This window comes from Melanerpes formicivorus, unplaced genomic scaffold (genome assembly GCF_026170545.1).
Source record: "Melanerpes formicivorus ecotype bairdi unplaced genomic scaffold, bMelFor1.0.p_v2 SCAF_32, whole genome shotgun sequence".
Classification (NCBI taxonomy): Eukaryota; Metazoa; Chordata; class Aves; order Piciformes; family Picidae; genus Melanerpes; species Melanerpes formicivorus.
In genome coordinates this window covers 8,885,732-9,029,075 of record NW_027142384.1, presented here as the reverse complement: position 1 = coordinate 9,029,075, position 143,344 = coordinate 8,885,732, and the positions used below count along the sequence as shown (strand labels likewise).

Below are 143,344 nucleotides of genomic sequence, written 5' to 3'. Positions count from 1 at the left end.
TCCACCACTTCCCTTGGGAGGTGATTCCAGTGCTGACTGTTCTCATAAGCAAACATTTTCTTCTGGAGTGCAATGGGAATGTCCCCAGCAGTAACCTGTCCCTATCACCCCTTGTCTTCTCCATGGGTCCCATCCTCTTGGTAGCTACCCTTGATGGACCTGTCTATGATGATAAGGTCTGAGCCTTCTCTTCTCAAGGCTGAACAGGGCCAGCTCTCTCAGAAGGCTTAGGTTTTAGGAGCCAGATTGTACTTGCTGGAGAACATTTTTTGGAGAACAGCTGTGTTAAAACAAAAAAGTCTTTCTTTAAGGATCTGATTTTATCTCACTGACACTGAAAATCATTCTGCTGAAACTGCTGATGTTACCTCATGAGCTGATGTACAAAACTGATCTGAATGTGACCATCCAAGAAACAATAACTGTCTCTCCTCCTACAGAGGGGCAGATTATTCTCTTCCCCTTGGCTTTTTTGTTGTTGCTCTGACTGCTGAAGGAGACTCTCCTCCAAAAATCTCTGTGTTTATAATTGTTATTGCTTATTTGTCTATTTTTAAACCATCCTTCAGTCTCATTCACCTTCATAATAACAATAGGGTTTGCTTTGACACCTACAGGGAGATTCTTCATTAATTTCTGCACATGCACCCATTTATGTGTATAATGTGGCGTTTAAACACAGAAATAATGCCATGTTGTATGGGGGAAGATTGCATACACCAAATATTTGCCTGGGAGAGATAGGAGACTAGATAGATGGAACTTTGGAAATGACATTAAAGGAAGGACAGGTTGCAAATTGCTTGATCAATACAGTGGAGCAAGGGAGAGGAGAACTGCAAAAGTCTGTATCCTATAGGGACAAGGAGGAATATGGGACAGTGATGAGAATTCAATTGCCATAATAAAAGAGATGGAAATGAAAAAGCACAACTTTCGTGCAGGGGCAATAATTGCCTTTGCATCCAATGGCTGGTGCTTGAAACAAAAATAAAAATAATAATAATAAACCCAAAAAGCTATAAAAGCAGAAAAACAACATGAAAAATAATAATGAACAGTTGGGTCCCACTGCGTTGGCTGCTCTCTCTGTGCCCACTCTGCCTCTGCATAGCTCCGCTCTGCCTGAACACCTTGCTGGAGCTGGGCCCCACAGGCTTTGTAACCTGCTCCTAACAGTTCCAAGAGTCAGGAGACAGCTGCCCTCAGCTCTTGCTGATATTCAGGAATCTTCAAGACCTGGGGGTATGGAATGGTTTTGCATTTTGGTCACAACAACACCATGCAGTGCTGCAGGCTGGGATCAGAGTGGCTGGAGAGCAGCCAGGCAGAAAGAGACCTGAGGATACTGGGTGACAGCAGCTGAACATAAGCCAGCAGTGTGGCCAGGGGCCCAAGAAAGCCAATGGCATCCTGGCCAGTATCATGAATAGTGTGGCCAGCTGGAGCAGGGAAGTCATTGTGCCCCTGTACTCAGCACTGGTTAAGCCACACCTTGAGTACTATGTCCAGTTCTGGGCTCCTCAATTTAAGAAGGACATTGAGACACTTGAACGTGTCCAGAGAAGGGCAATGAGGCTGGGGAGAGGCCTCGAGCACAAGCCCTATAAGGAGAGGTTAAGGGAGCTGGGAGACCTTATTGCCATCTATAACTACCTGAGGGGAGGTTGCAGCCAGGTGGAGGTTGGGCTCTTCTCCCAGGCAACCAGCACCAGAACAAGAGGACACAGTCTCAAGCTGCACCAGGGGAAGTTTAGGCTGGAGGTAAGGAGAAAGTTCTTCCCAGAAAGAGAGGCTGGCCCTTGGGATGTGCTGCCCAGGGAGGTGGTGGAGTCCCCATCCCTGGAGGTGTTCAAAAAAGGATTGGATGTGGCACTTGGAGCCGTGGTTTAGTTGTCAGGAGGTATTAGGTATTAGGTAATAGGTTGGACTTATCTCTGATGTCTTTTCCAAGCTGATTGATTATATGATTCTATGATTCTAAATGTTCTTTGCCTGCAGATAGGGAAGCTGAAACCCACAGAAAGTAGAATTTGTATGTGGTACCCTGGGAACTCAGCACCAGGGAGGAAAAGCTGCTGCAGGAACTTGCTTAGCAGTGAGCTATCTTCAAGCCCTCTCTCCAGTGACCATCTGAAGCACAGTCACCAGGTACAAAGCTTGTAGGAGGGTTTTCTTTAACAAGAGAGAAAGCAATGTGCAATAGCTCTTCCTGGGGAGGAGCCACAGTGCCCCAGGGACCAAGCTGAGTGTCCTCACCCTTGCCTGATGCTTGACACTGCCATTAGTTGTGTCCTTCAACAAAGGCTTTCACACAGCATGGTCTTTACAGTCAAAGCAGTGAGAGTGTGAGAGTTCTGGCTAGAGGATCACAGAATCATGAAGGCTGGAAAAGACCTGTAAGATCAAGTCCAAGCTTCAACCCAACACCACCATAGCCATTAAATCCTTATTAGAATAGAATAGAATAGAATAGAATAGAACAGAACAGAACAGAACAGAACAGAACAGAACAGAACAGAACAGAACAGAACCAGACCAGGTTGGAAGAGACCTTCGAGTGCCATGGCTTCTTGAACACCTCCAAGGATGGCGACTCTACCACCTCCCTGGGCAGCCTGTTCCAATCCCTGACCACTCTTGCAGCAAAGACATTTGCCTTAATGTCGAACCTAAACCTACCCTGGTTCAACTCAAGGCCGTTTCCTCTCACACTAACATGACTTTTCTAGCTTCTAGCTCCAGACACTCTTCTTTCCTTCTAGAAAAATTCCTATGCATCCCCTAGAGTCAAGCACATGACTGTAATACATCTCTGTCTTCAAAATGTGTCTTTCTTGCCATCATATGAATCAGATGTATAAAACATGAGCCTTCCCCTCTCAGCATGGGAGACCATTGGTACAGACTCCATTACAATACAGCATCAATCCCAAAGCCTTTTCATGTTCATCGTATGAAAATCAGACCCTCAGAACTTCCTGGTGGAGTTATTTTATAGGTTGAAATTACCTGACTGTAGATTCTTCCCAAAGTGAAATTATTTTGACTGGAAAAATTTTCCACCAATTTCCAAGTGTTATCAGAAAGACATATGAAAGTCCTGTAAGTCTCTGTGTTGAAGGATTGAGAAACAGAACAGCTCTCAATAAAAGCTGAATTTTGGTCTAGGTGAGGAGCAGCTCCCAAATTGCACATTGAAAACAGATAAAACCCATTTGTTAGGCTTTTCAAATTGCAAATTGGTCGTATCTGAGGAGGAGGAGTGTGCACATGTCGTTGAAAAACACATCAGGAATAAAATGTTCACACTAATGAATCTGCCATGTTAGCTTGTGAGAGGTGATAAAGGATGCTGTGCTGAGTAAGTCACCAATCTCACGTGAGATCATCATCATCACTTTTTCCTTACTACAAATCATAGAATCACAGAATTGTTTTGGTTGGAAAAGCCCTTTAAGCTCATCCAGTGCAACCATTCTCTAACAATACCAAGGCTGGGGCTAAAGCATGGCACCACATCTCTGCCTCTTTGAAACACCTTCAGGAAAGGGTATTCAACCACCTCCCTGGGCAGCCTGTGCCATTGGTTGAGAGCCCTTTCAGTGAAGACTTTTCTTCTTATGTCCAATCTAAACCTCCCCTGGTGCAATCCAAGGCCATTTCCTCTCATCTTGTTACATGGGAGATAGAAACCAACATCCACCTGGCTCCAGGCTCCTTTCAGGGGGCTGTGGAGAACAATGTGATCTCCCCTCAGCCTCCTCTTCTCCAGGCTAAACACCCCCAGGTCCTTCAGCTGCTCCTCACCAGCCCTGTTCTCCAGACCCTTCCCCAGCTTTGTTGTCTTTCTCTGGACACGTTTTCAGCACCTCACTGTCTTTCTTGTGGTGAAATGAATGCAGGACTCAAGGCATGGTCTCTCCAGTGCTGAGTCCAAAGGGGACAATCACTTCCCTGATCCTGCTGGCCAGACTGTTCCTGATCCAGGCCAGGGTTTCTTACCTCTTACTGTCACATGGGCTTCTTTAGAAAAACAACAGCCCTAAGTATTGAGTATTTTGCCATGGCTTATTGTGATAGTTTTAGGCTATGCCTTTAAAAAATTGTTCACAGATCTTGAACAGGAAGTAGTAAAATGTGAATAAATCACTACTGGGTGTACAAAGGAAAATAAAGATCATTCTGAACAATCCCTTTGGAGCGATATCTGCCAGAAGATTTAGTTTCCAAAACAAATTCTCTCCTCATTTTCTTTGCTCTGGGAGAGATACCAACTTGCTTGTGCTTGACCTTGGCTGCATTGTTTTGGCTAAGTCTAATGTCCCTCTGCTCCTTTCTTTTCTCCCTTTTATACAGGGGGGTAAGGGGAGGGACAGAGAGGGAAAGCTAGTAGCTTCCCTGGTCTCTGACCAGAGGTGCTGTTTATCAATTGTAAACACCCGTAAATGTTGTAAATACTGGGTATTTTGTACATATTCATTGCATTCCATTGTAGATTGTAGTTTTGCCTGTAAATACAGCTTTCATTTCCTTCCATCTGAGCTGGTCTGGCAAATGTAATGTTGAGGGGGAAATTTCAACCCACCACACTTACGCAGCTCAGCACAGGTCATGACCACAGGCAACCAGTTCCCTCTATCTGCAGGAGCCCCTAGCAAGGTGTGCACTTCATGAAACTTCTGTTTCTTTAGGCCATGCCGTAAAGAGCAAAGATGAGAGTCAAGTAGCTGCAACCAGCACAAAGGTGGGATTGCCTCTTAAAACTGGAGCTGTTTTGCATTACAGTTTCCCACTTGAAACAAGTCAGCGGCATCCCCCTTGGCTTTAATGTGCACTCAAACTGTTCCTGAGCTCATTCCAGTTTGTAACAGTCCAGAAAGTCTAAAAGCCTGATTAGAGGGGATTCGACAATCCCTCCTACATTATTTTCGTCACCAACAGGTGCTTGGTTCTGTTGTGCTGGGGAAGCTTTGTTTCTGCTGGGTGATGGGATTTGCAGTGAGATAATACCAGCCTTGTTTCTCTCCTCTCAGTGTAACAGGGCAGCCAAGGAGCTCTACTTTCACCTCCCCAAGATAGGGGTAAAGCAAGCTGTTTGCTCCCAGCACAGGAAGATGTGTGAGTGCTGGGTCAGGAAGGTCAATGGGAAGCTTTGCACTGGCCCCAGCAGTCTCAATCCCACGTCTTAACCAATCTACATTGCAGCCCTGGTGAGGCTGCATCTGGAGTATTGTGTCCAGTTCTGGGCTTTCCAGTTCAAGAGGGACAAGGAACTAGTGGAGAGAGTCCAGTGGAGGGCTATGAAGATGCTGAGGGGAATGGAGCATCTTGCTTACAAGGCTGAGAGACCTGGGCTGATTTGTCTGGAGAGGGAGCACACCCAAGAGGGCATCTTCTCAGTGCTCAGCAAGAGCTAAAGGGTAGAGGGCAAAAGGATGGTGCTGGGCTCTTTTCAGTGGTGCCTAGAGATAAGACAAGGGGCAAGAAACACAAACTGGAACCCAGGAGGTTTCACCACAAGATGAGGAAAATCTTCTTTGCTATGAGGGTGCCGGAGTCCCAAAGAGGGCTGCCCAAGGGGGTTGTGGAGTCTCCATCTCTGGAGCTATTCAAAACCCTACTGGCCATTGTGATCCTGGTGAACCAGCTCTGGGTTACTCTGATTTAGCAGGGGAGCTGGTTTAGATGGTGTCCAAAGGTCCTTTCCAACTCCTACCATTCTGTGACTCTGTGATTCCCTCTGTCTAGGTTCTTAAACACCCTCTCCACATTGCTTGGTAACTAGCAAAGCCCTGGAGTAGCATTTAAAAGCAATAAGATTTGATTCTATTTTGCTCAGTGAGAATGATGCGGCTGTCTTACAACTCAAATAGGAGTTAATGTCACTTTGAGGAGGGAAAAAAAGGGAAAAAAGAAGAGAAGGAAACCTGATCATTCGAATTACAAGATTGCTGATGGATTAATTTGTGACAGAAGAAAGTGGAAGCGAGGTGGTGACAAGGGGATTAGTTAACAAGATGCAGTGAGAATGCTAGGAGAGCTGCTCTTGCTTTAACAAATGCAGCAGACTTTTTGAAGCCATTGCTAGCATGACAGATAAAGGGAATGTAGCTGCATTAGATATTTAAATTTTCCAAAGGCCTTTGAAAAGATACTGCACAAATGGCTTATTTTGAAAATAAAAGCCTGTGTCATGAAGAGGGAGCCACAAAAAAATGAATTAAAATGTAAGAAGAAAAGAGGGGGAGGGAAGGAATTGTGAGTCTAGCACACTTAAAATGGAAGGTATTCTCCTGAGAAGTATCACAGAGCTCTGCAGGCTTATACCAGGGCAGCTGCACCTTGTTATTTAATCTCTGTTATGCTCTGCTTACAGGCTCTTATTTGACTTTATGGGAATGCTGATATAAAGATTTTTTTTTTTTTTACCTTATTTATATTATATTTAAAGTGTGAAGCTCCTGTCTTAACATCACAGGGATGGAAGAAGAGACTAGTAATAGCCTTATCATCACAAAACACACATGTTCTGGGCTTAGTTGTTACACAAACCCTTCATTCGTCCAGACATGGAAATGACTTTCCTGTGCTACCTCTCTTGTAGCTCATCTCCAAATAGAATCATAAAATCACAGAATCATCAATGATAAAATCACACAGTCATAGAATCATAAAATCACAGACCTTTCAGATCATCCAGTCCAACCATTCCCTAACTCTACCAAGGCTGGTGTTAAACCATGTTCCTCACCACCACATCTCTGCCTCTTTAAAACACCTCCAGGGATGGGGATTCAACCACCTCCCTGAGCAGCCTGTGTCAGTGGTTGAGAGCCCTTGCACTAAAGACATTTCTTCTAATATCCAATCTAAACTTCCCTTGGTGCAGCTTGAGGCCATTGCCTCTCATCCTATCACTTGTTATTAGGGAAAACAGACCAACACCCAGCTCACTCCAACCTCCTTTCAGGGAGTTATGGAGAGCAATGAGGTCTCCCCTCAGACTTCTTTTCTCCAGACCAAATGACCCCAGGTCCCTCAGCTGCTCCTCACAGGCCAAGTGTTCTCAAGCCTCTTCAACAGGGGTTCTTAGGACTCTTCACCAGGTTTTTGTTCTTCTCTGGACACATTCCAGCAACTCAATGTCCTTCTTGTAGTGAGGAGCCCAAAACTGAAGGCAGTAGTTGTAAGATATCCATTTCTATGGACAAGGGCAATGGGACAAGGAAAAACTTACAAGATTGCCCCCTTAAAAGTACTGACATGCAGTAGGGCAAAATTCAAGCCATCATTGGTCAAGGTCATTGAACTTCCCTGTAACTCATGAACTTAAACCTGGTTTTCTCTTTTGTAAAGACGATGACAGAAACTGAAGTCTAAGGCACTGACACAGGGGTAAGAGATCTGCATTCCAGTTCTGTCTCCGTTGGCGCTCAACCAAGGATCTGCAGCACAGCTCTGCCTGTTTCCATCTGAGCACCTTAGTTGTAAACTCCTTGACTTTCCAGTCAAGGGTGAATGTATCTCACTGGAGGTACTCTGTCCTCCATAAATGATTTTGTAAGAAAAGAGGGAGTGTCTCTTTAATCCAGCAGTTTTCCTCTGTCACATGGAAGTTCTGTTACCTCACTGCCATGAAAAACACAGAATGGGGATCTGAATCCAGCTTTCCTCACCCCAAGGGAAGTGATCTTAACACTTCCTCACTCTTGTATTGGGTGAGTAAGTGACAAATCTTGTTGAAGAAGCATCTTCCAGATGCATGCTCTGTTAGCTTGAACTCTAAGCCATGTGTCTATTCTGGGCAAGCATTAGCTTTTATTCACCTCTGCCTGTATTCTCCTACATGGCTTTGGACAGTGGTAGTGAGGACAGAACCAAAGATCTGTTTGAAGCCTGTTTGTAGGAACTCAAGAATTACCAGGCCCAAAAGGCACACGGGGAAAATAGAGAAACTAAACACATTGCTGTCAAGTCCACAGGCACTGTAAGAGACCTTCCCTTACTAAAATGGAAAGAGGGAGCATGCTTTGGCATTTCCTGTGATAGGTCACAATGCACTTTGTCCCCTGCCACCCCAGAATTTTGGTATTCTACCATCTTTTCACCTTCAGTAGGTAATTTGCTCTCCTTTCTAGCCATGGTTTTGAAGAAAAAGCAATCATTTGCTGAACGACATGGTGAAGGTGTTGGTTAAGTGTTGGCACTAGTAGAGAAGAACATTTCAGAGACCATTCCAGTGGGCTGGAACTTCCAACCAGAATGCCATCTCCTCCTTCCAAGCCATGTTGTTGCAGGTGAGATCAGCAGAAGGGATTACATCCCGTGGGGCCTGATCCAGTAGAAAAAGCTCCATTGACTGGGACAGCTGGGTCATGACATTCATAAGGCAGACACCTTCTGCCAAGGAGGTTCTTGCCAGCTCAGCTGAGGATAAATCATTCTACACATGCTCAAATTTAAACTCCTGCTGACTTCTCAAATCCAAATCTGCAGGCAGCTACAAAGGGAAATTGTGCCCACAGAAAACTGGGAATCAGTTCAGCATTAAGATTTACTGCTGCCTCATTCTTCTCCCACATGAATCAAGTCACCTTTCTTTTCCTTTTCCCCTGATATCCAGTCATCTGCACATCCTTTGGAGGACAGGAAATTGTGGAAGCACTTTGGCTCAGAAATAATGAAGGCAGAATTTGCCAGGTGAGATTCTCACCTTAAACATAGTTTTGGATTGGTTTTGATTGTATAATTAGGACAGGACATGCTGTTAACTTTGGGCTCTTAAACATGTCTGAATCAAAGTACCTAAGCCTCATGGAACCATGCTTAAATTTGTACCCTACCTCCAATAAAAGTCCCTGTACCTGGCAGAAAGAGAAAACATAACATGTGATCCACAGGGAGTTTTTAACAAGTCTTCAAATGGCTGTTTGTTGTGACCCTTAGTGGCTGGAAGACATGGTTCTGCTCTGCTATGCACAGCAGTATTGAAACCTGTAATGCTCATCTGGCCATGAAGTAAATAGCAAAATAAACTGCAGAACCTCAGCAGCAACTGGAAGGGGAAAAAAAAATCACAATAAATCACAATATCAAGATACAGGAAGTGAATCCTAGAGACAATGAGAGAATTCAGAAGACATTTATGGAGAGTTAGAATAGAATAGAACAGAATAGAATAGAATTAACCAAGTTGGTCAAGGTCACTTTGCAGAGCTCTCCTACCCTCCAGCAGATCAACATCTGCCCCCCAGCTTGGTGTTGTCTGCAAACTTACTGATGATCGACTCAATCCCCTCCTCCAGATCATCAATAAAGATGTTAAAGAGGACGGGGCCCAGCACTGATCCTTGGGGCACACCACTAGTGCCTGGCTGCCAGCTGGATGTGGCACCATTCACCACCACTCTCTGGACTCAGCCCTCCAGCCAGTTCCTAACCCAGCTCAGAGTGCTGCTGTCCAAGCCATGGGCTGACAGCTTGGCCAGCAGTTTGCTATGGGGGACAGTGTCAAAGGCCTTGCTGAAGTCCAGGTAGACTACATCCACAGCCTGCCCCACATCCACCAAGCAGTCACCTGATCATAGAAGGAGATCAGGTTGGTCAGGCAGGACCTGCCCTTCCTAAATCCATGCTGGCTGGGCCTGATCCCTTGACCATCCTGTAAGTGCTGTGTGATTGCACTCAGGATGACCTATTCCATAATCTTGCCTGGCACTGAGGTCAGGCTGACAGGTCTGTAATTCCCTGGCTCCTCCTTCCAGCCCTTCTTGTGGATGGGCATCATGTAGGCCAGCTTCCAGACATCTGGGACCTCTGCAGTGAGCCAGGACTGTTCTACTCTCCTTGCCTTTTCTGACCTGTCTTCAGGGTCATTTATGTCAAATGTTGGATGGATCGCACTTGGTTTAGTGAATGTTCACCAGTGTAGCTTCATAGAATCACAGAACCACACAGAAAACATCTGTTGGGAAGAGACCTCCAAGATCATCCTGTCCCACCTTCAGCCTAGCACTGCAAGGTCACCACTCAACCATGTCCCCAAGCACCAAGTCCACACAACATTTAAATACCTCCAGAGATGGTGACTCCAGCACTGTCCTGGGCCAGCACCAGAACAAGAGGACACAGTCTCAAACTGTGCCAGGGGAAGTTTAGGCTGGAGGTGAGGAGAAAGTTCTTCACAGAGAGAGTTGTTAGCCATTGGAATGTGCTGCCCAGGGAGGTGGTGGAGTCACTGTCCCTGGAGGTGTTCAAGAGGGGACTGGACGTGGCACTTGGTGCCATGGTTTAGTAGTCATGAGGTGTTGGGTGACAGGTTGGACCTGATGATCTTTGAGGTCTTTTCCAACCTTATTGATTCTATGATTCTATGAAAGGCCCTCTAAGCTCATCCAGTCCAACCACACTCTAACTACCATTTCTTCTAATAACCAATCTAACACCAATCAGTTTCAGCATCTTTTAGTTTGGAATGTGGGAAGTAGTCTGGCTTTGTCATTAGGCAAAATGTTAATTACTGACTCGCTGTAGAAATGGGATTGACCAATTTCCACATCAGTATGCATGCAAAATTGTTGATGGTTGCTTGCTGCTGCAGGGAGGTGTTAGCTGCCAGACCCTATTGATTCCAGTTTAGATGTCTTAATTAGTCAGTTCTATTGATTTTGATGAGGATGTCATGACAAATAATTGCTCTGTACTCAGCATAACTCTTTCTCCTCCAACACCTTCTTCAAAAAGCAGGCTTTCTAAACTGCTGGTGGAACTAACACCACGAAGGCAGCCAGATGATTTGGTTTAAGAATCAAACCAGGCTCCTAAGACCACTTATCATCGCTCTGACAGTTTTTGAAACAGACCACCAGAGCTACACTCACAGCTGTCAAAAAAAGGGGGAAAAAAAAAAAAAGAGGGAAAAAACCACCAAAAAGTTGTGTTTCAATACTGCTCCTTCCCCAAGGCCTGATTACAGCTCAGTATTCTTAACTTACTTATTGAATTTTCCCTCAAGTAGTCTTTGTGCCGGGGAAATTGTCAAGTTGTTCCATCACATTAGCAAGAAGTGCTTGTTCTAGTAGAGCACAGCAAGGATGACAAAGCTCAAGCAGTGCTATGTCACTTCATTCATTTCTCACCTCTTGTCACTCCTGCACTTCATCCCTGACAAGATCTTCTCGACAGCTTTGTGTGATCAAAGTGAGGAAAGCTGGGGTTTGGTGCACTGAGTATGGATCAAAAAACTCTTTTTTTTTAATCTAAAAAAAACACAAACAACCTGCATCTGGTTAAAATCAATATCTATATTTTATAAAACATTTCAGTTTACTCTCAAATGAGAGAGGGGCAACAAAGCTGGGGAGGTGTCTGGAGCACAGCCCAACGAGGAGAGGCTGAGGGAGCTGGGGTTGCTTAGCCTGAAGAAGAGGAGGCTCAGGGGAGACCTTGTTGCTCTCTACAACTACCTCAAGGGAGGTTGTAGCCAGGTGGGGTTGGTCTCTTCTCCCAGGCAGCCAGCACCAGAACAAGAGGACACAGTCTCAAACTGTACCAGGGGAGATTTGGGCTGAATGTTAGCCTGGAGAAAAGGAGGCTCAGGGGAGACCTTATTGCTGTCTACAACTACCTGAAGGGAGGCTGTAGCCAGGTGGGGGCTGGTCTCTTCTCCCAGGCAGCCAGCACCAGAACAAGAGGACACAGTCTCAAGCTGCACCAGGGGAGATTTGGGCTGGATGTTAGGAAGAAATTCTTCCCAGAAAGACACGAATGTGCTGCCCAGGGAGGTGGTGGAGTTGCCATCAGTTGAGGTGTTTAAAAAGGGACTGGATGGGGTGCTTGGTGTCATGGTTTAGTTGATTAGGTGGTGTTGGGTGCTAGGTTGGACTTGATGATCTCAAAGGTCTTTTCCAACCTGGTTAATTCTGTATTCTGTTTGGGGTCATTCTTTACTTTAAAAGAAATCACATTTTACAGACAGAAGAGCCCACATGAAAGTAGCAACCCATGGAAAAATGCTAGCCACGCTCGAATGTGAACACATTTCCACGCACTGCAGGAAAACTCTTCCAGAAGTAGGACAGCAGAAAGCATCTCTTCTGCTGCTGCTTTAAATACTACAAAAAGGAAGAAGACAGAACAAAAATAATAAAACAATATAAAGCCAGCAGCTCTTCCTGAAACGGACCAAAGATCATCAGGAAGTGTTTGTAATGTACATAAGTAGAGCAGAACATTTTGAGCACACAATGACCCTTCCTCTGTAACTCTGGATGCCTTAGCAAGTAAGACTAGAGTGTCCTTTCAGCTCTTCTTCTTTGCTGCCCTGCCCCAAAGGATTGCAGTTTAGGCCAGTTGTATGTCAGTGGTTTTTCCAGTGTGACTCTCAAAAGCAGTTCCTGGGGTTTAGGAGTGGGTATATTATTCTAGGGCTTAGGAAAACTGGTTCTGGAAGAAAAAAGCAAACCTATCTTGTTTTGTTGTTTCCTTTGTTGGTTTGGTTTTGGTTTTGTTGTTTGTTGGGTTTTTTTTAATTGGAAGAAGAATTTGGATTGTTTAATCAGGAAAAAAGGGAGGCTGAGGGGAGACCTTCTCACTCTTTACAAGTCCCTGAAAGAAGGCTCGAGCCAGGTTGGGGTTGGTTTCTTCTCCTTAGTAACAAGGATGAGAGGCAATGGCCTCAAGTTGCACCAGAGAAGGTTTAGGTTGGTTATTAGAAGAAAATTCTTCACTGAAAGGGTTCTCAGACACTGGAAAAGGCTCCCCAGGGAGGTGTTTTTTGAATCCCCATTTCCATCCCAAAGAGGCAGAGATGTGATGCCAAAGGCCATGGTTTAGGCCCAGCCTTGGTAGAGTTAAAGAATGGATGGACTGGATGAGCTTAATGGTCTTTTCCAACCAAAATGACTGTGTGAGTCTGCAAAAGAAGGGATTATTTCAGTCAGCATACACTTACTTGAAACTCAGGCACCCTCCTGGATACTGTGAGTATTGTTTTCCATGGGTGCCTGCAGTGCTAGAGAAATGGAAGATCTCTCACCACAAAATGCTTAGGCCAGAAGTAGCTTCTGTGTCTTACCTCCAGAGTTCCTTGAGGATCATCCTCACAAATCTGAGCTTGGTTCACTGTATAAATTAGGGTCATAGTCCACAGTGTACTATGTAGTTAGAAGGGGGAAAAGAACTTCTTTCTTCAGGTAGTGCAGGTGGTAAGCTGGAGTATCTGTGGAAGAAAGAAAACATGTTTACTTTATCTTGGCTATCTAAGTTTGAGAATACATAAGATGTAGAAAGATACTGGAATGATGATGGAGCAGTATAATGAGAGAAGTGATTCTGCCACTTCACTCTGCTCTGATGGGACCTCACCTGCAGTGCTGCGTCCAGCTCTGGAGCTCTCAATATAGGAGAGACATGGACCTGATGGAGCAGGTCCAGAGGAGGGCTGGAAAATTATCAGGGGTCTGGAGAAGCTCTGCTACAAGGGCTAGCTGAGGGAACTGGGGGTATTCAGCCTGGAGAAGAGAAGGCTCCAGGGAGACCTAATAGCAGCCTGCCAGTACGTGAAGGGTGCTACAAGAAGGCTGCAGAGGGACTGTTTGCAAACACCTGCCATGACAGAATGAGGGGCAATAGTTTGAAATGAGAGCAGAGTAGATTTAGGTTGGATGTGAGGAACAAGTTCTGAACCATGAGGGTGGTGAACACTGAAACAGGTTGCCCAAGAAAGTAGCAAAGGCCCTTTCCCTGGAGATATTCAAGGTGCGGCTTGACAGCTCTGGGCAACCTGATCTAGATGTCCCTGCTGACTGCAGAGGGGGTTGGACTGGATGACCTTTGTAGGTGCCTTCCAACCCAGAGCATTCTATGATTCTATAATTTTATGATCTTAAACTCTTTTCCAACCAAAAAGGATTCTGTTCTAGTTTCCTGCTAAAGCTGCTGAAACAGCTGAAATAATTCAATGTTCATTGTAAAACTGGCAGAAAATCAAGAAGCTGAATCTGCTAAGAATCCCTAGAACTTTGTGCCCCTCTTTATGTGCCCGTGACAGGTGATCAATGCAGGATAAAAATAGATGTGTATACAAATATAATTCATACATATCTGCAACTTAATACATATTCCATGTTTAAATAAACCACAAATACACACATCTCAAATAAATGAGCCCCTACAAGTGTTGCAACAAGCTTTTCCATCACAAAATATCATTCAGAAGGGTCTGAACATCAATATACATCAGAGTTCAATTCTTTCTAGGAATACAAACTTGGGTTTATTTATCTTGTTTGCTTTTATCCCACTAAACTGAATTGGAGCTGTGGCTTATTCTCTGTATTGGTGAGGGTTATGTGTTAGAAACACAGCATCTCCATTTCTTCACAGAGTCACATAGTGGTTTGGGTTGGAATGGACCTTCAAGATCATTCAGTTCCACACCCCACCAGATGAGCTTCGAGGATCCCTTCCAGCCCAGTGCCAAGTTGGCAACATTGAATATAGACAGGACCAAAGAGGGGCTGAGGTTCCAGCTGCCATCCTCAAAATTCTTCTCTCTCTAACACTAAGGTCCCATTAAAAAAAACAAAAAAAGCTCATGGTTTTTGACTTATATACACAGCCAGAAGCATCTTAGCTTCTATAGCTTTGAACCTGACCAAGTTTCCTCACCGAGATCCACAGCCTGGTCAAGAAAAGGGATGAAGACAGAGGCAGCCTCCTGCTCTGCCTTTTAGTTGCTAGCTCAGTGGTTAGAATTTGCACATGGGAGATATCTGGACTGGGAATATTTAACTTTCCACCTCACTGCCTACTGCTCAAAGCCTCAGTCTTGATTTAGCCTCAGTCCTGATCTGTCCTCACCCTACTGGGGGACATTAGTAAAATTATAACCATGGTAGCAATTAGGCAAAATGATGAATTAATCACAGAATGATGGGGATCAGACCTCTGGAGCTCATCCAATCCAACCCCCTGCTAGAGCAGGGTCACCCAAAGCAGGTTGCACAGGAACATGTCCAGGATAGTTTTGAAAGTCTCCAGAGAAGAAGCTTCCACAACCTCTCTGGGCAGCCTGCTCCAGGGCTCCAGCACCCTGAAAGTAAAGTTTATCCTTAATTCCTTTATGTCCCCTCTTTTATCCAGCAGTAAATGAAGACAGAAGGCTTCATGCTTATTCCTCAATAGATGTGTTCTCAGAGAGCCTGGGGGTGCAGCCCTCCCCAGCTCTGGGTGCTTGAGATGGGTCAGCCCCTCAAGCCAGAGAGATTCTGTAGATACCAAACTGGGTTGGGGAAAATACATCACTGCTGCTATAAAGATCTCAGCTTCCTCTTCCCAGTGATTTATATACTGCTGGTGCACAAACCTCTTTGTCCCTATATGAACTGCAAATGTTAGCCACATTTTTTTCAGCTATGACAGTCTCATGCAGCAGGTTATTTTTTTCCCCATTAGGACAGATGCCATTAAATCCATTATCCTTTCTAGTTTCTCTGTCAGTGCCATCTGTCTCTCTGCTTTGCTACACTTGCTGCCACTATTAATTAATCTGGTCTTTAATTCATACCTCATATAAGTTTTAAAGTAAAGGTAGGGCTTGTAAGGAGCTGAAATAACAGATCTTGAGATCAAAGGCACAGACACCCAGAGATACAAGGGCTCTAAATTACTATTTAGGTACCCAACTCCTCTTGATTTCAGGAGTAGTTAGGTGCCAAAATGACTTGGAAGACAGGTACCCAAATTTAGTTTCAAGTATCAACTCTACTGCAAAGTCCCCATCACTAGATTCATTTTGAGGGGAAACTGTGTCAAAAGGTGTCAGAACATGGAATCACAGAAACATAGAGTGGTTTGGCTTGGAGGGGACTTTAAAGATCATCCAGTGCCAACCCCCCATGCCATGGAAGGGACACCTCTCACTAGCCCATATTGCTCAAGGCTTCATCCAGCCTGGCCTTGAACACCTCCAGGGAGGGGGAATTCACAACTTCTCTGGTCAGCCTGTTCCAGTGTCTCCTCAGCCTCACTGGAAAGAATTTCTTCCTCATCTCCAGTCTAAATCTGCTCTCCTCATGCTTCAATCCATTGCCCTTCTTCCTATCACTCCAAACCCTTGGCCAAAGTCCCTCCCCAGCTTTCTTGTAGGCACCTTTCAAGTCCTGGAAGTCTGCATTGTTGCTGTGTGTTGCTGGGGAAGAAGAGGTGCAGCAGTTTCCATGAGGCAGTGGCAGCAAAAGCAGCCACTGGCAGATAAGCTTTGTGCCGAGATGTTCTACCTCACTTTAGAGGAGCTGTTTCCCAGAATATCTTTGGTTGGAAGAGACTCCAAGCTCATCCAGTGCAGCCCTTGACCCAAACTGCAAGGTCACCACTAAGCTATGTCCCTCCCAGTAAATGAGCCTCACTCATTCTTCTCACCTAATCCATTAAGGGTTACAAACCCCAAAGGATTTAGTTCAGTACCTCATACAGCAAGACCTCAGGTATCACAAACTACCTGTCCAGCACAAGGAAGCACAGTTCCTCAGGGCCCATTCATTCACCAATCTTGCTGCAAGGATGGGGATGTAGCTCCTCTTGTGAGCATAGCTTTGTGACAAAAAAAGGACGAAACCTTCTGCCCAGCTGATGGCTGAGCAGGCAGTTTCACCAACTCTCCATACACAGCTGGCAAAAGCTGCTGTGCCCTTCAAAGCTGCCACCAGTGTCCAGGGATAAAATTCAGAGCTTTCAATCCGGGATTAAGTTTGTATTAGAAGTGAGGAGGAGCTGGGGGAGCCTTTGCAATTCGGAGGGGACACTCAGTCTGCATCTTGTCTTAGAATCATTATGGTTGGAAAAGCCCTTTAAGATAATTGAATCCAGCCATTCTCTAACAATACCAAGGCTGGGGCTAAACCATGGCCCTCAGCACCACATCTCTGCCTTTCAAACACCTCCAGCAATGGGGATTCAACCACCTCCCTGGGCAGCCTGTGCCAGTGGTTGAGAGCCCTTGCAGTGAAGAACTCTCTTCTCATATTCAACCTAAAGCTTCTGTGGTGCAACTTGAAACTTACGGTACTCTCTTGACTTGAGTCAGAGTGCTGAGCTTTGTTTCACAGATTCAGAGATTGCCTTGTGCTGCAAGGGCCTCTCAAAAGTCACCTAGTCCAACCCCACCCTGCAGGCAGCAGGGGCACCTCCAACTAGAGCAGGCTGCCCAGGGCCACATCCAGTCCAAGCTTCATTGTCTCCAGGGACAGAGCCTCAACCACATCCCTGGGCAACCTATTCCAGTATTTCACCATCCTCTTTGTGCAGACCTTCCTCCTTATGTTCAATCTAAATCTGCCCTGCTCCAGCTTCAAACCACTGCTGCTCATCCTATCCCCACAAGCCCTTCTAAACAGTCCCTCCTCAACCTTTGGTACCCTTCAGGTCCCCTTCAGATACCAAAATGCAGTTTCAGAGGGTATCTCAAATGTCTTAGCAGCCTGAAGAGCTCTACCTCATGCCCTGAGGGTGGCTGCTAACCAGGTTCCACTAGTGGGGGATACCCAGATACTCCCAACTCCAAGAAAGCAGCAGCTTTAGTGTAGGTTGGGTTGTCTTTATTCCACAGGAAAAGCAGCAGAAAGCAACTCCCTTCCCCTGACAGGGAGATGTAGCCCTGCAGTCGTGCTGGAGCAGGCACTCTGCAGCTCTCTTCTTACCTTCAGGGTCATCTGCACCACTTAGCCTCATTACCACTGAGGACACGAGTCATGTGGGACCCACCAAGCACTCTCTGTTGTACTCCTCATCATCTGAAATGAAAGAATATTAAAGGAGCTTGACACACTACTTCAAAGGTCAGCAAACAGCTCTCAGTGTCTCTATACATAAAGCAAGTGACAGTGGACAATGGGCACAGCTTTGTCTCCTGTGCTGGCTGTGGTTTAAAGGGAAGTGACAGGGAATAATGAGGTTGAAATTGGTGAATTGGTTTGTGTGTGCTGGGGATTAACCTGCAATACACACTGCACCCAGACTGCAGAGGTTCAGGGCAGGGCAGCTCTACAGCCCTGCAGCACAGGCTTTGAGAGCAGTGACACCTCATTTCCAGAACTCCTGGCTGCTCCTTGTCACCATGGAATCACAGAATGGTTTGGGTTGGAAGGGTCCTCCAAAGGTCCATCCAGTCCAACCCCTGCTGCAGTCAGCAGGGACATCTTCAACTAGGTCAGGGTGCCCAGAGCCCTCCTGAGCCTCACCTTGAGTATCTCCAGGAAGATACTTATCCCACCACGATGTGCCATAAATGGTTGAAATCCTCTACCACCTCACAACAGAAGAGAATGGTGGTACAAAGTGAACCCTGCTGAAAACAGATTTTAGTCAAGAGAGTGATGGAGGAAGGGAGAGGCATCAGCAAAAGTCTGGCCAAATACTACATTTTTAGCAAGCCTTCAACCCCAGCATTTTATGAAGGGAATAAAGTGCAGAGAGACAAAGGCTGCCTCATGGCCTTGTGATTTCTAAACAAACCAAACAATGGGACAAAACCATTGTGCTGCTTGCAAAGCCTCTCCAGAGGAACCCAGACATAGGCTGCACAGAGGAAATGAGTGGCAGCCTCTAGATATCTCTGTCCCCATAGATCTCCTGGTGACATGAGGAACTGCCACGCAAATGCTGATGCATTTAGAGGTCACAACCAGCAGGTAGTGAGCGCAGCAGCAGCAAGGAGCAGAAATGCTCTGCACCCCTCCAAATCTGCTGCTTTCTCTTCTCCTCTCCAGGCAGAAAGGGACCTGGGGTACTGGTTGACAGCTGCTGAACATGAGCCAGCAGTGTGCCCAGGTGGCCAAGAAAGCAAATGGCATCCTGGCCATTATCAGGAACAGTGTAGCCAGCAGGAGCAAGGAAGTCATTGTGCCCTGTACTCAGCACTGGTCAGGCCACACCTTGAGTACTGTGTCCAGTTCTGATCCCCTCGGTTTAAGAAAGATGTTGAGATGCTGTAACGTGTCCAGAGAAGGGCAACAAAGCTGGGGAGGGGTCTGGAGCACAGCCCTGTGAGGAGAGGCTGAGGGAGCTGGGGTTGCTTAGCCTGGAGAAGAGGAGGCTCAGGGGAGACCTTATGGCTGTTTACAACTATCTGAAGGGAGGTTGTAGTCAGGTGGGGATTGGTCTCCTCCTAGGCAAGCAGCAATAGAACAAGAGGACACAGTCTCAAGCTGCACCAGGGGAGGTTTGGGCTGGATGTTGGGAAGAAATTCTTCACAGAAAGAGAGATTATCCATTGGAATGGGCTGCCCAGGGAGGTGATGGAATCACCATCACTGGAGGTGTTTAAAAAGAGCCTGGATGAGGCACTTGGTGCCATGGTTTAGTTGATTAGATGGTGTTGGGTGCTAGGTTGGACTTGATGATCTCAAAGGTCTTTTCCAACCTGGTTAATTCTGTGATTCCATGATTCTGTTGGATGCTTGCTGGAAGGAAATGGAGCTAGCAGTGCCACAGTTTGATGGGTTCAAGGATTTGATAAAAATTAAACTGTAAATATAGAAGGAATCTTAGTCTGAGAAAGAGAAGATTCAGATGATAGAGGGGTCAGAGCAATACTTACAACAGTAAAGAACCTTTATCAGCTGCCAACGGGTTGAAGACAATAATTTATGGAAATAGTTCCATCCACAGGCTGCAGCTGAGGCAGGCCCCAGGAGCCTATTTAGTGTGCTTGCTGGATCTGTGTTCTTGGGGTCTGAGACTTTTCACTGCTTAGGTTTTCTTTAGGCCTTTTGTTGTCTTCATTTGCTGCCCTCACATCCCCCCCTACGCGGTAGGAGAGGAAGATGACATCTGAGACAGCATGGTTGTGTCAGTTCCAAAAAGTTAAAGTCTACAAAGAGCACTCAAAACACCTGAAAGGTTTGTACTAAAGTTTAAAAAACAAACACCAAAAAAAAATCAGCCACCTGAATTCTTTCCAAATCAAAGCAACCTTCCTTCTGACTTTTCTGTGTGTAAAATTGATCTTCCGAGGAGGTTCTCTCTTAACCAGGATGCCTTGAAGCTTGCTCTGGCCTTGACAAAAAGAAAATTCCTTTCATATATTTATATAGAACCATTAGGGTTGGAAAAGCCCTCAAAGATCATCCAGCCCAACCTCCAGCCTAACACCACCCAGGTGCCATGGCCACACATTTCTTGAACACCTCCAGGGATGGTAACTCCACCACCTCCCTGGGCAGCCTATTCCAATCCCTGACCACTCTTGCAGCAAAGAAATTGTTCCTAATCTCCAACCTAAGTCTCTTCTGGTGCAACTTGAGGGCATTTCCTCTCTTCCTGTCATCGGTTACTTGGGAGAAGAGACCAATCACCACCACAATCCAACCTCCTTTCAGAGAGCTGCACAGAACCAGCACGTGCCCAGGTAGCCAAGAAGGCCACCAGCATCCTGGCTTGGATCAGCTGTGGTGTGGCCAGCAGGAGTAGCACAGGGATTGTGCCCCTGGACTGGGCACTGCTGAGGCTGCACCTTCAGCACTGGGTTCAGTTTTGGGCTCTTCACTCTAAGAAAGACATTGAGGGGCTGAAGCAGGTCCAGAGAAGGGCAACAAAGCTGGGGAAGGGTCTGGAGAACAAGGCTGGTGAGGAGCAGCTGAGGGACCTGGGGTCATTTTGCCTGGAGAAGAGCAGGCTGAGGGGAGACCTCATTGCTCTCTACAGCTCCCTGCAAGGAGGTTGCAGTGAGGTGGGGTTTGGACTCTTCTCCCTAGTGTCAGGTGATAGGACAAGAGGAAATGGCTTGAAATTGTGCCAGGGGAGGTTTAGTTTAGACATTAGGAAAAATGTCTTTGCTGCAAGAGTGGTCAGGGATTGGCCCAGGCTGCCCAGGGAGGTGGTGGAGTCCCCATCCCTGGCGGTGTTCCAGAAATGTGTGGCCATGGCACTTGGGGACATGGTTTAGTGGCCACGGTGGTGTTGGCTTGATGGTTGGCCTCAATGACCCTAGAGGGCTTTTCCAACCCAAGCAGTGTGTGCTAACTACACAATGCAGTTTTAATCCCCTGCAGAAAAAAAACCCAGCATGTTGCTAGAGGCCAGATCAGGCTCCAGCTACGCTGTGATAAAAAAAAACCTGTGGATATTAATGTTCCTGTGGCAAGAGGAAAGTGTCCCCCACAGAGCAGAAATTAAATACATGAAGTTTGTTATTTGATAATCCATCTGCCTTCATATTTTAGAGTATTGTTCCTTTTTATTACATTTCTGATCAGGCCCAGTGCTCATTAAAATATCTAGCAGGACAATGAAAAGTGTTCGATGGAAAATTCTTCTCCTCTCTTGCCACCCTTATCTTGCTCCACTTTTCGGAAACCATAGCAAATTAGTCTTGGGCCATGGTAATCTTAATTATATCTTGGAATAGATGATGTTGGAAATACATTGAATAAACTCTTTGGGTGAGATTACCTTCTCCTCTTCATGCACAATCTCCACGTTCATATGGTGGCATTATTTAAATTACAAAAGGCAGTGTGGGAGGCTTTGTTGGGCTGTCAGGTTCATGGAAAACATATTCAGCTGCAAGGGGGGGGTCAGAAAAACAGAGGGGAGGAAATCTGCTTGCTGATCAAAATGTAGCACAAGCTGCAGCAGCTGCCTTCTGCAGCAAAATGCACAGCGTACAACAGAAGTTCTGCATGATCCCACAAGTCAGTGTCTATCAATCTGGGATGCTTTTAGCTGGGTAGCAGCTGAAACTGGCTCCATTGTGAGAGAGGGGTGACTCTGCCTCTCTGCTCTGCACTGCTCAGATCCCACCTGGAGCACTCTGTGCAGTTCTGTAGCCCCCAGCTTAAGAAGGCCATGGAAATGTTGCAGCAGGTCCAGGGAAGGCCACAAAGAAAACCTCCCTTGGCACAATTTCACGCCATTTCCTCTCCTTCTATCACCTGATTCTAGGCAGAAGAGACCAAACCCACCTCACTGCAACTTCCTTTCAGAGAGCTGTAGAGAGCAATGAGGTCTCCCTTCAACCTCCCCTTCTCCAGACTAAACAACCCCAGGTCCCTTAGCTGCTCCTCACCAGCCAAATGTTCTCAAGCCTCTTCAACAGCTTCCTTGCATTCTCTCAACTCCCTCCAACACCTCAATGTCCCTCTTTGAGTGAGGGCCCTAAAACTGAGCCCAGTATCCAAGGTGTGGCCTCCCCAGTTCTGAGTACAGGGGGACAATCACTTCCCTTCATGGACTTCACAGAGGGCTCTTTATTTCCATGTAGAATTCCAAATTAATGAAAATATTTGGATTTGCCAGAAGACAATAGGGAAGCAGAAAGAAGCGAGGACTGAGGGCAGGCTGGATGACAATGATGCTATCTTTCTGGGCCCTCAAGAAGGACCTCAGTGAACTGCTTGAGAGAGTCCAGCACAGAGCCACAGATCTGCTGCAGGCAGTGGAGCATCTCCCTGTGTGGACAGGCTGAGGGAGCTGGGGCTCTGGAGCTTGGAGCAGAGCAGCCTGAGGGCTGCCTTCATTGCTGGTGATAAAGATGTGCAGGGCAGTGTGGGAAGGAGAGAGCCAGGCTCTCTTCAGGGCTGTCCAAGGATAGGACAAGGGGCATTGGGGGTAAGGTGGAGCAGAGGAGATGCCTAAGAATGCCCACATATCTGCCACAACAAGGCTCCTGGACATGGGTAAATACCTTCACTTGCACTTAGAATTCCTTCCCTGGGAGGCATTGCCTAGAGTGATGAGAGCTGGAAGGTGATACATCCAGCCCTCTGAAAAACAGAAAGTCCTGATGCAGTTACTGGAGCTGTTTGTAAAGCTGATTGAAGGAAGAATCTGTCAGCACTTTATAACATTGAAGATTTAGGTTTTCCCATGGGTTTTCCATATTTTTTCCATTGTGAATTGGAAAAAAAATAAAGTCTCTTCTGCTCCATAAAATCAGAAACTTCCTTCACTCAAATCAGTACAGAGCAGAGAAATCCTTCATGTAGAGTTATCAGCCACAGACACAAGTTCCTCAGAGGGAGCTGAAGATCTCCAGCATTCAGAAGCAGGGTTTCTGCTCTCTCCCACTCGTACTTTGCCCTGCAGCTCTGCACTACACAGTATAGCAGGTGAGCAGATGCAAACAACTCCACTGAATGTGTTATTGCTGCCATCCAACCCAACACCTGCCCCCCACCCCAGTTTAAAATCTGCTCAAAGGAGGTCTACACCTGAACACTTTCCAAGGCTGAGGAGATGTTTTTTATCTACGATAAATATATCATAGAACCATGGAATCATAGAATGGGTTGAGCTGGGTGGCATCTTAAAGTTGTCTTGTTCCAAACCCCCTGTCTTGGCCAAGGACACCTCCTACTAGTCCAAGTTGCTCAGTGCCCCAGCCAACACTTCCAGGCTTGGAACACTTCCAGGTTTGGAGCCTCCACAACTTCTCTGGGCAACCTGTTCCAGTGCTCCACCACCCTCATGGGGAAGAATTTCCTCCTAATTCCCAACCTCAGTCTGAAGCCATCACTCCTTGTTCTGGCACTCCGTTTCTTTGTCAAAAGCCCCTCCCCTGCTCTCCTGAAGCTCCCCCCTTCAAACCATGGAAGGCTGTTAGAAGGGTCTCCCTACAGTCTTCTCCTCTCCAGGCTGAACAACCCCAGTTGTCATTCTGTCCTTACAGGGGAAGTGCTCCAGCCCTGTGCCCAACCCCAACTGTTCCATGTTCTTGTGTCAGGGACTTCAGAGCTGGGCCCAGGACTCCAGGTGGGGTCTCACCAAGCAGAGAGTAGAGGGGAAGCATAAAACATCTTCCAAGGCTTTCAGAGACTTCATCTACAAAATAAATGACTGCTTTGTTGCAAGTGACTTAGGCTCAGTACCAGCACAGTGGAACAACAAAAGGCAGTGATTTGTGAAGCCCTCCCTGAATAATAGAATCATAGAATCAACCAAGTTGGAAAAGACCTCAGAGATCATCAAGTCCAACCTGTCACCCAACACCTCATGACTACTAAACCATGGCACCAAGTGCCATGTCCAATGCCCTCTTAAACACCTCCATGGATGGTGACTCCACCACCTCCCTGGGCAGCACATTCCAATGGCTAACAACTCTCCCTGTGAAGAACTTTCTCCTCACTTCCAGCCTAAACTTCCCCTGGTGCAGCTTGAGACTGTGTCCTCTTGTTCTGGTGCTGGTTGCCTGGGAGAAGAGACCAAACCCCTCCTGGCTACAACCTCCCCTCGGGTAGTTGTAGACAGCAATAAGGTCTCCCCTGAGCCTCCTCTTCTCCAGGCTAAACAACCCCAGCTCCCTCAGCCTCTCCTTGTAGGGCTGTGCTTGAGGCCTCTCCCCAGCCTCGTTGCCCTTCTCCAGACACATTCAAGAGTCTCAATGAAAGAAGGCCAGAAAGAAGCCCCCCAGGCTGTGGAGCATACACTTCATGTTAAACACAGATGGAATTCAGCACGGGCTCCAGCTCTTTTCTGAGTCAGAACAATCACCTGCAAAGCAGAGCTGTGGAATACTTTGCCATCATATTCTTTCATACAATTTCAATATCCTGCTGCAGCAGGGAGGGGGAGGATTGGATAAAGATGACCTCTAGAGGTCCCTTCCGAGCTCAGGCGTTCTGTGAGGCTGCGAATCCTCCTGAGATGAAAGCCAGGCTGCGTCTGTGGACTTACCCATCAGAGGAGCAACCTGCAGCACTGCCTTTGTTTATGTCAACAGTTTAAAAAAGACTCACACCAGGTACACTGTGCCCTTTGGAGCACTCACTTCTCTTTATTGAGCTTTGATGCAAACCAGGCCATTTGAAATCTTTCCAGCAACTCTTTTTCTATTCCAAATGCTCAGCACAAACCCCCTTGGTACCAGAGGTCAAATGTATAAAGTTACCTCTTACCATAATTTAATATTTGACAAAGCTAATCAGGTGTGATTTCTTCCCCCACCCCTCACCCCTCTCATAATTAACTTTACAAAAATAATGATACATTTACAAAATAAATCAGCTTTTTTTTTTTTTTTCCCAATAAATTACAGTGGTGTTCTCCTTTGCCCCCCAAAATGCAATGTGTGGTAGAAAAAAAGGGAACTTCTTTGGTCAGCTAAACTTTATTTATCTCCCAGAACCATTTGGCAGTGTGTGAAAAGATTTTCTTGTGCACTTGATATCTAAAGCCCAGTGTGGGAACTAAATCCATTCAGGCAGCTTGCACATGGCTTCTGTAAGGCAACAGTGGCCAACTTGGGGACCACTTTGTATTTCCAGTTAGAAGGCTTTAGTCAGATCAGTCCTGCCATGTTTATGCAACTGACCCTGTGAAGCCAGGCAGTTTGAGCCCAGCACTACTTCCATGGTAAGTACACAAAAGTCATCCCCACCACGGAATCACAGAACCTTTTTGGTTGGAGAAGACCTTTAAACTCATCCAGTCCAACCATCCTCTAACTCTACCAAGGCTGGGGCTAAATCATGGCCCTCAGCACCACATCTCTGCCTCTTTGAAACACCTGCAGGGATGGGGACTCAACCGCCTCCCTGGGGAGCCTTTTCCAGTGTTTGAGAACCCTTGCAGTGAAGAATTTTCTTCTCAGGTTCAACCTAAACCTCTCCTGGGGCAATTTGAGGCCATTTCCTCTCCTTCTACCACTTGTTACTCGAGAGAAGAGACTGACACAAAACTTTGGCAATGTTGGATTCTCTCAGAGCAGAAGGGAGGGAAGTTGAGGAGAAGGGGGCTCCCCACCATAAATCAATTTATCCCCAGCTTCTGAAAGCTCCTAAGCATCCAGAGGAGGAGCATTTGATGTGCTGGCTGGCTTCTGCCTTGAAACACCGTGGCTCAAAGCAGCAGCTGAACTCAGGCACGTTTGCCACTTCAGTTAGTCAGCAATGCTCTCCAGACACAGAACTACTCCTCCAGACACAGAGCTACTGCACCACTACAGCTTCTCTGCAGGACAGGTTCAGAGTGCTGGCTGAAATGTGCATCCATCAGCCATTCAGGCAAAGCAACACAGATTTTGATGGTAGCAAACCCAACAGTGCAAAGTCTCTGCTCCAGCCCTGAGGTCAAGTGGCACAGTCTGGCCACATTCCTAGTTACACCTTCTGTGCCTCTAGAGAGAAGTGGCCACATCCAAAGCACTTGGTGAAACATGTCCCTGGACTGACCCCATTTCCAAAGCCTGCCTAGGAATTGTCTGGGGGAGTACCAGACAGTGCTGAGCAACCCAGCACAGATGCCTGGTTTTGGTTACATGCAGCAGTACAGACCCAGTGTCCAGCTGGCTGCTGCAGGCATTCCTGCCCACACAGCTTTTCAGTCCTCAGATTTGCCCACAGCAGATTTTCAGAGGTCTTCAAACATGCATGCCCACAGCAGAGCCCCTGATTCATGCAGGAAGGATTCAACTCCTTGATTGAAAGTCTCCTGGAAAGAGATGGGTCTGCAAACCCAGCTGTTGCAGAGGGATGTGTGTGTCCATGAAGTATCTTCTCCTCCTGCTTTGCTTGGCAGCCTGCTGCTTCACTGGCAATAGAACCTTTGGCTTTTTGATTAGCCTTCTTTCTCACATCTACAATGCACAGCTAAAGAAGCACTAACCAGTCCCAACACAACACAAAAACCTTATATACACATCTAAACCCAACCATAACATTAAGACAGCAACTAAAACAGGACATAAAAAAATTAATCTGTGCAGTTAAAAGATCTACAAATAATATCAACCTCTATACATTTCTGTCAGACTGCTGTGTCCACAGCTGTACCTGGCAGTGAGTCTCACTTTCCAAACCATGAGGTGTTTCCACCTGAAGTAGTGGCTGCTGAGGAAAGAATTCCCTTTATTATCCTGAGATTTTAAATGTGCAAGTGTTCTACCCATCTAGTGCATAAAAAGGAGGGAAGGGGGAGAGGTAGAGAAGGAGAGAGGGAAGAAAGAAGGCAGGAAGGTAGGGAGGCAGGGAAGAAGGAAGGAAGGCAGGATAAGAAATAGAAATGTCATCACAAAGGCTTTTGTTTCAAAATAGATTGCTGTGCAATGACTGAAGCCTGATTTGTAGACATTTTGTACTCTTGCCCAGAGCCTTGAGGAGGGGAAGGTAATGGAGTTTCTGGAGTTGCTGAAAGAGAAGATAGAGAGAATTAAGCATCTTTATTCATGACCAGCTGGGTGCCCTAGTGGCCAAGAAGGCCAATGGTATCCTGGGGTGGATTAAAAGAGCTGTGGTCAGTAGGTCAGAGAGGTTCTCCTCCTTCTCTACTCTGCCCTGGTGAGGCTGCATCTGGAACATTGTGTCCAGTTCTGGGCCACTCACTTCAAGAAGGACCTCAGGGAACTGCTTGAGAGAGTCCAGCACAGAGCCACAGAGCTGCTGCAGGGAGTGGAACATCTCCCTGTGCAGACAGGCTGAGGGAGCTGGGGCTCTGGAGCTTGGAGCAGAGGAGCCTGAGAGCTGCCCTCATTGCTGGTGACAAAGATGTGTCCCTGAAGGGACAAGGCCTTCCTAGAGACAGGAAGTATCAATGGCTGTTGATGGCCCTCAACCACCTCCATTCTGGAGCTACAGGCCAGACCTGTTCCTGGCAGATGGATTAACAGTGGGAAAAGATGGGTTCTGCCAAGGTGGAATTCTGTCTTTTCTTTGAACTGGTGTCTCTAAACCACTGTAACCCCCCCTGGAAAGGCCTATGATAGGCATTGCACTTGAGGGGGCTCATGCCAACCAGCACAGCCTCCCTGTGTGAATTGAGGAGGCCACCCCACACCTGAAGGGAAAAAAGGGACAGCAGTATTTGGGGGCCAAGTGTTGTATCTACCACAGAAGCCCTCACTGGATCTACACCCACAACTGAAGAACTTAGACTAATCTTATGAGACATTTCTGGATCCAAGGGTGCTGATATCTACTTCTCCATTCTCTCTCTTTTCCCTCCTTTTTCTTCCTATTTCCCTCCTCTCATCCAACCAAGCATCCTCATGGCACAAGTGACCAAGAGCTGTCACACAAGGCTCATTGGATCAAATCAACTGATCTCATCAGGCCTTTGGTGTTGAGTCACCTTCATTTACTCCAAGGGAATTCTTGAATCTAGCATGAGTGGGAACTGCATGATCTTTAAGATCCCATCCAACCCAAACCATTCAATGACTCTATAATCCAAGTGCACAGCACAATCTTGAGGCTGCAGGACTGAGCTAACAAGATGAGCAGCCAAGACAAGAAGCCTTCAGCTCCCAGGACTGGCTCTGGACTCGAGGTGTGACACTGTGGGAGCACTGGCAGGCCACCTCCATTCCAGTTACCAGTTGTCAATGTAGCAGTGACACATTAGGACATGCAAGGACTTACAGATCTGTTCTGTGTGCACAGGAGCAGACATTGAACTTATGAGGATAGTTTGGCCGGTTAAGGGGTCCTGGGCCAGATGAGGATGCACTGGGTGATGCAGATGGCTGGCATCATTAGAAGTGCCTGCAAAAACCACATCAGCATATGGACAGTCAGGAAAAAGATGTTGCTGCCAGGCACTTAAGACTACAATAATCACATTTCTGCCCAGCAAATATTGTGATTGGCAATTTGAATAACTGTCTCTGGGTATTCATTAAACAATTAGGCATCAGCCAAATTAAGCACTGTGTTTATTGCCTCTGTTTTGACTGCACTAACAGTGGATTTCAGGAAACTCTTCTATGGGTTCTTCCATCTGCCTTGGGAATTGTATGAGACCCAGCAAAGGCTGAGACGTCACAAATAGCTCAGCCAGGAGATGAGAGGGCTCCAGGGAGATCTTAGAGCAGCCTTCCAGGATTCCAAGGGGGCCTCCAGAAGAGCTGGAGAGGGACTTATTACAAAGGCATGGAGTGACAGGACATCACCAAAGGGTGATGGCTTCAAACTGGCAGAAGCTGGATTGAGATGAGGCATAAGGAGGAAATTCTTCCCCATGAGAGTGGTGAGGCACTGTAACAGGATGCTCAGAGAAGTTTTTGAGGCTCCAAGCCCAGAAGTGTTCCCAGCATAGGTAGATGGGGTCTTCGGCAACTTGGTCTAGTAGGAGGTGACCCTGTTGATGTCAGGGGAGTGGGAAGTAGCTGATCTTTAAGGTCTCATCCAACAATTCTGTGATTCTCAGTACACATCACAATCAGAGGTTGCAGGACTGAGTTAACAAGATGAGCAGCCAAGAGAAGAGGCATTCAGCTAACAATCATATGACCCCAAGGTTAACCAGTGAAGCAGTGTCAAAGTGCCTGCTTACAGCACGATCCCTTCAAAACCCCAGCACACCAAATTCAAAGGAATACAACACAGTAAGCTTACCCAGTGGCCAGCTTACCTCCCAGTAACATTTCCTGCAGCAAGCTGTCAATTTTAACAATTCCAAACAGTTTAACCAATTGGATTTGCTCAATCATTTGCCAAGTGATGCTCTGGAGTGTAGGCAGCAGCAGCAGCAGTTCTCCAAATCTTCCTCGAGAGTCATACTGGCGGTCATTAATATAATCCTCTAAACTGATCTGCACTTGGAACCTCATGTTCTTGATCTTCATTGGATTGCTCAGGCCTTTGGCATCTGAAAAAATGGCAAACACTTACAGTCAAAGCAGGCTGTGACTTCAGAGGAGCACTTTGCCTTTTATTTTTTCCCCCTCTTTTCCATTTTATTCTTGTCCATCCATCCAGATAACATGAGCAGATGCCTGAGCAGCTGAAACGACCTTCAGTCTCATCAGACATAACATCACAGAATCACAGAATTTCAGGGGCTGGAAAAGACTTCAAAAGCTCATCCAGTCCACCCCTCCTGCCAGAGCACCCAGGCGAGTTTGGAATATCTCCACAGACGGAGACTCCACAAGCTCCCCAGGCAGCCTGTTCCAGGGCTCTGTCATCCTCACAGGGAAATAATTTTTCCTCACACTTACATGAAACTTCCTATGCCTCAACTTCTAGCATTGCCCCTTGTGCTGTCATTGGCCATCACCCAGCAGAGCCTGGCTCCAGCCTCTTGGCATTCATCTTCTACATCTTTATCAACATTGATGAGGTCACCTCTCAGTCTCCTCTTCTCCAAGCTAAAGAGCCCTCAGCTCCCTCAGTCTCTCCTCATATGGAAGATGTTCCACTCCCTTCATCATCCTCATGGTTCGGCACTGCACTCTTTCAAGTAGCTCACTGTCTTTCTTGAACTGAGTGGCCCAGAACTGGACACAATATTCCAGATGCAGCCTCAGCAGGGCAGAGTAGAGGGAGAGGAGAATCTCTGTTGACCTACTGGTCACAGCCCTTCTCATCCACCCCAGAATGGCATTGGCCTTCCTGGCCACAAGAGCACATTGCTGGCTCATGGTCAACCTTCCATCCACCAGGACCCCCAGGTCCCTTTTGCCTTCACTGCCCTTCAGTGAATAACTCTGAGAGCTGGTCTGCAAGGGTACCTGGGTCAAAAAACACAATGGCTTTCAGGCAGGCATACTCGTTGTCATCAATCTGGATTTCCTGGAAGGGTCGGACCAGTTCGTCCAGGATGCGATTGGCCACCCGGCTGATCTCCACCTCCGTGCTGTTGCGGTGGATGATGTAATTGTTGCCTTGGAGAGAAAGAACATCACGAACATCATGACAAAGAACATAGAAACACAGAGTTGGTTGGGTTGGAAAAGGCCTCTAAGATCATCAAGTCCAACCACTACAACCCCAAACCACTACAGCCATTAAACCATCTCCCAAAGAGCCACACATTTCTCAAACACCTCCAGGGATGGGGACTCCACCACCTCCCTGGGCAGCCTGAACACTCTTGCAGTAAAGCATTTTTTCCTAATATTCACCCTAACATCCTAATTCTTAATATCTAATCCCAACATGTGGGTTCATAGAATCACAGGGTCACATCATGTTAGGGGTCGGAAGGGACCTCAAAAGGTCATCCAGTCCAACCTCCCTGCCAGAGCAGGATCACCCAGGGCAGCTGCCTCAGGAACACATCCAGGTGGGTTTGGAATGTCTCCAGAGAAAGAGACTCCACAACCTCTCTGGGCAGTCTGCTTCAGGCCTCCAGCACCCTCACAAGGACAAAGTTTTCCCTTCTGTTCCCGTGGCACCTCCTCTGCTCCAGCTTGTTCTATCCTTGGACACCCCTGAGCAGAGCCTGGCTCCATCCTCCCCACACTGCCCTGCACATCTTTATCACCAGCAATGAGGGCAGCCCTCAGGCTGCTCTGCTCCAAGCTCTAGAGCCCCAGCTCCCTCAGCCTGAACTCACAGGGAGATGGTCCACTGCCTGAAGCAGCTTTGTGGCTCTGTGCTGGACACTCTTAAGTAGTTCCCTGAGGTCCTTCTTGAACTGAGGGGCCCAGAACTGTATGCAATATTCCAGATGTAGCCTCAGCAGGGCAGAGTAGAAGGGAGAAGAACCTCCCTTCACCTACTAATTACAGGCCTTCTAACACACCCCAGGATGATGTAAAGACTTTGATGCAACATACTAAATGAAGCCCACATTCCAAAGCCCATTTCATCTAGCTCAAATTCATATATTTTTAAAGCAATAACTCTTTTTTTGCATCATCCCAAACTCTTCTTTGCAAACACAGTTTATTTGCAAAACTACAGTTATCATCCTGTAAATGATTTGTGCATGTCAGTAGCCCAGCATGTACTGGTTGGTCCACAAGGGTGAAGACCACCTTGGAATACAGAAGTATGTAGCAAGCAGGCCTTTACATAAGAGATGAATGCAATGGCAAAGTGAGCTTCAAACTTCTTCCTTGAGCTGCATTAGCTCACAGGAAGCTGCTCCCCTGCTTTTGCTGGAAGAGGACACATGGCACTGTGTCATTAACAGCTCTTTAGTATTCAGAGAGTGCATTGCTTTGATTGTGCCAGAGCAGTTCCCTCTTACATGGTTGCTATTGTCCTATATCATCATCATTATTAATTAAAACAAAACCAATATTTACCTAGAAGTAAAATGTCCTTATAGGCCATGGACCGTTTTGCTGCTCCAAGCAACAGGTGTTCCCCAGCATGGGCTCTTAGCAGGGCAACCTCAAGAGATAAAACAGCAGACTCATTAGAAGATAAACCAGCAATTCCTGGAAGGGTAAGTGAAACGCGGATACACATTGGCACGAGAGTATTCAGCTAAGGTGGCACCAGGGTGGGCTTAGGTTGGACGTGAGGAACAATTTCTTTGCTGCAAGAGTGGTCAGGGATTGGAACAGACTGCCCAGGGAGGTGGTGATGTCCCCATCCCTGGAGGTGTTCAAGAAAGGTGTGGCCATGGCACATGGGGACATGGTTTAATGGCCATGGTGGTGTTGGGTTGATGGCTGGACTGGATGATCATAGAGGTCTTTCCCAGCCTTAATGACTCTATGATGAAGGTTCATGTTTGAGGCTGCTAGGATCCTAATGTAAAATGTTGAGTGAACTTAAAATCCATAACATCACACTAACAGTGCCCTAGAGATGAATTGTACTCCTCTGTCCTTCCCCAGTATTTGGTCTGGACTTTGAACACAAAGCTCTCCAAAGCTACAATACTTGCATTTAGCTCCTAGGGCCTCGTGAAATTCTTTCCTTGAATTTTAATGGTAAAGGCTCCAGTGGACTGGAACTGACTGTTACAGTGAATTCACAGGGTCTCAGAATTGTTTTGGATGAAAAAGGCCTTCAAGATCACTTAGTTAATCCATTCTCTAACTCTGCCAAGGCTGCTGCTAAACCATGGCCCTCAGCACCACATCTCTGCCTCTTTCAAACACCTCCAGGGATGGGGACTCAACCACCTCCCTGGGCAGCCTGTGCCAGTGGTTGAGAGCCTTTTCAGGGAGGAAGTTTCTTCTCATGTCCAACCTAAACCTCCCCTGGTGTAACCTGAGGCCACTTCTCATCCTATCCCATGTCAGTAGGGAGAAGAACCAAACTTCCACCTCACTCCAACCTCTTCCAGGGAGCTGTAGAGAGCAATGAGTTCTCCCCTCAGCCTCCTTTTCTCCAGACTAAACAACCCCAGGTCCCTCAGCTGCTTCTCACCAGCCCTGTTTTCCAGACCCTTCAGCAGCTTTGTTGTCTCTTTCCAGATAAGTTTCAGCCCCTCAATGTCCTTCTTGTGGTGACTGCCCCAAAACTGAATCCAGGAGTCAAGGTGTGGCCTTCCCTGCTCAGACCAGGATGCTGGCGTCATTCTTGGTCACCTACATACACACTGGCTCATCTTCAGCTGGCTGTTGACCAACACCACATTTGAAGCACTACCAGTGCTTCATTTTTCTTACTTTGAACTAAAAACTTCTGTGGCCTTTCAAAGAGCTTTTCCTCCCCCCAAAAGCCAGGTTACACTAAAATAGCCACTGCTGTCAGCAAAGAACAAACCTGACTCATACCAGGAAGGCTCTTCAAATTGTGGTCAGTAGTTTGCTCTTTGCCAGCTATTCACTTCCCTCTGGTTTCAGCCCTGAAACTTCAGCCCTGGCCTCTATTTCCTCATGGAACTCCTGGCACGAAACTCTTTTCTTAGGGATTCAAGCCAGTGCTTTATAAATGATGGAGAGATATGAAGCACTGAGGGATACTTCTGCCCTTGTCTGTGGCAAGGAGGCTGGATCTAGATGACCTTTAAGGTGCTTTTCAATCCAAACCACTCTATGATTCTACATGTTAAGACTTCTCAGGTTCTCAGTGGAGTTAACTTATCTAGTGTGGCCTGCTCTATGGTGTGCAAGTCTGGCTGATGCCCAGATCAGGAACCTTCTGTTGGAAAGCAGCTGCTTTATTTTATAACTAAATGCACAATGCCCCTTAGGAAGAGGCTGTCACAAATGGAGAAGAGGAAATCATTATAACCTCTTTGTCTCTATTCTTCTAAAGTACCTAAGGTTCTGACGCATTTCCCACCACAGAATCATAGGATGGATTGCTTTGGAAGGGTTCTCAAAGATCATCCAGTTCTAACCCTCATGCCATGGGCAGGGACACCTCCCACTAGACCAGGTTGCTCAAGGCCCCAGCCAGCCAGGCTTGGAATACTTGTAGGGTATGGAGCCTCCATAGCTTCTCTGGGCAACCTGTTCCAGTGCCTCACCACCCTCATAGGGACAAATTGCTTCCTAATGTCTAATCTAAAGCAATCTTCTCTCAATTCTATATGGTCAGACACAAAAAAAAAAACCCAGAAAAAATAAAAGGGCTTTATCACAACATTTAAATACCACAGAAATAAGAGGACAGTACATTAAACTTTTCCTTTTGGTCTCCCCTTATACCTGGTCATCCAGAGGTAATTCACAGAAGCCTGGAATATATTTAGCCCATTCCACCAGGACCAGGAGCTGTTGCTTCATAGATTCACAGACATCACTAATACCAGCAATTTTCTTAACACTTATGTCAGTGCTAGCATCAGGACTGGGGACTGAGATCTGGCCATAGCAGGAGAGAAAAAAATAACAATGTTAAATTTCACCTAATTGCATTTTCACTGCTTAACAGCATGTTTAAGGAAAAAAACCAAACACATCAGCAGTAATCATGCATCCACCGGAGAAATTCCTTGCCCATATGGACCATTAACCTACACATAAACCTGATTTGATTTCTCATCACGACCGCTGTGTATTAGAGGATGTAAACAATTGCAGTGTTTGCATCATAATCCAATCTCTGCTCATTCCAAATTGCTGTTTTAAAAATATAATAGAGCCCTCATGATTTGCAGGGGAAGAGGTGAGGGGTCTATTCCCTTCCCTCATTTCAGGCAAAAAGGCAACTCATAGCGGGATGCAGTAACACGAAGGGCAAAGAGAGAGGTAAAGGGGGAGCAGGTTCTTCTGCAGAAGGCAAACCAAGGGCTTTGCAGTGCCTGGAGGAGAATGGTTTCTCTTGATGAAGCAGCAGCATAGGCTCTGAACATAAGATGCTGCAGAGCAAGTGTAGGAGTGTGCATTAGACCACCTGCAGTGAACAGTGTTGTGTGAAATAAGAAAAGGGTAGTATCTGCCAGGGTCTGAAGCTGGGGCACTGTCACATCATCACTGAGCCAAATCATGAAATTCTTAATGACTTTTCAAGGAAGTGAACAAAAGCAGGATTGCTCTTGAACCAGACACCAAATGGCAACAGAGAACCAAGCCTGAGAAGAGAGTGTCATCTTATAGCTGACAGCATACCACAGAAAAAGATGGAGATGAAGAAGAAAAAATAAAAAGAAGGGGGGAAAGAGGGAATGGAAAAGGGAAAGGGAAAAGGAAAAGAGAAAAAGAGAGAAAAAGAAAGGAAAACAAAAAAGAGAAAGAGAAAGAGAAAGAGAAAGAGAAAGAAAAAGAAAAAGAAAAAGAAAAAGAAAAAGAAAAAGAAAAAGAAAAAGAGAAAGAGAAAGAAAAAGAGAAAGAAAAAGAGAAAGAAAAAGAAAAAGAAAAAGAAAAAGAAAAAGAAAAAGAAAAAGAAAAAGAAAAAGAAAAAGAAAAAGAAAAAGAAAAAGAAAAAGAAAAAGAAAAAGAAAAAGAAAAAGAAAAAGAAAAAGAAAGAGAAAAAGAAAGAGAAAAAGAAAAAGAAAAAGAAAAAGAAAAAGAAAAAGAAAAAGAAAAAGAAAAAGAAAAAGAAAAAGAAAAAGAAAAAGAAAAAAGGAAAAGAAAGAAGGAAAAAGAAAAAGAAAAAGAAAAAGAAAAAGAAAAAGAAAAAGAAAAAGAAAAAGAAAAAGAAAAAGAAAAAGAAAAAGAAAAAGAAAAAGAAAAAGAAAAAGAAAAAAGAAAAAAAAAGAGAAAGAAGGAAAAAAAAAGAAAAAGAAAAAGAAAGAAAAAAGGGGGGGAAAGGGGGAAGAAGGGGAAAAAAGGGGGAAAAAAGAAAGAAAAAGAAAAAATAAGGAAAAAAAGGAAAAAAGCAAAAATAGAAAGAAAAATAAGGGAAAAAAGGGAGAAAAAAGAAGGGAAAAAAAGGAAAAGGAAAAGAGGTAAGAAGAAAAAGAAGATCTGAGAGAGTGTCTCTTTTCAGTAAGATCATTCATGAAATCCCTGCTGCAATCCTCAGTCCATTCCTAGTGTCTGTTCTATGAACTGAAGTTGAAAATCCTGAGTGTCATGTGAGAGCCACCAGAAGGATTCCTTCTAGAAAACTCTCTGTACAGAAAGAAATTAAAGAAATTCAGCACACTGAACTTCAGAAGAAGAATAAGAGAAGTCTTGACCACAGTTCAGAAGTACCTACAGAGAGTTCTGGGAGCAGGAGATTCCTAAATTCACAGAATGCTTTGGGTTAGAAGGGACCTTCAAGATCATCCAGTTCCGACCCCCCTGCTATAGGCAGGACTACCCCAGGTTGCCCAAGGCCTCATCCACCCTGGCCTTGAACACCTCCAGGGAGGGAGCATCCACAGCCTCCCTGGGCAACCTCTTCCAGTGTCTCACCACCCTCACTGGAAATAATTTCTTCATCATCTCCAGTCTCAATCTCCCCTCTTCCAGCTCAGAGCTATTGCTCCTTATCCTGTCACCCCCAGCCCTTGTCAAAAGTCCCTCCCCAGCTCTCCTGGAATCCCTTCAGGCACTGGAAAGCTGCTCTAGGGTCTCCCCAGAGCCTTCTCCTCTCCAGGCTGAACAGTCCCAATTCCCCCAGCCTGTCCCCACAGAGGAGGTTCTTCAGCCCTCTGATCATGGTCACGGCCTCCACTGGACCCTATCCAGCAGCCCCAGAACTGGGGGCAGTGCTGCAGGTGGGGTCTCAGTAGAGCAGAGCAGAGGGGTAGAATCCCCTCCCTGTGCTGCTGCTCTCCCTGCTTTAGACGCAGCCCAGCACACAGCTGCCTGCTGGGCTGTCAGTGATCATTGTTGGCTCATAGGGAGTTTTTCACCAACTGACACCCCCAAGTCCTTCTCATCCAGGCTGCTCTCTATCCATTCTCTGCCCAGCCTGAGTTTGTGCTTGGGATTGCCCTGATCCAGGTGCAGGACCTTGCACTTAGCCTTGCTAAACTTCATGAAGCTGGCTTGGGCCCATACATTGTGATGTTCCAGGCCAGGAATCTGCCATCTCATGGCGAGAATGGGTGAGGCTGTGATTCCATTTCAGCCAGTTCTTACTCCTGAATTGCATACCTCAGTTGGAAATGATTAAGGGAGTAAAACCAACAACAACAAAAAAGCACAATAAGCAAGTTCAAAGAATTACAGAGGAGGTGAAACAGATCTATTTTTCATGTCCTATAGGTATGAAAGGTAGGAACGTCCATTATGTTCATCCAGCCTGTGCAGACACCTTATAGCTGCCAAAGACTCTCATCCAGTAATTCCTGCATCAATTCTGCACAGACAGATCCACCTGAAGAGAGATGCTGATAAAGGATGAGATTACAAAACATTTGGGGAGGTATAAATCAGTCAGTGTGGAATCATAAAGGTAGCAGTTAAATTCTAAGTAAGTTAGTAAGGGGTGCAAGAAGGCAAGATCAATGGCTATGATTTATCTGAGGTGCAGAAGAGGACTGGAGACTGTTCCATTCAGCAATTGATTGGACAGGAGGGAAAGAAAAGGGAAAAAAAATAGAAAAGAAAATGAAGTTCAGATGAGACAAAGAAAATTTGCAAGCAAGCTGTGAATAGGCTGCAGTTGGAGCACTTCTGTTTGCCTTGTTTATAAGGGCTGGGGATATTAAAAACGCAGTTTTCAAAAGGATAGGAGGAAATGAGTGTCCACACCCCTTTGAATCTAATGGCTGTGGACAGTTTTATTCCCTGGTGTTTCATGGGAAAGCCAGCCCCAAGGATAGATAGATGCCACCAGCTGCCTGAGACAGCAACTGATTTAAAAGCAGTAGGAACCATAAAGCTTTATGAAGGAAGGCGCCTAGGACATATTGTCCTGGAGAAAGCAGGCCAGCTTTTATTGACTTTGCTTTAAGAATGTCTCCCATCACTGATTCTTTCCCTGGGAAGAGGAAGCTGGGTGCATTTTGGAAGCAGAGAAAAACTCATCTCAGCACATCTATTTAACACAAGAAAAAATAATTTAAGAAAATAACTAAAACCAAAACAAAGTGAGAAAGTATTTAGTTGGGGAACACAGTGGTCTCTCAAAGTCATCAAACCCTTGGGGGGCAGGTGTCATACCTGACGAGAGAGCGCCTCAGCTTGTGACAGGGTGCTAATGGAGGGGATGTTGCAGCCATCAAAAGTGTTTCTGCGAGTGCTGATCCTGTCCCGTTCGTTCTGGACGGCTGCAAAAGAAGCACAACCTCACCGAGGGACCCGCGGGCACTGCCAGGCAGCACTGCCCCCTCAGCTGCCTCAGCGACCCGCGGCAGCTCCAGGTCCTGAAAGAAGAGCTGGTGTGCTGAGGGAGGATGGCAGTGGAAAACTGGACAACAGGCACGGAACTATCAGCACTTCTGGGGCTGGCTAGCCAGCCACCTCCCACCAGCCCAGGTTGCTCAAAGTCTCACCCAGCCTGGCCCTGAATACCTCCAGGGAGGGGGCAGCCACAGCCTCCCTGGGCAACCTATTCCAGTGTCTCACCACCCTCACTGTCAAGAATTTCTCTCTCATCTCCAGTCTCAATCTCCCCTCTTCCAACTCAAAGCACACCTGGTGAGTTTTCTGTGTATTTATAGTGGTCCCAGTGGGAGAGGCTGGGTCACTACAAGTTGTGCTTTCTTCCTCCACAGCTGCTCAGTGATCTTTATGGGTTTATAGATTCATGGAAGGGGTTGGAAGGGACCTTAAAGATCGAACTCTCCTATCAAGATCAACCCTCCCTACCAAGGGCAGGGACACCTCCCACCAGCCCTGGTTGCTCAAGGCCTCATCCAACCTGGCCTTGGCCATGCCTCCATGGAGGGAGCATCTACAACCTCCCTGGGCAACCTGTCCCAGTGCCTCCCCACCTTCACTCTAAAGACTTTCTTCCTACTCTCCAGTCACTGATGAATCACAGGGAAGTGCTTCAATTTTCTCCTGTGCATACATAATTTTGGATTATCTAGCTGGATTCTCTGTCTGCCTAAAGCTATTTTGTCATTTCAGGCTAAAACTGCCTGAAAACAGAGACTCTAAGAGGGAGGGGGAATATCTGCTCCAAGAGGGACTCAGGAAATCATAGAATGGTAGGGGTTGGAAAGGACCTCTGGAGATCAGCAAGTCCTACCCCACTGGGTTATAGGACTTTCACCAGTTCAAGCCTTTCTCATTTTTACCCTGAAGAAAGTGATTTACCAGAAACAAGCTGAGGAACTATCACCTAGACTATGCTAGAGTCATGCTATGAGACATGGCCTGATGTAGAGGACAACACACAAGCAGTGACATTCACAGCTCAGACTTTGAGCACTGAGAAGTTTTGAGCAAACATGGCTTGGATGCACTGAACCATGGAATGTTACAGGGATTGGGACCAGAGGAGGCAGAATGATGGAAATTAGGTTAAAAGTGTTCTGCAGGACCTATCTTCACTTCATAAACATGAGCCAGCAGGAAGACTCACAGCGATGTCAGGTAGCCATGGACCAGGCTGTGTTGTGCCTTTGAAGGAAGTGATTATTTCTCTGATTTGGGCTCCTCAGTACACAAAAGATGCTAGAAAACTGGGCAGTGTCCAGCAAACAGCTATGGAGATGTAACCCCCAAGAAGCATCATGTGAAGCAGAGACATCTTTATGTGGACAAGACAGGACCAAGGTGGAGCTGGGGGATTTCATTTCTGGAGTTTACAGAAAATGGAGTCAGATTCTTCTCAAATGTGCCATGAGAAGACAAGAGGCAATGGACACTAACTGCAGGAAGACACATTCCAATTAGCCATAAGGAAAAAAACTCTTCCCAATGAGGGTGGTCAAGCACTGAAAAAAGCTTTTTGAGAGGAGTTGTGGAATCTTCCCTCTCAAGAACTGTATGAACCTGGCTAAATATGGTCCCAGGCAACCTGACTGAATCTAGACATCAGCCTGACTTTTAAGGAGGGGCTGAACTAAAAGACTTCCAGATGTCCCATCCCAGCCAAGCTAGTCTTGAACTCCAGGCTTTGAGAGCCTGTGAAGCTCTGCTTTTTGCAACACTTCTAGGGCTGCTGCAGACATAGAGGTCTCCCTTCATGTCAGACTGATAATAACTCTAAAATATGGTGCTGATTTTCATGGCCCAAATTCCCAAAGGCCACGCTTGTGTCCAAGGAGATCCACCAGAGCTAGCAAGCCTAGCTCAAGCATACAGTGGAAGGCTGGTTAGAAAGGCCACAGCCAGCTCCAAGGAGAAAAGCCTCATCCCAAAAGGAGCACTGGAGTACAGACATATTCCAGAAAAGAAAAACAAAATAAAACAAACAAAAGAAAGAGCTTCCTTTATCATAGGAAAATTTTGTAGAGACTAAAAAATCTGATGGCCAAGGCAGAGCACAGGAGAAGTACACACTGACACTGCAGCCTGACCCTCAGGCGGGTACACCCTGCTCCCCACAAAACTGATTCACAGATTGCATCAGGTTGGAAGGGACCCTCAAAAGACATCTTGTCCAACCCCCCTGCATTCAGCAGGGATACCTCCAACAAGAACAGGCTGCCCAGGGCCACATCCAGTCTGAGCTTGAATGTCTCCAGGGACAGGACCTCAACCCCAGCCCTGGGCAGCCTGTTGCAGTGTCTCCCCACCCTCACTGTGCAGAACTTCCTCCTGATGTCCAACCTAACTCTGCCCTGTTCCCGTTTCAAACCATTGTCCCTTGTCCTAACCCCACAGTCCCTCTTCAGCCTTCCTGTAGGTACCCTTCAGATACTGAATCATAGCTCTAAGGTCTCCCTGGAGCCTTCTTACCTCCAGGCTGAACAGCCCAAATTCTTTCAGTCTGTCCCCACAGCAGAGGCTTTGTGGCCTCCTCTGGACTTGCTCCATCAGTTCTATGTCTCTGTTGTGCTTAGGTCCCATAGCTGACACAGGTCTCCAGGTAAGGCCTCACCAGAGCAGAGCAGAGGGGCAGAATCACCTCTCTGGATCTCCTGGCCAAGCTTCTTTTGATGCAGCCCAGGCTGTCATTGGGCTTCTGGGCTGCAAGCGACCCTTGTTGGCAAAACCAGGCAGTAAAGGCTGTGATGAACCATTTTTAGTCCTGTTTTGAACTGGACCAGGATGTCTTTTGCTCTATACCCTAACTGCCAGTGAAGGAGCAGCCCCAACAATGTAACACAAAATTCCTCTGATATTCCCACTGTCTGTATTCCCCTCTTGCTCTGCAACTGTGGTCATCTGATTCTTTCACTGTGCCAAGAAGATGGTTGTGACCCCCAGATTTCTTCATGTCTGTCAGATACCTGAGTAACAATCCTCCTGTATTAAGCCTTGATGAGATTAGAAATGTAATTAGTGAATGCAGACACTCCACTGACAGCTACAACTATTCTCCTACCCCCTACTTTCTCATTCAACTTCCTCTGTCTTACTTGCTTCCTACATTTACATTTCAGGGAAGGATCAGTAAATTGGCACTACCATTACTCAAACAGGCAGAAACAAAATCCCAGATAATGCTTTTAAATGACTCAAGTTTGGCAAAGAAAGAAGGAAAAAAAAGGGAAGAAGTAAAAATTTCACTCTTGGAGCTTTTCCAGGACATGGATCAGCATTTTGAAACAAGGAATTTTGGTGCAGGGATTCATGGCCCAAGCAGCTGCAAATTCCTTTCAAGCCCCTGGGTTTGCTACTGCTCCGAGCGTTCTAAGTGCTCACCCACCTGCAAACTTGATGATGCTTGTGTCACCTCAATACAAAAGCCTTTCTCCACCAGGAAAGGCTGAGAGCAGACTTGCCATTGACTTTTTCTGCTGGAGCCTCTTAAAATTTTGATTCCCTTTTGAAAGTATTGCAAAGAACAAATGAGTCCATTACCTTCTTTCTTCATTCCTGCTCGAAAACACTTTTTTAAGCGACAAAATCTGCATTGGTTCCTTTTGTCCTTGTCAACAACGCACTGCCGGCTGAATCTGTCAGAGACAAGAAAAGGCAAAGGTGGAAAGCATTAACAGAGCAGCACCCTGATGAGGGATCACAGCATCACAGAATCGTGGAATATGCACATCCAGACACACACACCTGCCAGGAAGTCTCAATTGCACCAGGGCAAAAGGTGTAATAATGGAATGCATTGGGTTGGAAGGGACCTCAAGGAACATCCAGTTCCAACTCCTCTGCCATGGTCAGGGACACCTCCCACCAGCCCAGGCTGCTCAAGGCCTCATCCAACCTGGCCTTGAATACCTCCAGGGAAGGGGCATCCACAGCCACCCTGGGCAACTTGTTCCAGTGTCTCACCACCCTCACTGTCAAGAATTTCTTCCTCATCTCCAGTCTCAATCTCCCCTCTTCCAGCTCAAAGCCATTTCCCGCATCCTGCTATTCCCAGACCTTATCAAAAGTCCCTTTCCAGGTCTCCTGTAACCCCCTTCAGGTACTGAAAGGCTGCTCTAAAGCCTCCCCAGAGAAAGTTCTCCAGGCAACCTGTTTCAGGGAAGTCCAGGTACTCTGGGCAACCTGAAGAAGACAACCAAGAAAGCTAGCCTGTCAGAATAATGTCTATAACCCCAGATTTCTTCTGCTGATGCTTTGGATTTCTGTTTTAATTGCTCATTCTTAAAAGGTGTTTCATAACTGCTCAGTTTGCAGCAACACATGTGTGTGTGTGTAGAGACAGACAAGGGCTTTGTAATGATAGGGTGGGAGGGAATGGATTGAAGCTGGAAGAGGGGAGATTGAGACTGGAGATGACAAAGAAATTCTTGACAGGAACACATCCAGGTGGGTTTTGGAAGTCTTCAGAGGAGACTTCACAAGCCTCTCTGAGCAGCCTGCCCCAGGGCTCTGTTACTTTCACCTCATGTTAAGGTGGAACCTCCTGTGGTCCAGCTTGTACCTGTTGTTCCTTGCCCTATCACTGGGCACCACCAAACAGAGCCTGGCACCTTCATCCTGACCCCCACCCCTCAGATATTTATAGACATTGATTAGACCCCCTCTCAGTCTTTTCCTCTCCAGCCTAAACATCCCCAGGGCTCTTAGCCTTTCCTCACAGCAGAGATGTTCTAGTTCCCCAGTTATCCCTGTAGTTCTCCGTTGGGACTCTCCAGCAGGTCTCTGTCCCTCGTGAACTGGGGAGCCACAAACTGGACACAGTATTCCAGGTGTGGTCTCACCAGGGCAGAGTATCCCTGTTTAGTATCTACAAGGGAGTCTTACCCTTACAAGAGTGTTAAGCAACCAAGGAGGCACAGACCAAACCTTTTCTATCACAAGCCCCTCGTACCAAAGTTGGCTCCTTTAGGGATTTATCTAAACTCACAGAGGTTTCCACACATTCTGTGTACAGCTTAAAACTGCTATTTTCTGGACTTGTGCTTGCACAGAGCAATTTGTCCAAGACAGTGCACAGCCCTGCAGTGTGAGAATTTGGGCTGCCAGACATCTGGAATTTAGCTGATTGCCATTCAGACTGATGGGGGAAAATGATCACCCTCAAGAGCAATGTGTCACCCAGAGCAGGAAGAGGTGCAGATGGGCTTGTACAGCCTTTAAAGTAAGATTCATAAGTCTTAGACTTTCTACTCAGAAACCACCTTCATGAGAAAAAAAATAAAGGGAAAAGAACTTTAAGAAAGCAGTTAAGAATGACACTGCCAGTGAAAATAGGAACATTTTTGCCTTTTGTTTCTTCTCAGGAGATGACCTTTGTTATCATAAACAAAAGAGTGCAACAGCTCTTAAGTGATAAAATTATATCATTGAGTCATAGAATGTTTTGGGTTGGAATGGTTAGCTGTTGGAAACCACTGCTCAGACCCATCAGTGCCACACTCTGTGTGATGAAGGGGATCTATAAAACTGCTCTTCTTCATAGAATCACAGAATGATTTAGATTGGAAGGGACCTTAAAGCTCTTCTAGTTTCAAACCCCCTGCCATGGACAGGGACACTTTCTGCTAGGCCTGATTACTGAAGGCCTCATCCAGCTTGGCTTGGGACACTTCCAGGAGTGAAGTCTCTGCAACCTCTTTGGGCAGTAATGTCAAAAGACATCTGGACTGCAGCACCTGGGATATGTAACACCAAGCAGTCCTGAAGCAGGGAGATGTTTTGTCACCACAAGAATGTACCCCGAATGGCAAGCTCGTCCGAAACGCTGGCTAGAGTTCATTAAGGAAAAGCTGAAAATCCCCTGAGATGGCTCTGAGAAGTCTGAGCAGTGAAGGTGATTTTTGCTGGATTTGCTTAAGTGAGTGGCGGTGGAGGAAGCTGGGAGCTACCTGCAGGTGTAGACGTGGTTCTTGCGGATGCTGCGCCTGAAGAAACCCTTGCAGCCGTCGCAGCTGGAAGCACCGTAATGCTTGCCGGTGGCTCGGTCTCCACATATTGCACACAGGCTGCTGACCCCGCTGTCAGCAGCATTCATGTTGACAGCTTCTCCTGAACTGTCTGAGGAGAGGCAACAACAACAGACACAGTTATGGACAAGGCTTCCAGCAACCACCCCACAAACGATTGGCACCTAAAGGGAGACTTGCTCTAGCCCTTGTTATTTGCAGCTTGACGCTTTCGACAGGGCTATGAATCCGAGTGCAGCTGGAAGGCATTAAGAAGAGTGTGGCCAATAGGTTGAGGGAGGTTCTCCACCCCCTCTACTCTGCCCTGCTGAGCGTTGTGTCCAGTTCTGGGCTCCCCAGTTCCAGAATGACTGAATAGAGTCCAGCACAGGGCCACTAACATGCTGAGGGGCCTGGGGCATCTCTCATGTGAGGAGAGGCTGAGAGACATGGGGCTGGTTAGGCTAGAGAAGAGGAGACTGAGGGAGGATCATACCAGTGCTTGCAAACACCTAAGGGATGAGTGTCAGGAAGATGAGGCCATGCTTCTCATGGGTCTCCAGTGACAGGAGAGGAGGTAATGGTCAGAAATCTGAACATAGGAAGTTCCATGTAAACATGAGAAGGAAGTTCTTTACTTTGAGGGTGGCAGAGTGCTGGAGCAGGCTGCCCAGAGAGGTGGTGGAGTCTCTGTCTCTGGAGAATTTCAAGGATGTGTTCTTGTGTGACCCTGCCTTGGCAGGGGTGTTGGGCTTGATGATCTCCAGAGGTCCCTTCCAACCCCTGCCATGCTGTGATTCTGTGTGCTTTTGTTGTTCTTACTCAGAGTGAATTCTTCTTCAAGTGAACAAAAATGTTAACTTTCAAAGTTATACAGATGTTAACAGAATTGCTAAAGTTAAGAACACACAGTTTGATTCCAAACCCTTCCCAGCTGAAAAGGGTTAAAACCTGAAGTGCAGCTCTGCCTGATAATTACAGACACCAGCGTGAAGAGGAGCTCTGACTCCCAGCAGCGGTGCCCAGTTATTGTACAGCAGTTCTAAAGGGGAGCTGGCAAGAAAAGGCAAAGATCATGGAGTAACAGAAAGAAAGAAACACAGAACCCCAGAATTAGAGAACTGTAAAACAGAGAATCACAGAATTATAGAATCATAGAGTTGCAGGATTATAGAACCATAGAAATGCAGAAACATCTGATTAGAGAATTATGGAATCACAGAAATATAGATTAATAGACTTACAGAATCATAGAATGGTAGACTCATAGAAATACAGCATTATAGAATCACAGAATTTTAGAATCACAGGAATGTAGAATTATGGAATGACAGAGTGACAGGATCCTAGACTGACAGAATCATCACCTTTCTGGGAAAGAGAGAGCACAAGCGAGGCTCTGCAAACCAGAGTGTGCCTTGTACGTTGCAACAAGCTGGCACTGATATTTGTGTGCAGGTGTAAGAGATAAATGAACTCAAATAAAGCAGACAGTTTGGTTAACCTTGACCTTAAGCAATGGCTGTAACAGCTTCCCTTTACATACAGAACAGAATCGTGTAAGGCGCAGGAGCGTCCAGTCCAACCATTCTCGAACTCTACTAAGGCTGGGGCTAAGCCATGGCCCTCAGCACCACATCTCTGCCTCTTTGAAACACCTCCAGGGATAGGGATTCAAACACCTTCCTAGGAAACCTCTTCCAGACTGGCCTTGAACACCTCCAGGTGGGGAGGCATCCAGAGCCCCTCCAGGCAACCTGTTCCAGAGTCTCACCACCCTCATATTGAAGAAATTCTTCCTCAGCTCCAGTCTAACCCTGCTCTCCCTCGGCTTCAAACCATTTGCCCCTCATCCTGTCTTTAGACCCCCTCATAAAGAGTCCCTCTGCAGCCTTCCTGGAGGATCCCTTCAGGTACTGGAAGGCAGCTCTAAGGTCCTCCCAGAGTCTTCTCTTCTCCAGGATGAACAGTACCAGCTCCCTTAGCCTCTCCTCATAGCAGAGGTGCTCCAGCCCTTGGATCATCTTTTTGGCCTCCTCTGGACTCACTCCAGAAGCTCTGTGTCCTTCTTCTGCTGGGGACACCAGAACTGGAGCAGGATTGGAGGTGGGGTCTCAGCAGAGCAGAGTTAAGGGGCAGAATCCCCTCTCTTGCCCTGCTGGCCACACTCCTCTGGCTGCAGAACAGCACACAGCTCCCTGCTGGGCTGCATGAGGGCACTGCTGGCTCCTGGGGAGCTGCTCAGCAACCAACAGCCCCAACCACCCAACTTCTCTGTAAAACACAAAGCATGGTGCTTCTTTTCTCTTTGTCTAAAGAGCTCTGTTTACATTCTAAGCTCTTCAGGAGAGATGGAAAATTCTGTGGTGTGTTTGTGTAACACCTTTCTGTTGGAGCTGGTACAATAGGAATAATAATATAAATGGGTACTCTAACAGCAACCTGTTCCAGTGTCTTCCCACACTCACCAGAAAGAATTTCTTCCTCATCTCCAGTCTCAGTCTCCCCTATTTCAGCTCAAAGCCATTGTGCCTTGTCCTGTCACTCCCAGCCCTTGTCAGAAGTCTCTCCCCAGCTCTCCTGGAGCCCCTTCAGGTACTGGAAGTCTGCTCTAAAGTCTCCCCAGAGCCCTTATATTTAATACATCAGGTCTATCAGTTAGGACATAGTTATTTTCCTTGGTATTATCCATAGAATCATTTAGGTTGGAAAAGACCTTTAGGATCATTAAGTCAAAATGTTTATCTCTTCTGAAACAAATGTCTGGGAAATTGCCCTCAATTTGCAAAATTATTTTGATTTCAACAGAAATCAAAGCAGGAAATCAACAGACAAAGATGGTTAAACTTCTCTGCACACTCCTTGTAGATTTAGACAGCTATAAAACACACACAGGCATGTTCATAGAATCATGGAACTGTTTTGGTTGGAAGAGACCTTTAAGATCATCAAGTCCAACCTTCAACCTAAGACCACCATGGCCACTAAACCATGATCCAACTCTCAGTTCCAAGCAGACACTGTCCCTGCAAGACAGTGGTTTTATAAATTCTGTAAGAAAATCAGAGACACAGAATCACAGAGTGGCAGGTGCTGGCAGGGACCTCTAGAGATCATCCAGCCCAACCCACCTGTCAAAGCAGAGTCACCCAGGGCAGGCCACACCAGGAGCCAGCTGGATTTGCAAAGTCTCCAGAGGAGATGCCAAAACCTCTCTAGGCAGCCTGCTCCAGGGTTCCAGCACTCTCACACCAAAGAAGTTTCTCCTCATGTTAAGATGGAACCTCCTGTGGTCCAGCTTGTACCTGTTGTTCCTTGTCCTATCACTGGGCACCACCAAACAGAGCCTGGCAGCTCTGACACCCACCCCTCAGATATTTATAGACATTGATCGCATCCCCTCTCAGCTTTCCCTTCTCCAGACTAAACAGCCACAGGGCTCTCAGCTTTTCTTCACAGAACAGATGTTCAAGTCCCTTCATCATCCTCAAAGCCTATGTTGGACTCTTTCCAGTAGATCCCTGTCTGTCTTGAACTGGGGAGCTAAACTCGAGCTAAGCTCAAGCCAAACTCTGAACAAAAACAGGCTGCACCTAATACCTAATAATTATCACGCCAATCACTGATAGTGAATAATTGAACTGGCTCTATCACCACAGATAATGCAACCCAGCACAACCTCCCTGAGCTGCTTTCGCATTTTGTGTAACATTAACAGATCTGGAAGGGTGCCAGTCAGCAAAAAAGCAACAACAACAACAACAAATCACCAACAAGATCACCCACAGCAGAGCCAAGAGCAGACAAATCATCTAAAATTCACATGATCACTGTTGATGGCTTCAATGTCATTCAGTGTGTAAAGGTCCAGGCTTTAGTTCTTCAAGGAAGACCCAAGCCTACATTACTGGTTGCTGAGTGTGTTGGAAACTGAATGTGAGACCAAACTGCAAGGCCAGCAATACAAACTCACCAAGGTTTTGCTTGGCAGGAATATACAGAAACGCAGGTGCTAAGTATTGCCCCTGCAAATCACCAAATGTTTGGGTTGCTCTTTAAAAACACAAACTACAGCAGACCTACAAATGGTCCTCTAGGGGTCAAGCACCCACTTTATGAAGGCATTAGAAGATTTGGAAAACCATTGCCTGACACTTTTGTTCCCTTTGATAGGCTGCCACTGCTTTATTCTCTGGGCAGCACTCAGTGATGGCAGAATAAAATGTGCTCCCTGGTTCAGACTCATGGATTGCATCGGGTTGGAAGGGGCCCTCAAAGCTCATCCTGTCCAACCCCCCTGCACTCAGCAGGGACACCTCCAACTAGAGCAGGCTGCCCAGGGCCACACTGAGCCTGGTCTTGAATGTCACAGAATCACAGAATTGTCAGGGTTGGAAGGGACCTCAAAGATCCTCTAGTTCCAAACCTCCTGCCATGGGCAGGGACACTTCCCACCAGGTTGCTCAAGGCCTCATCCAGCCTGGCCTTGAACACCTCCAGGAAGGGAGGCATTCACCTGGCCTCCCTGGGCAACCTGTTCCAGTGTCTCACCACCCTCATGGTGAAGAACTTCTTTCTAACATCTGACCTAAACCTCCTCCTCCTCTAGCTTGGATCCATTCCCCCTAGTCCTATCACTACCCTACACCCTAGGAAGTCCCTCCCCAGCTTTCTTGTAGCCCTCTTTAGGGGATGGAAAGCCACAATAAGGTCTCCTTTGGAGCCTTCTCCAAACTGCACAACCCCAACTATCTCAGCCTGTCCTCCCAGAAAAGGAGCTCCAGCCCTCTGATCATCCTTGTGGCCCTACTCTGGACACCTTCCAGCACCTCCCCAGGGATGGGATTTCCAGCAGAACTTCTGGCTATCATCTCTCAGAAAATCTGCTACATCCAAAAGCCCACTTGCATTTAAAGTCTTCCATCAAAGAGTTTTCCCTCAGCTACACATCAGCCTCGGGAAAGCCAACATGATTCTTTTAACCTATCAGCTTAGTTCCTCCTAGAAAAGCTCAATTACCACTGAAATCAGGAAAATACTAGCCCAGCTATCAGAAAGTAGGCATTAACAAACAGCAGCTAATTTTTTTCCTCCACAAGCCCGTGGATAATTTTGCTTTGTCCTTCCAAACATTAAGACACAAATTATACTTCCATGTCTAAGCTGTCAATACTAGTTATTGATTTGCCTTACAGTAAATAAAAGCACTGCTGAATGCACCATTTTCCTCCTTTGATGAAGTGAGTGGTGACAGTGCAGCTCAGTTACTTTATTACACAAAACCTCCCTTCTCTTTTCCTTCCCATTAAAGGACCAGGCTGTTATTAACCGAGGCTTCGTGACCAAGTGCAAAAGAGCAGATTTGTAGTTTGCAAACAACCCCCATGAGCTCCATTAAGAAAACATTTGGCTGCCACCCCAGGGCCTGGCTAAACTTTTTTCCCCCCCTTTTCTCTGTCCCCTGGCTGGATGTGGCGTGGCAGAGCCGAACTCACCGTTGCCATTGCACAGGATCTGCATGGTCTCAAACTCCAGTGCCGTGTAGGTGGGGTCTAAAACCTCACTGTAGTTGGCCATTTCCATGTCTAGGATGGGTTCTGAGAGCCTCATCATCAAATGGGAAACCAGAGAACAAGCTGCTCAGAGGGACAGCTTTGCTGTTCTGCTTCACAGGGATTGATAATCCAAAGTTAACCACAACTGTGTCACCTCTGTGCTGCAGTGGGAGGAGCTGGAAAAGTGCTTCTGCAGGCTGGATTCTACCTCTTGGTTGGGTGTTGGTTTTTTTTTCCCCTCTCTTTTATGATACAGTGCAAGTCTTATGATAATCCTGGAATGCTTTATGAAATAACCTTATCAGGAGTTGTACTGGTTTCAGTTCTGGAGTGAACTCTAGGCCAAGTGAGAAGCCCTGCGACACATCCTGTTGTCAGTGTGCAATACACCTCAGACGGACAGACTTCATCCAGCTGGGGAGGACCCTCAAAGCTCATCTTCTCCAAACCCCCTGCACTCAGCAGGGAAAACTCCAAGTAGAGAAGGCTGCCCGGGGCCACATCCAGTCTGAGCTTGAATATCTCCAAGGACAGGGCCTCAACCACATCCCTGGGCAACCTGTTCCAGTATGACACCGCTCTCATTGTGCAGAACTTCCTCCTGACATCCAACCTGAATCTGCCCTGCTCTGGTTTCAAACCATTACCCCTTGTCCTGTTCCCACAGGCCCTTCTGAACAGTCCTTCCCCAGCCTGCCTATAGGTCCCCTTCAGATATTAAATAACAGCACTAAGGTCTCCCTGGAGCCTTCTCTTCTCCAGACTGAACAGTCCAAATTCCTTCAGTGTCCCCATAGCAAAAGTTCTCCAGCCCTCTCATCGTCTTGGTGGCCCTCCTCTGGACCCACTCCATCAATCCACTCTATTAGGTCTGTGTCTCTCTTGTGACAGAGGCACCAGAGCTGGACACAGCACTGCAGGTGAGGTCTCACCAGAGCACAAGGGCAGAATCACCTCTCTTGACCTCCTGGCCATGCTGTTTTTGATCTGCCCATTGCTGGCTCCTGTCCAGCTTCTCATTCAGCAGTACCCCCAAGTCCTTCTCCGCAGGGTTGCCCTCAATTCCATCACCCCAGCCTGGGTTGGCACTGTGGCTGTTCTATGTGAAGGGACTGGAAGTTCAGGTGCCATTTTGCTCTCTCTTTTCAAGCATAATAAGGAAGTCTGGGACAATTATGGGCTATCCTCTTACCCAAAACATCCTTCATCATCTTTTAAAAGACAGCTGCAAACCCTCCCTGTTTTACAACTGTTGGCATTCTCTGCCAGCAGCAATCAGCTGCCCATGCAGACATGCTCAGCCAAGACCTCCAGTGACACAAGCTGCCTACCCTCCTCCCCACTGCACCGATCACCTATGATGAGTCAGCAGCTCATCTGGACAGCCTGCAGGAACATCTCTGCATGCTCACCATGCCAATTACTCCCTATGAAATAAACCCATACTTCATTTGCCCTTCTGGCTGAGAAGCTCAGTGGCATACTGGGGTGTGTCAGAAGTAGGTCAAGAGAGGTTCTCCACCCACCCTGCTCTACCCTGGTGAGGCCACATCTGGAATATTGTGTCCAGCTCTGGGCCCCTCTGTTCAAGAAGAACCTCAGGGAACTGCTTGAGAAAGTCCAGCACAGAGCCAGAGAGCTGCTGCAGGCAGTGGAACATCTCCCTGTGAGGACAGGCTGAGGGAGCTGCGGCTCTGGAGATGGGAGCAGAACAGCCTGAGGGCTGCCCTCATTGCTGGTGATAAAGATGTGCAGGGCAGTGTGGGGAGGATGGAGCCAGGCTCTGCGCAGGGATGTCCAAGGATAGGACAAGGGGCACTGGGGGCAAGCTGGAGCAGAATGGAAAACTTTGTCCCTGTGAGGGTGCTGGAGGCCTGGAGCTGGCTGCCCAGAGAGGTTGTAGAGTCCCTTCCTACCTTTAATGTTCTGTGATTCTGTGGTTCTCTGCTCCCCAGGCAAAATTACTTGCTCAGGCACATGTAATTTTGTGTTAAACTCCTCATCAGAAACATTCACTGTCAGCCAAAGACAATACTGCATGGACCACTTCTAAAGTACTGTTGCAGTGCAAGGCTGACCTTTCCAGGGATGCTCATTCTTTAGCTTCATTTACATGCTAGATGGAGCAAAATTTACCCTGGACACAATGGGTTTGAAGATGAAACATGGGCATGTATTGACAAGGCAAGGTGTAATGGCTTTAAACTGAAAAGGAGGAGAAAGGAAGAAATTTGTCACAGTGAGGATGGTGAGACACTGGAACAGGTTGCTCAGGGAGGTCATGGATGCCCCTTCCCTGGAGGTGTTCAAGGCCAGATGTTCAAGGCCTTGAGCGACCTGGGCTGATGGGAGGTGTCCCTGCCTATGGCAGGGGGGTTGGAACTGGATGATTTTTAAGGCCCTCTCCAACCCAACCCATTCTATGAATCTCTGAAGTGCACAAAGCCTTTACCCAGAGCTAGCATTTTCTTCTTAACAAACAAACAAACAAATAAAACCAAATTAAATTCAGATTGATGAAAAACTACCAACAGCCCATATTTGTTTAGGAAATCACAGTTAATTTCATCCCAAGATGGAACTAGACTGGGTATCAGAAGAAACTTCTTACTGAAAGGATTTTCAACCCCTGGAAGAGGCTCCCCAGGGAGGTAGCTGAATCCCTATGCCTGGAGGAAGAGGCAAAGTTGTGGTGCTGAGGACCATGGTTTAGCCCCAGCCTTGGTAGATTTAGGCAATCACAGAATCATAGAACCATTCATGTTGGAAAAGCTCTCTAAGATGATCAGTTCCAACCTTTTACCCAACACTTCCATGACCACTAAAGCATGTCCCAAAGTGCCACATCTACTTGGTTCTTGAACACCTCCAGAGATGGTGACTCCTCCACCTCCCTGGGCAGCCTGTTCCAATCTCTGACCACTCTTGCAGGAAGAAAACTTTTCCCTGATACCCGACCTAAACCTCCCCTGGTGCAGCTTGAGGCCATTTTCTCTTGTCCTGTCATTAGTTACTTGGGAGAAGAGGCCAACACCAGCCTCACTCCAACATCCTTTCAGGTAACTGTAGAGAGCAATGAGGTCTTCTCTCAGCTTCCTCTTTTTCAGCTCTCTCAACCTCTCCTCCTCAGACCTGTTCTCCAGACCCCTCAACAGGTTAGTGACCTTAAAGGTCTTTTCCAACCAAAATTATTCGAGGGGTCTATGATTCTATGACCAGTTTTCTTCTGCCTGATGGCTCAGTCTGCAAAGCGTCTCCAGCAGTGGAATTTGTTGTATTTGCTACACATTCTTGTTGCGTTTGTGTAGCACTTGCAATAAAACTAATTACTAGTTACACAACAAATGACTCACTGAAGTATGCTGCTAACAATAAACCACCAAGGATTTCATGTCAGCTGGAATTATCTTCTATCCCTTTTGATAAGACTTTCTACGAACACCCTCAAGCCTTTTCACACCCAAGTTCTAGGCTGCTCAGCTCCAAACATCCAGAACAGGCAGATCTCCAGTCCTGAAAACATTCTGTCACAAGAGTGAACTTAAAATAAGAGCAGAATTGGAAGATGGATGAGAAGAGTCCAGAGTGAGGTCCAGAGGAGGCCATGAATATGATCAGAGGGCTGGAGAACCTCCCCTATGGGGACAGGCTGGCAGAGTTGGGGCTGTGCAGCCTGGAGAAGAGAAGGCTCCAGGGAGACCTTAGAGAAGTTTTCCTGTACCTGAAGCGGCTCCAGGAGAGCTGGGGAGCGACTTTTTCACAAGGGCTGGGAGTGACAGGACAAGGGACAATGGCTTTGAGCTGGAACAGGGGAGATTGAGACTGGGGATGAGGAAGAAATTCTTGACAGTGAGGGTAGGGAAACACTGGAACAGGTTGCCCAGGGAGGTTGTGGATGCTCCCTCCCTGGAGGTGTTCAAGGCCAGGCTGGGTGAGGCCTTGAGCAACCTGGGCTGGTGGGAGGTGTCCCTGCCCATGGCAGGAGCTAGATCACCTTGAAGGTCCCTTTCAACACAACCTATTCTATGAATCCATGAAGATCCCAGGGCTGACACACTCAGATCCTGCCATTCCTTCCAAGGTTGGCAGAACTTCTTCAGTGCTGTCAAAACAGCCATGAGTTGACCTTTCATAATTTTGCCATAGAAAAACTCATTTCCACTGATTTTTTAATATGGAAAAATGCAGACTGCAGGGAAGATCTCCTTGATACTGCTTTTGTCATGGTTTGTAATGAAACCTCTGGCAGTCAAACCTTGCATAGCAAAAGTTTGGGGCCTTGTGAAGTAAACAATGAGCAGTTCATGTACTCTAAGCAACTACTATAAAATGTGAACTGGTTTTCTTCCTGCCTGAGGTAGATCACAATGCAGTGCTGGAATGGAGGAAAGAAGCTGATGATGAACAGCTTTGGGTTGTCTGTCAGTCCAAGCTTTCCAACTCACCAGCCCTCAGCAGGGCTCTTCTCATTTTGGACACTGGCTTTGCAAATTCTGAATCACAGAATCCCAGCACTGTGGGGGTTGGAAGATCTGGAGATCATCCAGTCCAACACCCCTGCCAGAGCAGTGTCAACTACATTAGGATGCTCAAGAATGTGTCTAGATGGGTTCTGAAAGTCTGCAGAGAAGGAGACTCCACAACCTCTCTGGACAGCCTATTACAGGGCTCCAGCACCCTTACACCAAGTAAGTTTTTCCTTAAGTTCAAGTAAAACCTCCTGGATTCTGGTTTGTTGCCCCTTGTCCTGTCACTGGGCACCACTGAAAAGAGCCCAGCCCCATCCTCTTTCCCCCCACTCTTTGCCTATTGATCAGCACTGATCAGATCCCCTCTCAGGCTGCTCCTCTCCAGGCTGAGCAGCCCCAGGGGCTTTCCTCCTCACAGAGATGCTCCAGGCCCCTCAGCATCTCTGTAGCTTCCACTGGACTTCCTCCAGCAATTCCCTGTCTCTCTCAAACTGGAGAGGCCAGAACACAATACTGAAGATGAGACCTCACCAGGGCAGAGTAGAGGGGGAGGAAAACCTCCCTTGACCTGCTGCCCACACTCTGTGATACACCCCAGGGGCCCATTGGTGTTCTTGGCCACGAGGGCACATTGCTGGCTCATGGTGACCTTGTCCACCAGCACTCCCAGCTCCTTCTCTGAAGAGCTGCCTTCCAGCAGATCATCTCCCAACCTGTACTGGTGCAGGGGGTTTTCCTGCCCAGGTGCAAGAGGTTTTCCTGCCCAGGTGCAGGACTGAAACCACAGCATGTAGTATGAGATGTTCTTTCAAATCCCAAGCCATCTCCTGCTGACATCCTTATGTAAGCAGAAGTTTTTCAAAGTGTGTAATTAGCCAACCTGTGAAAGAGTCCCCTGAGCTCAGTGCTCCTGTAAACCTCAGGATTGATTTTCCAAGAGAAACGTTGTGCTAATGGAGAAGAAAGACCAAGCTCCCCCGCGCTGGTTTTGCTCCTGTGGGCTCATTGGTTCCTTTCTTTCCACCTGCTGACCTCAGCCTCACATCCAGAAAGCATTCCTATCTTATCTGGAAGCCTGTTCATTGCTCAGCTCTCCACAGTCAATGCAATCATTCTTTCTGATGGTGCTATGAAACAGAACACAAGCTAATAAAAACCAGCCTGTTTGCATCTAAGGCTTCCTGAAAAAGAAAGCCAAGTCTCAGACTACTGCCCCTACTGAAAACAGGTTAGGTCTTCTTGATGCTTTCCTGATTTGTTTGGTTGTTGGTTTTATTTTCATTATTATTATTATTAAGTGTGTTGTTTTTTTTTCTAAGCAGCAATCTTTACATCATTCCACATCAGGAAGAAATCTCTCTCCTCACAAGAAACTCTTTGTTTAGAAATTAGCTTTCTTTTGTTCCCCAAGTGTTCTGAGGAAGGATCACGTCATCACAGCACTTCTTGTTGTGCCAGTACAGTGAGTTGTGGTGGACACACTCCAAATAACAGAATCACAGAACAGTTTGGGTTGGAAAAGACCTCAAAAATCATCTGGTTCCAACCCCCCTGCCATGGGCAGGGACACCTCCCACCAGCTCCAGCTGCTCAAGGCCTCATCCAGCTTGGCCTTCAACACCTCCAGGGAGGGGACATTCACAGCCTCCCTGGGCAACCTGTTCCAGTGTCTCACCACCCTCACTGGAAAGAATTTCTTCCTCATCTCCAGTCTCAATCTCCTCTCTTCCAGCTCAAAGCCACTGCCCCTTATGCTGTCACTCCCAGCCCTTGTCACAAGTCCCTCCCCAGCTCTCCTGGACTCCAGGCACTGGAAGGCTGCTCTAAGGTCTCCCTGGAGCCTTCTCTTCTCCAGGCTGAACAGCCTGAATTCTCTCAGCCTGTCCTCACAGAGAATGTTCTCCAGCCCTCTGATCATCATCATGTCTTCCTCTGGACCTGCTCCACCATGGTAGTCTCCTGGTTTTGCCAGAAAGCTGCTCTATTTACCCAGTCTGTTAATAAAACACACACTTTGATGTCCCCCCTCCCAGCTGCTGGCACACACCTGAGGCAGGATATGCAGGGTGTCTGTACCAAGCCTAGGAAACCCTAGGAGCTGAGAAATAATGAGTTAGATACTGGTTGGACTCAATGATCTTAAAGACCTTTTCCAACCAAAATGATTCTGAGATTCTAACTTCTCCTTACTCCAGGAAAATCAGAGAAAGATCTCCAAAGCAGAGAGTGTCCAAAAGCTGGCTACCCAAAAGCAGTGGGCACCTTCCTGCAGGGAATTTCATCTTTGGCTTACAGAAACACACACCCATGGCATACCAGGGACTGAGTGTCCCTCTCCTGAACACACCCTCGGCTGCCAGTCATCATCACAGCAGCTCTGCTGCCACCCCCCGCCAAGGGTTTCATAAACACCTCATGAGTAATGACTGGGAAATGTTCCCAGAACCCTAGAATGGTTTGGGTTGGAAGGGACCTCGGAGATCATCTAGTTCCAAGCCCCTGCCATGGGCAGGGACACCTCCCACTAGAACTGGTCTCTCAAGGCCTCCTCCAGCCTCTCTTTGGGAGTCTTTAAGGCTTGGAGACTCCACAACTTCTCTGGGCAACTTGTTCCAGTGCCTCACCACTCTCATGGGGAAGAGTTTCTTCCCAATGTCTCATCTAAATGGAGCTTCTTCCAGTTTGAAGCCATCACCCCTCAGCCTGGCACTCCCAGCCCTTGTCAAAAGTCCCTCCCCAGCTCTCCTGGAGCCCCCTCAGGTACTGGAAGGCTGCTCTAAGGCCTCCCTGGAGCTTTCTCTTCTCCAGGCTGAACAGCCCAAGGTCCCCTAGCCTGTCCCCATAGGACAGGCTCTCCAGCCCTCTGATCATCCTTGCGGCCTCCTATGGACCCTCTCAAACAGCTCCACGTTCTTCTTGTGTCAGAAACTCCAGAACTGGGCACAGGACTCCAGGTGAAATCTCAGCAGAATGAAGTGGCGTGACAGAATACCCTCTCTTGACCTGCTGGCCACATAAACACCAAAAGGATCAATGGCTATGGCCCTCCACAACTCCACAACATTACAGCAAGTCTCATAACATAGCTCCACCTTCCCCACTTTGAAACAGCGAGGTTCTGAGCCCACCAAAGGTGCCTTTGAGCTGGCTAGCAGATAGGTTCTGAGCAAAGCAAAAGTGCCTTTGAGTTGGTTAATGCTAAAGGACTTTTCAGTTTGTGAGCCACAAGAGTGAGTGCACAGCACCACTGCTTCCAGTGCAATGATCAGAGGAACCACCTCATGCACATTTCTCCAAGCCAGCATCAGCCATCAGCTTCACCAAGAAATCCATGACACTCAGGTGCTTCTGTGCCTTTTCATTTCACATCTGCCTTTTGACTATGTCCTAAAGAACAATGCTAGGACACTGGAAAAGCAAAGGCAGGATCAGAGCTGAGGAATAAGGCTTTGTGGCACACTTAGTAGGCAAAGTGTTGAGAACAGCTTCAACATATCACAGAATGACAGAATGTTAGGGGTTGGAAGAGACCTCCAGAGCTCATCCAGTCCAAGTCCCCTGCCAAAGCAGGATTACCCAGGGCAGGTCACACAGGAACACATCCAGATGGGTCTTGAAAGTCTCCAGAGAAGGAGACTCCACAACCTCTCTGGGCAGCCTGCTCCAGGGCTCCAGCACCCTCACACCAAGAAGTTTCTCCTCATGTTGAAGTAGAACCTCCCTGTGTTGCAGCTTGTACCTGTTGTTCCTTGTCCTATCAGTGGGCACCTTCATCCTGACACACACTCTTCAGGTATTTATAGACATTGATCAGATCCCCTCTCAGCCTTCTCTTCTCCAGACTAAACAGCTCCAGGACCTCAACCTTTCCTCACAGGAGAGATGTTCAAGTCCCCCCAGTCATCATCCCTGTAGCTCTCTGCTGGAATCTCTCTAGCACATCCCTGTCTCTCTTGAACTGAAGAGCCCAAAACTGGACCAAATATTCCAGGTTGGTCTTAGCAGGGCAGAGTAGAGGGGGAGGATGAACCTCTATAAACCTGCTGGCCACATTTTTCTTGATGCACCCCAGGATCCCATTGGCTCTCTTGGCCACCAGGGCATATTGCTGTCCCATGCAGAACTTGCTGCCCACCAGCACTCCAAGGTCTTTCTCCATGGAGCTGCTTTCCAGCAGGATGAATGGAATGGAATGGAATGGAATGGAATGGAATGGAATGGAATGGAATGGAATGGAATGGAATAGAATAGAATAGAATAGAATAGAATAGAATAGAATAGAATAGAATAGAATAGAATAGAATAGAATAGAATAGAATAGAATAGAATAGACCAGACCAGACCAGGTTGGAAGAGACCTTCAAGATCATCGCGTCCAACCTAGTCTGTCCTGGTGCCTGCTGTGGTTCCTCCATAGATGCAGCGCTCTGCACGTGTCTTTGTTGACCCTCATGAGGTTCCCCTCTGCCCAGCTCTCAGCCTGTCCAGATCTCACTGGATGCCAGCACAGCCTAACAGTGTGCCAACCACCCTTCCCAGTTTGCTATCATCAGCAAACTTGCTGAGGGTCCACTTTTTTCCCTCATCCAGGTCATTGATGAAGAGACTGAACAAAACTGGAGCCAGCACTGATGCTGGGGATCAGTTCACACCATGCTGAACTGCAGCGCACATCTGTGTGGGAAATCTAGGCTAAGCCACTTGCCAGCACACATTTTTGGACACATTGGCCACCACAGGCTCTCTATCAACCCAAGATTCCTGCCACAATGGAATCTGCCTGTTTGGTGTTTTTTTTCCTTTCAGTTGGTGATCCATGCTGTTGAGCTCTGCTGTATCATAGCACAAAACCACAGCACTGTCTTTCATCAGTTATGACAGGGCTGCATCTTACTTTTCTCATCTTCATATTGCAGGGAACAGACCAGGTCTGAACTGTCCTGATGTTTATGCTTTGGGCTTCAGAAACTACCCATCCTTCAGAACACCTTGGCTACAACTTCCAACAGCCATGGAGGTGAAAAAAGGCAGAAAACAATAAACACATCTGGCTCCTGACTTCTCCACAACTATGGCCTCATCCTGTTCAGCACATTTTCAAGCTGGAAATAATCAGAGAATCACAGAATGCTAGGGGTTGGAAAGGACCTCCAGAGAGCATTGAGTCCACCCCCCGCTGCCAGAGCAGGATCACCCAGGGCAGCTGACACAGGAACACATCCAGCCTGGTTTTGAAAATCTCCAGAGGAGGAGATTCCACAGTCTCTGTGGGCAGCCTGCTCCAGGCCTCCAGCACCCTCACACTAAAGAAGTTTCTCCTCATGTTGAGATGGAATTTCCTGGGATTGAGTTTCCATCCACTGTCTCTCATCCTATCCCTGGGTATCACTGAAAAGAGCCTGGCTGCATCCTCCTGACAGCCACCCTTCAGATATTGATAAGGTCCTCTCTCAGCCTTCTCTTCTCCAGACTAAACAGCCCCAGGTCTCTCAGTCTTTCCCTCATCATAAAGATGCTCCAGGCCTTTCATCTTCCTTGTAGCTTCCACTGAACTCTCTCTCCAGCAGTTCCATGTCCCTCTTGAACTGGGGAGTTCAGAACTGGGCACAATGTTCTAGGTGTTGTCTAACTAGGGCTGAGTAGAGGAGGAGAACCTCTCTGGGCCTGCTGGCTGCACTGTTCTGAATGCACTGAGTTTACTGTTGGCCTTCTTGGCCACCAGGGCACATTGCTGTCCCATGGGTAGCTTATTACCAACCAGCACTCCAAGGTGCTTCTCTGCAGAGATACTCTCCAGCAGGCCAACTCCTAACCTGTCCTGGGGCACTGTGCTGTTCCTCCCTAGGTGCAGGGCTTTACACAAGGGTCCCTGTCCCAAGCAAGGGGGATGGAACTAGCTGATCTCTAAGGACCCTTCCAATCCAAACCATTCTATGATTCTGTTTATTATCCTTGTTGAACTTCATGAGGTTCCCCTCTGCCCAGCTCTCCAGCCTCTTCAGGTCTCACTGCCTGGCAGCACAGCCTGAGGGGTTGTCACCACTCCACCCAGTTTTGCCTCATCAGCAAGTTTGCTGAGGGTACACTTGTGAGGGCACACCCTGTGCTAGAGGGAAATATCACAGAAAGATGAAAACTCTGCAATATTTTCAGCCTGAAGAAGAGTAGCTGCAAGCTAACTTTGGAGGTGATTGCACTGGCTGAGGATGGAGTTCTCCTGTAGCTTTTTCAACAGGCTAATTGATTTCTTCACTTCTATACCACACAGTCACTGAGGGGCACGCTCATAGCACAGCAACAGTAACATAATGCTGTCATATTGAAGTGCCCAGGTGGCCAAGTAAGCCACCAGCATCCTGGCCTGGATCAGCAGTAGTGTGACCTGCAGGACCAAGGCACTGATTGTCCCCGCTCTGCTCAGCACTGGGGAGGCCACATCTCAAATACTGGGTTCAGTTTTTGGGCCTCACCACAAGGACATGGAGGTGCTGAAGTGTTTCCAGAGAAGGGCAACAAGGGTGGTGAAGGATCTGGAGAACAGGTCTGCTGAGGAGCATCTGAGGGACCTGAGGGTGTTTAGTCTGGAGGAGGCTGAGGGGAGACCTCACTGCTCTCTACAGCTCCTGAGAGGAGGTTGCCACAAGTCAAGTCACGGTGTGCTATTCCAAATACAAGTGCCAATGGCATCAAGTTGTACCGGGGAGGTTTAAGTTGGATATGAAAAGAAACTTATTGACTGAAGGGGTTCTCAACCACCATCTAGTTCCAACTCCCCTGCCATAGACAACTCCCACCAGCCCAGGTTGCTCAAGGCCTCATCCAGCCTGGCCTTGAACACCTTCAGGGAGGGGGCATCCACAGCCTCCCTGGGCAACCTGTTCCAGTTTCCCCCTACCCTCACTGTCAAGAATTTCTTCCTCATCTCCAATCTCAATCTCCTCTCTTTCAGCTCAGAGCCATTGTCCCTTGTCCTGGCACTCCCAGTCCTTGTGAAAAAGTCCCTCCCCAGCTCTCCTGGAGCCCCTTCAAGTACTGGAAGGCTGCTCTATGGTGTCCAGAGAAGGGCCACAAGGATGATCAGAGGGCTGGAGTACCTCTCCTATGAGGACAGACTGAAGGAGTTGGGGCTGTTCAGTCTGCAGAAGAGAAGACTCCAAGGTGACCTCATTGTGGCCTTCCAGTATCTGAAGGGGGCCTACAGGAAGGCTGGGGAGGGACTGCTCAGGATCTCAGGTAGTGATAGGACTAGGGGGAATGGAATGAAGCTGGAGGTGGGGAGATTCAGCCTGGATGTGAGGAGGAAGTTCTTCACCATGAGAGTGGTGAAGCCCTGGAATGGGTTGTCCAGGGAGGTGGTCGAGGCCCCGTCCCTGGAGGTGTTTAAGCCCAGGCTGGATGAGGCTCTGGCCAGCCTGATCTAGTGTGGGGTGTCCCTGCCCATGGCAGGGGGGTTGGAACTAGATGATCCTTCCAACCCTGACTGATACTATGTTGAACATCCCCAAATCCCTCAGCCTGTCCCCACAGGGGATGTTCTCCAGCCCTCTGATCATCGTTGTGGCCTCCTCTGGACCCTCTCCAGCAGTTCCAGGTCCTTCTTGTGCTATGGGCCCCAAAACTGGAGGCAGTGCTGCAGGTGGGGTCTCAGCAGAGCAGAGGAGTAGAATCCCCTCCCTGTGATGCTGCACTCCCTGTCTTGGATGCAGCCCAGCACACAGCTGCCTGCTGGGCTGCCAGGGACCATTGCTGGCTCATGAGGACTTTTTTGTTGAGTTTTACTGCTAGGTGAGCACATTACTGTGAGTGAAACAATGGTATCTAACATTTCTGATGTAACTCTGTTTTATTCAGTTTGTTTTCTTCTTGAAAACCCCAGCTACCCAGGAAGTGATGCCAGTTTTGAGGGGTTAAAGGATTCCTGTAGCATGGATTCCTGTGGTGAGATTGCTGAGCTCCAGCTAAATGACTGGAGTTACTCGTTAATGATTTGCTTACATCAGGTAACTTATTATTTTCTGATACACACAGGAAAATTAATCAGAGACTTGTCCTGCAGCATGGAATGAAATCAGAAGTGCAGAGGAAAGAGTTCAGGCAGGAGATAAAACCAACCAATGGTGCTATTGATAAGAAAAGCTCAACACTCCTGTTCAGGCAGCCCTGGTGATTAGTAATTTCTTAACAATCCCCTGTGGCAGCTTTTAAGGTAAACTTGCCCATAAACAATGTTTTATAGAGCCAGGGAGATAAATCTGACTTACAATTTGCCCACTTTTATCTTGAGAAATGCCATATAATGAGATTTTTATTATTTATTAGTGGGGGGGGGGGGGGTTGACAGATAAACACCCTTGCCTTTGCCATACACAATAAAGAAGTTCAACAGGAGGTTAATCAGGAGCAAGGCAAGGTGGTTTTGAGGGTTTGGGTTTTTTCAACTTGCCTAAAATCTATAATTTCTGTGTGATCAATTAAGCAGAGCAAGTCCTCTAATCTCTAAAAAGCTCCATTTCAGTATCTGAAGGGGACCCACAGGAAGGCTAGGGAGAGGCTGTTAGAAGGGCCTGTGGTGACAGGATGAGGGTCAGTAGTTTGAAACTGCAGCAGGGGAGATTTAGATTGGGCATCAGGAGGAAGTTCTGCACTATGAGAGTGATGGGACACTAGAACAGGCTGTCCAGAGATGAGGTTGAGGCCCCATCCCTAGACACATTCAAGAAAAGACTTCACAGAATAGCAGAATCACCAAGGTTGGAAGAGATCTCAACGATCATCAAGTCCAACCTGTCGCCACAGACCTCATGACTAAACCATGGCACCAAGTGCCACATCCTATCCCCTCTTGAACACCTCCAGGGATGGTGACTCCACCACCTCCCTGGGCAGCACATTCCAATGGCAAACAACTCTCTCTGTGAGGAACTTTCTCCTCACCTTGAGCCTAAACCTCCCCTGGTGCAGCTTGAGACTGTGTCTTCCCTCCTGGCTGCAATCATTCTTCAGGTAGCTGTAGACAGCAATAAGGTTTCCCCTGAGCCTCCTCTTCTCCAGGCTAAACAACCCCAGCTCCCTCAGCCTCTCCTCACAGGGCTGTGCTCAAGGCCTCTCCCCAGCCTCACTGCCCTTCTCTGTACACCTTCAAGTGTCTCGATGTCCTTCTTAAACTGAGGGGCCCAGAACTGGACACAGTACTCAAGGTGTGGCCTAATCAGCGCAGAGTACAGGGGCACAATGACTTCCTTGCCCCTGCTGGCCGCTCTATTCTTGATGCAGGCCAGGATGCCATTGGCCTTCTTGGCCACCTGGGCACACTGCTGGCTCATGTTTAGGCAGCTGTCAATCAGCACCCTCAAGTCCCTTTCTGTTTGGGAGCTCTCCAGCCACTCCGACCCCAGATGTGGTGGCAGCCTGATCTAGATGGAGGTGTCCCTGCTGAGTGCAGGGGGGTTGGACAAGATGAGCCTGGTGGGTCCCTTCCAACCTGATGCAATCTGTGAATCTGTGATTTCAAGTTGGAGATGAGGTAAAATGTGTTTGCTGCAAGCGTGGTAAGGGATTGGAACAGGCTGCCCAGGGAGGTGGTGGAGTCCCCATCCCTGGAGGTATTCAAGAAACCTGTGGCCATGGCACCTGGGGACATGGTTTAGTGGCCATGGTGGAGTTGGGTTGATGGCTAGATGCAATGATCTCAGAGGGCTTTTCCAACCCAAGCAGGTCTCTGATGCTCTGTTTTCTCTCTCAGCTCCATGAGTTACACATTCAACACAACGTTTCAAAACAAACCCTGCACGCTGCTGCCCATGCCAGTGACTACATAACCCTTGGTCCTACAGAGGAGGCCAATTAACCCCCTGATGGGCCGACAAGCTCCATTATTTTCAGTTACTCTGTCTAAAATTAATATGTTTAACTAGACTCTAAACCAACTCATCACATTCCTGCAAGAGGAATGGGCTTTCAACACCCTTGACTTCACTCTTCCAAGTCACTTGGCGTAGTTATGCTTAGCTGGACAACTTCTTTCATTTCTGTTGTTCCCAAAAGCAGTTAATGAGAAGTCCAGAGCATGTTAAAGACTACAAGTCTAAACTGAAAGGATGACAAAGGGACAGAAGAATCAAAATGCTCCCTAAGCACAGCAACACCTCAGCAGAGCAGAGATGGATACTCCGCTGCAGTGGAGTTCTGGATCCGCACCTTAATGGATGAAAAGGACTCAGTCTTATGCTTCAAGGACATATGGAGAGCTTTGACCAACTCTTTGCCTTGGCTGGGGTTTTGGACTCCATGATCTTCAGAGGTCCCTTCCAACCCCTACCATTCTGTGATTCCTGAGAAGCATGTATCTGCCTGAGGGTAGGAAGGCTCTGCAGAGGGCCTGGGCAGTCTGGGTTGATGGGTTGAGCCCACCACAGGTGCCTTTGAGCTGGCTAACAGACAGGTTCTGAGCACAGCAAAGGTGCCTTTGAGCTGGTTAATGCTAAAGGACTTTTCAGAACAGTTTGTGAGCCACAAGAGTGGTTGCACAGCACAACCACTGCTTCCAGTGCAATCATCAGAGGCACCACCTCATGCACATTTCTCCAAGCCAGCATCAGCCATCAGCTTCACCAAGGAAATCCATGGCAGTCAGGTGCTTCTGTGCCTTTTCATTTCACATGTAGGAGGACAGTGTGAGTAAAGATCAGAGGTGCAGTGATGAGTGGAAACGACAGAGACCTTCAAGATACAACTTGCAAAGTACTGTGCAGCTGCAATAGTGCAGGTTACAGGAGCAGGTCTACCTTCAATATTCCAACCAGCAGCCGTGCCTGGGAGGGTTGGGGGGGCGGGGAGGGGAGGGGCCGTGTGTGGGTGTCTGGACATGAGCAAAATTCCTGTGGCCACATTCCATGTTTTTAATGTCTTCATGTAGGTAGGCTCCATCATTTTATCCAAGACTCTGCAGTCAGTACCATTATCTATCTGTGAGAGAGGGACAAGCTATACTCCCCTTTTTATGGACAGAGAACTAAGGCAAAGGACAACTCAAGATAGTGTTTATGGTACTAGAGGCCACGTGTCTACACCATGGAGGCACATGTCTGCAAGCCAACAAGATGCCCAGCTCCCTGTGGATACAGGGATCCCAAACTGGCATGTCTACACTGGGGAAGAGCAGGGCTAGTCTGGACCTTAGAAAGTTCAGGAGGAGGGTGCTGAGACTCCAAGCCCTACCTTTGTGTGATTCGGTGCGGGAGTCACTGTGATTTGTGCTCTCCACTGCTGAAATGCCCTGGCAACATCTGAAGCTCAGTCATCTTCCAGATAACTTTGCTTGAATTACACACGAGGGGAAGTGCCTCAGGTGCCAGCCCAGGTTTGTCAGGAAGCTCTGTCAATACAGCAGCATTTCAAACACACTTGACTGGCCAGAGCTGATCTGTGAGAACAGCCACTGTAAGCTCCTGTGAAGACTGAAACCTTGCAGCTCCCAAAAAGCAACAGAAGCACAGCAGAGAGGAATGACCTCATCAGAAAGAACTGCAGAACAAATTTGCTTAGGAATCAGAAAGGCTGAGTCAGGAGTGGTGGTGTTCAAGGAAACAAAGCTGACTTCACCCAGGTGATGGAAAGGTCACTCCTGGATGTATCCCAACCACTTCCGTTAAGGTTTTGTTACAAATACAACAAGAGAGTTGATAGAAAACCTTCAGAATCTGCAGATGAGTGGGAGAAGAGGGGAGCTGGGATTGCCTTTTGGAGGGGATGTAAGGTCTGCAGTTGGAGGCACTGTTGCAGTAGGCTGACTATAGCCAGGAATAACAACACAATCACTACACCTATGAAAACACCAGTGTTTGCTGCTGGAAGTGGATGTCCTGCTTGGGCTACTCAAGATGTGCCTTCTTCATAGAACTTAGCCTTGCCTGGGCATCCGAATCATGGGATCACAGAATTGCTTGGGATGGGAAAGCCCTCTAAGATCATCCATTCCATCCATCAACCCAACACCACCATGGCCACTAAACCATGTCCTCAGCTGCCATGGCCACACACTTCTGAAACGTCTCCAGGGATGGGGACTCCACCACCTCCCTGGGCAGCTTGTGCCAATCTCTGACCACCCTTGCAGCCAAGAAATTTTTCTAATCTCCAACCTAACCCTCCCCTGGCACAATTTCAGGCCATTTCCTCTCCTTCTGTCACCTGACAATAGAAGAGACTAACCCCCACCTCACTGCAACCTCCTTTCAGGGAGTTGTCGAGAGCAATGAGGTCTCAGCCTCCTCTTCTCCTAAGAGCACATTAAACAAAAGCCATCTCTAAGGCAAAGCAACCTTGCTCCTAAAGAAAATTCCCATTTGGATTGTGAAATTTGGGATTCCAGAGCTTTCACTCAAGGTCCAAAGGCATTTCAGAAGATTAGAGAAACTCCAACAAAATGCTTAAGCCATCAGACAAAGCTGATGCCAGATTTTCTCCTACTTGTAGAATAAAGCAGTCAGACAATGTCTTTAAATCCTACCTGGAAGATTACAGGGAGAGAATCAGAGGCAAGATGTCTTTGAAGACTGCAGAAGTGTTGACATAGAGGAGAAAGAATAAAAGATTCCTTGCCCTCATGTTTAGCTCCTGGGTAAACTACATATTAAACCAGTAATTTTAGGAGAGAAATAAGCCTGAAGGAGAAATCAGTTTGACTGGACTATGTGAAGAGGGCTTGGAGAAAGAGGAAGGCCTGAAGAAAACAAAGGGTCACTTTGTAGTAACCTTGGAACTACTTTTCCTGGGTGAATTGCAGTTTGAACTGTCAGACTCTGCCTTTTGTAGATTTCTGTGTAGTTGAGGTACTTCTGTGTGCTTAGATACTTCTGCCCTATGCTCTATGTGTAGAATCACAGAATGGCTTAGGCTGGAAGGGGCCTCAGAGATCAGCTACTCTAACCCCCTGCCACAAGCAGGGACACCTCCCAACTAGTCTTGTGTGGAAGGTTTGAGAGAGAAGGCTTAGTCTCCTCTCCCCCACAAAGAGGAAGAAAAAAACCACAGCTAGCCAGCTGGAGAAGCAAAGGGAGAATGCTATATTTATAAGCAATTTTGGGGAATGCAGGACATGTACACAATTTACAGTATTTACAACATATATACAGAAATATACAGCAAAGTAAAAAAAACAATAATACAGGAATGAAATTCCCTCCTCTGGAGGAGGGTTCCCCCCCTGTACCCCCTTCTCTCCCCTTTTTCCCCAAAGAGGGTTAGAAAGAGAGAATAAGAGCAGTTATTAATAAAGCAGAATATTAGTAGGCCTTAGTTGCTTATCTGTTCAAGGTCGCTCTGGCAGGGAGCCCAGAAGCAGACGAGCTGGAAAGGGAGAAGGAAAGGAGCGAACTGAGAGGAAAATCCCAACTGCACCTAAACCTAAAACTGCATTCTACCAATCCACCAATGAAATTCGTTTAGAATATCTGATTGTTTTCGTTAATATTCCAAAACATTCAGCCAGAGTGTCCCAGCACTGTCTCTTTCTTAAAGGCACAGCCTCAAACGGTCATGGCTGCCCAAGGCTTCATCCAACCTGACCTCCAGAGAGGAGGCATCCACAGCCTCTATAGGCAACCTGTTCCAGAGTCTCACCACCCTCATACTGAAGAACTTCTTCCTAAGCTCCAGTCTAACCCTGCTCTCCCTCAGCTTCAAACCATTCCCCCTTGTCCTGTCTCTAGACACCTTCATAAAGGGTCCCTCTGCAGCCTTCCTGGAGGATCCCTTCAGGTACTGGAAGGCAGCTCTAAGGTCCTCCCAGCACCTTCTCTTCTCCAGGATGAACAGTACCAGCTCCCCCAGCCTCTCCTCATAGCAGAGGTGCTCCAGCCCTTGGATCATCTTTTTGGCCTCCTCTGGACTCACTCCAGAAGCTCTGTGTCCTTCTTCTGCTGGGGACTTCAGAACTGGAGCAGGATTGGAGGTGAGGTCTCAGCAGAGCAGACTCAAGGGGCAGAATCCCCTCTCTTGCCCTGCTGGCCACACTCCTCTGGCTGCAGCCCAGCACCCAGCTGCCTGCTGGGCTGCATGAGGGCACTGCCACCTCTACATTTCATATACCCTTATGGATACTCAGTCTGTATACTGATGAGCACTTCTTAAACACAACCAAGACATCCACTGACCACTTTAAAAGATCAGAAAAATAATATTTTTCCCTGCACCCCAAATAAAACTATTCAGAGCCAAAGAAAAGCATATTGATAAATAAATACCAAGAGCCTGAAGCATCTCTTATGAGAAAAGACTGAGAGACCTGGGGCTGTTCAGTCTGGAGAGGAGAAGGCTGAGAGAGGACCTTATCAATGTCTACAACTCTCTGAAGGGTGGCTGTCAGGAGGATGCAGCCAGGCTCTTTTCAGTGATACCCAGGGACAGGATGAGAGGCAATGCATGGAAATCCAATCCCAGGAAATTCCATCTCAACATGAGGAGAAACTGCTTTAGTGTGAGGGTGCTGTGGGGTTGTAGAGTCTCCTTCTCTGGAGATCTTCAAAACCCAGCTGGACATGTTTCTGTGCAGCCCAATCTAGGTGACCCTACCTTAGCAGGGAGTTTGACTACATGATCTCCAGAAGTCCCTTCCAATTCCCACCATGCTGGGAGTCTGGGAATGTTCAGTCTGGGGAGGAGAAGGCTCCAGGGACACCACAGAGCAACCTGAAGGGACCCCTGAGAGGGGATACAAGAAAGCTGGGCAGGCACTTTTGACAAGGGCTTGGAGTCATAGGAGGAGAGGGAATGGACTGAAGCTGTAAGAGGGAAGATTGAGACTGGGGAGTCACCATCCCTGGAGGTGTTCAAGAGGGGACTGGATGTGGCACTTGGTGCCATGGTCATGAGGTGTTGGGTGACAGGTTGGACTTGATCTTTGAGGTCTCTTCCAACCTTGGTGATTCTGTAAAATTCTTGACAGTGAGGGTAGGGAGACACTGGAACAGGTTGCCCAGGGAGGCTGTGGATGCCCCTCCCTGGAGGTGTTCAGGGCCAGGCTGGATGAGGCCTTGAGCAACCTGGGCTGGTGGGAGGTGTCTCTGCCCTTGGTTGGGAGAGATGATCTTGACAGGGGAGTTGGATCTTTAAGGTCCCTTCCAACCCCTTCCATGAATATGAACCTATGAAGATCACTGGGCAGCTGTGGAGGAAGAAAGCACAACTTGTAGTGACGCAGCCTCTCCCACTGGGGCCACTATAAATACACAGAAAACACACCAGGTGTGCTCCAGTGAGGCTGAGGCCTAGAAATGGATCCCTTTTTCAGTCCTTCTGTGCCTCCCTCCTTCCCCTTGCTTATCTAGGCAAGGTAAATGAGTCTCTCCACCATCCTCCAGGAGGAAAGCTGGACTCTGTGGGAAGCACACACTTGTTTATATCTCTCTTGCAGTTTTATATTTTCAGAACTACCTCACACACTTAATCCTCCAGCCATTAGGAAGGCAATAAAATGGCATAAAAGGAGCCCAGAGCAATAAAGCAATCAGCTCCCAGCATGTTTATTTAGTCGTGGGCCTTAATGACAGAGACCTTCGTACCCACTGATATCTGGAGCTGCTACTCCTTCCCTTCCATCTCAGACTCCAGGCTGACACAACTCTCAGAATTATGGCCAATGTTTTACAGCCTGCCCCACACAAACCATGCAAAAAAAGAGAAAAAAACCCAACCAACACCAAGCCCCTGGAGAAACCAACCAAGAAAAGCTTTGCAAATCCAGCCTACATTAATCTTCTTTCAAAGCAAAATGGGGAGAGTTGAGTTAGGGGAAGCAGACCAGTGGAAGAAGTGGACATCAGGTCTGCCTCCCTACACAGTTATGCACACTGTGCAGAACTTCCTCCTAATGTCCAACCTAACTCTGCCCTGCTCCAGTTTCAAACCACTGCCCCTCATCCTATCCCCACAGGCCCTCCTGAACAGTCCCTCCCCAGCCTTCCTGTAGGTCCCCTTCAGATATTGAAATGCAGCTCTAAGGTGTCCCTGGAGCCTTCTCTTCTCCAGGCTGAACAGCCCCAGTTCTTTCAGCCTGGCTTCACCTGTTTCACTCTTGCTCTTCTCCTGCTCTCTCCTTCTTCTCTAGACTTTCCCAGAGATATTATCTCTTGTGTTTAGCCTTTTGTCAGGGAAATTCTTCTCACAACAGACTTCAGCAATGGTCCTTTTCCTGTACTGTAAGCTCTGGGAACCTGCCCTCTTGCAAATGGGGATGAGCTGCACCAACGTGGAAGCCCAGCCATAAACTAGCAACTGCTCCAAACAAATAAATTACGTGGCCCCAGATAAGGAGGGATATGTTGCACAAATTATGTTAGCAAAGCACACAGCAGCTTGTGTTTGCACAAGCAGGGGCATGTGACATATAGGAAACCTATGGGCAGTACTCCTCACCACAGCATAGTCTGGGTAAAAAAGTTGGTTGCTCCAAAACTACCCTGAGGACACAAAGAAAAATAATCTCCTTAGCATTTGAAGCTTCAAGTGTCCAAATGGGAGGCTGTTGTGCAAAGAGAAAAAAAAATGGCTTGCAGAAAGCCAAGCCCCACTGAAAAAGAGCAATGTGGTGATGGCTGCACTGGGCTGCACCTTGCTTAACAGTAAGGAGAGAACAGCCCATGGGCAGAGAGAGAGAAAGCAACAGGAGAAGAAAATCTTGGGAGAGAACCACACCAAAAACTGTGCCCGTTTCAGGGTGATCCATAGTTTAGTCTCTGCTACAGAATGTGACACTCTTGAGAGAGTGTCAGGCAGCTGGGGAAGCATCTGCAGCCTTCCAACAGCTTTATGCCTGCCTCCATTTAGAAGCTTTTTCTGAATGAAGTAACTAAAAATAAATCAGGAAAGACCTGAAACAGCTCAATGTCCAAGTGGAGAGCAGTGACCTTAGGGGTCAGTACTGGAACCTGTGCTGCTCAATATCTCTGTCAGCAACACAGACAGTGGGACTGAGGCACCCTCAGCAAGTCTGAAGGTGACACCAGGCTGTGTGGCACAGCTGACACACTGGAGGGAAGGGATCTATGCAGAGAGACTTAGACAGGCTGGAGAGGTGATCCCAAGCCATCTTAATAATTCTCTAGTTTTATCATAGAGCATCAATTTCATGAGCCCTGCAGTATAATCAAGTCCTGCCCTGTCTGATGTAGCCAAGCACAGCTTGGGTGCTAAACTGACCAAATGTTGCAAAATGATGGAAAAGTCACATTTTGTATTTCCTGGTGATATTTGATGGAAAGGAGGCCATCCAGAGGGCTAGACGGGTTGGCCCAAGCCAATCTCATGAAGTTCAACAACGCCAAGTGCAAGCTCCTGCACATGGGTTGCGACATTCCCATGCACAGATCCAGGCTGGGTGATGAGTGGCTGGAGAGCAGCCTAGAGAAGAAGGACTTGGGGGTGTCAGTCGATGACAAGCTCCCCAGGAGCCAGCAATGGTCACTGGCAGCCCAGCAGGCAGCTGTGTGCTGGGCTGCATTCAAAGCAGGGAGAGCAGCAGCACAGGGAGGGGATTCTGCCCCTCTGCTCTGCTCTGCTGAGACCACACCTGCAGCACTGCCTCCAGTTCTGGGGCCCCTAGCATAAGAGGGACATGGAGCTGATGGAGGTGGTCCAGACAACACCATGAAGATGATCAGAGGGCTGGAGATCCCCCCCTGTGGGGACAGGCTGAGGGATTTGGGGCTGTTCAGCCTTGAGAAGAGAAGGCTCCAGGGAGACCTTAGAACAGTCTTCCAGTACCTGAAGGGGCTCCAGGAGAGCTGGGAAGGGACTTTTGACAAGAGCTGGGAGTGCCAGGATGAGAGGCAGTGGCTTTGAGCTGGAAGAGGGGCGATTGAGACTGGAGACTCGGTAGAAATTCTTTCCAGTGAGGGTGGTGAGACACTGGAACAGGTTGCCCAGGGAGGTTGTGGATGCCCCCTCCCTGGAGGTGTTCAAGGCCAGGCTGGATAAGGCCTTGAGCAACCAGGGCTGGTGGGAAGTGTCCCTGCCCATGGCAGGGGGTTGGAACTGGATGAACTTCAAGGTCTCTTAAACCCAAACCATTCTATGAATCTATGAATCAATGATGGCATATGAATGATGCAGCAATAAAAACAAACACACAAACAAAACGGAAACAAAACCCAACTGAAAACATTCTAAACATTTTTAAGTTGAACTCTCCAAACATAAACATGACAGTGAGATCTGACTGGCAAGGGAAAACAACCCTGATTTGTAGCTGCCTTGCACAGATGCCCCTTTCCAAACAAATTGCAGTGCTTATATACTCTGCAGCTTATTCACTTACATGTTTAAACTGGTGCAAGAACTCCCAGTTAAAATGTGGCCACAACTGTGCTTTACCTAATCTCATATAGCCAAAGCTGGCACTGCTGGCAGATAAGCAAATATATTCATCTTAATAGTTACAATTTTCCTTTCCAGAATGAAAATCAATGTCAATTTGCCTGGATCCTGTAAATAAATTAACAAGATAGAGGGAAAAAAAAATAATGTCTGTGTGCTGGCAGCCCAGCAGGCAGCTGTGTGCTGGGCTGCATCCAAAGCAGGGAGAGCAGCAGCACAGGAGGGGATTCTGCCCCTCTGCTCTGCTGAGACCACACCTGCAGCACTGCCTCCAGTTCTGGGGCCACCTGGAAGTGGGTCCAGAGGAGACCATGAAGATGATCAGAGAGCTGGAGAACCTCTGCTATGGGGACAGGCTGGGACAGTTGGGACTGTTCATCCTGAAGAAGAAAAGGCTCCAGGGAGACCTTAGAGCAGCCTTCCAGTACCTGAAGGAGCTCCAGGACAGCTGGGGAGGGACTTTTGACAATGGCTTGGAGTGATATGGCAAAGGACAATGGCTTTGAGCAGATGGAGGGCAGATTTAGACTGGAGGTGAGGAAGAAATTCTTGGCAGTGAGAAAGGTGAGATGCTGGAGCAGGTTGCCCAGGAAGGCTGCGAATGCCCCCTCCCTGGAGGTGTTGAAGGCCAGGCTGGATGAGGCCTTGAGCCACCTGGCTGGTGGGAGGTGTCCCTGCCTATGAGAGGGGGGGTTGGAACTAAGTGTTCTTCAAGGTCTCTTCCAACCATACCTTCTATGAACCTATGATCTAATAGTGTAGTTTTACTCCACCCATCATACATGATAAGCTTCTGTGAAAAGAAGAGAGGTAGAAATAGGTTCTGCAGTTAGGCTAAGGAAGAATTTTGTAACACAATTATGTGGTTTGTGCTCAGTTTTGGAGCCCTCACTCCCAGAGGTACATTAAGGGGATGGAACAGGTCCAGATGAGAACAACAAAGCTGGGGAAGGGTCTGGAGAACAGGGCTAGGGAGGAGCAGCTGAGGGAACTGGAGATGTTTCGTCTGGAGATGACAAGGCCCTCTACGGCTCCCTGAAAGGAGGCTGGACTGAGGTGGGGGTTGGGTTCTTCTCTCTAGTATCAGGCGATGGGAGAAGAAATGCCCAGGGGAGGTTTAGGTTGGAGATTAGGAAAAGATTCTTTGCTGCAAGAGTGGTCAGGGATTGGAAGGGATTGCCCAGGGAGGTGGTGGAGTCCCCATCCCTGGAGGTGTTCAAGAAACATGTGGCCATGGCACATGGGGACATGGTTTAGTGGCCGTGGTGGTGTTGGGTTGACAGTTGGACTGGATGATCTGGGAGGGCTTTTCCAACCCTAACAATTCCGTGATTCTACTTTTTAGTGCAACCCAACCTTTAGGGAAAGGTGCTGACAAGTATGTATTTCCATAATGTCACCTCTTTATGTCTGGGTTTTCCAAGGAGAAAACTTCCAGAATTCTGTAAACACTCACCACAGGAAATGCTTGGTCAACAGAGAGACCTGACAGGAAAGAGAACTCCTAGGGTAAGGCAAAAATTTGGCTAAGGAAGTTAGCTTTGGAGGAAGCCAAAAGAACATCAGCTAATGGAAGGAGAAAAGTTATTAATCAACCCTTAAATAAAGTCCTTTCAACCTCTAGCAAATTACCAAGTGTCCTAACTAGCTCAGGGAGTAGATGAAACACTGGGCCCAGGTTCACAGTTAGATCCATTTCTGCTAATTCTTTGCCCGTTCTCCATGGTGAAGGAGCTTGGAGTCCTGGCAGACAGCAGTTATTCACAGGACATCATTGTGCCCTTGTGGCCAAGAAGGAAAACGGCATCCAAAGGTGGCCATTAGTGTGGCCATCAGAGCAAGAGAAGTTCCCTTTCCTCTCGACTCTGCTCTGGTGAGGTCACAGCTGGAGGACTGAGTCCAGTTCTGGGCTTCCCAGAAAAAGAGGGAGAGGGAACTACTGGAAAGAGTCCAAGAGAGGTTATGAGGATGATGAAGGGACTGGAACATCTGTCTGAAGAAAGACTGAGAGACCTGAGGCTGTTTAGTCTGGAGAAGACAAGGCTGAGAAGGGATCTGATCAGTGCTGATGAACAGCTAAAGGGTCGGTGTCAAGAAGAAGAGGCCAGGCTCTTTTCAGTGGTGTCTTGTGACAGGACAAGGGGTGATGGACACAAAGTGGAACACATGAGTTTCCACCTCAACATGAAGGAAAACTTCTTTGTGTGAGTGTGCTGGAGGCCTGGAGCAGGCTGCCCAGAGAGGTTGTGGAGTCTCCTTCTCTAGAGACTCTCAAAACCTACATGGATGTGTTCTTGGGTGACCTGCCCTGGGTGACCCTGCTTTGCAGTGGGGGTGGACTCAATGATCTCTGGAGGTCCCTTCCAACCTCCAACCTTCTGTGATTCTGTGATTCTATAGATATTTACCACCTTGACAAGTTCATCAGTGAAACCACTGCTCATCAGGGGACTGCAAAAGCAGAAGGCTTTAGCTCTTCCAGAAGTGTCAGGAGCTTGGTGTTTTATCAAGCCCAGATCCAACAGATCTGTATTAAGCAGAACAAATATGAACACCCAATGAACTCCCAATATCTAACTGAATGCAGTCATAAAGAACACCACTGAGTAACCACAGCCACACACAAAATGTGCAAAATTATTGCACAGCACCACTCCAGCTGAAACAACAGCATCAGCCATTATCTCCTAGATAGCACCAAGGGACAAAGGACACAGTCATTGCAGTCTGAAAAAAAGAAATTAGATCATGCAGGATACTTCCTTCAACCAAGCCTGGGAGGAAAGCTACCTCAAGTTCCTAGTGACAAAGTGGAATTAAAACAAGACAACTCTGACTCCCTGGCAGCCAGTACCAGAACAAGAGGACACAGTCTCAGGCTGCGCCAGGGGAGGTTTAGGTTGGATGTTAGGAAGAAGTTCTATACAGAGAGAGTGATTGCCCATTGGAATGGGCTGCCCAGGGAGGTGGTGGAGTCACCATCACTGGAGGTGTTCAGGAGGAGACTTGATGGGGTGCTTGGTGCCATGGGTTAGTTGTTTAGGTGTGTTGGATTGGTTGATGGGTTGGACACGATGATCTTGAAGGTCTCTTCCAACCTGGTTGGGTTTTTTAATTATTATTATCATTATTATTAATATTATTATTAATAATAATAATAATAATACAGGGAACTTTAGAGACAAGCTCACAGGAGGCTGAGGATGATCTTCAGATGTTGGCTCGATGGAAAGACTGATAAAAGATGATAAGGGCCAGGTTCAACGTCCTACATCTGGATTGGCGCCAAGCACAGATCCAGGCTGGGTGAAGAGTGCCTTGAGAGTAGCCCTGAGGGGAAGACCTTGGGAGTTTCAAATGGTGACAAACTCCCCAGGAGCCAGCAATGGTCACTGGCAGACCAGCAGGCAGCTGTGTGCTGAGCTGCATACAAGACAGGGAGAGCAGCAGCACAGGGAGGGGATTCTGCCCATCTGCCCTGCTGAGACCCCACCTGCAGCACCGCCTCCAGCTCCAGAGCCCCCAACACATAAAGGACATGGAACTGCTGGAACAGGTCTAGAGGATGCCACAGAGATGACCAGAGGGCTGGAGAACCTCTGCTATGGGGACAGGCTGAGAGAGTTGGGCCTGTTCAGCCTGGAGAAGGGAAGGCTCCAGAGAGACCTCAGAGCAGCTTTCCAGCACCTGAAGGAGGCTCCAGGAGAGTTGGGAAGGCCATCAGCTCCAGAGAGGTTCTCCTCACCCTCGGCTCTGCTCTGGTGAGACCACACCTGGAATACTGTGTCCAGTTTTGGGCTCCCCAGTTCAAGGGAGACAAGGAACTGCTGGAGAAAGTCCAACAGAGGCTATGAGGATGAAAGGACTGAAACACTTGTGTGATGAGGAAAGGATGAGAGCCCTGGGGATGTTTAGTCAGGGGAAGGCTGAGAGGAAACCTGATCAATGACTATAAATATCTAACGGGTGACTGTCAGGAGGAAGGGGCCGGACTCTTTTCAGTGGTGTCCTGTGATAGCACAAGGGCAATGGATATAAACTGGAGCACAAGAGGTTCAACTTCAACATGAAGGAAAACTTTGCTGTGTGGGTGCCAGAGCCCTGGAGCAGGCTGCCCAGAGAGGTTGTGTCGTCTCCTTCACTGGAGACTTTCAAGACCTGTCTGCATGCTCCGTTGTATGACCTGCCCTAGGCAGGGAGGGCTGGACTCGATGATCTTCAGAGGTCCCTTCTTACCCCTAACACTGTGCTGTTCTATGGTTCTGTGATCTCTGATTCTGTGATGAAAGAACTTACGGTGCTAATGAGGGCTGACATCCTGTTCCCTACCCACAGCTACTGCAGGAGTGACAATAACCTCTGCAGGATCACTGTGGTGGCTGCCAACTTGACTGACACCGAGATGATGTACAAAGAACACATCTGCAAGCTCTCTTTCAGCTTTTAAAGTGGGTTCCCAGGTCTGCATCTAACAGCTAGGATGTGGTTGCAGTCTAGATGGATGCTGTGGCAGGAGGTCTGCAGCCTGTCCAGAAGCCCTGGTGAGTACATTGCACAGATGAAGTCCCAGGACTATCTGTTTATCTGCAGAAGTCCATGTGTGGCTTCATTAGCAATTTCCTTTCATTACAAAAGCCAACCTTAAACCTAACCCCAGCCCTACCCTTTGGTTTCTATCTATTAAACAATCATTAATCCAGGAAAAATCCTTCCATTTTAACCCAGCAGAGTTTGGTTTCTTGCAGTGCTTGTCTGAGAAAATATGCCAAGGTCTTTTGGCAAAATTAACTCTACAAAGCAATTCAGAGCTCCTGAGTCTGCCAGCCTCCAGTTTTGCTGCATACTGTGTTGGGATGAGGTCTGGAAGGACACCAGCCTCCTTACTTCCCTCCCACAAGCCTTGTTGGCAGGACAGAAGCTATGGCATTTGCTTGCCCTCACAAGAGGACCATCAGAGACCACAAGGAACAAAACACACCAGGTTCACTGAGGCACACCTGTATCACAGCAGCACAGATTGACAGGGGTTGGAAGGAACTGCTGGAGGTTGTCCAGCCTGATCCCACTGCTAAAGCAGGGTCACCCTCAGAGGCTTGTCCAGGATCAGGATGCCCAGGATCAGGATGCCCAGGTGTGTTTGAAATCTTTCCAGAGAAGGAGACTTCACAACCTCTGTGGGCAGCCTGCTCCAGGGCTCCAGCACCCTCACACCAAAGTTTTTCCTTTTGTTGAGGAGGAACCTCCTGAGCTCCAGTTTCTGTCCATTGCCTCTTGTCCTGTCACTGAACACCACTGAGAAGGGCCCAGCCCCACCTTCTTGACACTCATATTTGCTCAGCATTGATCAGATCACCTCTCAGGCTACTTTCTTCCAGGCTAAACAGCCCCAGGTGTCTCAGCCCTTCCTCCTCACAGAGATGCTCCAGGCACGCCCCCATCATCTTTGTAGCCTCTGCTGGGCTCTTTGCAAGCAGTTCCCTGTGTCTCTTCAGCTGGGCAGCTCAGGACTGCTATCTTTTGTCAGCAATGTGGCCTTTCCCCTGACTCTCCTTGAGAGAAGAGCGAGCCAGCTTACCCAGCAAACTCACCCTGTCCTGCAGAGAGCATCTGCCACCCTTCCAATCCCAGACACAAAACCTCCTGGCTTTTACCATCTCCTGTGGCACTCTGGTGCCTTCACACAGGGCTGCAGAGAGACAGACAGACACAGACGAGTGAGACAGACTAGTGAATGTGAACGGTCCTGTAACAAGAGAGCTGACAGAAAAATACTTTCAATTACCTTCCTGCTTGTGAGCAGTGTGACAGTAACATCTGCTGTACCAGCACCATGTGCCAGAACCTCATGTGGAAAGATGAACAGGTGAGACACAACAGATTCAGATTCACTGAATGGGGTGCCTTGAAAGGGACCTTGAAGATCATCCAGTTCCAACCTCCTGCCATGGGCAGGGACACCTCCCACTAGCCCAGGTTGCTCAAGGCCTCATCCAGCCTGGCCTTGAACACCTCCAGGGAGGGGACATTCACCTAACAACAATAAAAAGCTTTGTAGATAGGGAGATCTCCTGTGTAATCACACTGCCCAAGCCTATGATTTAATTAATAATCAATAGACATCATACTTATCTAAATATAGATTACTGGTTGTCATAGAAAACCAGAATGGTTTGGGTTGGAAGGGACCTTAAAGATCATCCAGTTCCAACCCCTCTGTCATGGGCAGGGACACTTCCTACTAGAACAGGTTGTTCAAGACCCCACCAACCTGCCCTTCAAGACTGCCAGGCTTCCACAACATCTCAGTGCAGTCTGTTCCACTGCCTCACCACCCTCGTGGGAAAGAATTTCTTCCTAATGACCCATCTCAATCCATCTTCTTGCAGTTTGAAGCCATCACCCCTTCTCCTGTCACTTCATGACTTTGTAAAAAGTCTCTCTCCAGCTGTCCTGTAGCTCCCTTCAAATACTGGAAGGCTGCTAGAAGGTCTCCCCAAAAATATTTTACTAAATATCATCTGCCCATTGTCTTCAACAAAAATACACATGGAACAAAAAAGGTCTTTGCCCTTCTGAAGCTGTTCTGGTGGGAACTGAAAGATTCAGGGCTTTTTGGACTCACCTTTTATCCATTACATGGATTTCAATATGAAATACTTAATTCATACACATACAGATGGTACCAGTACAGAAGTGAAGAAACTTCAAGAAACTTCTTTCCTGAGAGGGTTCTCAACCACTGGCACAGGCTGCCCAGGGAGGTGGTTAATCCCCACCCCTGGAGGTCTTTCAAAGAGGCAGAGCTGTGATGCTGAGGGCCATGGTTTAGCTCCAGCCTTGAGAGAGCTAGAAAATGGTTAGACTGGATGATCTTCAAGGTCTTTCTAACCCAAATGAGCCTACATTTCCACATGACTTAAGTGTCAGCTTTAGTAGCAATGGCCACTTCTCAATGGAAAAAATGTCCTTTATCTAGGCAGAGAGACCACGCCAGTTCACACCACCTTGTCAGCAACAGCTCCATGAAGAGAAGCATGCAGCCAGAGCTAACACCAACACGTATCTTCTTGGACCAGACATTGATTTCATCAGCAAAAAACACTCCCTGGTTGTGTTTAACAGTGCCCTCTGGTGAGGCTGTGCCCAGGCACTGTGCTTTCCTTCCCAGGGCAAAGAGACACATTGGTGGCAGGACTGCCACAGAATTTGGACAGCTTTACAAACTGAATGATGGCATGACTGTCCAAACCCAGCAATCAATCATAGAATGGCTCAGGTCAGAAAGGACCTTAGAGATCAGCTATTCCAACACCCCAGCCATGGGCAGGGACACCTCTCCACTAGACTCAGTTGTCAAAGCCCTCATCCAACATGGCCTTGACCACCTCCAGAGAGGAGGTATCCACAGCCTCCCTGAGCAGCCTATTCCACACCACCCTTGTACTGAAGAATTTCTTCCTCAGCTCCAGTCTAACCCTGCTCTCCCTCAGCTTCAAACCATTCCCCCTTGTCCTGTCTCTAGACACCCTCATGAAAAGTCCCTTTGTAGCCTTCCTGGAGGATCCCTTCAGGTACTGGAAGGCAGCTCTAAGGTCCCCTTGGAGTCTTGTCTTCTGCAGGCTGAACAACCCCAGCTCCCTCAGCCTATCTGTACAGCAGAGCTGCTCCAGCCCCTGGATCATCTTTGTGGCCTCTTTTGGACCTGTTCCAACAGTTCTATGTCTATAAAGTTCTTCAAAGAAGTTGGGTGTTTTGAGATTCAAATTCCTGCATGCAAACAGCTTGTTCTCATTTTCTTCAGCATAAACTTGGGTGAAGAAAGAGACAGTAGCCTTGACTAGGTGAAGCTTTATGAGTGCTGCGGACAGCCCAGCTCCTTTTATGGATGAGAAGGTAATAGATGGTAAGCAAACACTGATAAATCCTCAGTTCTTCTGAGAAGTATCCACCCATCAAGTGTCCTGGCAATGGAAAGCCCCACAGCTTTGATAAGAATAAAGACAAGGTAACTGTAGGAAACAGCCCCGTGTTTGAAGTCAGTTGAAAACATTCATCAGATGGTTTGTGGGGAGAGGCTGAGTCTTCCTCCAGTACTGGACAATAACCACTGTGTTTGCAACCCTGTCAAAGTGTGCAGCAGAGACGTGCAGGACCTCCTGCAAGTGTATGGCCAGAGAGAGAGCTGAAATATCAGAGAAGCAGACATTTGTTCAGGCAGGAAAAGCCCTGGACCATCATCCAGTCCAACCATTCTCTAGCTCTGCCAATGCTGGGGATAAACCATGGCCCACAGCACCAGAGCTCTGCCTCTTTGAAACACCTCCAGGGATGGGGATTCAAACACCTCTCTTGGCAGCCTGTGCCAGTGGCTGAGAACCCTTCCAGTATCATAGTATCATAGTATCATTCAGGGTTGGAAGGGACCACAAGGATCATCTAGTTCCAACCCCCCTGCCATGGGCAGGGACACCCCACACTAGATCAGGCTGGCCAGAGCCTCATCCAGCCTGGGCTTAAACACCTCCAGGGACGGGGCCTCGACCACCCCCCTGGACAACCCATTCCAGGGTTTCACCACTCTCATGGTGAAGAACCTCCTCCTCACATCCAGCCTGAATCTCCCCACCTCCAGCTTCATTCCATTCCCCCTAGTCCTATCACTACCTGAGATCCTGAGCAGTCCCTCCCCAGCCTTCTTGTAGGCCCCCTTCAGATACTGGAAGGCCACAATGAGGTCACCTTGGAGCCTTCTCTTCTGCAGACTGAACAGCCCCAACTCCTTCAGTTTGTCCTCATAGGAGTGAAGAAGTTTCTTCTCATATCCAGCCAAAATCTCCAGTGAGGCCATTTCCTCTTTTTCTATCACCTGTTACTAGGGAGAAGAGACCAACACCTGGCTCCAACCTCTGGTCAGGGAGCTGTAGTGAGCAATGAGGTCTCCTTTCAGCCTCCTCTTCTCCAGTAAAAACAACCCCAGGTCCCTCAGCTGCTCCTCACCAGCCCTGTTATCCAGACTCCTCTCCAGCTTTGTTGCCCTTCTCCGGATCTCGCTCAACACCTCAATGTCCTTCTTGGTGTGAGGGCCCCAAAACTGAACCCAGTATTAGAGGTGCATCTTCCCCAGCGCTGAGTTCAGGGGGACAATCACTTCCCTGCTCCTGCAGGCCACACCACTGCTGATCCAGGCCAGGATGCTGGTGGCCTTTTTGGCTCATCTTGAACTGCTGTCAACCAGCATCCCCAGGTTTTTCTCTGCTGGGCAGTTTCCATCCACTCTGCCCCATGCCTGGGTCTGCTGTGACTCAAGTTGTGACCCAAGCACTTGGCCTTATGAACGTCATACAACTGACCGCAGGCCATTGATCTAGCCTGGCCAGGACCCTCTGCAAAACCTTCCTACCCCTGAAGCAGATCAGCACTGCCACCCAATTTAGTGCCATCTGCAAACTTGCTGAGGTTGCACCCAATCCCTTCATCCAGAACACTGATAAGAGTGTTCAGGAGAACTGGCCCCAGACCACACTCGCAGAGAATACACACAGGTACGTAACACACACAGGTATGTAACACATAAACACATGTACATAACACAGGCATACATGTATGTAACACAGAGATGCATGTAACACACGTATGTAACACAGCCATGTAACAGAGATGCATGTAACACACACATGTAACACACACGGCTATGTAACGTACAAATACATGTAACACACATGTATATAATTCACACACGTATGCAACACACATATGTAACAGAGATGTATATAACACAGACACACAGGTATGTAACACATGTGTATAACACACATGTATGTAACACACATGTATGTAACACAGATGTACATAACACAGGCATGCAGGTGCATAACACATGTATAACACACATGTATGTAACACAGAGATGTATATAGCACAGGCATGCAGGTACATAACACATGTATAACACACATGTATGTAACACAGAGATGTATATAACACAGGCATGCAGGTACGTAACACATGTGTATAACACACATGTATGCAACACACAGATGTACCTAACACAGGCATGCAGGTGCATAACACATGTATAACACACATGTATGTAACACAGAGATGTACATAGCACAGGCATGCAGGTATGTTACACATATGTGCATAACACATGTGTATAACACACAGGTACATCAGACACACGTGCATAATACATGTGTATGTATATGTAACACACATGTATGTAACACACAGGTGTGTATAACAGACACATGTGTAACACACACATATATAACATACATGCATGCAACACATGTATATAACAGATGTATATCACACTTGGCAATGCACATATGTAACACACATGCAAGTAGCACACACATATGTAACGCACATGTATGTAACAGAGATGTGTATAACACATGTATATAATGCACATGTAACATAGATATGTGTATAACACATGTATGTAACACATATATAACACATGCATGCAACACATTTATGTAACACACACGTGTGTCACACATAATGAATTTATGTAACACACATACATGTAACATACATACATGTAACACAGAGGTGTGTATAGCACACATGTATGCAGCACACATTCAGACAATGCACACGTAACACACATGTATGTAACACGCACAAATGTAATGCACATGTGTACAACACACACATGCTCTTGTGAGGGCACAAGGACTCGGGGAAGTTACCAGAGCACTTGGTGTCTGAGGTGTTTGTGCTGCACAAGAACAAGAAAATGAACATAATGGAAGCATGACCCCAGGCAACTTCTCTTTCTCTTCTGACAACCATTCTGTTCACTCACATTAAACCTTCCTCACATCACCTTCCTGCTCTGACTTTGGTGACTAATTAACTTCATAGGTTTTAAGGAAGAAACTTTGCAGTCCCACTTGCTTGTTTAACAAATAACCAGGTGTCCTCAGAGCCTCAGGTGGTGCTTCCAGCCAACTTCCCTTGGGCCAGGTATAAACATCACAGGTAAATCCACCTCGGCAGGTGGCGGCAAGACATATGGGAAGCCAGGACTGGAGAAATCCATAGATTCACAGAACGGTTTGGATTGGAAGAGACCTTAAAGATCATCTAGCTCCAACCCCTCTGACACAGGCAGGGACACCTCCCACCAGCCCCGGTTGCCCAAGGCCTCATCCAGCCTGGCCTTGAACACCTCCAGTGAGGGGACAGCCACAGCCTCCCTGGGCAACCTGTTCCAGTGTCTCACCACCCTCACTGAAAAAAATTTCTTCCTCATCTCCAGTCTCAATCTCTCCTCTCCCAGCTCAAAGCCACTGCCCCTCATGCTGTCACTCCCAGCCCTTGTCACAAGTCCCTCCTCAGCTCTCCTAGAGCCCCTTTCAGGTACTGGAAGTCTGCTCTAAGGTTTCTCTGGAGCCCAACCTAAACCTCCCCTGGCACAACTTCAGTCCATTTTCTCTTGTCCTGTCACTAGTTACTAGGGAGAAGAGACCAACACCAGACTCACTCCAACCTCCAAAGAGCCAGCTACCAGCTTTCCCAAACCAGAGACAGTGGTACTTTCCAAGGAGTGCAAGCTAAATAATGTTACACAAAAATAAAAACTAGTGCTGTGTGTTGTAAAAAGAACAAATAATTAAAATGCTTTCCAAAAGACAGCAGTTCTCCCTCCTCTGCAGAGATTCACCCTAGGAAAGGAGTGGATCAAGTAAACTCTGCTTCCCTAAACCTAACCCACTTTAGCCAGAAAACTGATGTGGAAAATGAAGCTGATTTGATTAGTTTGGGCAAGGAAGAAAAGAAGGGCAGGAGCTACAGGTCTGCAGCAGAAATAGGAACTTCCCTGCTAACAAGCATGAAAGATCCTAGAGCAAAGGCTACCTTTTTATTATGGCAGTAAACAGCACTCAGCCTCACGAGGCCAACGAGCAGCACTGGAATACATGAGAGGCAGCCACGGCTCAGGGAGGTTTGGGGGCTGCTCTCAGCTTCAGCTGCAGGACAAGTTAGAAGCCCACAAATTAAATCACTGCCTTTTAAAGTGTTTTCATATAGCTCCATAGATGCTGCTAAATGAAGCCAGCTGTCAACATGACTTTATCCAGCAGAAAAACAGAGAGTGACACTAGAGTGTAACATGTCACCATTTGTCCATGGAGAGGGAAGGAAGAACTCAGAATGGTCACCAAGGGCTGGAGCAGCTCTGCTGTGAGGATAGGCTGAGGGAGTTGGAGGTGTTCAGCCTGGGGAAGAGAAGGCTCTGGGAGGACCTTAGAGCTACCTTCCAGTTCCTGAAGGGATCCTACAGGAAAGCTGCAGAGGGACTTTTCATGAGGGTGTCTAGAGACAGGGCAAGGGGGAATGGTTTGAAGCTGAGGGAGAGCAGGGTTAGACTGGAGCTGAGGAAGAAGTTCTTCAGTACAAGGGTGGTGAGACTGTGGAACAGGCAGCCCAGGGAGGTTGTGAATGCCTCCTCCCTGAAGGTGTTCAAGGCCAGGCTGGATAGGGTCTTGAGCAACCAAGTTGAGAGCTGTCCCTGCCCAGGGCAGGCAGGTTGGAGTAGATAATCTCTGAGGTCCCTTCCAGCCTGAGCCATTCCTTGATTCCTCACTGGTAGCTGAATGTGCTAGGATGAGAACGTGTCTATTTTGTGCCAGACTGATAATTCTGGTACAGTGAAGGAAAGAAAAAAAAAAAAAAGATCCGGGGTATTTGTAAATTATACTGCATGGGGGTCTGGAGGAAGTACACAGAAACTTGAATGTAAACAAATGTCCAAACCCACATTCCTGAAGAACACCTTAGTGAATTGGCAAAGCCTGACCAGTTTTACAGTCCTTGTATAACCAATGAGATCCAACTGCAATGGTCATGGGTTTTAAGGTACTAGAAGTAAGAATAAAAAAGTAGGAAGCCCTGTCCTGCCCAGGGGTTCACAGATTGCATCAGGTTAGAAGGGACCCACCTGGATGCATTCCTGTGCAGACTACCCTAAGTGATCATGCTTTGGCAGGGGGGGACAATGATCTCTTGAGGTCCCTTCCAACCTCTAATATACTGTGATACTATGATCCTCAAAGGTCATCTTGTCCAACCCCGCCTGCAGGGACACCTCCTGGGACCACATCAAGTTTGATCTCAAATGCTTCCAGGAATGGGCCTCAACCACATCCCTGGGCAGCCTGTTCCAGTATTTTATCACCCTCTTTGTAAAGAACCTCCTCCTGATGCCCAAACTGAATCTACCCTGTTACAATTTCACACCATTGCCCCTCATGCTAGCACTGCAAGTCCTTCTAAACAGTCCCTCCCCAGCCTTCCTGGGTTCAGCCCAGGCTTGCTCCCCTTTACTATCAAGCTCCACATCCCCTAGGGAGCGGCGCACGCCCTTGTGTGCCACCAAGGCTGCTGCCGCCTGCTCCCCGAGCCTTTGCCAAACATTTAAAGGAAGTTTTACTGAAATTAACTCCTTGTTAATCAAAGGCAAAAGAATTCTCTCACTTGCAGCCAGGTGAGGGAGGAGAGGACAGTTATTTGGAAACTGGAGAGGCCAGGCAGCACCCTGGGCTTTTTCAGCCCAAACCAGCCTGTCTCTGGCCTGACTGCACCGAGCCTGTTTCATCCTTCTCCTCACAGAGGGCTCATTCTCTTGTCTTAGAACAGTCACAATATGCTCCAGTGATTCTAAAGGGCAATAAAAAAAAAAAAAGGTGGGGGAAGAAAAATAAATATAATATTATTCTAGATTTCCAAAAACCCCAAGCAAACCACAGGCAGAGGAGACAGCCCTCTGAGTACTGCCCATCTTCCTGCTCATTCCTATGCCTCCAGGTGCTCTGACCCAAGTGTTGTTGAGGAAATAAAGCAAGAAGAACTCACTCTGCTCAGATATCTTTGTTACTACTTTAGCTGTGCCACACTGACAAAAAAAAATGGCTTCTGCCCTGCTTTCTTTGGGCTGTGGGATCACACCAGTACAGATCCTTCAACACTCCAGGGACAACTGAGAGTGGCCTTCCAGTATATGAAGGGGGACTACAAGAAAGCCACAAAGGGACTTTTGACAAGGGGTTGTAGTGATAGGACGAGGGACAACGATTGAAGCTGGAAGAAGGGAGATTGAGACTAGTGATTAGGAAGAAATTCTTTCCAGTGAGGGTAGTGAGATGCTGGAACAGGTTGCCCAGGGAGGTTGTGGATTTCCCCTCGCCGGAGGTGTTCAAGGCCAGACCGAATAAGCCCTTGAGCTCCCTGTGTTGGTGGGAGGTGTCCCCACCCATGGCAGGGATTTGGAAGTGGATGAGCTTCGAGGTCCCCTCCAACCCAAACCATTCTATGATTCTATGAATCTGTGAACACAAAGCTGTCCCCCCAAAAAACCCATGATGGATTTTTTGTTTGTTTTATTTTTATCAATTTTTTCTAGTGCCGAGGTTTTCCATCTCAACTGTTCTTGCTCAAAGTGAATCGAGTTCAGGGTAAAAAACAAAAAAGATATAAATCCCCACCTCATTTCCCTGAGAACCTAGTTATTTTATCTACCTCAGCAACCCAGCTACTCTACCTTGTCATTTCAATTTTCACATATTTTCTCTTTGTGTATTAGTTCCATGATTCAATGAAATCTCATCTCCTCAGCCCACTGCCATCAACTACTGTCTGGAACAAAGCTCTCTCTCTCTCTCAGATTCAATCTCAAACAAAATGAAAAATAGAAAAATCACAAATGAGAAAGTGGACCACATCCAATCCTGTGGGTCCCACCCTCACAATGTCTGAAAGTTATTTTGCTTCATTGAGTAAGCCTGAAGTAGGGGCAGGTGCTATCCCCTCCCTCCTTGCCAAATGAGAAGATGTTAATAAAAAGCAGGCCTCCTTCCAGGGACATTGGAGTGTCAATGTTAGTCACTGAATTGGCTGAAATACACTTCTTGATCCTAACAGTGCTTTCCAACACTGAAATGTTATTGTTTCAAATCAATACACTTAAATTTCAATCAACACCTTCAGCTTCCACACAGCAGGTGGAGTTCCTGTTGCTAACTCCAACTACTGGTGGAGTCACTGTACTCTGAGTGCAATCAGCATTAATTATTTACCCTAACGAGAACACCTAGAAATCCTTTCTGCTCATCTAGTTTTTCTCATGCATTTAGCAAACTGAGGAATCAGGAAGACAAGACAAGCTTCTCTGTTCCTTCCACCTCTGCCTCTGCACAAAGCATTGAGCTACGGAGGACCTTGCAATTGAAAGAAGTTTAGCATAGGAATTTATTTACTCAACAAGGCCAAGTGCAAGGTCCTGCACAAATCCAGTCTCGGTGAGAAGTGGCTCAAGAGCAGCCTGGAGAAGAAAGACTTGGGGTGTCAGTTGGTGACAAACTCCCCAGAAGCCAGCAATGGTCACTGGCAGCCCAGAAGGGAGCTGTGTGCTCAACTATATCCAAAGCAGGAGGGGAGGGGATTCTCACCCTCTGCTCTGCTCTGCGAAGATCCCACCTGCAGCACTGCCTCCAGTTCTGGTGCCTCCAGCACAAAAAGGACATGGGGCTGCTGGAGAGGGTCCAGAGGAAGAACATTAGGATGATCAGAGGTCTGGAGAACCTCCTCTATGGGGACAGGTTAGGAAAGTTGGGCTGTTCAGACTGGAGATGAGAAGGGTCCAGGGAGACCTTAGAGCAGCCTTACAGTACCTGAAGGGGACTGCAACAAAGCTGGGAAGCAACTTTTTACAAGGGCTTGTAGTGATAGGACAAAAGGAGATTAAAGCTTGACAAGGAGGGTAGATTTAGACTGGAGATGAGGAAGAAATTCTTTCCAGTGAGGGTGGTGAGACACTGGAACAGGTTGCCCAGGGAAGCTGTGAATGTCCCTTCCCTGGAGATGTTCAAGGCTTTGAGCAGCCTGGTCCAATCAAAGGTGTCCCTGCCCACCTCAGAGGGTTAGAATTGGATGTTCTTCAAAGTCCTTTCCAACCCAACCCATTCTATGATTCTGTGAACCTATGAATTTCTTTCAATGCTTAGCACAATTATTGCACTTTCTTGTACTGCCTGTGCAAAACTTTGCAATTTCTTTAGCCCTCTGCATACTTTTTACTCCTGTTCATACTCCTTTAACAGCTGTGTATGGAGCCCCACCTGCTAAAGTCTCCCCAAGAAAGAACTGTAACTCATAGGACTGGGTTAGGAAGCTTTTCCCTCAAAGGAAAATCTGGAAAACACCAGAACTAAAGCCCTTAGGTAGCACGCATTTACAAAAGCTGGAATTGAGCCACCCTGCATGAATTTGTGAGTTAAAAGGACTGCACAAAGAATCAGTGAAGGTTCTCTACAGACAGAAATACTTTGCCATGTAACACAGGCTGTCAGTAACTTCTGCAATCAACAATAAGCAGTGGTCTGTGCCCAGGCTGTGCCATTGTTGAGGCTCAGGCTGGGCAAGCCCACATGATTGCTCCAATGGAACTACACACAAAGGGAGTCAGCACTGAGCTTAGAAACCAGTTTCATAGAATCACAGAATGGTAGGGGTTAGAAGAGACCTCCAGAGATCATCCAGTCCAAACCCCCTGCCAAGCTGGGTCACCTAGGGCAGGTCACACAGAACACATCTAGATGAGTCTTGACAGTCTCCAGAGAAGGAGAAGAGGAAAGGGGAGAGTCAGAGGGAGAGGAAAAAGGAAAAGCAAAAGAGTGAAAGAGAGAGGAAGAGTGAAAGGAAAAAAGAGTGGGTGAAAGGAAGGCAAGCAGCAGTGGTAGTAGTGGCATGGTACTAGCCACAGCAGGTTGAGAATCCCCTCTAAGTGCCTGTGGCCCTTGCAGCAGCACTGCTCTGCTCAGCTAGGAGTCTGCAGACAGGTAGTATCCCAAACATCCCCTGTGGCTGCAACAATCCCACTCCACACACCGTTTAGTATTAGGTGGCTGGTTGCTTTTCTTTTTCTTCTTCCTTAAATTAGAAGGCTAATGAGGCATAGCAAATGATGCTAATGAAGTTAGGAAAGGATGGAAGGCTATTGATTTTCAACAGAAATCCAACCAGTGCCATAATAATAAGTGCACTAAATGCTTTCTGTGTGGGCAAGAGGGCAAGCAACTCACAGACCTGTATGATTCACAGCTAAAGAACGTATCATAGAATCAGTAAAGTTGGAAAAGACCTCAGAGATCAAGTCCAACCTATCACCCAACACCTCATGACTGACTAAACCATGGCTTCAAGTGCCACATCCAATCCTTTTTTGAACACCTCCAGGGATGGTGACTCCACCACCTCCCTGGGCAGCACATTCCAATGGCCAATTATTCTTTCTGGGAAGAGCTTTCTCCTCACCTCCAACCTAAGCTTCCCTTGGCGCAGCTTGAGACTGTGTCCTCTTGTCCTGGTGCTGGTTGCCTGGGAGCAGAGACCAAGCCCCAGACATCCAAATGTTGGATCTGAAGCTTGGGAGATGCTGTATGTAACTCCCATTGTTTCCAGCAAGAAGATATCCTTGTGCAAATACCAACTCCTCTGACAGGGCGAATACAATTACACCAACTCTAGAATCAGGGGCGGCCAGCCAGCACTGTGTCTGACCAAAATGGGTTAGAATTGGAAATTCAGTGGTATTAAGATGAGGACACAGAGAAAGAGGCAAACATGGAGAGAGGCGATTCTGCCAGTTTGCTCTGCTCTGCTGCGACCTCACCTGAAGTACTGTGTTCAGCTCCGAAGCCCTCAACACAGGAAGGACATGGACCTGACGGAGTAGGTCCAGAGGAGGGTCATAAAAATGATTAGGGGAATTAGAGCACCTTTGCTATGAGGACAGGCTGAGGGAACTGGGGGTATTCAGCCTGGAGAAGAGGAGGCTCCAGGGAGACCTAATAGGACCCTTCCAGTACCTGAAGGGGGCTACATGAAGGCTGCAGAGGGACTGTGTGCAAAGGCCTGCAGTGACAGGACAAGAGGCAATGGTTTGAGAGCAGAGCAGATTTAGATTGGATGTGAGGAACAAGTTCTGCACCATGAGGGCTGTGGAACACTGGAACAGGTTGCCACCAGGGAGGTGGTTGAGGCCCCATCCCTGGACATGATTCAAGATGAGGCATGACAGGGCTCTGGGTAACCTGATCTAGTGGAGGATGTCCCTGCAGACTGCAGGCAGGTTGGACTAGATGGCCTTTGGAGGTCCTTTCTGACCCAAACCATTCTATGATTCTACGTTTGTGTTCTTTGGCCCACCAAATCCAAACTGGCCATGTCAAGAATTTCAGCTGAAAGGAAGGGAGTCCTGCAAGCAGCAGCCACTGGCCAGCTGAAAAGCTTTCAGATACTGAGCTTCTTCAGACCTCAAAAAATGTATCTTGACTTTTCAAAGACAACAAAACATGTGGAATTCTAGAGCAATCAAACATCTCTAGTTTTCCAGGACCACAAGCTATACTTGTGGTGAGCAGATGTATCCTTTGTGGGGAAGCGAAGCACACAATTCCTTTTAAAGATTCCTAAACTATTAATGGGTGGAAGCCAGAGCTCCCCAAAACTTGTATTTCCATTTGTAGTGGTCTGAAACACAGCAGGGCTCTTCAACTGGAAAGCAGAAATCTCCTACTCTGACCACAGACACAGAAGCTGTTTTCATAGCGACTTCCTAAAGGACACTGTCTTTCTGGCTTGGATAATGTGTTTAGCAGCTTCCCTATGACTATTTAACCACATTACTTTACCCAACTAATGTAAGGCTTCTGCACCAGGATAGTTTCCTCTTCATGACATTCTCTATAAAGCTAAGCTTTAATAAGCAACTTGTCAGCTTGAACAGCTCTACAATGCTCCTTTTTGTCCTTACAAACTCAAGGCTCCTGGATGCAAACTGGAGGCTCAGAGGAGACCTTATTGCTGTCTACAACTACCTGAAAGGAGGTTGTAGACAGGTGGGGGTTGGTCTCTTCTTCCAGGCAACCAGCACCAAAACAAGAGTACACAGTCTCAAGCTGCACCAGGGGAGGTTTAGGCTGGATGTTAGGAAGAAGTTCTTCCCAGAAAGAGTGATTTGCCATTGGAATGTGCTGCCCAGAGAGGTGGTGGAGTCACCATCACCAGAGGTGTTTAGGAAGAGCCTGGACAGGGTGCTTGGTGCCATGGTTTAGTTATTAGATAGTGTTGGGTGACAGGTTGGACTCGATTTCAAAGGTCTTTTCCAACCTGCCTAATTCTATTGTAAAAGGAAACCATAAAGGGTTAAAACACTTGCTGCAATATCCCAGAGACGTTCTTCAGGCTGTTCAAAACCGTGCTCATTTCCTACCTGCCACAGGTTTTGCCATTCCTACCTGTATCCTAATTCAGGATGCTCACTGGAGTTCTCTGCTACCAAAGAAATTTGGCAACGATCACTGGGAGTGTTTTCCTTTTTATACCCTCTTTCAGTTTCAAATAAATCTTGGGAAAGAAGTCACCTGGTCTATTGGAATAAAAGAAGAGAAAACCTCCACAATCAAGTTCTGTGCTAACAAAATTCATGATACATTTCTGTTAAAATTTGAATCCCTTTCTCAGCCAGAGCATGCAAACAGCTTAGCATTTCCTTGCCCTTGAAATGAAAGCCTATTTAATTAAAAATATCCCAGTTCTGCTCTATTTTTAAAAAGGTCTTGCTACTGGAAAGATTCCTATGGTGGAGTCACTTGTTCTCCTCTTTACCACTCATCAGCCTGACATTACAAATGAGGAATGAGTCGCCCTCAGTCAGCCTTTGAGCCAGCAAATTCCCCTACTGTTATATATCCACCAGTCGGCTTCCTCTTTTTGGCAAGAAAAGAAATGACTGATTTTGTAGACAGAACAATTTGTTGAGGTCTGCCTGCAACACCCTAAATCTTCAGCCTTGGCTCTCCTCAGAACTGCCTATTCCTTTCCAGGGAGGCAACAGAGCTGGGCATGCAGCCACACCTCAGCCACCCAAGTTCAACAGCCACCAGCGCAATGTCAGCACCCCTTCATTTGGCAATTTAAGCACCTATCTCAACCTCAGACAAGGATATTAACCCCAGCACCTTTGTTATGGGGACAGTGACCTCCAAGAGAGGTGGGAGGTGAAGTGGAGAAGCAAGCAATGCCAATGCCTGAAGCTGCCTGAGCTGTTTCAGTTGAGCTTGAAAATGGAAGTGAACTGCTTCAGTGTGCATCAGGGAACTTGTGCCACTGCTTCTCCCCTCTTAGCTGCAAACAAGGGCAGCTGAATCAAGCCTGACAAACCTGGCTGAGGGGATGGACCTCACATTAACCCAAAATCTCAAGCCAGACTTGTATTCTGGTAAGGACAGAATGCACTTACATTTCAAATGCAATGCACAGTTGTGGCTGTGGTTCACCCCACTTATGTTTGACTCTCTGTGTTAAACAGGAGCAGTGAAGGAGATACAGACCCTGTAAGGCACTTTTTATTGGAGACAAACTCTTCTCATCTTGCCTCACTTTAAACCAAAGATGCCATACACAACAACAAACAAACATATACAATAACAACCAGCCAACTGCTACGTACAAAGTTAGCCCAATACACCTGCAATTAGCTTAATGCACTGGATATTCTCACAAGTGAAATTCCTCCTAAGCCCGAGCCTCTTATTTGCTCTTTGGGGAAATTTCAGTGGAGACTTTCTTTGATTTTGGTTTTTTTTCCTTCTCTTTGCAGCTAGTATTTTGTCTTTGATATAATGATCTGGTTTTCCATGCAAGCCTGGATGGCAACACCAAACTCTTAAAAGGACTAGATTTATCTAGAACATTCTGACATTAAACACAGCAAGCTAAATCTCATCTTAAAACCGAGTGTTTTCCTTTGCATTTATATTTTCCCCTCTTACTATCACAGCCAGAGTTATGCACAGCACTATGGCCAAAATCTGAAATCCTGCCCTTAAGCTTAAGTCAGACCAAGGCACTTCAAAATGAAATTAACTTGAAAACCAGTCCCTCTAAATGTAAATGTTTGACATGTTTAACACTGAAATGTTAACATGTTTTAAACACATTAAAATTACACGTTGAATAGCAACACAAAAAGTCACTCCTTTAAAATGTTCTAAGTACATGCTGAATGCGAATACAAAATTCACTCATGTTTAAAACAGGTAAAATTATGTTTAATACTAATATAAAAAGTCGTTGAAGCTCAGGTTCACATAGAAGGTAGGGGGGAAGAAGTTAAAAGGAGTAATATAAGGTAAGACACTGCCAAATGTGGTCAGAGACAAGAGGCTCGAAAAGAATTAAAGCCTCTTTAATAATGGAAATCTTTCTGAAATGTTTTGGATTTTGACTCTAAAGCCAGGAATATCCCTGCTCTCCCAAAGAGGATATAAAACAAGGCTAATACATATCTGTTATGGAGATAGTGCCTGCCACTGAATCAGAACTAGCAGTTGAAGCTCTGCATTGTTCTCACCCTTCCGAAGTAAAACACCTAACTCCACTTCTGGAAGGATGAAAGAAGAAATCTGATCCAAGAGGTAACTGCCCAGAAACCTTAGGAAGCTACGCACAGAGGGATCTCCATCCCACCTAGGAACTGCCTGGCTACCAAGCTGTCCATCAAAATACTGTTTGCAACCTGCCTAGCAGCTGCCGGCAGGGAAGCAATAAGCAGGTGAGGTATTTAGCAATGCCATGGACAAAAACCAGATCCCTTTCCAAAGCCCTTGAGCTACAACGCTTGGCTACACCTGTGAGGTGCAGAGAGAAGCCAGTGAGTGTGTACTGATGTGTAATCACAGCACGCTCAGCACCCCACTTCTCTGAGCAGCACCTGCGCTGAGCGAATTTGCTCTGCTGCTCTCGTGCTAGCCTGCCATTTATTTCCTTGCCAAAGGAATAAATATTATCACCCTGAAGGGCATACCAAAAGACACTGTCTGCAAAAGACTTGAGGGTGTGCTTGTGAAACAGGTCCTATCAGTAAGAATAGCCTTTCTTTGCACAGTCATCAGTTTAAGAATAAAAAGAACAAAAATGAGATGTGCAGCTGTGCGAGGCACAAGTGCCTGAGACGCATGACAGAGGCAACACGGTCGTTGTGGTGAGCAGCCTCCAAGCATCTGGACCAGCTCTGAACTGCTCCCACTTAGTGCCCAGTGGTGATGCTTCCCATGTCTTCTTTCACAAAGAAAAAGGGAAATGCAGTCTGCATGACCTTCTACCAGTAAGGCCTATTTTGATTAGTAAGATGCTAGTTTGTGATGGACACTGCTGCTTCAGACAAGTACAAGCCAGGCAGGTGTAGCCTAGCAACCCCATACAAAAATGAGTCTCCAAAAGGGGATTGTTAGAGCAGAATCACCACAGATGCACCATCAACTGCAAGCAGGGTCACATTTGTCATCTCACAACCCCTTTCTCCAACCTGCACTGAATCCCTGTGTTTGGGCAGGTACTATCACACACACACATCAAGAAATCCTCTTCCACCAGGGAAATAAATACAAATGGAAAAGAAAAAAACCAACAAACCAACCAACAAAAACAACAATAGAAATAAAAACTCAGAAACTTCGCCATGCTAGGAACGGGCAGTGGAAACAGCCCTGTTTGTATAGCTCTATTGCAATTCAATTCCCAGCTAAACAGGAGGCAAGGAAAATTCACCCAGCATCTCCTATACTGCTGACTGTAATGTATGTCCTTGTTGCCTGGATACCTCTAGTGAATTACTGAGTGAGGGTGCCAGGCTTTTTCCTAGCCACTATTACATAAAAAATAAAAAACCTCCCCAACCTCCAGCTCCATAAGAAGCGGAAGGTGCAGACGGAGGCTTCCTGCAGCCCTGCCAGCCGGGTGCCAGCAAGAGACAGATCGAGCCCCGCGAATGCTAAATCTTGTAGGTTGCCCTGCCACGTTATGAACTGGATCTTGGACAATTCATCACCCAAGTTGCAGAAAAATAGTTCAAGAACTCAAGAATAATGAATTCTGTCATTTCCAATAGAAGTGTGAAGGGAGAATTATGAATGAACCTTTTAAAAACACGTATGTGGAGGGAGATTGCCCTTCTACAAAATGAAAGCAGCAGGCTTCCATTTAAATGGCCCAATCCTAAAGGCGAGACCTTTCATTTTCAATTAACTTAAATTGACAATTGAGAAAGGTTTGAAAATGTTGTTGGGGCCTTTCAGTTTGATAGATCTCAGCCCTGGCGTTACACGCAGCGTTCCGACCCGATTTTTTGAGGGTGTGCTGCTGTAAAATTGAAAATTTGGAAATTAAAAATCTTTTGATTCCAGCTGTTGCAACACACTCAAAAAAAGAAAAGAAAAAAAAAAATCTGTTAGAAATGCTTCTTCTGTATTTTGCCCTCATATGCTTTAGAGTGCATCATTCATTATGACACCTCCGAACTCACCAGCCTGCAACCCTTTGGGATTTTATGTCACAGAGATACTTTCATTGAGAATTAAATCTGATCATAGGATTGTTTTGGACCTTTAAAATCCCAAAGACCTTTAAGCCCAAACATTCTCTCTCTATATGTGATCAGGTACAACAAGTAGTCATTTACCACAGAAATAAAACCTTTCCTTGTAGCTTAAAGCAATCTCCGTTACCAGCCCACACCACAACACAATTAGCTAATGTTACATCCACATGACACAGTGCAGGCAAATCAAACTGATTTTCAGGCTTAAGATTCATTGTTAAAGACATAAATTTAAAATTTCCAAACAGCTGAACCACTTCATTAAATAGGAAAATAAATCAGAGAATATTTCAAAGCTCACAAGCAAAAGCCAGGACCTGCAAAGTGAGGCAGAGAGATCCCCTCATGCAGTCCATTGCCCCTGCTTCTTTACAGAGGTAAAAGCCCAATCTGCTCAGCCCAGAACCCCACAATGGCAACAACACAGCCTCAAATCAGTTGTGAATTGGTAGCTTTGTTATAATCAAATCCCAAAGAACACGAGGAAAAGTTGATGGTTTTTTCCAGCAGGTGGGTTACCACATCACTAGGTTTGAAATTTTTTTGCAGGAAGTTTCTCTCGATTCATGATCTGGTCAGAGGAAATTAATATTGCTTCAAGGAATATTTTGTTTCTTGTAGCCTCTGGCAGCTGATGTATGGGATGCAGATTTGCAGGTAATGCTGGGACAAAACACTAGGTGACAATACACTGAAGCAGGCTGCCCAGAGGGGTGGTAGAGTCTCCTTCTCTGAAGACATTCAAAACCTGCCTGGATACATTCCTGTGTGACCTGCTCTGCGTGATCCTGCCCTAGCAGGGGGCATTGGACTCAATGATCTTTGGAGGCCACTTCCAAGCCCTAATGTTCTGTGATTCTGTGACATTTTTCCAGCCCAGACATAAAGAGGTTGAAGGGACAACATGGCTCAACCCCTTGTGGCACTGAGTCCGTACTGTACATGATACAAATCCTACCAGAAAGTTTGGAAGAGGAGTGATTTCAAGCACAAGGACCAAGTTCTGGTCTCGCACTACTGCAGTGTTTTGGTAAACTCAGCAGGATCAGATAGGATTTGAGTCAAGAGATTCAAATTTGGCCAAGCAACACCAGGCCACGTCCTGGGGAACAGAGCAAATATGTGTTTATACTCAAACACTTCTGTTGGGCAGTTGGCCTGAAGATGCAGTAAACACCACTTGGCCATCCAAGGACCTGGCTATTACAGCCAGACCACAGGAATCCCATTTTTCTCATTGTACCTCCTGTGTTCTTCCCTGGTGGTAGGCAGGATGGAGGGCAGTGGCAGCTCAATGCCACCTGGAGCTTTTCCCAGCACACTGCCTAAGGGAACTGAGGGAAACACAAATGGGACTCTGCATTGCTCTGGTGTTACACTACTGCTACTAAGCACACATATTTGAGAACAGAGATGTCCCTCCAGTTACAGGAGACAAGCAGCAGAGTCAGTTACACTTTGCGTTGAGGAAACACAAAGTTTGCCTTCTGGGAAATAAGTCCAAATGTGTCAACTGCTAAAACCAAACGTAACACCACAAGCAAGATAACAGCATCCTGATCTTGTCCTATACCTAATGTATTTATGTATTAAAAATGTGTATGAAATGAGCTTTAGGCAGCCTGGCAAGCTTCAGTAAGAAAGAGAGGGAGATGAGTACTGGACAATGGAAATAACACTTTTATAGTTCCTTCCTCTCAGCCCTTGAGAAGCTGAAAGATACTGGGAAGCATGAAGTGAGTTACCACTGAGCATTTTGTCTGTTTGTCAGGCAGGTCCTGCCCTCATCATATGACTATAAAAAGGAAAAGGGAAAAGCATGAAATTACCAAAATAGTGTCTAGAATTCTTGAAAACTACCTACATGCATATAGATGTTTCAAATTACTTCTTTTAGCATTTGTGTTCTTAAAGAATACAGGGAACTAGCTGGCACAGTGTCATTGTCTTCAGCATATGAGAGACACAGGGACTGCGAAAGCTCTGTAGGTCTCATTCACCAACTCAGATTTAATGAACTCAGTAGTAATTAACCAAAAAATGTTACTCTATTGTCTTTGCAGTATGGATGCGAAATGGCAGGAATCAAAGTATGTGCAGCAGTGTACAAGAAAAGGCCTGCACAGAGGCAGGTAGTGTAGCCACAGTTTACACTGCTGCAAATGTGAAAAGCTGGCTTCAGATGCTATTTGCGACAACCTGCTCTCTACATGACAAAATCCTTGACTCTGTCTCCCATGTCAGGGTACAGGAACAGACGCTCAACCTATAGATGGGACATGTGAAAGCTGGCTTTCATCAAAGGTACTCCATAAACAGTGCACCTGGAAGCGCTGCTGGATCTGCCCACAAAACTCATCCTTGGCTCTCTTTGCCCATTTCATAGAATCATACAGTCACTGAAAAGACCTTCCAGATCATCGACTCTAACCATTCTCTAACTCTACCAAGGTTGGGGCTAAACCATGTCCCTCAGCACCACATCTCTGCTTCTTTGAAACACCTGCAGGGATGAGGATTCAACCACTTCCCTGGGCAGCCTGTGCCAGCGGTTGAGAGCCCTTTCAGTAAAGAAGTTTCTTCCTATATCCAACCTAAACCTCGAGGCGCCCAGCGCTATTCCCAAGAGCAGCCCTGGCAGACCCATCACAGGTGACCACGAGGGCGAGGGCGGAGAAAGAACTGAGGGAGGCAAAACTCAAAAAGCCTGTCGGAAACCTGCCCAAGAGCGGCGCAGCGTCCGTGTCGGGGCTTTCTGAGGAGCCACAAACGCCTGTACAGCACCGGGCAGCAGCGGCGGGGCAGAGGCGACGGAGCTGGGCCGCGCAGGGAGCCTGCGGCCTTGGCTGGGCCCGCGGCCGGGACACCGACACCCCACCCCGGGGGGCCCAGCGGCGTTCTCCGGGCACCGACAGCGACACGTGACCAGGCATTATTAATTCATTAGTTTAAAGTCTACGGAACGAAGCACCGCTCCCCAGACCTTGCCGAGCCAGCGTTCCCCGCCTTGCCCTCCCGCCGGCTGCGTGGGTTCTGTCACCAGGAGGCCACCGGCACCGGCCGGCCCTCGGGAACTTACCGACGGGGCCGCCCCGTCCCTCGGGCTCCGGCAGCGCGGTCGCAGCAGCTCAGGGCGGCGGCATCCCCCGGGGCCGCCTTCTCTCCCCCCCTCCCTGTACCCCCCGGGCTCCGCGGCGCTGGGCTGCGTGACTTGTTCGGTGCGGCTGGCACCGTCTTTAGCGTACGCTGTGGCGGGAAGGAGGAGGAGGAGGAGAGAAAGAGAGTGTGTGTGTGCGTGTGTGTGTACGCGGAGGGGGGGGTGGAATTAACTTTGCTCAATGGCGACAAGGCAGCGGCCGCAGACCAAGCATCAGATCGATTTACTAAACAAACGGAGGAGTGGGTGGGGATGTTAAACAGTAACCAGCAGTCTCAGGCAAAACTGAAAGCGGCTGCTGCTGCCGACAGCGACCGGCCCCTGCGCGCACCCGAGCTCCGCCGCCCAGGCGGGACTGGCACTCCCGGCTCGGCCCCGCCCGGCCCCGCTGAGTCGCAGTCGGCGGGAGTCAAGGTGGTGCGGCCAGTACTAGCCCCCTCCCCCCCGCCCCCCAGCCTCGGTGTCACCCCAGCTGGCTCCGCCGCAGCGACCCCCGGCCGCCGGGCCAGGCAGCGGCCGCGACCCCCGGCCGCCTCACGCCGGGCTTGCCACTGCTCCGGTGCTTCGGGCAGGGACATCACCCCCTCACCCCCATCGCCGGAGAGGGAGAGCCCAGCCGCCCAGCCCAGCCTCTTCGCAGGGCCAGGGGGACCCGCAGCCCGCGATGTTTGGTAGCCACAGATCAGCGGGAACCCAAAGCTCAGTGGCTCCCCAGTGGGTGCTGCTTCCTTTGCTCTACTGAAGCTGTCATCTTCGGGGGGGAGGGAAGCCCTTTTCTTTTTAGTTAGTTGTACAAAGAAACGGAACCAAACACGGGGAACCGCTGCACAGTCTGCAATCCCTGCACTAGGGACACTTCGTTGGCCTCTCTCTATAGGGAAGGTGGTGCCACAAGGAAGTAGTTCTGAAACAGTGTCATTGTCCCTCGGCATCGAACATTCACAGACTGGGAACAATAATTAACGCCCTGACTATAATACCAGCAGCTCACACCCACAGAGGCATCAGGAAGACAGGAAATAATTCCAGGCAGGGACGGGGTGTTGTCTTGTCATTCCAAATGCCACCCGGAGTGGGGGGCACCTCCTGGACGGCATGAGAGAAGGACACTTGGCAGAAGGTCCCATGTGAGGATGTGGAGCAGGGACTGCCTGGCCGGGAGGATGCGAACATGCCTGTGTCCGAGATTTAACGACGCTCCGCAGCAGAGGGGCTTACGCGGGCTCCGCAGGGGAAGGAGATGGGGGGAGGAAACCACCAACCAACATGGAAAATGTTCTGCTCCTGCGGGCACTGCGAGAGGCGGGTGATTGACTGGTTCCCCGAGTGAGGAGATCAGCCAGCTTCCCCTGCTTCCTTACCGGTGGCACCTTGCCATGCTGCCGTATCTCGTTAAAATGGCCAGTTCCTCATCACCAGGCTTTGCCCGGGGAAACTCTGGGTCCAATTTCTAAGAGCTTTCGATTGTCCCTCGGAGGGAACAAAGAGAATTTTGTATGTAAATTCGTCCTTCCCCACTACGAAACGTTAATAATCACTGGCATTAAGTGCCCGGGTAGCCACGAGACAGGTAGAAATAGACCCAAACTCCTCCGGTCTTATTTCAGATGTGGTTTTTAAAAGGCCACTGAAAGTGGACGAAGGAGAGTTGTTCCTGAGGGCAATAAAACACTGCAGGCAAGGGCAGCACTGACACTGAAACAAACGCTTCTGCTGCTGGAGCAAACAGCCGGCTTGAAAAGCGACTGTCACCTACTCCGGGGTTAGAGGCTTTCCTTCTCTTCTGAGAATCTCAGCCACCTGCTGCGGGCTAAGAACCAGTTTTCCTAAGATGAATAAAAAGGATTGCCCTGAGATTCTTTGCTGTCTTAATTAGAATAAAGTTAAGACGCTGAAACCACCCAGCAATCTCTAGCAACTGGATTACATTCTCCCACCTGGATGCGGGCAGATTTGATGGAAGGACGTGGGGGCTCAGGAAGCTTTGATTCCAGTGACTTCAGGGTATACAAATGTTGTTATTATGATTATTCTTTCATCGGGAAAGGTGCTGTTCGGTGGCCAAACCAAATCACTTGCACAATGGCAAATGGGATTTCTTTCCTGTGCGGGGCATATTTGCGCATGTTTCTCATCACATAAGGCCACGTTTGATTTCACCTTCATATAACCACTGTTTTTCATTCCGGCTTCGGTGTTCCCTTCATTGTTTTTTAGGAAGCGATTGCCTCTTTGAGTTATCGACAACGTTTTTAAGGAATAGTGGGGGGCAGCATAGAGTCCTTTGACGGTCACCTCGCCGCCAGCGCTACCTCCTCGAAGCAGCGTTTTTCCCGTGTCGCCTCCACAATGAAATCATGCGACCGCCCCAAAAGAGGCACTGGTTGTGAATTTGCCCCGCTGCCCCTGGTCGGGAGCCCTTCCTGCTTCCCCCAAGGTTGTGGGCTCCGGCCACCTCCAGTCTTGCTCTCTAAAGGATGGAGCACCAAAGAGTTTGGGCAGCGGCGGGGCCCCTCTGCCCGGGATCCCTGAGAGCATCATCCGGGCTATCAGGAGGAGATGTCCCTTTGGTTCATTACATGTCTTCCGGGAAGCAGGACTGGGAAAATGTATTGAGGTTAATAGAAGGGAGGAAATCCACGTAAGCTTTTTTGGGTGGTGTTTTTGTGTTTTTGTTTTTTTTTTTTTCCCAGTAGAGATAACGAAAATTTCCAGGCGTTGACCTCAAGGGGGAAGTCCCAGGCAACAGAGTTTCTGTGCCAGTTTGGCGAAGCTCCTCTAAGAACTTGCTTGCCTCTGGCCGTGGCCGCAGACATCTGCTGGGTGACCACTGGCTCAGCCCCCGTGGTACCCCGCAGCCCGGTGCGGTCCCGCAGGGCATCTAGAGGGCACCTCTGCCAGTGCCTGTCTTTTCTCCACCTGCTCCCAGCAGTATCCGTCTGCACATACGCCCACCAGTTTATTTGGGGAGAGAACTAAAGGGAGCTGCCGGAGCTGGCTGTGCAGGCTGCGGGGCAGGGACAGGGGTTGCGGGGGGGTGGGCGTGGGAGCACGGAGTAACCCGCCTGGTCTCCGCTCGATTCGTTCAGATATCATTAACCTGAAGGGTGAAGCAACTGTTTGCGTGCCCTTCTCTCCCTCCTCTGGGCTGCTTTTTCCCTGTTACTGATCCATCCCTTGTAAATCATTTATGGGGGAACTGGGCACTTGGCTCCTCGCAGGAGCTTTTCTGGAAGAAACTTTCCCATCTTCAGGAGAGTGCCTTTTTCTTTGTTAAGGCCGACTAATTGATAAAAATTCCAATGTGCCTTCAAGAAGCATCTAAACGGCTGCCGGGAACTATAGTCACTTCGGGTCACGGGGTGCTTCTGGCTTGAAAAGTGCAATACAGGGAAGGAGCAGGGTCAAACCGGTTTAAAGAAACAGCTAGTTTTATGTGGTTACCTGAAACCATAAATGAGAAACGCGGTCTAATTTTACAGGTTCTGGTATCGAGCGTTCAAGATTACTTCTGCAGAGCCCTTTCCCCCTCCTTCTGATCAGAAAGCAACTGTCATGCTGCTGCTAACTGATGTTTCTGTGTTTTCTTGCCTCGGAAAACCAGAGTGAGGGAGAAAGCACATTGTTCAAAAGTGAGGAAAAAAGGCTATAAATCTCTTAAAACTGTGAATCGTGGGATTAAGCCGGCACCATGCCGCTGTGAACCAATTCCAAGGGCTGCCTTAGAGACTTGTTTTCTTTAGAGGATCCTGGACTAAATTATTAATTGCCAGCCTCTCATGAAAGATTTGCAGACCGTTTATGATTTGTGCAATTAAAACAAAACAAAACAAAACAGAATAACAACACACAAAACAAAAAAAACCACCCCACAACCAATAAACCCGAGCAAACCCGGAGAGAGGGGCAAAACTGGTTCAAGGTGTAATGCAAAGATCTATCAGGTGCCCTTGGCAACTATCTGTGGGCGCTGTTTGTGTTCTGCCAACACGCCCTTCGCTGCAATGAGCATTGCTGCAAACCGCGGGCTGGGCTGGGCACTGCCAACAGCTCCCCAGCAGCTTCACACACACAACAACTACCGAGTTCAGACAAGGGGGACATCGGCTGGTGGGACAATCCCCCCACCCACCAGAGAGTCAAATGCAAGTGAGATAATTGCTCTTGGACAAAAGTAGACTTTAAGAGGAAACAGACGCCGTTCTCCCTCCTAAATTAAAAGCTTGAGAGAGGGCACGTTTGGGTATTGAGAGCTTCAATGCTCTCCTGTCCCCCCCCCCCAAGCACAGGGGACATCGCTGCCGGAGAGGAACCCGTCTGAACCCGCAGCAGGTGCTGGGAACGGTCGTCAGACGAGACCCGATTTAGCAGCCTCACCAGCCCCAGGCGTTTCGGGGATTATCTCCCTAAAGATCTTTGAAGATTATGCTAATGGCCGCAAATTACAAGAGTTTACTGCGAGATCGCAGAAACGAACCTAGCCCCGTGGCTGCTGCCTGCGCTAATTTTCGGCCTCGCCGCTAAGATCGTTCACGCCTCGCTCTCTGCGGCCGTTCCCCTCGTTAGCGGCGCAGTAAGGAAGGAGGTGAGGCGGGGAGGAGGGGTCCTGCTTCCCCTCTCTCTGTCTAACAGGACATGGGGGCTGCGGCTCTGCGGAGGCGAAGGCAGGGCCGGTAGCGCCGGGCAGGGCAGTGTCGGGCCGGGCTGCGCCTCAGGTAAGGCGGCCAGCGGCTGGCGGCGGGAGCCGTGCGAGACCCAGCCCTGACACCTAGCGGCGCCGGGCCGCAATGCCCGCCAACGCCGCCGCCCAACGCCGCCCGCTGCCCGGCGGCCTCTCGGTCCGCCTCAGTCAGCAGACACAGGGATGCCCGCAGTGTGCCCGCGGCGAGTGTCAGTCTCATGAAGTTCAAGAAGACCAAGTGCAAGGTCCTGTCTCTGTGTCGGGATAATCCCGAGCACAAATCAAGGCTGGATAGAGAATGGCGAGAGAGCAGAGCTGAGGAGAAGGACTTGGGGTGCTGGGCGAGGAAAAGCTCAATATGAACCAGCCCTGTGCTGCACCTGCAGCCCAGGAACCAGCCCTGTGCTGGGCTGCATCAAAAGCAGCATGGGCAGCACGGGGAGGGGATTCTGCCCCTCTGCTCCTTTCTAGTGAGACCTAGCTTGGACGCTTGGAGTTCTGTATCCAGCTCTGGTGGCCCCAAAACAAAAGGGACACGGAACTGTTAGAATGAGTGCAGAGGAGGCTGCAAATATGATCAGAGTAGGCTGGAGCAGGCTGAGAGAGTTGGAGATGTTTGGTCTGGAGAAGACAAGGCTGCAGGGAGACCTTAGTATTTAAAGTATTTAAATACCTTCCAGTATTTAAAGGGAGCATTCAGGAGAGCAGGGGAGGGACCTTTTACAAGGGCATGGAGTGACAGGAGAGGTACAATGGCTTCAAACTGGAAGAACCTGGACTGAGATGGGACGTTAGGAGGAAATTCTCCATGAAATTAGTGTCCTGGTTTTGCTGTGCCAGAATCATAAAAGAATTGAAGAGCAAAAATCTGTTATGATTGCTAAGAGACAATCTGTTTACCTACTAAATCATTCATAAACTCAGTTGCTAACCCCAGGAAGTATGTCAAGGTTGCCAACAAAATAACCACACTCCATATATCTTATAACACTACATAAACTAATACTCAGAGAATTATAGAATGCTTTAGGATGCAAGGCACCTTTAAAAGTAAAAGTCATCTAGTTCAACCCCCTGCAATGATCTTTATCACAGAGACTCATCCAACTTGACCTTGAATGTTTCCAGGGATGGGGCATCTACCACCTCTCTGGGCAATCTGGTCCAGGACCTTACCACCCTCAATGTAAAACATTTCTTACTTCTCTCTACTCTAGTAAGCCACTAGGTTACCCAGGCAGGACCTGCCCTTGGTGAAGCCACGCAGGCTGTCCATATCACCTCCCTCTTCTCCATGTGCCTTAGCATAGCTTCTAGGAGGATCTGTTCCCAGGCACCTCCCAGAGGTGAGGCTGACAGGTTGCTAGTTTAGGAAGAAATCTTTACAGTGAGGGTGGGGAGACACTGGAACACGTTGCCGAGGGAGGTTGTGGATGCCCCCTCCCTGGAGGTGTTCAAGACCAGGCTGGATATGGCCTTGAACAACCTGGGTTGGTGGGAGGTGTCCTTGCAATGGCAGGGAGATTTGAGCTGGGTGATCTCTAAGGTCCCTTTCAAGACAAACCATTTTACAGTTCTAGTTCCCAGTGCCCTCCTCTCTACTCTTGTTAAAAATAGTCTTCTTTCAGTCATCTTCTCTGGCCTTGTTGTGCATGTCCTGCCTTTCAGGGTCTTTCTCACCCTGAGCTGTAGCAACCAGAATTTTCTTTCTAAGAGCAGGAGAGACTGATGCATGTTTTGGCTAGCCTGACAGGAGGATGGTTTAGTGAAGTTCTCAAACAGGGTTTTGCTAGAAAGTTTGTGTATTTTGATGGCATACTAACCAGTGCTGATGGCCTTGGCCTTAGCCACCACTTAATCTGACTGGGAGCCAGGGAAGCTTCCTGTAGCTTCTCACAGGAACTACGCCAGTAGCCTGTGCTACCAAGTTTCTGGTACACAAATCTAATACAGTTCCTGATCTTGAATTGTAAAGGGACCAGTCACCAAACTGGGTTCCCAGGCTGAACAGGTTGGCTAAGTAAACTCCTTCAAAGGAAGAGCAGCTGCTGATGTGCTTCAGAGCTATGTCAGAGATCAAATAGGTATAGTTATACCAATGCAGTGACAGTCACATTTTGTCTTCCTTTTGGGCACTTGGATATATGTAGGGTGAAATGTGTGGCTGATATACATTATGGGGACCCTGCTGTGGGCCCTGTGCAGCTGGTGTGCTGGTCACAGAGACACAAATTCTCTATGCACAGAGCTATTGGCATCACAGAAGAGACAAACCCTACCTTGCTCCAACCTCCTTTCAAGGAGTTGTAGAGAGCAGTGAGGTCTCCCCTCAGCCTCCTTTTCTCCAGACTAAACAACCCCAGGTGCCTCAGCTGCTCCTTACCAGCCCTGTTCTCCAGACCCTTCCCCAGCTTCCTTGCCCTTCTCTGGACTCCCTCCAGCTAGGTGTAAGAATATTTCTATTGTTATCTATTTATGGATATATCCTATTTCTTGTATTATTATACATGAAGAATACATACAGCTCATAACTCACATTATTAATTTGAAATTACCCTCACAATTCAGGAAAGCCAAGCATTTGCCTACAGTTTGAACCAAGGTAATCTATGACAGCGTGGTTGCAATATGACTTAGGAGGACCACAACAAACACTCATGGCTCTCATAGACTGGTGTCATACTCTCCCCTTCTGTGAAATAAGATTAGATGGGTTTGGTTTCCTTCCTCTCTCTCTTTGCTGCTCAAATTCCAAGTTCCCTGATGAAGGGAGTCAGTCTTGCAATTTGTGCAGTGCCAAGCAGAGTCAGGATTTAGCCTCACATGGAACTGCTAGAATAAATAAAAAATATTGAGAAAAAAAAACAACAACAAAGCTGATGTTCAAAGTTGTCCACAGACACTGTATTCAAAAGAGATGTGAGAGGCAAATATTTACTCAGCGTGTTCTGGAGAAATCATAGACTCACAGAATGAGTTGGAAAGGACCTCAAAGATCATCTAGCTCCAACACCACTGCCATGGGCAGCAGCACCTTCTGCTAGACTATGTTGCTCAAGGCCCCATCCAACTTGCCTTTCAACACTTCCAGGCTTGGAGCTTCCACAACTTGTCTGGCCAACCTGTTCCAGTGCCTCATCACCCTCATGGGGAAGAATTTCTTCCTAATGTCTCACCTTAGTCCAGCTTCTTCTGGCTTGAAGCCATCACCCCTTGTCTTGTCACTCCAGGACTTTGTGAAAAGCCCCTCTCCAGCTCTCCTGTAGCCCCCTTCAAATCATGGAAGGCTGCTCTAAGGTCTCACCACAAGAGTAAACTCTTTCATTAGAGGAATTCCCTTTTCCTGCTTTCATTCCAAATCCCTAATTACAGTTTGAGTGCACCACAGCAGGAAGCCCAGAGGTGAAATGCTAAATTCTCTTGATTTCATTCCTTTGCATGTAGTAATTTTAACAAGTTGAGGCCCAATCTCTGCAGCAGTTTCTGTGGCTTCTGTTTTGTGGGACTATGTAAAATGTGAACTCTATTTTATTTCTCTGTAAGTATCAGGAGGGTACAAATCAATAATGGAGTGGTAAGTGTGTGCAATTAACTTGTGTCAGCCCTGTACCTTCACATTAGCATCACTGAGAATGGTGTTACCCTTGCAATGATCCCAGCAAAAGCAATAACATCCTTTGCTGCTAAGGCTAATGTTTTTAAGTGAACCCCACACTCCTGAAAGGTGATAGACTGACAGTCCTGCAAAGGGAAGTTCCTCCTTTGGCCATTGAGTAGGCACTGTATGCAATTCTGTAATTTCTCTAGTGGTCCACCCCACCCCAAAAGGATAGGAACGGACTCTGAGACCTCTTTCACCCATTTCACTGAGGCATCACGACCTAGGTAGCAGTTGTCAGCGTAGTTTCTGATGCAGTTAATTGTCAATTAGCAACTGGAGTTGGAATTCCAATTCGTTTTCAGCAAGCAACACACAAATTGCTGGAATTGTTATTGACAGAAGGTAGATGGCCACCACAGGCCTGCAAGTGGAGGCCCTGCATGCTGTTACCAACCCCCCAAGCTGTTTCATTTGCAAAATGGCAGCAAACAGCAGTTCAAAAGGCACCAGGAAATCCCTGAAACAGGTCTAGGTGTTGAACACAGTGTAATAAGCTTCTGTCAGGCTGGTAGCAAGGTTTCACAGGATCACAGAGTCAAAGAACAGTAGGGGTTGGAAGGGACCTCAAAAGATCATCCAGTCCAACCCCCCTGCCAGAGCAGGAGCACCCAGGGCAGCTCACACAGGAACATGTCCATGTCATGTCCAGGTGGGTTTGGAATGTCTCCAGAAAAGGAGACTCCACAACCTCTTTTGGGCAGCCTGCTGCAGGCCTCCAGCACCCTCACAGGGACCAAGTTTTCCCTTCTGTTCCCGTGGCACCTCCTCTGCTCCAGCTTGCCCCCAGTCCTTGGACATCCCTGAGCAGAGCCTGGCTCTGTCCTCCCCACACTGCCCTGCACATCTTTATCACCAGCAATGAGGGCAGCCCTCAGGCTGTTCTGCTCCAAGCTCCAGAGCCCCAGCTCCCTCAGCCTGTCCTCTCAGGGAGATGTTCCACTGCCTGCAGCAGAGGCTCTTTCTCTTTTGAAAGCTTTCTGCTTGTTGGGGAGAATGGGTAAAATTCAGTAAAGGAGCAAATGGAGGAGAATTTCTTTACTTCTATTTTATTGTCTTTTACACCAACATACTGCTTGAGCCTGCATTCACCAAAAGTCTGAAAGGTGATGGCACTCTGGGCCTTGAGGCTGCAAAGATTTTCATTCAGTGATGTCACTGCAATCTTTGCAGCCTCTGCTTTCTGCTCCAAGTGAAGCATTTTGCCATAAACATTGTCCTCTGCTTTTGGTGGGAAGGTGAGAATATCATCTCTCATTTTGGTCTCTGCTGAAACAAAACAAAATGTCCAAATGAGGCAAATTCTGGCAGGAGCAAGTTTAGACTCTTGAAACTTTTACTAAGGGTTCTGGGTTATATCAGGAGCCACTTTTCCTGTGGGAGGCATACATGCAAGCTACAGTGCCATCTATCTATACACCATCCTTTACCCAGACAGTGAAGTGACAAGAACTAGATGGTGTATGGGACATACTGGACACAGTCAGAAGTGCATGTAATATTCCCATCAGAGAATGGGTTACAGTATCACAGTATCACAGTATAACTAAGGTTGGAAATGATCTCGAGAATCATCGAGTCCAACCTATCAACACAGACCCCATGACTAGACCATGGCATCAAGTGCCACATCCAATCTCCTCTTGAACTCCTCCAGGGACGCTGATTCCACCACCTCCCTGGGCAGCACATTCCAACAACAAATGACTCGCTCGGTGAAGAACTTTCTCCTCACCTTGAGTCTCAACCTCCCCTGGTGCAGCTTGAGACTGTGTTGAGACTGGGTTGTGTTAGAAAGGACCTTAAAGATCATCTCGCTCCAGCCTCCTGTCATGGGAGTTTTCATACTGAGGTCCTCCTATTTTCCTTCTTTGCAGCTCTCCTGGGACTGAATCTGGTCTTTCCAAATGTGACAGGAGTAAAGATTTGGGTGATAGATTGATGAGACATTTTAAAAATGTTGCAGGGGCATAGATATTTGTGTCCACAACTTCAATATTTGGTTCAGTTTTGGGCCCCTCACTCCAAGATGGACATTGAGGGGCTGGAGCAGGTCCAGAGATGGGCACTGAAGGTGGTGGAGGGTCAGGAAAACATGGCTGGAGAGAAGCAGCTGAGGGAACTGGGGCTGTTTAGTCTGGAGAAGGGGAAGCTGAAAGGAGACCTCATTGCTCTCTACAACTCCCTGAAAGGAGGTTGCAGTGAGGTCAGGGTTGCTCCCTTCTCCCTAGTATCAGGTGATAGAAGGAGAGGAAATGGCTTGTAATTGTGCCAGGGGAGGGTTAGGTTGGAGATTAGGAAAAATTTCTTTGCTGCAAGAGTGGTCAGAGATTGGAACAGGCTGCCCAGGGAGGTGGTAGAGTCTCCATCTCTGGAAGTGTTCAAGAAATATGTGGCCATGGCACTTGGGGCCATGATTTAATCACCATGGTCGTGTTAGGTTGATGGTTGGACTTCATGATGGTAGATCTTTTCCATCCAAAAGAATATTATGATTATATGACATCTCTTTCACTAAATATATTGGAGGATGTGTTTCCAGCACCCAGGACTGTTTTGAGAGGATTTCCCCTTTAGTTTAGTGTAATATTCTCTTGTCTGGGGTAAAACCAGTTAACCTGGGCCTGCAGAATGCTGTTGTGCCAGGTTACACTGATGCTTTTCCTCTCATCTGGACTCCCTTCAGGACATTTGCATATGTGACATCTCTTCTCCCATTTAAACCCAACCACTCCTCCGTGTGCCATCTCATTAATTGTACACTGGAAAAAGAGAAAAGGGGGAGCACAGTGACTTGTGTAGTGTAGTACTTAGTGAGAACCTGGGGAATTATTGAATGAATTAAATCACCTCAGATATTTCTTTGACATTGTTCAGTAGCCCACCAGATCCCCTATGCCTGTAGAAATTGCTACAGGGCTCAGGTGGTCCCTCATTAGCTATAATTAATTTCCTCCATCTTTACGCTGGTTGGTTCAAATAAAACTTGATGGCATAATTCTCGGTGGCCATAATTAACAAATGAGGCAGGGGCAGGACAAGGAGCCAGGTTGATGAGAGCAGAAGAGATCCATTGTGGTGTTTACCTAGTGGCATCAAGCTAGTGAACTCGCCTGGCATTTGAAGTAGCCTCTGCAGGGACAAAGGTAGTGCTAATTAAAACTCACTACATGCACCAAAGGGCCCTTCCTAATGAACGTGTGCTGAGGAGATATGGAGCGGTGTCTCTTGCTTCTTCAGCTGCATTAAAAGGACCCTTCATGAGAGATTGCTTTTGTCAGGAAACAGGCAATCTTCCTGAAGGATTTGAGTCAGTACCGTTGCTTTCTGTGAGCAATCAGGCGGGGTGTCCTGGTCTGAGCTAGACCAGAACTGACTCTTGTCAGGGCTGACCCTTCCCAGCTTGCTTCTGCTCAGGGCCAGCACTTTTTGCAGCTCACAGCAGATTTGCACAGCTGGGGGCTGCTGTTAGCAGTGAGAATGTGATGGGGACAACTCCTGCCAAGGGCTGGGCTGCAGACCAAGGGCACTGCCACAGCTTGTGTGCCACCTTGGGCTGCAGAGGAAAAGGCCACAGCTGTGGGGATCAGCAGACAGTTCAGGTGACCCTAAACTGACCGAGGAGGGATTGCAGCCCATGGACATCATGTTTGGTGTAAAGCTGAGGGGTCACCAGGGTCAAGCCTCCTCCTCAACAGCAGGTGTCCAAGGAGGACTATGTGTATTCTGCCTTCCCTCCTATGAGGTCCTGAATCCAGTCCTCATCTGCCACTGAGTCCAGCCTGGAACTTCTGCCACAGCATCAGCGGTGATGGTGACCAGCTGCCATCAGGGGTTGGGATAGATTTTAGGTTTGTGTCTATTTAATTTTATTATTTTAATTTTCACTAGTTTTAATGCTCTTTTCCAACCTCTTATTCCCTTTCTCTTCCCTTTGGGAAGTAGAGGGGTTCATAGGGAGGCTCTGGCACTCCTGTAGTGGCCAGCCCAGCCCTGGCCTTTGACACTGACAGGCACTCTGGAAAAAGAAATATTCAGGTTGAATTGCTGAGGGATGGTGTTAAGAAGTATCTCTGGTGGCGGGAAGAGTTCCTCCCTTCATTCCATCAGGTTGTGATGGTTGGAGATGACCTCTGAAGGTCTCTTGCCACTTAATAATAGAATCATAGAATAGTTCAAGTTGGAAGTGACCTCCAAAGGCCATTTAGTCCAACCTCCCTGCAGTCAGGTTACCCAGAGCCCTGTCAACCCTCACCTTGAATATCTCCATGGATGGTGACTCAACTGCTTCCCTGGGCAACCTCTTCCAGTGTTCCACTACCTTCATGGTGCAGAACTTGTTCCTAACTTCCAATCTAAATCTTCTCTGCACTAGTTTGAAGCCATTGCCCCTCATCCTGTCACTGCAGGCCTCTGGAAACAGTCCCTCTGCAGCCTTCCTGTAGCCCCCTTCAGGTACTTGCAGGCCTCTGTTAGGTCTCCCTGGAGCCTTCTCTTCTCCAGGCTGCACATCCCCAGCTCCTTCAGCCTGTCCTTGTAGCAGAGGTGCTCCAGGCTCCCCGATCAGTGTACCCTGTGAGTCTATGATCCCTGCCTTCCAGTGAAGGACATCCGAGATGATAAACCCCAATGGGCACAAACGAGTTTTATTTCATCAAAGCCAGTGTGAAGTTCCTCTTGCCTTAAGGGAAACAAACTGACTTTTGTGTGTGGTAGAAGGGGAGGTTATTGCAGTGAATCCATTATACTAGGCTCAGGCAAACACTGCCACGTAGTCATGACAACTGTTTGTCATAACTCCACCCTGACACGTACTGGCAGCTGTAAGCATGCTGGGACTCACGGATCCTCTGAAAATACTTGCTCTAGTTCAGCACCAGGTCATGTTGTAGCCAGAGAGTCCTATTACATCTGCATCGACCTTTTTCCTTTTGCTGTGGGTTTCTATCCGTTCTCAGAGCAAGACCAGACCTGTCACCTGCAGCACATTCTCAGACCCCACATGCCAGGGTGTGCCTGGTGTGTTTGCCTGGTGGAGAGTTGCCAGGCTGCACAGCTTAACCCTATTTCAGAACAGGCTGGATGTTGTCATGGGCTTCAGAGAACCTGTGCATGTTAAGAAGGCAAGAAGGAAGATTTAGACTGGAGATGAGGAAGAAAATCTTTCCAGTGAGGGTGGGGTGACACTGGAACAGTTTACTAAGGAAGGTTGTGGATGGCTCCTCCCTGGAGATGTTCAGGACCAGGTTGGATGAGGCCTTGAGCAGCCTTGGCTAGTGGGAGGTGTCCCTGCCTAGAGGATCTTTAGGGTCTGTTCCAACCCAAACCATTCTATGAATCTATGAAATCCTTGTATGGCTTTTAATAGTAAGTGAAGACATGTGGTGTGGTGCTGAGGGACATGGCTTTGCACCAGACTTGGTAGTTAGGTCATGCTTGGACTTGGTGACCTTAAAGGTCTCTCCCAAACAAAGCAATTCTATGATTCTATGATTATTTATGTAACCAAATGGAGTTAGGCACTTGAATGCTACCAAAATTCAATTCATTCTCTCAAGGGCAGAGAAAGCCTTTGAACATCATAGCTGCATCCTCCAGTATCCCTGCTGCACACCAATGAGCCTGCTGGGAAAGAGACAAGGATACAGTTCACAGGAATAACTGAAGCTGCAAATTCATAGCATCATGGAATGGTCTGGGTTGGAAAGGACCTCCAAAGAATAGAATAGAATAGAATAGAATAGAATAGAATAGAATAGAATAGAATAGAATAGGAATAGAATAAACCAAACCAGGTTGGAAGAGACCTTCAAGATCATCGCGTCCAACCCATCAGCCAATCCAACCCACCTAAACAACTAACCCATGGCACCAAGCACCCCATCAAGTCTCCTCCTGAACACCTCCAATGATGGCGACTCCACCACCTCCCCGGGCAGCCCATTCCAATGGTCAGTCACTCTTTCTGTATAGAACTTCTTCCTAACATCCAGCCTGAACCTCCCCTGGTGCAAAGGTCATCTAGTCCATGCCCCTGCAGTCAGCAGGGACATCCTCCACCAGATGATGGTGCTCAGAGTCTTGTTGGGCCTCATCTTGAATATCTCCAGGAATGAGGCCCCCACAACCTCCCTGGGCAATGTGTTGCAGTGTTCCACCACCCTCATGGTGCAGAACTTCTTCCTAACATCCAACCTAAATCTCTTCTTCTCTCATTTCGAACCCTTGGCCCTTGTCCTGTCACTGCAGGCCTTTGCAAACAGTCCCCCTGCAGCCTTCTTGTAGCCCCTTTCACCTACTGGAAGGCTGCTCTAAGGACTCCCTGTAGCCTTCTCTTCTCTAGGCTGAACAACCCCAGCTCCCTCAGCCTGTCCTCATAGCAGAGGTGCTCCAGCCTCCTCATAATTTCTGTGGCCCTCCTCTGGACCTGCTCCATCAGGTCTATGTCCTTCCTGTATTGAGGGCTTCAGAGCTGGAAGCAGCACGCCAGGTGAGGTCTCAGCAGAGCAGAGCAAAGGGGCAGAATCTCCTCTCTCCATCTCAGGCCACGCTGCTTTTGCTGCAGCCCAGGCTGCCATTGGCCTTCTGGGCTGCAAGACTCTGCTTGCTGTGGTTTGCAGTGGCACAGCCAGAATTTCTGCTTGTGGCTTTGCAGACTTAGAGAGCACCCTGAAAACGTGTGTGCAAGGAAGCATCTGTACAATGGGCAGCGATGCTCAGCTGATGGCTTGCATTGCTCACAGCAAGCACTAGATGGCCATGTGGCCTTTTCCTTCTTGACATCTTAAAGCTTTTTTAGGAAGAAGCCCCTGCAGTGCTCTTGATGATCATAAATGCATCCAGAAAGTTTAGCCTGGGTCAGACTGATTGCATCAGGGTCAGAATTCCACAGGTGTAGACTGCACCTAGTATCTATACCCTGGGATCCTAGAGGAGATGTGGGGGAAACCCCTCATTTTAAAACTCTGAAGAGTTCCATTGCAGAGTACATTTGTGTGTTGTAACAGAGCTTATTTTGGCAAAGGAGGACTGCTTCATGCTGTGGGTGGAACACATCTACACATTGCTAAGCCCTAAATGAAGAGGCAGCTCATAGCCAGCAGTCTGTAAGATCTCAATCCTATGGATAATTTCCATCCCCAAGGCACAGATATCTTTGAGAGAGAAAATTATATTCAGCACAAGAGTTCAGAGCTCTCACATGTTGCAGCAGAATCAGAATTGGTTTGGTTGGAAAAGCCCTCAAAGATCACCAAGTCCAACCATAGACCTGACACTGCCATGGCCACTAAACCATGTCCCCAGGAGCCATGGCCACACTGTTTTTTGAACACCTCCAGGGATGGTGACCCCACCACCTCCCTGGGCAGCCTGTTCCAATCCCTGGCCACAGTTGCAGGAAAGAAATTTTTTCCTAATCTCCAATTTAAACCTGCTCTGGCACAATTTCAGGCCATTTCCTCTCCTTCTATCACCTGATACTAAGGAGAAGGGAGCAACCCCCACCTCAATCCAACTTCACTCAAACCTCCTTTTAGAGAGTTATAGAGAGCAGTGAGGTCTCTACTCAGCCTCCTCTTCTCCAGACTAAACACCCCCAGGTCCCTAAGCCCAGCCCTGTTTTCCAGACCCTTCCCCAGATTTGCTGCCCTTCTCTGGACCCTCTCCAGCCCCTCAGCATCCTCCTTGGAGTGAGGAGCCCAAAACAGAACCCAGAACTCAAGGTGCGGCCTCCCCAGTGCTGAGCACAGGGGCACAATCACTGCCCTACTCCTTTCAGCCACAGTTTTCCTGATCCAGGTCAGGATGCCATTAGCCTTCTTGGCCACCTGGGTACACACTGGCTCACCTTCAGCTGCTGTCAACCAACAGCTCCTGGTCCTTTTCTACCAGGCAACTTTCCAGGCGCTCTGCCCCAAGCCTGGAGCATTGCATGCAGGATGAGATTTGTTTTACCCTTCTGGTAACATGTACCTTGGGGTTTTGTGTTTTGCTGTTGTTGTTGTTTCTGTTTTGGGGGGAGGAGAGGGTTGTGTGTGGATGGTTTTGTGTGTTTGTTTTTCCCTGGTTTTGTTTTTTCCTCCTCAAGATTTATTTGCAAGACTTGGCTCATTTCAAAGGATTTGATGGAAACTCTCATACTTCTCAGATTTCTATAGGGGTATTAAAGTATTCTGTGATTGAAAAGGCAATATTGTTCCCAAATTCCTAGGAACAAAATAGAGTTTCCTTCTGGTTTTAACTCTTTGACAGGGCCTTTGAATTCCACAGGTTCAAGAGATTCTTTGTTTCATTCCATGCTTTCATTATCTCTGAGAGAAAAGACAGAAATTTACTGTCATCTGGTTTTGGTTCATTGGAGAGTAAGAGGAAACCTTTATGAGCGTGGTAGATCCATTGCCCACAGAACTCTGAGCTCTTAAATGCAAAAATTATTTTTAAAGCCTTTCATATAAAATGGAAGTTTTAATGACTGAAATAGAACCACAGAATGCTGGAGTTGGAAGGGACCACCACACATCATCAAGTCCAAGTCCAAATCCCGTGACAGAGCAGGATCACCCTGGGCAGGTCACACAGGAACACATCCAGACAGCTCTTGAAGGAGACTCCACAACGTCTCTGGGCAGCCTGCTCCAGGGCTCCAGCACCCTCAAAGTAAATAAATTCCTGGACTCCATCTCATGTCCATTGTCCCTTGTCCTATTACAGGACATCACAGTAAAGAGCCTGACCCCTTCTTCTTGACACCCACCATTCAGATATTCATCAACACTGATCAGGTCCCTTTCTCCAGGCTAAACAGCCCCAGGTCTCTCAGCCTCTCCTCATCAGACAGATGGTCCAGTCCCTTCATCATCCTTGTAGCCTCTGTTGGACTCTCTCCAGTAGTTCCCTGCCCCTCTTGAATTGGGAAGTCCAGAACTGGACACAATATTGCAGATATGCCCTCATCAGGGCAGAGTACAGGGGGAAGAGAACATCCTTTGACTGGCTGGCCATGCTCTTAATGCCCCCCAGAAGTTTTGAAAATACCTCTAAGATTATCAAGCCCAACACTCAACATCTCCATACCTACTAAATCATGTCCTAGTCCTTTTATTGTGCCTTGACCATCTCTAGTCCTTTTATTGTGCCTTGAACAAAGCTGAGCAGCTTTGGTGGAATTCATTTCATTACCAAGGTCCTTCTCCTTGGAGCTGCTTTCCAGCGGGATGACCCCTAAGCTGTGCTGCTGTATGGTGTTGTTCCTCCCCGGGTGCAGGCCTCTACATTTGTCCTTGTTGAAATTCTTATAACTTGTTATGAATTATTATTTATTCAGGCTGCTATATTAACAACATATTTATAATTTATTAATACCAAAATTCTGCTGACACATTTCCAGTTGCTATTTACAGGTGTGGGTATTTGGCTGGGGTAGGTAATTTTCACCAAATGTACCTATAAAACAGCTTACACAACTGAAGCAAACCCAGAAACTGGCAAACAGTAATTTAAATCAGGAAAGAGACTGGCAGCAAGCGCTGGCTGGCCCACAGGGGGACTCCGTGGCCGCTAAGAGACGCGGCTGGCACGAACCTTTGCAGTGGCTTTATAGAAATATGTCAGCGCCTCACGGCCTGAACTTTCCAGAGTTTTTCTGGGGCTGCGATATTCCCAGCCCAAACTACACCGCGGACGCACAAGGTGAGCGCAGCAGAAACGGCACCGGCGGCTTGGCCGGAGGAGACTCTCCAGCGTTTCGCAGCTGGTTTTCTGTGGCCTCGCCACTGGAGGGCGCTCTGGAGAGCGCGGCCAGGAGGCTTTCCACCGTCCCGAAGGGGCGGGCGGCTCCGCTGGCGGCTCGGTGGTGGCTGGGTGGCGGCTCACTGGCGGAGGCCGCAGTCGGCACGGCGCTCGGGTAGGCAGCTTGTCGGCTCGGTAGCGGCGCTCGGAGCGGGGCTGCCGCGGCTTCCGACGCTCCGGGGAGCGGCTTTTGGTTGACGGGCTGCAGCGAGCAGCTGCCTTCGCTCACAGCGGGACTGGCTTGTCGGCCGCCGCTTCCCTCGGCTCTGCCCAGCGGCTCTCTGCTCTGGGGCGAGGGGTTTCGCTTCGGCGTGCGGAGGCTGCGGCGAAGTCGGCAGCTTTCGCTCGCAAGGGCTACGGCGCCACAGACCCTTGTGCTTCCCGGGTAACCCAGGCGAGTTGTTCACCAACCAACCAGTGTGTAAGAGTTGCCGAAGCACGATATTAGCCAATGGCATTGGACCAGAGCAAGGCAACGTAACCTATAGTACCAAGTTTGCCCAAACGCGGTGAATAGCCAAGCACAACACTAATCGAAACACCGGTGAGACACATGGGTTTGTGCACCTCGAGAGAGCACAGCAGTAAAGGTGCCCAGGCCCCTGTTTGCACAGACATGAGGCACCTGGCTTTTGGCTGGTTTTCCTGCTGAAAACCCCAGCTCTGAAGGGAGGGGGAAAAGGGGTTTGTGGTTAGGACTTGTTGAGACTTGTTTGCTCTTCCACCACATGACTTTGTCATGTCAGTTATAATACGTTCCATAACTCCTCGAATCATAGAGTAGCTCAGGCTGGAAGGGACCTCAGAGATCACAGGATCACAGGATGTTAAGGGTTTGAAGATCATCAAGTCCAACCCCCCTGACAGAGCAGGACCATAGAATCTAGCACAGGAGCACATCCAGATGGGTGTGAGATCATCTGCTCCGACCTCCTGCCATGAGCAGGGACACCTCTCAACTAGACTTAGCTGCTCAGTGCCTCATCCAATCTAGCCATGAACACCCCCATGCAGGAGGCATCCACAACCTCCCTGGGCAGCCTATTCCAGAGTCTCACCACCCTCCTACTGAAGAACTTCTTCCTAAGCTCCAGTCCAACCATGCTTTCCCTCAGCTTCAAACTCCTTGCCCTGTCTCAAGACAGCCTCATGAAAAGTCCTTCTGCAGCCCTCCTGTAGGATCCCTTCAGCTACTCAAAGGCAGCTCTAAGGTCTCTTCAGTCTTCCCCAGGCTGAACAACTCCACCTCCCCCAGCCTATCCTTGTATCACTTACAATAAGTTAAGTTATGAGAAGTTTTGAATGTCTCCAGAGTTGGAGACTCCACCACCTCACTGGGCAGCCTGTTCCAATCCCTGACCACTTTTGCCACAAAGAAATTTTTCCTCATGTCCAACCTAACCCTCCCCTGGCACAATTTCAGACTATTTCATCTCCTTCTATCACCTGTTACTAGGGAGAAGAGACGACACCTACTTGGCACAAACCGCCTTTCAGGGAGTTGTGGAGAGCAATGAGGTCTCCCCTCAGCCTCCTCTTCTCCATACTCTGGAGATCATCAAATACAAGCCTCCTGCCAGGGCAAGGTCATCTGGAGAAGGTAACACATGAACACATCCAGGCAGCTTTTGAATGTCTCTGGAGTTGGAGGCTCCACCACCTCTCTGGGTAGCCTGCTTGTGCTCCTTGTACCCAGTGCTCCATCAACCTTAAATGAGAGAAGTTGCTGCTCATGTTTAGATGGAACTTCTTATGCACAAGTTTGTGCCCAGTACCCCTTCTCCTGTCACTGGCACCACCAAAAGTAGCCTGGCACCTTCATGCTAACCCCCACCCCTCAGATATTTATAGACATTGATCAGATCCCCTCTCAGCCTTCTCCTCTCCAGACTAAACAGCCCCAGGGCTCTCAGCCTTTCCTCATATCATGCACGTTCAAGTACCTTGATCATCCTTGCAGCCTCCACTGGACTCTTTCCGGTAGATCCCTGTCTCTCTTGAACTGGACAATCTTGAACCCAGAGCAATGTGTTCACTCATTTGCCTTAAATAATTCTATTTCTCATGAGCTGACATCCCTGAGTAGAGCAGTTACCTGTACTGGCCATTTCTGAAGCCAAATGTGAATTGTCCTTCCTCAGACAGCCCTTGTCCTGCAGAACACTCCTGATGAGCATTTAGGAAACATCTGAGTGCTTTGGAAAAAACAACAACTTCAAGCCTTCTTGGATGCATTTGTGAATTGGTGTGCAGTGAGGCTGTTCCAGTGCATGTTTTTTTAATGAATTACAGAGTCTGAGCCATAATTAGAGCTCTTGGGAGCAGCATGATCTAAATCTCCTTTGCTGACATGCTATCATAAGGTCAAGTAAGTCTTTAAAGAAAAGAGCTCTGGTAACCTGAGATCAGAGGCTTCCAGATATCTCTTCAGATTTGCACCGCTGCATATTGAGCAGCAGCAAAGCTAACCCTGCTTGGCAATCATTCACAGGGCTCCAAGGCCTGCACTTACCATTGGCTGCAACTATTAAAGAGGACACTACAAATTAATTTGCATTTCTAATGCTGTGACCCTGGGTTTATCTTTATCTCTGTCTTTCATGGACAAAGAATTCTGAGGATTTCAGCCAGACAAAGAAAAGAAATTCCACAAACTATCTCTACAGGTCCCTGAAAGGAGCTTGAAGCCAGCTGGGGTTTGGTCTCTTCTCCCAGGGAATGGCCTGAAATTGTGCCAGGGGAGGGTTAGGTTGGAGATTAGGAAAAATTTCTTTGCTGCAAGAGTGGTCAGAGATTGTCCCAGGCTGCCCAGGGAGGTGGTGGAGTCCCCATCCCTGAAGGTGTTCAAGAAACCTGTGGCCATGGCACTTGGGGACATGGTTTAGTGGCCATGGTAGGATTAGTCTGACAGTTGAATTCACACCTAACATTCTGTGATTCTGTGAAAGGAATGTAAGGTTCTTCACTGTCTTCAGCAAACTTCCAGGATCAGCCTCATCCTTCACATGGCTGTGGGTGAGCCCAGGCTTGACTATTGGAGTATTTTATTTAACACTTCCCAGATTCTGGTACAAAATGTGTGTGCCTCCCCTGATGTGCAGGAGCATTTCTCAGCCTGTGCATCTGTGTGAAAGCCAAAATATACACAAATAGCTGGGGGTGTGACAAATCCTCTCATGATGAAGTCACAGTTTGTATGAGGGTGGGAAGCACTACCTGAAAACATGTGTCTGGCCAAGGCCTTCCTCACAACGGCTGACAGGCTGGGTTTGATTGAGGCAGACAGTGTGGAGCTAGCTGAAATGCTGACATGGTAATGGTGGTTGGTAGCTCTAGGCCTTCTAAGGTCATTGCTATTACAGAATTACAGAATAGTGGTGGTTGAAATGGCCCTCCAGATGTCATCCAGTCCAACCCCTCTGCCAGAGCAGGGTCACCTTGATCAAACTGCACAAGAATGCATCCAGGTGGGTTTTGAAAGTCTCCAGAGAAGGAGACTCCACAACCTATTGGGGCAGCCTGGTCCAGGGCTCTGGCACCCTCAGAGTGAAGTTTTCCCTTATGTTTAAGTGGAATGTCCTGGGTTTCAGTTTGTGCCTGTTGCCCCTTGTCCTGTTGCTGGGCACCACTGAAAAGAGCCCAGCCCCATCCTCTTGCCCCCCACCCTTTAGCTGAGCATTGAGAAGATCCCCTCTCAGGATCAACAGCCCCAGGGCTCTCCTCCTCTCCTTGTCAGAGAGAAGCTCCAGGCCCCTCAGCGTCAATGTGGCTCTCCATTGGACTCCTTCTGGTCTCATTACTATCTTCTGAAGCAATCATGTAAAATACCTAGGGATGGATTTCTAAGGTTCTGTTTCTCTGACCTAGCAATTCTCAAAAAGCAAAACTGTGCCTTGACTTGACAAAGTGGTGGTTGAGTTTCTCTCTGGTTCTGCTATTGGCTGTGGAATCTCCTCCAGCATGTTACATACGCATGGAAAGTCCTCCAGCACAGCCCGAGGGATGGGTCCCCTGCTTTGCAGGGAAGGGTGAGCTTTGTTGGTTGGCAGATTTTCTGGTTGCTGTGGAGAACCAGAGGAAATGTCCTGGTCTGAGCCTGCCCAGAGCTAATCCTGGTCAGGGCTGACTCTTCCTAGCTTAGTCTCTGCTGAGGGCCAGCACTTTCTGCAGCTCAGGGCAGGTTTGCACAGCCAGGAGCTGCTGCTAGCAATGAGAATGTGATGGGGACAGCTCCTGCCAAGGGCTGGGCTGCAGACCAAGAGCACTGCCACAGCTTGTGTGCCACCTTGGGCTGCAGAGGAAAAGGGGGAAAGGCCACAGCTGTGGGGATCAACAGACAGTTCAGGTGACCCTAAACTGACCGAGGAGGGATTGCAGCCCATGGACATCATGTTTGGTGTAAAGCTGAGGGGTCACCAGGGTCAAGCCTCTTCTTCAATGGCCAGTGTCCAAGAGGGACTTTGTCTCCTCTGCTTCAGTCCCAATCCACAAGTTCCTGAATCTGGTTCCTGTCTGCTGCTGAGTCCAGCCTGGGATTTCTGCCACAGCATCAGCTGTGATGATGACCAACTGCTGTCAAGGGTTGGGTTCAATACTGGTTTGTAGCTATTTCATTTTATTATTGTTACTAAAGCTGTTTTAGTTTCTTTCCCACCCCACCAGGCTCTCTCCCTTATTCCCTTTCTCTCCCCTTTGGGAAGCAGTGGGGTTCATAGAGAGGCTCTGGCACTCCTCTAGCAGCTCTCACAGCCCTAACCTTTGACAGGAAACCAGCAAAGTCTTGCCTTCAAAAGGAAAGCAGGAGCACTTAGCTAGCAGGCTTTCCTCAGGGACAGGATGTCTCCAGCACTGATGTGTGGATATTTTTTATCACAAACTTTGAAGGCTTTGGCTTCTATCATAGAGTAACAGTGATTTAGGGAAAAAAAAAAAACACAACCTCATGCATGTTAACATCACCATACACACAGAGAGTTTGGGTTCCCAGCAGGGAAAGGATTCCTCAACACTGAAGAAAACCTCAGCATGTGCTGTAAAGCACAACATTAAAGTAGGCTTAAGTTTTCCAAACACTCATGGATGTACTTAACCTTCCTACTCTGAACTGACCCAGGCCGTCTAAGGGTGCAAAGCCTGAGAACCAAGGAAGATCAATTTTACAAGGTATAATTACTGCTATTTCAACTCCAGGCTCTGAATTCCCTGTGTTTAGAGCTCATTTGTGTCTTTTTTAAGGGTTTAATTTACCTTCCAGTGTGAGCAGCAATCCATGTGAGATGTTTCTGGAACGCTTTGAAGTCTCAGATGTGAAAGTGCCCCTTTTGCCAGTTGTCTGAGGTGAGAATCAGGTCAGCTGTATTGTTTAAACAGCTTTAGCCTGAAAAAGAGCAGTTTGGCTACTTAAAAATTGCATTTTTACCATTTAAAATGTGAATATTTCAGAGAAACTCTCCTCATTCAAGAAAAAAAGGAAAAAGTGCCTTGTGTCTCTGGTACTTGCCACATAACCTTTGAGAGGACACCAGTAGATCATGCCTGGCAAACCAGAACTTGCTGTTTTTGTTACAAAGCATTTTCAAGGTGCCAGTGTTGTGTTGATGCACAGAATAAGGAAGAAGTGGTGACAGAGGCCACGAGGATCTCACAGCTTAAACACACATATCGCATCAGATCAGCCCAAAATGCACAGGAAGAGCCATGGGATAGATCTGCAGAAGTCCAGAGAAGGGCAGCAAAGCTGGGGAAGGGTCTGGAGAGCAGGGCTGATGAGGAGCAGCTGAGGGAACCTGAGGGTGTTTAATCTGGAGAAGAGGAGTCTGAGGGGAGACCTCATTGCTCTCTACAGCTCCCTGGAGGGAGGTTGCAATTAGGTGGGGGTTGGATTCTTCTCCCTAGTATTAGGTAATGGAAGGAGAGGAAATGGCCTCAAGCTGCACCAGAGGTCTGCACAGACTGCAACACAACATTTCAAATGAAGTGCCAGCCAACCTTCCAGTACATTTTGACTGTCTCTTGAAAAGCACAGCAGCACAGCACTTGTGTCACTTGTCTAGGGAAGCATGGCAGCAGGATAGGATGTGGCTGTGGAAAACCTTTGCACTGAGGGTGCTGGAGGCTTGGGGCAGGCTGCCCAGAGAGGTTGTGAAGTCTCCTTTCCTAGAGACTTTCACGACCTTCCTGGATGTGTTTCTGTGTGAGCTGCCCTGGGTGATCCTGCTCTGGCAGGGAGGTTGGATTGGATGATCTCTGGAGGCCCCTTCCAGCCCTTTCTGTGATTGTGTGTCAGTAGGTGAAACGTGTTTTCAACGAAGCAGGAATGAAATGGCAGAATTTAACCATAGAAACATGTCAGGAATTCCAGCTCCCAACCACAACCTTGCTGAAACAATATTTTAAAAAGGGAAGAAATTTAGTCTTGCTTGGTTTATTTCTTCTTATGGACTTCCATTAGCTGACATTTCACTGGTCTGGGATGTTTTCTTCCCTCAAGTGTTTTTGTGGCTTTATCTAGTTTAAATGAATTTCTCACTTTGGGATGAAAGCTACTCTCCCAATTAAAAAATCCATCCCAGTCACTTCTGCTAATGAGTAATTAGCTATTGTCAGATATCTGAGGCTTAAATAATTAATATATCCTCTGAAAGACTATGGGTGAATGGTCAGATAAAGCCAATTAGCTGAAGATGATAGTAGCTCTCAGGTTTACAAACTACATAGCTTGACTGGCTAACAACTGTCCTGTGTTAGGTTTCTGTGTTATAACCAAAACATCTGGCTTAGAAAACAGAATATTCCCTGGCTGTTAATAAAGCTTGGGCCACTTTAATTGCTTTTGGATGTCAGGATTGTGTTACCCAATGCCTGCTGTGTTACATTCAATTCATTTTTAGGCACAAGATCACAAAACCAATTTCACTTGAACTGGATGTTCAAGTTGAACCTTTGTCCTTCATCTGTAATGTTTTCAGCTTTAAAATTCAATCTCCAGAAAAAAAGAAGGGGGAGCCTCAAGTGAAATGAGAACTCTCTCAGTGGTTGCTGGGGGTCACAAGGAGTGACCCCATCACGTGTCTTCCTAAAGGAGATCTTAAGAGCATTTTGCCAAATTTAAAGTCCAAAGCAGCTCACCTTCAGTCTCTCAGCAATTTTGTCAGGGCTGTGATTCAACAAAGGACTGATTCTAAGAAGACATCTCAGCTGGATGAGGACAGAATTTGAAATGGCATGGAGGGTGGCACTCATTTCTACAATTCTACAGCTCCATCTGAGCACAAGTTTCGTAACTCCCAATTCAGAGCCTTCTGTTCTTGGGAAACTTCAACTGCAGAACAGCCTGAGGAGATGACCTCAGTTAGGATGAAACAAGCAGGTTTTGTGGGCTGCATGACACCAAAAGAGTTCCGCTAGGTGTGCTGGGTTGGCTGTAGGAACACCACAGCCTGGCTTTGCCTATTTTGAGTGTATTTGGAATGACTGGATGCACATATGTGAAATGTCCAGGGTCTTTCAGAGAGTTCTGAACTACAGGCTGCTAGGATATGTTGAGGAGTTTCCTTTGAGGAGCTGATTTCCACTTTTATGTTTGACAGTTAAGATTTGAGGTGCCTAATTCTCCCTTGTTACCTCTGAGGAACCATTTCACCAACAGTGTTTCTGGAGAAAGGATGTTCCCATTTTGGCCTTGAACAACCTGGTCTAGTAGGAGGCGTCCAAGCCCATGGCAGGGGGATGGGAACCAGATGATATTTAAGGTCTCTTCCAACCCAAACCATTCTATGACAATTCTGTGCTTCAATTCTGTGCTTATATGTCTTTGTTGCCATAAACCACCTTCCTTGATGTGATCTGTGGTCATACAGTCATAGAATGGGCAGGGATACCTCCCACTAGCCCTGGCTGCTCAAGGCCTCATCCAGCCTGGCCTTGAACACCTCCAGGGAAGGGCCATCCATTACCTCCCTGGGCAACCTGTTCCAGTGTCTCACCACCCTCACTGTCAAGAATTTCTTCCTCATCTCCAGTCTCAATCTGCCCTCTTCCAGCTCAAAACCATTGTCCCTTATCCTGTCACTTCCAACTCTTGTCACAGTCCCTCCCCAGCTCTCCTGGAGCCCCTTCAGGTACTGGAAGGCTGCTCTAAGCCTAAGGGTGCTCCCTGGAGCCTTCTCTTCTCCAGCTAATCACAGGTCCCTGATCATAGATGCCAGTGAAGGAGCTGCACTTAGCTGTAGCTTATGCCAGGCTATATAAAAGTGTTTATTACCTGCTGTTAAACCCACCCCTTTTGGTCCATCAGTTCCAGCTGGCATTTGACTGTCCAGACATGTGGAATTATCTGAAGAAGGGTATTAAGTTTGTTGCCTGCTGTGAAGAAAAATGTGAAGATGGATGGAGTTGCTGGTGAAAGGTGGAACAGAAGACCATGAGTCAGTTGTAGCTATGACTTGCATTTTATCAGTGAAGGGCAAGGATTCCTCTGAAGGTCTGCCAGAAGCAAAGGCTTCTGTTTGCTTTTGAAGCCTCTTCAGAAGTCACACAGAAACCCACTGTCTTGTCGTTGTGTCACAGTATCGTGGGGGGTTGGAAGGGACATCTGGAGGTGACTGAGTGCAACCATGCTGTCAAGGCAGAGTCACACAGCAACACATCCAGGCAGCTTTTGAATAGATGGAGACTCTACAACCTCTTTGGGCAGCCTGTTTCAGGGATCTGTCACCCTGAAATGTTTAAATGGAACTTCTCATGTTCAGTTAATGCTCATTGCCCCTTTATTTTGTCACAACACCACTGGAAACAAATAAAAGAATACTTGGTTTGCCCAGCTGGTGTTCACAGATTGCCTTCTCTTTGGGACTGATCATTGCCCTACGTCTCCCTGTGAGGATAGGCTGAGGGAGCTGGGGCTCTGGAGATGGGAGCAGAGCAGCCTGAGGGCTGCCCTCATTGCTGGTGATAAAGATGTGCAGGGCAGTGTGGGGAGGATGGAGCCAGGCTCTGCCCAGGGATGTCCAAGGACAGGACAAGGGCCACTGGGGGCAAGCTGGAATAGAAGAGGTGACATGGGAACAGAAGGGAAAACTTTGTCCCTGTGAGGGTGCTGGAAGCCTGGAGCAGGCTGCCCAGAGAGGTTGTGGTGTCTCCTTCTCTGGAGACATTCCAAACCCTCCTGTGTGAGCTGCCCTAGGTGCTCCTGCTCTGGCAGGGGGGTTGGACTGGAGGATCTCTGGAGGCCACTTCCAAACCCCAAACAATCTGTGATTCTGTGATAATTTACTTTGAAGGCTTTTTTACATATGGTGAAGATCTGAACTCTGCCTTTACATAATTTAACCTTCTTTAAAGCAGGAGAAGCAGAGAGGTGTGGTGGTGATGTTAGGTACAGTGTAAGCAGTTGAAACCATAACTGAACAAAAGTTCCTATGATTTTCATCCTTTCTTCACATGAATTTATTTGGAGGGAATGGTGGCAGTGCTTTGATCATGACTGGAGTGCTAAATAGGAATGCAGGCTGATTGAAATGCAGTGCCCCAGCTGTGCTGCTCAGATATTTGCAGAATTAAAGATGGGATTCTCAGAACTGCTTCACATTTTCTGACCAACTTTAAATCATCGCAGAAGACTCTATTGACTTTAATGGGCACCAGCTTAGACCCAGGCCTTGGAAACTCCTGGTCTGGAATCAGAGAATCATAAAATCATTTCAGTTGGAAAAGACCTGTTCAGCCTGGGGAAGAGAGGGCTCCAGGGAGACCTTAGAGCAGCCTTCAAGTGTGCTACAGGAGAGCTGGAGGGGGAATCTTTACAAAGTCTGGAGTGACAGGGTGAGGGCTCATGGCTTCAAACTGGGAGAAGCTCAACGGAGATTAGATATTAGATAGAAATTCTTTCCTGTGAGGGTGGTGAGGCACTGGAACAGGTTGCCCAGAGATGTTGTGGAGGCTCCAAACCTGGAAGTGTTGAAAACCAGGCTGGATGGGGCATAGAGCAACCTGCTCTAGTAGGAGGTGTCCCTGCCCATGGTAGAGGGGTTGGAACTAGGTGATCTTCAAGGTCCCTTCCAACCCATTCTATGATTGTATGATACATCTACAACATGCTAGAACATCCAGAACATGCTGAGTAAATATTTGCCAGGTGTTCAAAGCCAGGCTGGATGGGGCCTTGAAAAACCTGGTCTAGTAGGTGTCCTTCCAAACTAATCCATTTTGTGATTCTATGATTCATATGATCACCCTCTACAACTACCTGAAAGGACAAGGTAAATAGGTTGGTGCTAATCTTTTCGCATAGGTAATTAGTGATAGAACAAGAGTGAATGACCTCAAGCTTCACAAGGGCAGGTTTAGGCTGGACACTAGAGAGAAAAAAAACACTAACAGAGTGGTCAAGCATTGGAACAGGCTGCCTAGGGAGGTGGTGGAACCACTGTTCTTGGAGGTGTTTAAAGGCTGTTTATATGTGGTGTACTTGATAGAGTAGGGTCAATGGCTGGACCTGGTGATCTCAAGGGTCTTTTCAAACCTGAATGATTCTATGATTTTATGATCCTAAGCCAGGCTGGATGGGGCCTTGATCAGCCTGGTTTAGTAGGTATCCTTCTTCCAAACAAAAACCCCAAACTGGAGTCTATTATTCTAAGCTTAAAGCCACAGAATTGAAAAGGGTGTGGATGTGAAGTCCTTGTAGGTGGGCTGGGCTTCCATCATGTCATTGAGACCACAGTGCATTCCAAAAGCAAAGAAAAAGTTGTTTTCATGACTACTAGGGACCAATCATTTCTAGCAGAGATGTGTTTTTTTTTTTTCTACCCAGAGAAAGTAAAAATTGCATTAGAGGCTTTAAAACTATCCTCAATTTCACTTCAATTTGGTGACAGAATTTTAACAAGTTGCTTCCAGGAGCCCTTGAGAGCTTCCCTCAGCATCTCATTCTGTTAAAGCCTTGGATACATCCCTGTGAGTACCATGGAATTTAAACTAGAGTTATAAGCATTTTAAAATTGGTCTTGGTACCTCAGTACTATTAAAATTTCTATTAGTTTTTTTTATTACCTGTAATTCCCCTGTAGCATCATGGAGCTGCCTAATAACAAATTCACTCCTCTCCTTTATAGCTGGGTGGGATAAAGTTGAGAACAGCAATGCCATGTCCAACTCTGCGTTGAGTTGGTTGTAAGTTTCTCCAAAGTTTTTCTCTCTCTGTTACTGTGGTTGGGTTTGCTGAAATTTCACCCTGGTCTTCCTTGTGTTTGGTAGATGGATTTTTCTTAACCATTTAATGCCATGGATCACAGACTTCTGTGAAGTTTGCAGCTACTTATTCTTCAGCTGCAAAGCATGGAGTTTGTGAATTCTTTCATCACCATTGTCAATGACTCATCATTGAATCACAGAATATCAGGCTGGAAGGGACTTTGAAGATCATGGAATCACAGAATGGTCTGGGTTGGAAGGGACCCCCAAAGATCATCTAGTCCAACCCCTGCTGCACTCAGCAGGGACATCCTCCACTGGATCAGGTTGCCCAGAGCCCTGTGCAGCCTCACCTTGAATATCTCCAGGGTTGGGGGCACAACTATCTCCCTGGGCAACCTTCTCCAGTGTTCCACCACCTTTATGGTGCAGAACTTGTTGCTAACATCCAATCTAAATCTGCTCTGCTCTAATTGAAGCCATTGCCCCTTGTCCAGTCACTGCAGGCCTTTGCAAACAGTCTATCTTCATCCTTCTTGTAGCCCGCTTTGGGCACTGGAAAGCAACTCTAAGGTCTCCCTGGAGCCTCCTCTTTTCCAGGCTGAACAGCCCCAGCTCCCTCAGCCTGTCCTCATAGCAGAGGTGCTCCAACCCCCTGATCATTTTCGTGGCTCTCCTTTGGACTTACTCCATCAGGTCCATGTTCTTCTTTTGCTGAGGGCCCCAGAGCTGGACACAGCACTTCAGGCGAGGTCTCCCCAGAGCAGAGCAGAGTGGCAGGATCCCCTCTCTCCATCTCTGGCCACACTGCTTTTGCCGCACCCAGGTTGCCGTTGGCCTTCTGGGCTGCCAGTGCACACTGTCTGCTCATGTCCAGGTCATCTGGTCCAGCCTTTCTTGGGAAAAGCATGGTCTTTGATGATGATGACATGGTTTCTTTCAAGTTCCAAAGAGGTCAGTAACTCCCTAGACTAGTCTCCTAGGACAGTGACATTCCAACAGATTTTCATGCAGTTTCTGTTTCAAAGGGAAGTGAGGCAGGTGATCTGTGTCAGGGGAAATCTGTTACGGGTAGCAGCAGGTTGTTCTCCAGCAGCAGTCTATGGAGGTCCCATGTTCTTAAGCCTGAGTGCCTGAGTAGTTAAATCTTTCTCAATTTTGCTCAGATTAATGAAAGAACAGATTTGCCCAGATCAGAGGGCTGGAGCACCTCTGCTATGAGGACAGGCTGAGAGAGCTGGGGCTGTTCAGTCTGTAAAAGAGAAGGCTCTGAGGAGACCTTGTTGTGGCCTTCCAGCTTCTGAAGGGGGCTACAAGAAAGATGGTGAGGGACTTTTTAGGGTGCCAGGTAGTGATAGGACTGGGGGGAATGGATCCAAGCTGGAGGAGGGGAGAGTTAGATGAGACATTAGGAAGAAGTTCTTCCCCATGAGGGTGGTGAGACACTGGAAGAGGTTGCCCAGGGAGGTGGTGGAAGCCTAATCCCTGGAGGTTATTATGGCCAGGCTGGATGTGGTTCTGGGCAACCTGATCTAGTGGAAAGTGTCCCTGCCCAGGTGTCTCAGGGTTGGAACTGGATGATCCTTGAGGTCCCTTCCAACCCTGACAATTCTGTGGTTCTGTGATTTTTATAGTTCTGAGCTAGCCCCAAGTTTCTGTAGGGCTTTCCTTCAGCTCAGTGCAGACACAGCACTCGTGTTTAGTTTGTGAAGGCTGAGTTATTGTAGCAATCCTTTCACATTTCTCTATAATATATAAAAAAAAAAACAAGTAGGAGCCTACTCTGGAAGGAATATCCTGCTGGGTCTGGTGAGGTTAAATTTGGTTAGCGGGAAGACAGGGTGCACAGCACAGATTGGTGTATAATGAGAGGGGAAAAACACCCAAGGAAAAGACATTGGAGGGGCAAGAGCGATATTCTGAGCTGAGGCTCCTGCTGAATGCTTTGTCTTGTAAAAGAAAAGAAAACTTATTGTTGCTCTGGCAAATAAAATGCAGGTTTATGACATTGGCATCATGATTTTCCGGTGGGTAGAAGAATTTCAGCTTCTAGTAAACTGTGAAGCTGAGGCAAATAAATGATCCCCAAAGCTCACAGCTTTGGGTCTCATTAAAAATACAATATTTGTAAAGCAGCTATAAAAGATGGGGTATGCAAGTGGATCAGAAAAGGAGCTAACAAAGCAATTACAGCTTGGCTGGAGGATTTGGAGGATGAAGGGAGAGCTCTTACTAAAGCTTGGTAGGGGGGTGGGGAAAGAAAGGGGAGTCAAGTGTAGAGGAAATCAGATATTATATTTTCCTGATCTCTTGCCAAACACCCCACTGAAGAGGCAGACCTTTATTCCTCTAAAGGAGGTTTTCTTGCCAAAAATGTGGAGGTGGCTGTTTTGTTCCCAGCCAAACTGAGGATGAATTATGAAAATGAAACCTAGATCTGCCGGGACCCTCAGTCCTCTGAAGATCCGTTGCAACACATTGAAAGTGACTTAGTTCAGGGAGATCTGAATTCCAGCTCAGGCTCAGAGGGAACTTCAGGACTTTATGGTTTCCTTTTTTTTCCTTTTCCCCCCATCAAGTTTTATAGCCCACATTTGTAGTGAAATAATGTTGTTTGAAGTTTGTATGTTTCATGGGAGTGGGGCCTTGAAGAAGTTATTACAGTTAAATGGCAGCAGATGGAGGTTTAGTTTGTGACAGGATTCCAGTGTTTAGTTTGAAATTGTGTTTTTTATTTGATGGCTTTCTGGTATCAGCAGCTATTCTGCTGCCATATATTCCTGTTGGAAAAACTGGATAAAATGCATCTTGAATCAATGGGGGGAGGGGGGTGGAGGGGGGGGTGGAGGAAGGGGGAATTAATCTTGTGCTTGGTTATTAGCACAGAGTTTATTTTTGCTTTTGTTTAGTTGTTTTCATTGTGAAGTTCCATTGCTTGATATCAGTCCTTGAATTAAGTTTTTTACTTCAACAGCATGCCCTTGGTTCTCTAACTCATGATATGGCAAACCCCAGAGATATCAGCAGGGCAGAATAAGGCCTCAAAAGTAACAATAATACCTAATGTGAGAGTCATAAACCATTCTATCCTCATTCTGGGAGTCAGGACTTGATTTTATTCTTTAATTCTTTTTTAATTTACCACCTCCCTTGATGTCATTTCTATTGCAGAACCTCCACTTTGCCGGAAAAAGAAAATCTCAAAGAATGAGAGAATGGTTCAGGTTGAAAGGGACCTCAGAAATAATCTAGTTCCAACCCCTCTGCCATGGGCAGGGACACCTCCCACCAGCCCAGGTTGCTCAAGGACTCATCCAACCTGACCTTGAACAGCCCCAGGGAGGAGCCATCCACAGCCTCCCTGGGCAACCTGTTCCAGAGTCTCACCATTCTCCTACTGAAGAATTTCTTCCTCAGCTCCAGTCTAACCCGACTTTCCCTCAGCTTCACACCATTCCCCCTTGTCCTGTCTCTAGACACCCTCATGAATAGTCCCTCGGCAGCCTTCCTGTAGGATCCCTTCAGGTACTGGAAGGCAGCTCTAAGATCCCATTGGAATTTTCTCTCCTTCAGGCTGAACACCCCAGCCCCCTCAGCCTGTCCTCATAGCAGAAGTGCTCCAGCCCTTGGATCATCCTTGTGGCTTCCTCTGGACTTCCTCCAACATTTCTGTGAAGAAGACAGAAGAGATCACAGCATGGTAGGGGTTGGAAGTAACCTCTGGAAATCCTTGAGCCCAGCTCCCCTGCCAAGGCAGGTTTACCTAAAGAAGGTCACACAGGAACACATCCAGGTGGGTTTTGAATGAAGGGAGATGATGAGTGACAACTGCCAGGGCAGTGAGTTTGCTCCTAATTGCAACACTGACTTTTAGCAAGTCGTTCTCCAAAAGTAACAGAGGAGAGAAAGAAGGTGGCTATGGAATGGAAATTGGCAGCCAAAGAACAGAAATGAAAAAGGGAGTCACAAATCATTTTAGGAGAGGTCATTTTCATTTCTCTCTGTCCCCTGACAGCTCTTCAGAAAGAGAAGGCACAGCAGGAAGAATGAGGTTGTAGAGATTTTTATCTCCTTGAAGGAGACTCCTCAACCCACCATGAACTAGTAGTGGCAAACACTCTAAAGCAGGATGATAAACAAAGGGAGACTTCATCTTCCCTGTGCTTCCTGGACAAAATCCAAGGACTTCTAACAGTGGCCTCTACTCTGCCCCAGTGAGGCCACACCTGGAAGATTGTATCTGGTTCTGGGCTCCCCAGTTAAAGAGAGACAGGGAACTGCTGGAGAGAGTCCAGTGGAAGGTACAAAGATGATGAGGGGCATGGAGCATCTCTGTGAAGAGGAAAGGCTGAGAGCCCTGGGGCTGCTGATCCTGAGAGGGAATCTGATCAATGCTTGGAAAGAGCTAAAGCTTTGGTCAGGGGCTAGAGGATGGGGCTGGGCTCTTTTCAGTGGTGCCCAGTGACTGGGTAAGGGGCAATGGGCACACACTGGAACCCAGGAGGTTTCACCTGAACTCAAGGAAAAACTACTTTGCTGTGACAGTGCCAGAGCCCTGGAGCAGGCTGCCCAGAGAGGTTGTGGAGTTTCCTTCTCTGGACGCTTTCAGAACCTGACTGGACACTTTCTTGTGCAACCTGCTTTATTTAGACCTGATGGTCTCCAGAGGCCCCTTCCAACACTCCCCCTCCCCTTCCCCCCCCCAGCCTTCTGTGGTTCTGTAACAGCAAACAGGTGAGTGGGATGTCACCAACATGTGAGCAAATCTGAGAGAAGAGTTGAGGGGAAAGTTTGAGACATGTCCTGATTGACTTGAGGATCCAGGATCATTAGGTTATGGAACAGCTCATCCCAAGGACAGAGGTAAGAGGCCACTGCACAGAGAGCATTTGGCAATCTTCTGGTGAACCTCTCTGGCTTGGGGTGTTGTGCCTAAAGCACTTTTAAAATACAGACCATCTAGAAGGTATTTAGATATCCCTGATGGTTTTGCTCCACGTCAGTCATGTCTTTTCAAATCAACAGCAGTGCCTTGCTTTGTAACCAGAAACCCTTTGAGAGCAGGAGGAAATTCTGGACCACACTTACTTCCCAAGAATAGAACTCTTCAGCAAGAAAACCACAGGCTCCTGAGAGAGCTCAGCTCAAGCTTGCAAATAATTTGAGGTGTGGAACACTGAAAGGTTTGTAAAATTGATAGGAATTCCTTCTTGCATCTTAAATATTTGACTGAATTGTGGAATCAATTAACTCACATCTTCTCTTTTGGAAACAGAGATGTTGAAAAGACATTGCCACAGCTTCATTTCCCCCCCCCCCCCCTTCCCTCCCCATTTGAAATCTGTTCTTTATCATTAGTGAGTGCTTTCTGACCTTGACACTGTGCAGAGAGAGAATCTGGACTAGGAATACTGCAGTCAGCTGTGACTTCCTCTTAGTCTTGATCACAGCCCTGTGCAGCCTGGAGAAGAGGAGGCTCCAGGGAGACCAAATAGTGACCTTCCAGTACCTGAAGGGAGCTACAAGAAGGCTGCAGAGGGAGTATTTGCAGAGGCCTGCAGTGACAGGATGAGGGGCAATGGTTTGAGAGCAGAGCAGATTTAGACTGGATGTGAGGAACAAGTTCTGCACCATGAGGGTCCTGGAACACTGGAACAGATTGCCCAGGGAGGTGATGGAGGCCCCATGCCTGGGGCTATTCAAGCTCAAGCTTGACAAGGCTCTGAGCAACCTAATCTAGTGGAGGATGACTATACTGACTGCATGGGGGTTAGACTGGATGACCTTTGGAGGTCCCTTCCAATCCAAACCATTCTTTGATTCTATGATTAACTGCTTCTTTGTACTGTTGCCAGCCAGCTATTAATTTTCATGCCTCCTTTAGCTGAAAACAAAACAAAACAAAATTACACTGACTTTGAAAGCTTAATTTCTGCTGTTAAGAACTAACAGGAAAAGGAAAAATAACTTTATGAAACAATTGCTTCTGCTGGGCTCCTAGAGAAAAGACAAATATTTACTCATAGTTATGACAAGCATGTAAATATAAGGGCAACAAAGCTGGTGAAGGGTCTGGAGAACAGGGCTGGTGAGGAGATGCTGAGGGAACTGGTGTTGTTTAGTCTGGTGAAGAGGAGGCTGAGGGGAGACCTCATTGCTCTCTGCAGCTTCCTGGAAGGTTAGAGTGACATGGAGGTTGGTCTCTTCTCCCTAGTATCAAGTGATTGGAGATGAATTGCCTGGAAACTGTGCCAGGGGAGGGTTAGGTTGGAGATCAGGACAACTTTCTTTGCTGCAAGAGTGGTCAGGGAATGGAACAGGCTGCCCAGGGAGGTGTTCAAGAAATGTGTGGCCATGGCACTTTAGTATATGGTTTAGTGGCCATGATGGTGTTGGATTGCCTCGATCTCTGGAGGTCCCTTCCAACCGCTGACATTCTGTGATTCTGTGATCAGTAGCTCACAATCCACAACTGGAGAAGCATTTAGGTCAATCACACCATCCTTCTTCCAGCTATCCTAGAGGAAAGAGTTAACTTTCCCTGGAAGAGCTCTGCAGCTGAACATTACCTAGCTCTAGTTTTAAATGCTGTTGTGAATTGTGTCATTGTTTATTTCCACACACATCCTCTCTCCCCCTGCCCCTTTCTTATTTTGGCCATCTCATCGTATTGCATTTCCTAATCCTTTTGGCTAGTCCTATACAGTTTTCATCTTTTTGTACCTTTGGAATCTTTGATGAAATATTTAAGGCTTTTCAATTTTTGGTGATGCAATGAAGCCCTTTGTTCTTTGTTGCCAAGTTCCATTCTATGCTTTTATTAGCACTTAGGCAATGGTAGTTCATAGAGTCATACAATGGTTTGGGTTGGAACGGACCTTTAAAGAAAAGATCATCTAGTTTCAACCTCAGTTTGTAAAAAGCCATACAGATCATGTGCATGCAAATGCAAACAGTAGAAGTGGAACAAATAACACTGCTTACTCTTTACTATCTCACCCTTAAATAGCTCAGCTGTTTCCCCCCCTGTTTTTTCTTATAAGTAATCACCTTGCCCATCTGAAACAAATTAACTCCTGGGGAGGATATGTTCTGAGAGCTTTCATATGGTCCTTGTTACCAGGGAAACTACTTCTTTTGTCAGTGTGTGTCCTGAAGCTCAGGGACAGCACAGATTGCTTTGTAACATCAGATGACAAGAGCCAGCAAGGGCCAACTAGTTTGCATGTGGTGTCTGAGCGACAGAAATAATTAGAGGCTCCCCCAGCACTGGCCAACATTGCTTATCCTGAACAGCTCTTCAGAAGAGGTGTGTGAAATTGTGGGGTTTGTCTATCTGTTCAGCTCACTAGAGGCTGGTGAAACAAATATTGTCCTGCAGGTGGGTGGAAGGGTTGGAGGGGGTGGATGCAGTGCAGAGCATCTGCCGGTGCTGGGGAGTCCTCTGCTGGGGAATCATGTGTCACAGAATCACAGAATATCTTTGGTTGCAAGAGACCTCCAAGATCATCCAACCCAACCTTTGATCCAGCTCTGCAGGGGCAAAACCAAACCATGTCTGTAAGTGTCATGGTTTCCTTCTTGGGAAGACTAAAATAATGAACCCAGGAACACTGGCTGCAGAAGTGAAAACATCAGCTTAGTTTTAATCATAATCATTCCACCATCATTCATAGTGTCATAGAACCCTTTGTGTTGGAAGAGACCTTTAAGATCATCAAGATCATTTGGACATTAGGAAGGCATTCTTTACTATGAGGGTGGTGGAACACTGGAAGAGGTTGCCCAGAGAGGTGCTGAAGGCCTCATCCCTGGATGCTTTCAGGGTCAGGCTTGTTGGGGCTCTGAGCATGCTGATCTTGTTAAAGATGTCCCTGCTTCTGGAGGGGGTGTTGGACAAGATGAACTTTAAAGGCCTGTTCCAACCCAAACCATTCTGTGATTCCTTGATTCTGTGATTCTGTGAGCACTGAGTCCAACCATTGCCTGACTCTCTATACATGACCATGTACAACAGCTAACTGCTTACAGCTGCAATAGTCCTGAGGAGTTAAAGTTCAGTCTTTTGTGAAAGCCATGTATGAATAAAACTGATGATTCAGCAGCAGGCACCAACCATGAATATTGGTTATGAGAACAACTCACCATAAAAGTAGAACACAGGTCCGGAGAGGTGATTCTGCCACTTTGTTCTGGTGAGACCTCACCTGCAGTGCTGCGTCCAGCTCTGGAGCCCTCAACACAGGAAGGACATGGACCTGATGGAGCAGGTCCAGAGGAGGGACATGAAAATGATCAAGGGGTTGGAGCACCTCTGCTACCAGGACAGGCTGAGGGAGCTGGGGTTGTTCAGCCTGGAGAAAAGAAGGCTCCAGGGAGACGTAATAGTAACCTGCCAGTACCTGAAGGGAGCTACTTGCAGGCAAATGCCTACAGTTATATGACAAGGTGCAATGGCTTCAAACTAGAGCAGAGCAGATTTAGATTGGATGTTAGGAGGAAGTTCTTTACTATGAGGGTGAGAGAACACTGGGACAGGTTGCCCAGGGAGGTGGTTGAGGCCCTGTCCCTGGAGATATTCAAAGTGAGGCTCAATAGTGCTCTGGACAAGGAGGCTGGTGAGAGGGTCTGGAGGGCATCATATGAGGAGTGCCTGATGGACCTGGGGTTGTTTAGCCTGGAGAAGAGAAGGCTGAGGGGAGACCTCATTGCTGTCTACAACTATCTGAAGGGACGTTGGAGTGAAGCTGGTGTTGGTCTCTTCTCCCAGGTAACCAGAGATAGGACAAGAGGAAATGAACTGAAATTGTGCCAGGGGAGGTTTAGGTTGGAGATTAGGAAAAAATGTCTTTGCTGCAGGAGTGGTCAGGGATTAGAACAGGCTGCCCAGGGAGGTGGTAGAGTCCCCGTCCTTGGAGGTGTTCAAGAAGCTGTAGATGTGATGCTTCAGGATATAGTTTAGTGGTCATGGTAGTTAGGTTATGATTGAACTTGATAATCTTAGAGGTCTTTTCCAACCTTAATGATTCTTTAATAATTTCATACCAACTCACCTGATTTAAAAAAGACATAAGCACGTGTTACAGTAGTGTGTGAAAATGGAGGTCACCCCACTTTCCACTCAAATCCTAGCTATATGCATAGCAAAACACAAAATCTCTTCACCTTGGGACCCACTGCAAAAATCCAATGGGAAAGAGGCTCAGGTGAGCTGAGATTCAGCAAACCCTCTGTTTTCAGGCTGAGTTTGTAGCTCACAGGTCCTGGAGTAGCTCTGTGCAAGCAGAGCATTTCAGCCCTGAGGGAAGAGAGAATGTTCTTCCCAAGCTCTCTCAGGAGTGGTCTCCCTGGTCAATTAAAAGGATGCCAGCTCCTGTCAGCTAGGAACATCTGTCAAGCCCTCAGTGTAGGATGCCTGAAGGGAGGAGGCAGATTAAAGCAATGTAAGAAAAACAGATGTTAGAGCATGAACTAGAGATGTTCTGAAATTCAAAGTGCTGCTTCTACCTTAATGTGCTTAATTACAGAATTCCTTGTTGCTGTCATTAAAACTGAACCCTGCTGTTAGCTCATTCATCTCTGCTCCAATTTCCATTAGAAAAATCTCAGTTCTCTTAGGGGTTGTAGGACCACCTAGAATTGCCAGTCCCTGATGTTGCATCAATAGGGGGGAAAATATTCTCTTTGCAATCCTGAGCCGTTCAGTGATCAATGTAAAAGGGAAGGCCAGTGCTTAAATTCCTGGACTGGGGACTAAATGGTCTAGACTTGATTACATTAGACAGCTGTGTGGTGAAAACCTTGCTCCCTTGAAAACCTTGACACTTCTGCTGCTAACTTCAAAACCCCCACAGTTTCTCCCTTGCTGTTCAAGCTGGAGTTAGTAATTCAGGTCAGCCTTTTGAAAAGGCTTCAGAACCACAGATCTTAAGAGGATACAGAGCATTCCAAATCTGAAGCATTCAGCAGTGATGAGCTCCTTTATGCAAATTCTGCATCTCCCTCTTTTTTTTTCCTTCCCTGATTTTTCCCATGTAGAAAATGAGCTAAATAATGTTGGGCTTTACAGGGAAGTTGCACTAATTGATATTGGATCATTAAGCAGTGAAAATAAAACAGCATTTAAAAGAATAAAAGGAATTAAAAACTGATTAATCTTCTACTGATTAGTCTTCTAATGATGAGGGGATTAAGTGCACCCTCAATAAGTTTGCAGACAACATGAAATGAAGCAGGAAAGTTGATCTTCTTGAGGGTAGGAAGGCTCTGCAGAGGGATGTGGCCAGGCAAGATCGATAGGCCAAGGAAAATGGGGTGAGGTTTAACAATGCCAAGTGTCAGGTCCTGCACTTGGGTCACAACAACCTCATAAATGCTTCAGGTATTGGACAGAGTGGCTGGGAACTGCCCAGCACAGAAAGTCCTTGGGGGAGTTTATTAGCAGCTGGCTGAAGATGAGCCAGGGTGTGCCCAGGTGGCCAAGAAGGCCACCAGCATGCTGGCCTGGATCAGCAATGGTGTGGCCACAAGACTAGGGAACTGATTGTCTCTCTGGACTCAGCACTAGGAAGGCCACACCTTGAGTCCTGAGTTCAGTTTGGGGGCCCTCACTCCAAGAAAGACATTGAGGTGCTGGAGCAGGTCCAGAGAAGGACAACAGAGCTGGAGAAGAGTCTGGAGGACAGGGCTGGTGAGGAGCAGCTGGGGGATGAGCACCTGGGGGTGTTTAGTCTGGAGAAAGACTGAGGGGAGACCTCATAGCTCACTACAACTCTCTGAAAGGACATTAGAGTGAGGTGGGGGTCAGTCTCTTCTCCTTCTCTGCTTAGGTGACAGCTGTAAGTTTTCATTAACAGCCTAAATTAGCCTTGAAAGAAAAGGTCAGAGGAAAGGAGCATTTGCAAACAGAGGTGGTGTCCAAAGAGAAGGTAATTTCATTATGGAAATGGGTTCTACCAGTCTGCACATTCATCCACAAAGCCAGATGCTATGAGCATTGTTCAAAGTGCTGAGACAGAGCTGCAATCATTCTCAGCACTGACAAACCAAGAAGGAAATATTTCCTTCACTTCCCCTCCTCCCCCCCTCCCATCTTCTACCAATCTGCCTCAAGCGCAGTGTGGAATGGAAAACAGCTTAAGGAGGGCTCTCACTTCACATAAAAATCGTTCTCTTTGTATCCCATTCTTATTTCTCATAAGATGTGGCCTCAAAAACACATTTCCCCCTGTTTTGTCTTTTATACCCTCCCAAAAGCTAGGGATACCTTTTTTTTATCATCTTTGCTGCTAGAAGTATTTTTCTCTCCTAAAAGTATAGTTTTGTTTTGAAAGCACCAACCAACTAAACAAACACCAACACCACCCCTGCCCCCCCTTCTCCCCCCCCCCCCCCAACTTTACATGGCTTTTCATAGTTCAAAAATACTTCTCTACAGACTCTACTTTGATCAGTTGAGACCAGCAAGCACATCTGATCAACCCTAACAGGCTGTCTTCTTACAGAGGTCCACCTCTCAGTGAGTCAGTGTAAAGTTCCTCTATTTTTGCACAAGCTGTCTGAGCACTGAATTTAATACAGTGGAACAAATCATGGAATAGTTTGGGTTGGAAAAGCCCTCTTAAGACCCAGTCCAGCCATTAACCCAACACCACCATGGTCACTAAACCGTCTCCCCATGTGCCATGGCCACAAGTTTCTTGAACACCTCCGGGAATGGTGGCTCCACCACCTCCCTGGACAGCCTGTTCCAATGCCTTACCACTCTTGCAGCATTTTTTTCCTAACCCCCAACCTAAACCTCCCCCGGCACAATTTCAGGCCATTTCCAGGCTATTTTCTCTCATTTCAACATCTGAAGTTGTGCAGCATGATTATAAGATATTAAAATCTGCAGATACTTTCCATTTGGAGCAAGAGCAAGGTATCCTCACCCAAGTCTCAGGTAGTCTACAACTACCTGAAGGGGGATTGTAACCAGGAGGGAGTTGGTCTCTTCTCTCAGGCAACCAGCACCAGAACAAGAGGACACAGTCTCAAGCTGCACCAGGGGAGGTTTAGGCTCGAGGTGAAGAGAAAGTTCTTCACAGAAAGAGTCGTTTGCCATTGGAATGGGCTGCCCAGGGAGGTGGTGGAGTCACCATCCCTGGAGGGGTTCAAGAGGGGATTTGACGTGGCACTTGGTGCCATGGTCTACTCATGAGGTCTGTTGTGACCTGTAGTTGGACTTGATGATCTTTGAGGTCTCTTCCAACCTTGGTGATACTGTGATACTGTAAAGTTTCTCATCTAACCCTGCACTCTGTTCAGCAGTTGCTTCTTTTTTCATTAAACTGGAAGAAATCCTGGCTTTAGAATGAGAGGAAATGGACTCAAGTTGGGGCTGTTTAGCCTGGAGAAGAGCAGCCTGAGAGGGAATCTGACCAATGCTCAGCAAGAGCTAAAGGGTTGGGAGCAAGGGGGTGGGGCTGGGCTCTTCTCAGTTGTGCCCAGTGACAGGACAAGGGGCAACAGACACAAACTGGAACCCAGGAGGTTCCACGTCCAGTAGAATTTTCCTCAATGTGAAAACCCTTCCATGTGTGCTGCGTGAAGCCACTGGGTGCCTGGAGGTGGTGAACACATCCATAGCAAGAGTATGTCACGCAGATTTTGAAGCAGGTTTCTCCCAAGATGTGCAGCCTCTGGCTTCTTGGGAACATATCCCGCAGGTTGTGGTCCCCCAGGGATGTGCCCGCAGCCTGAGGAGCACCACTAGGTGTCAGCGTGGTGCCACGGACAGGATCAGATTCAGTGATACCACCACTGCATCATTAGCAAAATTAATTAAAACCGGATTCTCTTTCCTTTCGAATGCCTTTCAACCTGTCGGGTAGGGGGTTCTACTGTTCCCCTCTTTCCCTTTCATCCCCTTTTCATTTTCACCATGGGGTTCCCTGCCTGCTGGCTGTGGTGTCAGAGCAAATGCCACATTAAGATGCTGCAGACTTGCTTTCACAGAGTCATAGAATCGTAGAATGTTGGACTGGAAGGGATCTCTAGAGATCGTCCAGTCCAACTCCCTTGCCAGAGCAGGATCACCTAGGGCAAGCCACACCGGAACACATTCGACAGGTTCGGAATGTCTCCAGAGAAGGAGACTCCACAACCTCTCTGGGCAGCCTGCTCCAGGGCTCCAGCACCCTTACAGTAAAGAAGTGTCTTCTTGTGTTGAGGTGGAACCTCCTGCATTCCAGCTTGTACCCATTGTTCCTGAAGTAAAGGACTTGGGGATGCTGGTGGATGAGAAGCTCAACATGAGCCACCAGTGTGCGCTTGCAGCCCAGAAAGCCAACCAGCGCCTGGGCTGCAGCAGCAGAAGCATAGCCAGCAGGTCGAGGGAAGTGACTCTTCCCCCTCTATTCTGTTCTGGTGAGACCCCACCTGGAGTACCGCATCCAGCTCTGGAGCCCCTGTTAAAAGAAGGATCTGGATGTGCTGGAGCATATCCAGAGAAGGCCCACGAGGATGAGCAGAGGGCTGGAGCTCCTCTGCTATGAGGACAGACTGAGAGACTTGGGGCTGTTCAGTCTGGAGAAGAGAAGGCTCTGAGAAGACCTTATTGTGGCCTTCCAGTATCTGAAGAGGCCTACAAGAAAGCTGGGGAGGGATTTTTTTAAGGTGTCAGGCAATGATAGGACTTGGGGGAACAGATCAAAACTAGAAATGGGTAGATTCAGATTAGATGTTAGGAAGTTCTTCCCCATGAGGTTGGTGAGAGACTGGAAGAGGCTGCCCAGGGAGGTGGTGGAAGCCTCATCCCTGGAGGTTTTTAAGGCCAGACTGGATGTGGTTCTGAGTAACCTGATGTAGTGTGAGGTGTCCCTGCCCATGGCAGGGGGAGTGGAACTAGATGGTCCTTGAGGTCCCTTCCAACCCTAACAATTCTACTGTTTCTTGTCCTGTCACTGGGCACCACCAAAAAGAGACCATAACCTTCATCTTGACACCCACCCTATTTGTAGACATTCATAAGGTCTCCTCTCAGCCTTCTCCTCTCCAGACTAAACAGCCCCAGGGCTCTCAGTCTTTCTTCATAGCAGAGATGCTCAAGTTCTGCAGACACCCTTATAGCCTCTGTTGGACTCTCTCCAGGTGATCCCTATCTGTCTTTAACTGGGGAGCCCCAAACTGGACACAATATTCCAGGTGTGGTCTCACCAGGGCAGAGTACAGGGGAAACAGAACCTCCCTAGCCATGCTGGACACACTTTTCTTCATGCACCCCAGGACAGCATTGGGCCTCTTGGCCACAAGTGCTCATTGCTTTCACTCAAACTATCTTTTATTCCATCCAACTTTCAGCACCAGGCAGCAGAGCTGAGCAGACACAGCAATGCTACTTGGCCACATGCTGACAAAACCTGTTCTTCAGGTCTGGACTGGGGGCAATAATCTGCTGCCTATGGCTGTGCATGTTGCAGTGATTTCAACACAGAATCACAGAATGTTAGGGGCTGGAAGGGACCTTGAAAGCTCATCCAGTCCAACCCCCTTGCCAGAGCAGGAGCACCTACAGCAGATCACACAGGAATGCATCCAGGCAAGTTTGGAGTATCTCCAGAGAGGGAGACTCCACAACCCCCCTGGGCAGCCTGTTCCAGGGTTCTGTCACCCTCACAGGGAAATAATTTTTCCTC

General features: G+C 47.6%; 2 protein-coding genes across 3 annotated transcripts; one reads left to right on the top strand and one right to left on the bottom strand.

Annotated features, from left to right (window-relative positions):
• Positions 1–24,734: 24,734 nt before the first annotated feature.
• On the bottom strand, positions 24,735–99,446 carry HNF4G (hepatocyte nuclear factor 4 gamma). Of its 2 annotated transcripts, none has more exons than XM_068155589.1 (10): positions 49,836–50,197; positions 44,284–44,452; positions 41,876–41,970; positions 38,117–38,223; positions 34,283–34,438; positions 31,976–32,063; positions 30,452–30,604; positions 29,350–29,586; positions 28,359–28,481; positions 24,735–27,128 (listed from the first exon to the last, which is right to left on the bottom strand). In XM_068155589.1, the coding sequence occupies exons 1-10, from the start codon at positions 49,951–49,953 to the stop codon at positions 27,010–27,012; spliced, it is 1,365 nt and encodes a 454-aa protein (XP_068011690.1). In that variant the 5' UTR covers positions 49,954–50,197; the 3' UTR covers positions 24,735–27,009. The 2 variants fall into 2 exon arrangements, with proteins under 2 accessions (XP_068011690.1, XP_068011691.1); XM_068155590.1 differs by lacking the exon at positions 49,836–50,197 and adding an exon at positions 99,268–99,446 and having other exon boundaries at positions 24,736–27,128.
• On the top strand, positions 35,313–37,060 carry LOC137449701 (E3 ubiquitin-protein ligase BRE1A-like; the record flags this gene model as incomplete). Its single annotated transcript, XM_068155441.1, has 3 exons — positions 35,313–35,642; positions 35,718–35,789; positions 36,893–37,060. Coding segments are annotated over 3 exons (570 nt in total), but the record flags the coding sequence as incomplete, so codon positions are not given.
• Positions 99,447–143,344: the final 43,898 nt, after the last annotated feature.

What these genes read in the sequence shown, in the direction of transcription:
- HNF4G (XM_068155589.1), bottom strand. Translation starts at nt 49,953, where the DNA reads ATGATGAGGCTCTCAGAACCCATCCTAGACATGGAAATGGCCAACTAC. An exon ending in AATTACCTCTGGATGACCAG is followed by an intron (nt 32,064 to 34,282) that starts GTATAAGGGGAG and finishes TTATCTCTTGAG; the next exon opens with GTTGCCCTGCTAAGAGCCCA. An exon ending in GCAGGAAATGTTACTGGGAG is followed by an intron (nt 28,482 to 29,349) that starts GTAAGCTGGCCA and finishes TGGTTTTTGCAG; the next exon opens with GCACTTCTAATGATGCCAGC.